General features: G+C 45.3%; 1 protein-coding gene across 1 annotated transcript; it reads right to left on the bottom strand.

Annotated features, from left to right (window-relative positions):
* Positions 1–64,679: 64,679 nt before the first annotated feature.
* DAZL (deleted in azoospermia like) lies at positions 64,680–110,252 on the bottom strand. Its single transcript, XM_066585078.1, has 11 exons — positions 110,205–110,252; positions 100,747–100,854; positions 94,983–95,074; positions 89,479–89,530; positions 87,336–87,399; positions 87,125–87,258; positions 84,804–84,878; positions 84,667–84,720; positions 81,254–81,370; positions 66,683–66,778; positions 64,680–65,480 (listed from the first exon to the last, which is right to left on the bottom strand). The coding sequence occupies exons 1-11, from the start codon at positions 110,205–110,207 to the stop codon at positions 65,472–65,474; spliced, it is 804 nt and encodes a 267-aa protein (XP_066441175.1). The 5' UTR covers positions 110,208–110,252; the 3' UTR covers positions 64,680–65,471.
* Positions 110,253–144,179: the final 33,927 nt, after the last annotated feature.

Below are 144,179 nucleotides of genomic sequence, written 5' to 3'. Positions count from 1 at the left end.
ACTGGGGGCCGCTGTGGAATGTCACTGTTACCACTGGGGCCGTTGTGGGATGTCACTGTTACCACTGGGGCCGCTGTGGGATGTCACTGTTACCACTGGGGCCGCTGTGGGATGTCACTGTTACCACCGGGGCCGCTGCTGGGGTATGTTTACATGTGGTGGAAATTACTGTGGCAAAAAGCTGTCAAAATCTGCACGCTGTCTATTTTGAAGCGGCCCTGTCTTTTTTTATAACGATGGAGGTGAAAATCATACGTGGTGATAAGCCCCGCCCCCTGACCTGTTGGCAATTTGCAATAAATAAGTGGGTCTTGGGTTGCAGTTTGGGAACTTGGTCTCTAAAAGGTTCACCATCACTGTCATAGGATATGGAAGTAGGCACAGCCTGGTTGTTACAGTCAGTGGGAAACCAAGATAGCTGGGCAGCTTGGAAAAGCATGTGGCACCGAACGTTGTGTCACCTACGTTTTTCTAGCAGAGTCTATATTTGGGTGTCCAGTTCCCTCCAGTGTGTAAGAGGGCGATAGACAGAGTACTGAGTATGGAGTTCTTGCAGAGACAGCACACAGGCATTTCAGTAAGCAACATTGGCGATGGGCTGGCTGCAGACATAGTCCTGAATCCAGAGAGGTAAGCAGAAATTACCAGGTCTCAGCCTACTTGCTTGTTTAAAGCCCTGTGTTTTGCTCAAGTATCAACCTAGCTCCTTCTAACAGGCTCTTTGGAGCTCTTTAGTACAGTATATTGGACCACATACATTGAATGGCCACTTTCTTAGAAAGACCGATCTAGTAGCGTGTTGAGCCTCCTTTGACCTCCAGGACTATGCCAATTCATCATAGCATCCATCCCTATCCATCAGAGGACCCAGCGTGCACAAGAAAACAGTCACAACACCATTACTCCACCTCTACCAGCCTGACACCTAATAGGAAGGGTTCATCACTTCATGCTGCTTGTGCCTCATTCTGACCCTCATATAGCTGTCACCTCTCAGTGTAATCCTGCCTGTGCAGGGAGGGGAGGTGATGAGCTGTGACAAATCTGAATGGTGGCTCCTGTGTTCTCTACATGTAGGTGTCACCTTTCACTGTAATCCGGTCTGTGCAGGAAGGAGAGGAGGTGAGCTGTGACTATTGTGAATGGTTGGTGTGCTGACAACCTGTAGCCGCGGGGGGTTGGTGTGCTGACAACTTGTCATTGCAGGGGTTGGGGTGCTGACAAATAGTCGCTGCGGGGGTTGGGGTGCTGACAACTAATCGTCGCGGGGGTTGGGGTGCTGACAACTAGTCGCCGCGCAGGTTGGGGTGTTGACAATTTGCTTCCGTGGGGGTTGGGGTGCTGACAACTTGTCGCCACGGGGGAGGGGGCATCAGTGTTATTTGTCTTGCTGTGGGAGTGGGTGGCTGTCAGTGTTACTTGTCGTGCTAGGGATATGGTGGTGGGTGGAGGGGGGCTGTTCGTGTTACTTGTCGCAGGGGGGGGGGGGGGGGGAGAATGGGCGCCCGTTGAGTGGGTATCCTTGTTTCACAGCGGCTTGCTGCAGGAGATTTCTCTCCCCCGCCAATCTCCATTCACTTTACACAGCGGCTGTGCGGTACTGAACCGCTGCTGTTTACACTGAACTCTCATCCTGAACCATGAGTGTATAACAGACAGTCTCTCCTGGCCCCGCCCCTTTTAAGTACAATGTACAGCAGGAGAACGGGGGTGGGGCCAGGACGGAAGCTGAGCGAGGCCCGGAAACCCTGCTTTTTCATCTCTATGTGTCCTGCTGTCATCGGGAGCGCATACAGAGGGGGGAGAGCACAGGGCATTGTGGGAAGGCAGCACAGAGGAAGGAGAGCGCAGGGCATTGTGGGAAGGCAGCACAGAGGTGCCATCTTTGAAAGCTGCATTGAACATCAGATTACAAAGTAATAAACTGACATTCCGGCTGATGTGCCTGCCGGTTTGAGCCCCTGTATGCTGTGTGTTACCATGCTTACTGAAAGGGAAGCAGCATTTTTTATAAAAACATTGTCACCCTTTGTGGCCGGACAACCCCTTTAACTTCTATTCAGCCATTTTTTTTTAAATGCCATAATAATAAAAGGCCGGCTTAGTGATGAGTTAACAGGTTTCTGTAGAAAGCACAGTACCAGTCATTAAACAGTTAATTATAGATGACATCAAGTGGATGAGGCCTTGGTGATAAACACCTGCAGTCACCATGGCAACTGTGCTGATGTCATCCACAGCGAGGCCTACGTCATAAAGGGCCTACACAAGAAAACTCCATGACGGAAGGGGATACGGCCAGATGCAGCGTGGTGCTTGGTGTGTCTGGAGACCTGGAGCTTCACCATCTGTGAGGGAGGAGGGGACGCCCGCCTAGCCAGCCAGATCAGCCATATTTACCTAGCCAGCCCGATCAGCCATAACTGCGCAGCCAGCCAGATCATGTCTATTATCCCTAGCGATCCATGGGGTGACAGATGCTGCAGCCAGATCTCCGTCATATCCAGTATCCGCTGCCCGGAGAGGTCACATTTGGATATCTCCATTAGGCATCACACGGGGCCTCTGCTTTGCCCTCGCCTTGTTTACTAATAACTATCATATGTTCTGTTATAGGATGTATTACTGTAAGTATGATGAAATGTATCAATTCTGATAAATATGCTGTTACATATTGGCATTAACCCCCTAAGCCCGGAGGGAGGGCCGTCCTCCAGCCATGGCTCCCCAGAGGTTTCCTCCACAGGGGGTTTTTCCTCTCCTGAGTGCTGGACGATGACTCTTCGTGAGTCGGAGGTGCGCCATTTTCAGTGTCTTCTTATAGCAATTGGTCTGATCTTATATTTGAGACTCTGAATAAAAATATGTTATTTCAAATAAAATGTTGTCAATTTACCACCACATGAAAGTGTCTTGTGTATTTGTTTCACAATCTTTGGTTTGGGGGAGGTTGTTTGGGACTCAAGATCCATCACAAATGTCACAATGATGAAGCCGGACATCCAGTGGGGGCATTTGTAATCCAGTTTTATTTCCCCTGTGTTTAAGTCATCAGACAAAACCACAGTGCAGGTCAGAACCTCGTTCCGTTTTTTCTCTGGGATCTGATCTAGTTTGGTCCTGATCACTAGCAGAGGGATCTGGTTGCTTGCAAACTGCTCCCGGTCATGGTTCCCGTTGGTCACCAGCATCCTCGTTGGCAGTATATCTTGATTCAGGGCTTCTAAAGACCAGCGTTTCAGGTTCAGAGATGTCTACTAGTTTGTAAGATTATGAGCGAGGACAATACCGTTAACACCATTGTAGAACACGGCTCTGGTGCTGTTCATGCTGCTTGCGCTGCCCACCGACCCTCCAATGTGCCACAACTCAATATAAAATGTCTTCCCCTCCGGGGTCCCCTCCCGATACTCATGAAGCTGGGCATCCACCGAGCAGCCAACAGTCCATGATGGGTTTCCGAGGACTTGGTTATGACACACCAAATGGACCAAAGACGATTTTCCAACACCTGAGTTACCTAGCACTAGCTACTGCAATCATTTTTAACCTGTTAGTGACCAGCCCATAGTGTTTTTTTGTCCTGCCTAAGTGGGCTTTAAAGGGGTTGTCCTGCAAATTAAAGTAAACCTAAACACTTCTGTATGGCCATATACATGCACTTTGTAATATACATCGTGCATGAAATATGTGCCATACAGAAGTTATATACTCACCTACAGGGGGTCCCTCCCTGTGTTGGTGTCCCCGTTGCCCTGGCGCCGACCAACGATCTTCTTCTCCCGGCCGTAACAGTCGCACCTGCGCTGTCGGAGCCTCTTCAGCGTGGTCGCGCACTTCTGGTCCGGGAGTAGGAGCTGTGGCTGGACTCCTCCCTCGACCGGCCTCTCTTCCCTGTCGGCAGCTGGATCTGGAAGCTGCCCGCCTACCTCGATGACGTCGGTCACTTGATCATGTGACCGACGTCATCGGGAGCGCGCACGCAGAGGAAGAAGAACCATGGTGCACCATGGGAGAAGTCCCGCGGTGCACCGCAGGAGAAGTGCAGCGGCGCCATCTTTAAAAGAAGAATTTTGAAAGTTGCTGAACGAGGATCCAGGTAAGCAATTTTTTTTTTTTAAAAGCAAGACATGGCCACGGTATGCCCTTTGAGGAACCGGGGGACTGGGAAAAAGAAAATTTAGGTTTTGGCGCGGGACAACTTCTTTAATATCTGAGGACATAAAAACATGCATCATGCAGGGATTAACCCTTTCCAATCCAATTTGTATCCTGGTTTTTCTAGGGGGCTTACTCTTTTTCTGCCATTATACAACGGCGCTATATGCTGACTAGAGCCAGTACTGCATGAGGCGACACGTTGGATAGGCTCCGACAGCAGAGAGGCTGGCAATATACATTAAGAGAACCCCGATGGACGTCTTCCAGCATCGGAGCTGTACAGCCTTAAATCATAATGTCTTTAGACGTCAGACATTGGATTGGAAAGGGTTAAAGCCATGTGGGCTATGGACGTGACGGCTCCATTCTCTCGATTAGAGGTGTAACTTCCGGGCCCCGATGCAAAACTTGTAACAGGGCCCCCAACTATAATGCTTTACTCATAGTACTGGGTTTCCTATATGGAGAAGAGAGGCCTTATGGGCTCCCTAAGGCTCCTGGGCCCGGGTACAACCGCATCCCCTGCGTCCTCTATAGTTACGCCTCTGCTCTCGATGCCTGGAGGTAGCTGACAACATGGAGCTGTCATCCCGGGCTGCAGAGAGCCCCCTTCCCCAGCAACGCGATCGGCATTATCCGATGGATAGCACCGATCGCATTAAAGTTAAAAAAAGTTTTTAAAAAGTTAGTTTCCCCTCATGGATCAGATCCATAAGGGGAGGTGAAAATACTCACCCCCATCCTTCATGATGTCCCCCGACGATCGGGACCTGCGGTGGGCAAATGGAAAATCTCCCTGCACCCGGCTGTCAAAGATAGCCAAGGGGAGGGAGATGTCACTGGGGACCACTGTATGCGGTTCCCGGTCACATGATCACCGTTATTCATTGGATAACAGTGTTATCGGACCACACTGGTACCGATCTGATGACGTCGTTGCCAGGTGCCAAATTGGTAGATATGGAAGCCTGTGATGTGAAGATTTGCTAGCAATCATCTATCAATAGCATGAAATCACTCCATGTTATGTCAAGACACCTCCATGAGAACTCAATGAATTCTACTTTATTATGAACATTGCCATATCTTATACAGAAAGAATGGGCGTATCCAAATGTTTCTTGGTACAAAGATTAGTGTTACGTATTTTACTGTTACAAAGGTGAAAATACTTATTGATCACAAGACTTATTGACATCTACCAAATAGTCTCAAAGCTCTTAAAGGGGTTGTCCCGCGGCAGCAAGTGGGTCTATACACTTCTGTATGGCCATAATAATGCACTTTGTAATATACATTGTGCATTAATTATGAGCCATACAGAAGTTATAAAAAGTTTTATACTTACCTGCTCCGTTGCTGGCGTCCTCGTCTCCATGGTGCCGACTAATTTTCGCCCTCCGATGGCCAAATTAGCCGCGCTTGCGCAGTCCAGGTCTTCTCCTGTTCTCTATGGGGCTCCGTGTAGCTCCGTGTAGCTCCGCCCCGTCACGTGCCGATTCCAGCCAATCAGGAGGCTGGAATCGGCAATGGACCGCACAGAAGAGCTGCGGTCCACGGAGGCAGAGGATCCCGGCGGCCATCTTCACAGGTAAGTATAGAAGTCACCGGAGCGCGGGGATTAAGGTAAGCGCTCCGGTAAGCTTTCTGTACGTCCCTGCATCGGGGTTGTCTCGCGCCGAACGGGGGGGGGTTGAAAAAAAAAAAAACCCGTTTCGGCGCGGAACAACCCCTTTAAGGCCCGTCTCAGACACAGAATTACCTAAGTCAGGATATTGCTGTTGCATTGGACAATAGTTCTGCTATAGTTGTGTGTCTTCTCTGTTAACATAGCTTAGCCTTATTTAATTTGTCTGTTGACTTCTTATCTTAAAATCCTAGTTCCTGACACTACAAAGCGTAGGTTTTAGTCTTCTATTTAAGGGTCAATAGTCCAATACAAGGTAAGGCTGGATTCACACGAACGTATATCTGCTCGGTTTTCACACTGAGCTGATATACGTCGTCCTCATCTGCAGGGGGGGAGGGGGAGGATGGAACAGCCAGGAGCAGGAACTGAGCTCCCGCCCCCTCTCTGCCTCCTTTCCACCCCCTCTCCACCCCTCTGCACTATTTGCAATAAAAGGAGGCGGGACGGGGGTGGGGCTAAGTGGCACAAATTAGCCCCACCCCTGTCCCGTATCTCCTCATTGCAAATAGTGCAGAGGGGTGGAGAGGAGGCAGAGAGGGGGCGGGAGCTCAGTTCCTGCTCCTGGCTCTTCCAGGCTCCCCTCCTGCAGAGAGAGCCGATGTGTATCGGCTCGGCATGAAAACCGAGCCGATATACGTTCGTGGGAATGCACCCCACGAAACATACACTTATTGCAATCTGAAACTTAACACTTTATATTCCATGACATTTCCCCCTTTTGTTTCTTATCTTGTCCCAGAACAACAGTAAACATTTGAAGTACTTCAGTCCATCTTAGGGATGTCTGCCAGCCTTTATCAATAACATATTACTATTGTTCTGACCAATATAAGAATACTCATAGCTGGGTGAACATAAGAGCTGGGCATAGATACCTTTCTGTGCTATCATAGTGGGTATCACCTTTTTAGCAGATTTTGCTAATATGCGGCGTATACAAGATACTACACAACAACCTACTATTATAAAAGCAATTACTATAATAGTCAAAGAAGTAAGAGACGTGATCCAAGCACTCCATTGTCCACAAATGTCCTCCAACCATGATGTAAATAGATCATAAACACCAGAATTTTTTTGAAAGTTCAATAGATAAACTTTTTAGTCCGTGCAAAGCTTTAGTCACTGATCCGTCCGGAGCCGTGTTGTTGGGATGTAGGTGCAGCATGAATCCCCATTCATCTTGCAGACTCCTCCTTTCTCTGCTAGAAACATGTCCAAAGCAAGACGGTTCTGAAAGGCCATAGAGGATGTTGGGACTAGTTGTTCCACTAATCCTGGCATGGCATCTCTGGTGTAGTTTACAAATCTCTGTTGATTATAATTTATATAATTAATCCAATCAATATTTTTATTAATTATGCACCAAGGACAAAAGACAGATTAGATTCCTCCTGTAATCTGGTTTCTGGCTTTAAACTCATTCTGCACACCCCTGCGTACCCCTATTTCATCAATATAAATACCTGCATCAAAAGATCCGCCAGGGAGATTACATGGCAGTCCACGCAGAGATTATTTATGTCCTGGTGGGGGTGTGATTGTGTGTCCTGTCCACCCGGCTGCGAACAGCTGAAAGGGGAGGAGTACCTTTGTAGGTGCGCACTTACCTTTCCAAAATGTGGGCAGGGTTGCATGCATCCTACCATCACCACAAATCCACCAGACATCCTGCAATGGAGGTAACATATGTTCAAATTGAACCTGTAATAGCTGAGGAAAGTATAGGCCTAGACAAGGGGCCAGACCAAACAGAATGTCATAAGGACTGAGACCTTTCTGTTTGTTGGGCGTGTATCTTATTGACAAGAGAGACAAGGAAAGACACTCAGGCCAAGGTTTATTCAATTCGGTCATTGCTTTTAAAAGTTTATCTTATTTTTTTTTCTTCTCCCATTCAGCCTCTCTACTCCCCCACTGCTTTAAGGATGGTAGGGTGTGTGGAATGCCTGTTCTATGCCTAACATCCCTGCCATCTCACTAAAGGGAACACCACGGTCACTATCAATGGTTTCTGGGACACCAAACCTACAGACCACTTCAGAAAGAAGCTTTTTGGCTGTATTTTAGGCATTAGCCGCAGAAACGGGGTAAGTGTCCAGCTAGAGAAGAGAGCAATACATACAAGGACGTATTAAAACGGTCCAGATTTAAGGAAGTTGTATGTAGTCAATCTGCAATCTCTGGAAGGGGTACAAGGGCCTAGGAGTGTGTTTAGAAGGGGTTTTCACAATTTTACCTGGGTTGGACAATGCACAAGTCATACATCCCTGAGTATAAGAGACAGTAACTACCGAAAAACCGGGTGCATACCAATACCTGGAAACAAGATCACACATTGCAGTTTTAGAGGCATGCGTGAGGTCATGTGTTATGGAGGCTAGCACTGGAAACGAGGCTCTTGGAAGACAAGGCTTCCCGTGAAGTGTCCACATGCCACTGGAATCTGAAGTGGCTCCTTTTGCTTACCAACCTGACACTTCATGGGAAGATGCTTGTTTCTGAAAAGACAAAAGAAGATGCTGTGAGACATTTAGCGACGGTGACATGTCATCTTCTTCTTGGTAGGTGGCCAGAACTGCCGGTGTGAAGGGGCAGCAGGGCTGCTTCTTTGGTTGCTTGGTCTGCCAAGGCATATCTAGAGTCTGTGTAAATGTTAGCTGTCTTGTGCCAGCAAACAGGCGTGTGTAAGGGCCTGTAGTTCAGCTTGTTGGGCTGAGACGTGTGCAAGTAATGACTGTTGATGAAGGACAGGGATCTGTGTGGTGACCGCATATTCAGTGTGAAATTGTCCATGTACAGCATACCTGGAGCCATCACTCAACAAGGTTAAATCGGGACTAAGTAGTGGAGTGTTCTTGATGGAATCAAACCCAGAAGTTTCCATATGCATGAGCTGGGCGCAGTTGTGAGGTTCTTCTTGAGTCGCTTGGTCAGTGTCATCCTGTTCCGGTAAAAGAGTAGCAGGATTCAAAATCTGACAGCGGGTGATGGTAACATTGGCAGGCATCAGGAGGGCACATTGGAGTCTCAGGCAACGGGCTGCAGACAAGTACTTGGGCTGAACTTGTGTTAGAATGGCAGAGATATCATGCGGTGCTAACACTTGTACCTCATGATCCAGAACTAGGTCTGCTCACTTGTCCTACATCCTGGAGACTGCCGCTACTACTCGTAGACAGGAAGGTGATCGTCGGACGATGGGGTCTAACCTGCTGGAATAGTAGGCTACAGGTCGTTGGTGCCCTCCGTGCTGCTGTGTGTCCATTTTTCTAATTGCTGTAGAGCCTGAAGAGTTTGTCGTAGTTGGGTAAGCCCAGGGCTGGGGCTACCAAGATGGCTGCTTTAAGCTGGTGAAAAGAGTCGATGGCTTCTTCTGTAAGTTGGAAGGGTTCTTTCTTGAGACAGTCATACAGTGGTTGCATCAGCTGCGAAGCATTCACAGTCCAAGGTCTACAATAAGAAACAAGTCCTAGAAAGGTACGTAGTTTAGAGACAGAAGCGGGTACCTTAAAGGGGTTGTCCCGCGCCAAAACGTTTTTTTTTTTTGCATAGGCCCCCCGTTCAGCGCAGGACAAACCCAAGGGATGTGTTGAAATTTTAAAAAAAATTTTACTTACCCGAATCCCCTCTCTGCAACTTCTTCCTTCTTTTCCTCCAAGATGGCCGCCGGGATCTTCACCCACGATGCACCGCGGGTTTTCTCCCATGGTGCACCGTGCACTCTGTGCGGTCCATTGCCGATTTCAGCCTCCTGATTGGCTGGAATCGGCACACGTGACCGGGGCGGAGCTACGCGATGATGCGTAGAACGCCGCTCGTGCCCGGACCGACCAGAAGGGAGAAGACCCTTCTGCGCAAGCGCGTCTCATCGGGCGATTAGATGCTGAAATTAGATGACACCATGGAGACGAGGACGCCAGCGCAGGGAAGGTGAGTATATAACTTCTGTATGGCTCATATTTAATGCACGATGTATATTACAAAGTGCATTAATATGGCCATACAGAAGTGTATAACCCCACTTGCTTTCGCGGGACAACCCCTTTAATGTCCATAAGGCAGATTTACGGTCCTGGGTGAGATGACAAGCTCCTGACATGAGACAATATCCAAGAAAAGTCACAGATGAACAACAAAACTGGAGCTTCTTCGTTGACGCCTTACATCCATTCTTTATAAGGAATTGAAGTGAGATTAAAGCTTCTACGCATTTAGCTTTGTCTGGAGCACAGAGCAAAAGGTCATCAACGTATTGTAACAAAACAGCCCGTGATTCAGGTTGCCAGCCTTCCAACACTTGACCCATGAGCTGTGAGAACAGGGAGGGTTATATCTGAGCTCCCTGTAGCGTCACAACCCAGGTATATTGCTTGCCTATGTATGTGAAAGCAAACAAATACCTACCGTCTTTTATACAGAGGGATGGAGAAATACATGGCAATGGGACTCCTGGTTTCAACCTAACCTGAACTGGTGGTACTGCTAGTCTGCCTATATCCGTTGTTCCCTCACTCCAAAGGTGAGGCTGGAACTTGTTGTAAGCATTGTTCCAGCTCCTCCTCTGACAACAAAGGTGTGCATACGGCTATAGGGGTTTCTGAAGACTGACAAAATGCAGCTACTATACAGATTTCTTTCTCTTTGTGCTCCGAGCAGGGTATGCAGAAGACAAAAAGTCACTTGTCTTCTGCATCCAGCTGTTCTTTTCTCGGAGCGCTCAGCTGGTATACAGCTGTGTGCTCCGTGCGGAGCATGCAGAACACAGCCGAACTGTTGTGTTCTTCATACCCCGGCTGTGTTCACAGAGCGGGATACCAGGTGAAACATTAGTATCAACTGTATCCCGCTGTGAACTGATGAGGCTGACCGTTGTCTTTTAGCATGCTGAAAGACAACAATTAGCGACTCTTTAATAAAAAATGCACGATGTCAGTGCTGGTAAACCCAACGATTCTTGCTCAAAAGATGGCTTTGAGCAATTTTTGAGCGAGAATCATTGTGTCTAAATCAGCCTTAAGAGTTCCCAAAACGGTAATACTAAAGCCGGTGATTAGGTAGCTCCACTTGTCATGTCTCATCTACCTGACTCTATTCATTGACATGTATAACCTGTACTGTATCTGCAAGTGTTTGCCTTCTTTAGTTTGTCCCTTCTGGTTCTCTGTACCCCCTGTGTTGCATAACCCCTCCCTTTCCTCCTGCTAGGGAGTTTCCTGTCTATAGCCTATGTGTTAGGTCTCTACTCTGTGCTTTGGCTAATCATCATTCTTTTTACCTACTGCTGAATGTGCATTAAACAAGATTTCTACCTGAATAAACCCTGGAATCTTCTCACATGCCTCTGCAGTCGAGTTGGATGCTGTCTGACAACATATACCTGGTGTGAGTACTGGTCCATAACTACAAGAGAAGTTACTTCAGCCAATACGCTTATAGCCATGTTATTGAGTCAGAATAGTAAAAAGAATGTATAAATACAGCCAGACACTGCTGTAAAGACTCCTCCAGCAGCTCCACATACAACCACAGCTGTAGCTCATAATCTCCCACCAAGTTATCACTCTCCTCAGTGTTACCTCCATCCAGTGTGCTGCATCATGGCTGAAGAACACTCTGAGGCACAAGCTAGCATGGAGCCTAGTCTGCAGTCTAGTGAGAGAGACAGGCGCTCTAATAAGCCAACCTGGAAGGTTAGAGAGAACCTTGAAAGTCTCAAGCAGGAACTTTCCTCTGACATTTTAAAACTGTGGGAAACATTACTGAGTCATGTCTCCAACATTCAGCAGAGTCTGTCTTCACTCCATGTGTCACCACTAGAGGGAGCCCTGCAACAGCTTCGGGCAACGTATGAACATTATAATATAAAAGTCCAGGAGTACAAAAACACTTTGAAAAAATTAAACACAGAGGATTCCATAGAGGAATTGCAAAGCTTCCAACATCTCAGTGTAGAAAGAGACGGCCTAGTACGCGACATTAAGTCTAAGACAGAAGCGAGAATTGCGCAACTTCAGAAGGTGTCATCTCACATTTCTGACTCTACCAGGCACTCCAAGCGTACATCTAGGTCACGATCTTCAAAGCATTCCACCCTCAGTGAGCAGCTTCTAAAAGCACGCGTAGAAGCGGAAGCGACTAAGATACAGGCCGTCTTTGCGCAGAAGAAAGCAGAAGTGGAAGCTGCACATAAGAAAGCGGAAGTGGAAGCTGCACATAAGAAAGCAGAAGCAGAAGTGGAAGCTGCACATAAGAAAGCAGAAGTGGAAGCTGCACATAGAAAAGCGGAAATAGAGGCTCTGGAGAAACAATGTGAGCATGCTACAGCCGTAGCAAGGTTAAGAGTTTTAGAACAAGCCACGAGTCAGAGCGAAAGAGACAGCATTGACTTCAGCGGACTGGATGCAGAGGAACCTCTCGAGCGTACAAGAGACTATGTACTAAGCCAATGCTTCAATTCCCCATCTGCCACAAACATTCCAGACAAAACAGATGTCTCTCCAGAGCGACAGGCCGCACATTCTTCCACAGCACCAGGCATGCAAAGTCAGCACAGAACTCTGCTCGTTCCTCACACCAACCTTCCGTCCTATATGGAGCACCAAGGCTCTGCACCCCAGCAAGCTCAATATACCGGTATTCATGGACAATTCAAAATACCAGCGGTTCTCCAAACCTCTAGCAATTACATGGTTCCATATCCACATGTCACCAAACCTATGGACTTCAAACCAGCTCCCAGGCTGAACACCCTGACAGCCCCATATGTACCTACGTCTCTCACGCAAAACACCACAAATGATGTGATCAGCACCACTCAACCAATTTCACACCTGAAGTCAGAGAAAATTGACATGTCAGAGTTTGCAAGATACATGGTACGTCGTGAGCTCACCAAGACAGGACTGATAAGGTTCGACGACCAGCCTGAGAATTACAGAGGCTGGAAATGTGCCTTCAGAACTGCAACTCACGATCTCGGCATTCGGAAGAACTAGATCTACTTATCCGGTGGCTTGGCCCACAGTCTACAGACCGAGTAAAGAGACTCAGATCTGTCCACATTGAAAATCCAGCAGCAGGCCTTGCAGCCGCTTGGGAGAGACTGGAGAGAACATATGGTAGTCCTGAAGCAATAGAAAATGCTCTATTCAAACGTCTGCAAACCTTTCCCAGGATATCTGCTAAAGACAATCAGAAATTCCAAGAGCTCTGTGACTTACTGCTAGAGCTACAGCTGGCCAAGGGAGACACTCACCTACCTGGCCTCACTTACCTGGATACTGCTTGTGGAGTAAACCCAATCGTGTCAAAGCTGCCATACAACCTTCAAGAGAAGTGGACCGCTCTGGGGTCAAAATATAAGAGAGAAAATCAAGTCTCTTTTCCTCCATTTTCCTACTTCTGTTAGTTCATCAAAAACATTGCAGAATCCAAGAACGACCCAAGCTTCTCCTATGAGGAATCCAATCCCGGTCCACATCCATTCAAGTCTGACAACTCAAGCGTCGACTACAAAGGCCGCAGAGGTCCAGTGTCAGTAAAAAAAGACTGATATTTTTCCCTCTACTTTGTCAGCTTCACAGGGAGTCAGTTACAAAAGCAATCAAGATGAAAAGGTTGAAAACCCTAATCGCCTGTGTCCCTTCCATAAGAAGCCTCATCTCCTCAAGAAGTGCATCGGCTTCAGGAAGAAACCACTCTAAGAACACAAGGAGCTTCTAAAGAAGTTTGGGGTACATTTCAGATGTTGCACTTCTACTGAACACATTGCTAAAGACTGTAAAAACGCCATCAAATGCATTGAGTGTGGTTGTGAGGATCATGTACAAGCTCTTCACCCATCTCAAGCTAGTACTGCACCAGCTGCAAGTTTCCCTACCCCACCAACGTATGGCGGGGAGAACACAGATCAAGCAGCAAGTCTGTGGAGAAGGCATTTGCGACCAGTCCTGTGCAAGGATATGCCTAGTCGATGTGTACCCCCAGGGTCAACCAGAAAGGACTATGAAGGTGTTCACCATCCTCGATGACCAGAGCAACCGATCACTTGCAAGGTCAGAACTCTTTGATTTGTTTAACATAAAGGGAGATGTTTACCCATACACCTTGGGTACATGTAGTGGAGTGACAGGGGTCTCGGGGAGAAGAGCCAGCAGACTTGTAGTAGCCTCTCTTAAGGGCAATCTTGAGATACCTTTGCCCACACTTGTTGAATGTAATCAGATACCATCCAATAGGGGAGAGATCCCTACACCAGAGGCCGCTTTCCATCATCCCCACCTAAGGGTTATAGCTAACGAAATACCAACCCTTGACAAGAGCGCAGAGATCCTACTTCTGCTGGGTAGAGACATTCTTAGGGTGCACAAAATACGTCAGCAAATTAATGGACCTCATGATGCACCATTTGCCCAGCGCCTTGACTTAGGATGGGTCATCATAGGCAATGTCTGTATAGACAAGATGAAAAAGCCAACCAAGATCTTCTCATTTAAAACACACATCTTGCCAAATGGTCGCAGTACTTATTTTCATCCATGCCCACACCATTATCGGATGAAGGAGAAACTGACTAACAGTAAGTGGCACCATGACCAACAAGACAGTACAAACACTTTCCTCTGGGATGACAGTCTTGGATCAACAGTGTTCAATACAACAAGTGACGATAACAAGTTGGCACCTGCTAGAGAAGACATTGAATTTCTCAAGGTCATGGAAAGGGAATTCACCCAAGATGACTCCAATAGCTGGGTAGCTCCCTAACCCTTCCGTTCTCCAAGAGTAAAGCTACCTAACAATAGGCAGCAAGCTACCACTCGATTCTCCTCTCTGAAACGCACTCTTGAGAGAAAACCAGTAATGGAAAAACATTTCGTAGACTTCATAAAGAAGGTATTCGATAGAGACCATGCAGAACCTGCACCACCGGTAAGGGAAGGAGAAGAATGCTGGTACCTTCCGTCCTTTAGCGTGTATCACCCCCGCAAGCCTGAACAAATCAGAGTTGTGTTCGATTCCAGTGCTCAGCATGAAGGTGTCTCTCTCAACAACCTTCTCCTCACAGGCCCTAACCTAAACAACAGCCTCATGGGCGTTCTAATTCGCTTCAGACAAGAACCCGTTGCGGTTATGGCTGACATCCAGCAGATGTTCCATTGCTTCATCGTTAAGGAAGATGACAGAAACTATCTCAGGCTCCTATGGCACAAGGACAATGATGTCAGCAAAGAGGTCATAGATTACCGGATGAAGGTACATGTCTTTGGCAACAGTCCATCACCTGCTGTAGCAATCTATGGACTGAGAAGGACAGCCCAAGAAGGTGAGAAGGAGCACGGATCGGATGCTCGGCAATTCATTGAGAAGAACTTCTACGTAGACGACGGACTTAAATCCTTACCCACAAGCGCAGAGGCGATTGATCTCCTCACCAGAACCAAGGAAATGCTGTCTATCGTGAACCTTAGGCTTCACAAGATTACCTCCAACAGCAAGGAAGTAATGAAGGCCTTTCCATCTGACGATCATGCAATCAACTTGCGGGACCTTGACCTCAGCTCTGAGGTTCTTCCTATACAACGCAGCCTAGGATTGCTCTGGAATATCGAACAAGATACATTTATATTTCAAGTATTAGCTTGCGACAAACCTTTCACCAAGCTTGGAGTTTTATCGGTCGTGAACAGTTTTTATGATCCTCTCGGGTTCATAGCCCCCATCACTATTCAGGGCAAGATACTTCTGAGACAGCTTACTACTGAGAATATGGATTGGGATGCTCCCTTACCTGTCGAGAAACAACAAAGGTGGGGAAAATGGAAAAAGTCCTTGAAAGTATTAGAACAACTCCAAGTACCGCGCTGTTATGCTCCCAGTTCTCTTTCAGCTGCTGTCAAAAGGGAAATACACATCTTCTCTGATCAATGGAAGCCATAGCCGCAGTGGCCAATCTGAAGATCTCAGGAGCCAACAATGAGCTACACTGTGGATTCGTACTAGGTAAGGCCAAACTAACCCCAAAACCTGCGCATTCCATACCAAGACTTGAACTCTGTGCAGCCGTGCTAGCAGTAGAGATTGCCGAAGTGATAAGGGATGAAATGGACGTCACATTTGATTCATTCACCTTTTACACAGACAGTAAGGTTGTTCTCGGTTATATACACAACCAAACAAAACAATTCTACGTGTATGTAGGACACCGAGTAGAAAGGATCAGAAGTTTCTCCACCCCTAACCAGTGGCATTACATCCCCACAGAACTTAATCCAGCCGACCGGGGGAACAAGAGCCGTACCAACATCAAATCTGCTAGACCACATATGGTCTTCACCTCCGAGTTTTCTATACAAAGATCCTTGTTTGTTACCTACCAATGCCATCTATGATCTGGTGGATCCCGCGTCTGACAAGAACGCATCATCAAAGTGTGGTGGTTGGCCTATGTGTAAAGCACACCCTACAGCCGCAGAATTTGAACTAGTGCTTTTTCTTCCAAGGCAGGAAGTCACCTGAGGAAGCTATGATTATCCTACATAGCTCATGGTGGGGGGTATATCACCGCAGACTGCAACTGAGAGAACCTGAAGAGGTCCACCTGTGGATTACCTTTGCCACAACAGTTGACTTGTTCATTTATTATTGTTGTTGCATTTGTTTATTTGTTTTTTTAGGTTGAACAAGAATTTCTGGACTTTGAAGGACATTATGTCAAAACAGTATTCAGTAAAATCTAAATATTTCAGACGGGGAGTGTCATGTCTCATCTACCTGACTCTATTCATTGACATGTATAACCTGTACTGTATCTGCAAGTGTTTGCCTTCTTTAGTTTGTCCCTTCTGGTTCTCTGTACCCCCCTGTGTTGCATAACTCATCCTTTTCCTCCTGCTAGGGAGTATCCTGTCTATAGCCTATGTGTTAGGTCTCTACTCTGTGCTTTGGCTAATCATCATTCTTTTTACCTACTGCTGAATGTGCATTCTACAAGATTTCTACCTAAATAAACCCTGGAATCTTCTGACATGCCTCTGCAGTCGAGTTGGATGCTGTCTGACAACATATACCTGGTGTGAGTACTGGTCCATAACTACAAGAGAAGTTACTTCAGCCGATACACTTACAGCCATGTTATTGAGTCAGAATACCACTCACTCCTGCTAATTAGTTTGCATTAAAATCTAATTCCTCCTTTGCCAACAGTGAGTCATTAAGCCATGCTGATTTACATTAGGACATCTGTATGATGTGCTCAACATTCATTCCAGCCCCCAATTGGTTCGACACCCGTAGATCTGTGAATATGTCATGCTCCATTTCTAAATTGCTATTGGCCAGTCAGCAACACATTGAATACTTCTGTGTTCAGTGTTACCCTCTCCGTCGGCATCCCTGAAAATGGGGGTCAGATGGGACCATAGACTTTACAAAGAGTCCAGTAAGGTTCCTCTCCGGCATTAGGGCCGGACAGTATAGTGTGGTATAGCTAATGCCAGAGAGGAAAGGAGATCTTACTGTCTCAGTTTGAACAAGTGAAGCCTATGGTCCCGTCTAGATCCCGAGCCGGAGAGGTTAATGCTGTGTGAACACAGCCTAACATTAACGTCCGAGTGAACAGCTTGTGGGCCGGCCAATATAAAGGGTTACAGGCCGTGGTTACTGTGTAGGCAGACAATCAGCATTTTTAATACATAACTGGATGATACAGAGAAGAAACACCTGGTAATATCAGTAGGACAGGTCTTGGCACTGTGTGAGCACATGTATAATCCTCTACACATTACCAATACATGTTCCTCTGCTGCCACCCAGTGGTGGTTTTAGAAATTACTGGTAGCAAATCCCATAGGCATTAAAGGGGTTGTCCGGCCATAAACATTACATCTCATTACTTCTGTTTGCCCATTATCATGCACTTTGTAATATACATTGTGCATGGTAAATTAGGCAAACAGAAGTTATTGACTTACCTTTAGGGGTGCCCCCCCTTGTGTTGCTCCTCGGTCGTCCATGGTTACGACAAATCTTCTGTTCTTGTTGGGCCGGCTCCAGGTCTTAACGGGACATCGGGGACGCGCTTCATCTCCGTGCATATGCAGTAGAGCTTCAGCTGCTGGGAAGCTCTGGTCTGCCTGCAGGGGACCCGCGGCTGCGGGACCATCATCTGTAAGGTAAGAATGCCGGGGGGGGGGGGGGGGTTGGAATGTGCTGGTAGTGTGCAGGTTAGGGCTGTCAGGGAGGTGCTGGTGGAGACCAGGGCCGGCTGTCAGAAGTCGTCGGGGGGGGGGGGGGGGGAGGGGTTGCTGGTGGAGTCCGTTGCCGGCTGTCAGAAGTCGCCGGAGAAGGGGGGGGCGCTGTTGGAGTCTGGTGCCGTCTGCCAGAAGTCGCAGGGAGGGGGGTGCTGATGGAGTCCGGGGCCGGCTGTCAGAATGTCAGAAGTCGTCGCTGGGGGAGGTGGTGGTGCTGTCACATAGACTTCTTGCGGAGGTCGTGGTGCTGTCAAATAGACTTCCTGCAGAGGTCGTGGTGCTGTCACATAGGTTTGTCGCTGTTGGGTGCTGTCACATAGACTTCTTGCGGAGGTTGTGGTGCTGTCACATAGACTTGTCGCTGGTGGGTGCTGTCACATAGACTTCTTACGGAGGTGGGGGTGCTGTCACATAGACTTCTTGCGGAGGTCGTGGTGCTGTCACATAGACTTGTCGCTGGTGGGTGCTGTCACATAGACCTCTTACGGAGATGGGGGTGCTGTCACATAGACTTCTTGCGGAGGTGGTGGTGCTGTCACATTGACTTGTCGCTGGTGGGTGCTGTCACATAGACTTCTTGCGGATGTGGTGGTGCTGTCAAATTGTCTTGTCGCCGGGGAAAGAGTGGGGGGGGTGTTGTCACAGTGATTTGTCGCTGTGGGGTGGGCTGTGACAGTAATTTGTCATGCTGGGGGGTGGGCGGGTGGCTGTCACAGTAATTTATCCCAGGGTGGTGTCATCCTGCCTGTGCAGGGAGGGGAGGAGTGGAGCTGTGTCTATTGTAAATGGTGGGTCCTGGGGGGGGGGGACCGTGGGGGGCACTGTTGGGGGGGCACTGGAGGGCACAGTGGGGGGGGCATTTGGGGGGACACTGTGCAGGAGTGCACTGTGGAGGGGGACTGTGGTGGGGGCACTGTGGGAGGGCATTATGGGGGAAGCACTGTGGAGGGTGACACTGTGAAGGGGCATGTGTGTGGTGGGGGCACTGAGGGGGTGTACTGTGGAGGGCATTGTGGGGGGTGCACTGTATGTGGGCACTTTGGGGATGCATTGTGTGTGGACACTGTGAAGGGGGGAGACTGGGGGGCACTCGAGGGGAACACTGTGGAGGAGGGACTGTGTGTGGGGCAGTGTGGAGGGGGCACTGTGTGGGCACTGTGAGGGGGGGCGTGTGTGTGTGTGTAGGGCATGTTTGGTGCTACTTTCACTTTCAATAGCAGAGGATCGCGATCCTCTGCTATTGAAAGTGCTGCTAGAGATCACGATCTCCTGCTACTGCTGTGACAGCTGTAGCAGGAGATTCCTTCATCTCCCCAGCATGTCCCCTCGTCACTGGACACTGGGACACTGCTGTCGCAGTGTCCAGTGATGAGGGGACATGCCGGTGTGGGGGGTCTGGAACGCAGACCGAAATGCGAATGTTGCCTGTATCCAAATTAAGAGGAAATATTATAGAGTACTCATAGTTGAGAACCATAATAAGCCACTACACAGACCGTCTAGTGATATCAGTATGAGTTCTGTTTATTGTTGTACATTGCTAGTTTATATGCAAGTTGGAAAGAAGGCGTTTCCAAATGTTACCTGATGCCTAGTTACAAAGTACTTTTGGTGACCAGATCCTCATTCCAACAGGTTACAACATGACTGTAAATCAAAAAAAGCTTTCTAAACAAAAGGTATCAACAAAACTGTTTGAAGTAGACATAAAACAGTTACAATGTGATAATAAAGGTTGACTCCTGGCTGTCTACTGGCTGAGTACTTTTGTTAATTACATTTCTTGTTTGACTAGAAATGTAATCTTCAAAGTCCATCAACAATTTGCACATCAAAAGAGGGGACATTGTTTCTAGTTTACACATAGAACTGGTTCAGCCACCTACTCGGGAGTCAGGACAAAGTTGATAAGTTGGTATTCAGTAAGATAGCTGAATAAAATCTAATTAATCATACATTTAGTATTCTAAAATCAATATTCAAATAAACGCTTGAATATACCTTTTTACATATGATTCTATATCCAAATTCTACTAGCAACTTCCGGAATGTTTTACATATAATACATAACATTATATAACCAAATAAGTAATGTCACATTTATTACACTGTTTCCTTATCTTTCTTATGTTGGGTTATTAAAAATATTGATTGACCCCTATCATTCCCCCATTTGGACATCAGAGCCACCATTATCTCCTGGTTCTGTCACCCATAGGTGCTGGGTCCCCAGGTAGGAATGGTGCACTCTATGTCCATCAAGATATTTAAACAAATGACATAATATCAGATATTGCAAGTCAATCAAGTTTACAATACAGTAATCTTAGATTTATCAACATCAATATCGTCATCGTCATATTAGACACTTAAAGGGGTGTATGTTTGAGTATGTGTCTCGAAGAGTCTCTATAGGAGTGGGGACAGATAATAGACAAGTCCGCAAAATGTCCTCTCCACTCCTGAGGTTGGGCATACACATGTGGGAAATATTTGCCCATCCAGTCCATCGCTTCTCAATGTGGATCATTTGTAGTGGTGTTTCCCAATAAGAAGACAGTTTAATAAGACAAAATGCAAAAGTCAAAATGTCCAGTACCTCCCCACCCAAACAACGCCGGGATCCCACCCATCACTTTTCCTCTGGCTCGGGAACTTTCTTGCAGTGGGAGGCATGTATCCACTTTTTACAGAAGTAGGTGTTGACAACAGAACTTGGTATGGTCGTCAAACCCTGGGTCCAAGGCCTTTATTACGTGTCTTTTTGCAACCACCCAATCTCCAGGCTGCAAGAAATGAGTTCCCTCTAGGTTGTCAGGGTCTGGAATTGGGGAAAACACTAGATCGGGTGTTATTTTCAGTTTGCGACATAATTCTTGTACATATTCAATAACCTTATCACACCCCTGCTGTAGGGCCTGTGGATGGTACAGGCCTAATCTTGGCATAGAGCCAAACACTTCTTTTAACTTAAGCGTACCGTTTTAGTTCTTTCAACTCTGCTAAACTCTGTGGGTGGTATGGAGTGTAAAACGCTTGTTCCACCCCAAGGCTGACATCACCTCTCGCATCACTTCACCTGTAAATTGTGTACCTCCGTCACTCTCAATTGTCTCTGGTACCCCAAATCTACATACAAGTTCTGACACAAGTTTAGTCACTGTACATTGTGCGGTGGCTTTGAACAGGTCCACGCACACAAGGACGTACTCATACCTGCCTGATTTGGGAAGCTGGATGTAATCGATTTGTAATCTCTGAATAGGATACAGTGGTCACTTCACATGCCTTCACATATGCCTTCGCCAACCTGTCGAACCCTGGAGCATACCATACCTTGTCCATAACAGAAACCATGGCATTCCGAGAGGCATGCACTTTCCCGTGAGCTAGGACGGCGAGGTGGGGGTAGGCAGCCGCTGGTACATCATCTACGTCCTGTAGGACGCCAAATCCCAAATCAACAAGAGTGATGGGACCAAGATCCAACTTATAGCACAAGGGGTCTTGCGTCCTGTCCTAGGAGAGCTGCAGCCTTGGCTGCCCTATCCCCTTGCTCTCTGGTGACTGCCCCTGCGTGTGTGCTTTAACCTTTATTATGGCCACCTGTCCTGGCAACATGATAGCTTAAAGGAGATGTCTCAAGGAAGCAGTGAATTATTTTTTTTGCCCAGTCCCCCTAATTAAACATACATTACTAATTACCCCTGTAAATTACTTTCCTAGCTGGTTTCTACTTACCGTTCCAGCGTTTCAGCAACTTATAAAACTTTTTCCCAAGATGGCCGCCAGCTCTTTTCGCATCGCTTGCTGTAGCCCGACGTGCGCGCTCCCGAGACGCTACCAGCTGTGTCTCCATGGCAACCAGACGCTCCGCAGCCGCCGACCGGACCCCTGGAGTGAACACCGCCGACCTGTCACCCACCGCCAGGCACAAGGTAACCGGCGCAGCCCCCCCCCATCACAGCCCCCCCGGCCCAGCGACAGCCCCCCCCCCGGCCCAGCGCTAGTTCCCCCATCACAGCGGCAGCCCCCCCGGCCCAGCGACAGCCCCCCCCCCGGCCCAGCGCTAGTTCCCCCATCACAGCGGCAGCCCCCCCGGCCCAGCGCTAGTTCCCCCGGCGCAGCGGCAGCCCCCCCGGCCTAGCGACAGCCCCCCCCCATCGCAGCGGCAGCCCCCCCGGCCTAGCGACAGCCCCCCCCCATCGCAGCGGCAGCCCCCCGGGCCTAGCGGCAGCCCCCCCGGCCTAGCGACAGCCCCCCCCCATCGCAGCGGGAGCCCGGCAGCCCCCCCCCGGCGCAGCGGCAGCCCCCCCGGCCCATCACTTACCAGGACAGCTGGACGGCGGGACAGCTGGGCGGCTTCTCCAGACAGCTCGGCAGCTCTGCACCTTCCTCTAACAGAGGAAGGTACAGAATGGCCGCTCCAGCGCGCTCCCGAGCAGTGACAGCTCGTCTGCGCATGCGCAGAAGAGCTGTAGCGGGGAGCACACTGAAGCGGCTCGTGCTGAATGGAGAAGACCGGACTGCGCAAGCGCGTCTAAAAAAGCAAGCTGCCGGCGAATTTAGACGGAACCATGGAGACGAGGACGCTAGCAACGGAGCAGGTAAGTGGAATAACTTCTGTATGGCTCATATTTAATGCACGATGTATATTACAAAGTGCATTAATATGGCCATACGGAAGTGTATAACCCCACTTTGTTTCGCGAGACCACCCCTTTAATGGGCTTGCCTTGTGCCGTGAGAAAGCTCCTGGACCGCCAGATGGGTCCATAATCGTGTGCAGTACCAAAGGCGTACCTGGAATCAGTGTAGATGTTAGCAGTGGTAGCTTTTTCAATCGTACAGGCCTCAGTTCCTGCGCTGACATGTATGGCGGCAGTGGTTTTTGTACAAGTATCTCATTCAGTGTGACTACTTCAAAACCTGTTACAAACCTTCCTTCATCATTCAGGTATCTAGATCCATCCACAAACATTTCAAGGTGGGGGTTTAGGAGGAGTTTGTCAGTGACATGTGCGAACCCAGCTGTCTCCTGCTCCATGAGCGCTGGTGTTCTGCGTCAAAGGCCTCCTCTTCATCATCAGTCAGAGAATTTGCAAAAAGCAAAGCTGGTTCTCTGTACTTACTCCCCCATTTGAATCAGTGTCACCTAATGGTAATAAGGTGGCCGGATTCAAAGTGGTGCAACGTTGAAATGAGACATTGGATGAAGAGTGTACTGCAAGTTCCATTTTGATCTGTCTAACAAGGGACAGATGTCTACGGCTTACCTGTGTCAGGATACCATGTATGTCATGTGGGGTGTAGATCACCATGGTGTGATCTAAGAAGTTTCTCTTTGCTGGCTTTGCAGCCATTCTACTCTGATGGAGGAAACACAAAAGGCTTAGTGATGCATTGAGGTAACTATTTGTGTCAGCAGTACATAAAAGTAAATTAAAAACAAATCATCAACATATTACAAGAGGGCGGTGCCCTCGGGAATTGGCCAGGTGTCTAATACCAGTTTCATGAATCTGGTGAACTGGTTTTGGGCTATTCTGAGCCCCTTTGTGGCAGCACTATCCAACTTACTGCTTTCCTCTGAAATTAAATACAAACAAATACAGACAGTCTGTCGAGGTCCGTCTGACTGGTAGCCCAAAGGCTCAAAGGAACGACACTAAGAACTTGTTTCTCTGCATGCGTAAGAGTGAAGACAGGTAGAGGTGTCGCTAGGTCTGCTGCCATCCGACAGAAGGTCGGGTGACTTTCAGACCTGGGGTGTATACAAGCCTCACCGGACGGGTGAAGTTCGATACAAGATCCCAAGGGTCCCATCATTTCGGTTCCCAATATGCTTTCAGGACTTTCCAGCACAAGGAAGCGCATGAGGCATCGTGACCCTTTAAACATTACCTCTAGCGGTTCAGTTTCTGCCAGCTGAATCGGCACTCCTGAAACCCCTTGCACCAATTACTGCTAGACAAATAGATCAGAACCTTGTTGCAAAAAAAAAATTAAAAATTAAAAATTTAGAAATTGCTGACCTGCAATACCTGGATCAATTATGTCAGATATCCAGTTCCTTGTGCTAAGCAATGACTCAGGAATTGGAGTTTGTCTTGGAGGTGGCTTACTATTTGTCAGGACCTGCGGAAAGCTGAGTTTCTGCAGTAGCTATCAAGACAAATACATGAGCCGGATCTACCAAGAGAGCAGTTAGTTTACAAAACCTCCTCTGAACTGTCACTTGAGGTCTCAACCCGTACCGATCCATCCGGTGAAAATTTGATAGATGCAGATAGGGCTTGTAAGATATCAATACAAATGACAGAGACATGAATTACAACAAGGCAGAATAATCCACAAACATCTATCCACATTGAAATATGATATTCTTTAAGCAAATTCATTATTAATCTGATCCTGCCTGCAATGTCTCATCAAATTAAAAAAAAAAGAAAAGAAAAAAAACTTTTCCTAACTGCCCAAGCTCCTCACCCCCTCCCTTTGTAGACAAAAGAAGGATGAAACATTACCTACTTTTACATTATCTAGCTCCACCCCTTCGATGCTGGTCGTTTGCATGTCTCTCCTACAGAACATTCTCTCAGCGACAGTACAATACTAACAGCATTTAGCAGTGATATAGAGTCCAACCAATTACAGAACTGACATTTACCCAAAAAGCAAAAATATATATATCTTAAAATCCCTATATTCTCTATGTTTAAGACCATATAATTCACATAATTCATTACAAGTTTCTTATTTCATCAGCGTCTGTCTTCCTTTCTATGACACTGAATTTTATCTCTCTATGAAACAGAACAATAGCTAAGATATTAATAAGCAACCAGAACATTCAGATTTTAAACAGCATTAATCATTAGTAATTACAAGACGTATACTTCTTTGAGGATACGAATAGTTAAACACATAGAAAAGAAAACCTGCTAAGCGCTTCTAACAGCGCAACATTTTCTGCATTTTTAACCCTTATATCCTTAAAAGCCCCCACAGATGTGAATGGGGTACAACTTTCTTACACTTAGAAATTAGACATTACAAGAACACTAAGACGTACAACAAAGATTAGTTTACATAACAACAAGACTTACAAGACAAACAATAGTGGTTTTCATTGGGACAGATTCGGGCGACGCGGTGCATCGTCGCCGCTGGGAGTGGTGTCCTGATCTGTCTCCTGATCACGAGGTTTCTTGGGACAAGGGCAATTCCTGGCCAGGTGGCCTTTCTTGCGGCAATTATAACACTTACATATTCTTTGGTTGGGTCTGTCCTGGAACTGCACCTTCCCCCCTTGGTTGCTATAGTATTTAACCGTCGCTACAGGGCGCTTCTCATCCATAGCAAACCCTACTGCCTTTTTATACAAGTCCATGGGCTTGGCTTGTCGCCAGTCGGGGGTACATGCCTTTACTTTATCTGCCAATGATGGGCCAATGCCTTGCATGAACACCTCACACATCATTGGGTAGTACACTTCATCTGCACAGAGGGTGAGACCCATGTCCCTAGCCTTCGTTCCCAGCCTACCAAAATAACATTCAATAGTTTCATTCTTTTCCTGTCTACACATAGTTAAAGCCGTTTGTCGTAAAGGGTTTTGTTGTCCGCACCTGGGACAATCCTGACAGTCAGGAAGAATGTCGGAGCTGTCTGCGGTTGGTAGGACCGGGTACATCCTAGCCGGGTTTGGCACCGGGGGTGAGTACACAAGTATGCCGTCATCCCTCGGTGCACAATCCCCTTGTTCTACATTTACCTTTTTGCTATATCTTATTATTTCCTCTATTCCTTTTTCTAGACCAACGTCTCTGATATCTTTCATGCTTTTTCCTGTACTGTTACCAGAACTCATAGTTAAAGGTTCCCACTTTTCTAAGTCCTATCTGTCTATATATTTTATACGCTTGTCTGCATATGTCTCCCCCTTCTCTCTTTTTATTTGCCCCACAGACCCCTATTTGTCACTCAGACCCCTATTTGTACCCCTATTTGTCACTCAGACCTCTATTTGTCACTCAGACCCCTATTTGTACCCCTATTTGTCACTCAGACCTCTATTTGTCACTCAGACCCCTATTTGTCACTCAGACCTCTATTTGTCACTCAGACCCCTATTTGTCACTCAGACCCCTATTTGTCACTCAGACCTCTATTTGTCACTTAGACCCCTATTTGTCACTCAGACCCCTATTTGTCACTCAGACCCCTATTTGTCACTTAGACCCCTATTTGTCACTCAAACCCCTATTTGTCACTCAGACCTCTATTTGTCACTCAGACCTCTATTTGTCACTCAGACTTCTATTTGTCACAGAGACTTCTATTTCCCACTATTCATCACTAAGTAAACAGGACCTTATATCACACAGTAAACTAAGGACCCCTGGTCCCTGGTCCTGGAATAGTTTTACGGACTCCTTAAGGGGGGGGGGTTTAGGGGAGACCAGATCTCTCTTCTAAGGGAACTTCTGGTGATATTATAACAGACTCAGTAAAAGCAAATTATGGCTAACATGACACAGACTATCAACGTACAGATTTCAACAATTACTACAGGCAACATGGCAATATACACACAAGGGTTCTTCCGTCTAGCACGGTTACTAAGAACACCGTAAATAACAGGCAGAAGCGTCCTATATAACATGCAGCAACTCACCCCCTGTCGACACGAGACTGAAGTCAGGAGAGCCCAGAGCTTGAGTGGCAAGTCAATGGCTTACCGTACACCGGTGTTTTGTAGATCTGGGGTCCCGTGGCCTCTGGTCCGGCTGGTCGGCAGGTAGTGTCGTCAGGTATCGGCTGCAGGTAAGGAGTTAGCTTCTGCCCCACAATGGGCGCCAAATAAACTGTGGGGGGTCTGGAACGCAGACCGAAATGCGAATGTTGCCTGTATCCAAATTAAGAGGAAATATTATATAGAGTACTCATAGTTGAGAACCATAATAAGCCACTACACAGACCGTCTAGTGATATCAGTATGAGTTCTGTTTATTGTTGTACATTGCTAGTTTATATGCAAGTTGGAAAGAAGGCGTTTCCAAATGTTACCTGATGCCTAGTTACAAAGTACTTTTGGTGACCAGACCCTCATTCCAACAGGTTACAACATGACTGTAAATCAAAAAAAGCTTTCTAAACAAAAGGTATCAACAAAACTGTTTGAAGTAGACATAAAACAGTTACAATGTGATAATAAAGGTTGACTCCTGGCTGTCTACTGGCTGAGTACTTTTGTTAATTACATTTCTTGTTTGACTAGAAATGTAATCTTCAAAGTCCATCAACAATTTGCACATCAAAAGAGGGGACATTGTTTCTAGTTTACACATAGAACTGGTTCAGCCACCTACTCGGGAGTCAGGACAAAGTTGATAAGTTGGTATTCAGTAAGATAGCTGAATAAAATCTAATTAATCATACATTTAGTATTCTAAAATCAATATTCAAATAAACGCTTGAATATACCTTTTTACATATGATTCTATATCCAAATTCTACTAGCAACTTCCGGAATGTTTTACATATAATACATAACATTATATAACCAAATAACTAATGTCACATTTATTACACTGTTTCCTTATCTTTCTTATGTTGGGTTATTAAAAATATTGATTGACCCCTATCACCGGGGAGATGAAGGAATCTCCTGCTAACAGCTGTCACAGCAGTAAGCAGGAGATCGCACTGCTCTCCCTGCCTCTCATTGCTTTAAAGCGTGCGTCTCCATTATGACGCCTGTCCTCCAGTCATGTGATCGGTGACATCGGGAGCGCGCACGCTGAGGAGAGAGAGGCAGCAGTGCATCATGGGAACTACCCAGCGGTGCCATCTTTGAAAAATCCTTCAGGCTAGCTTTATAAGGGGAAGAAAAGGAATAAAAAGGTGAGCAAAATATTGTTTTTTATGGGTAAAGCTGTAGTGTGTAATGCTTCTACTCTACAGGGCATTAATGGGAAAAAAAATCAGTTTGGGCAGCGGACAACCCCTTTAATTTTCCTTTGGTCTGCCAATTTCAACTCTAAGGGTGGCTTCACACAAGCGTGTATTTGTGCGTGCATGCGCGCACACAAAAACACGCGTCTATTAGAAACAATGCATTCCCATGGTGTGTTTTTCAAGGAAGAGCTTATATGTCAAGCTCTTCCCTGAAAAACAATTTAGTGGTGCTGGCAGACCATTGTCTTCAATAGCTTCATTAAAGAGAATGCTTGCATTTTTTTTTTTTTTACAATAAAATTTTTGTTTTTCAGGGAAGAGGTCATATGTAAAACTCTTCCCTGAAAAACAGGGTGTCGGCAGACCGTTGTCTTCAATGGAGCCGCTGGCAGCAGCTGCGGCTCCATTGAAGGCAATACATGGACCGGCATTCACGCGTGTTTTTGCACATACATGGGTACGCACTTATGTATGCACTAGAGATGAGCGAGCACCAAAATACTCGGGTGCTCGTTGCTCGCGTCGAACTTTCCGTGATGCTCAAGAGTTCGTTTCGATTAACGAACCCCATTGAAGTCAATGGGCGACTCGAGCATTTTGTATATGAGCCATGCTCCGCTAAGGTTTTCATTTGTGAAAATCTGGAAAACCCAAGAAAATGATGAAAACGACACAGAAACGGATAGGGCAGATGAGGGGCAACATGCTGGGCTGCATGTCAGATTCCCAGGTCCCACTATTAAGCCACAATAGTGGCAAGAGTGCCCCCCCCCCTAACAATTTTTACTTCGGACAAACCCTCATTAGCAAGGCACACCTTATCTAAGCACCACACTACCTCCAACCAAGCACAATCACTGCCTGCATGACACTCCGCTGCCACTTCTCCTGGGTGACATGCTGCCCAACCCCCCCCCCACACACACACACACACGACCCTGCATCCGCAGCGCATACAAAAGTGTCCCAGCGCAGCCTTCAGCTGCCCTCATGCCACACACTGGCTGCATAGCCACACCACCTTCATGTCTATTTATAAGTGCGTCTGCCATGAGGAGGAACCGGAGGCACACACTGCAGAGGGTTGGCAAGGCAAGGCAGCGACCCTCTTTAAAAGGGGCGGGGCGATAGCCCACAATGCTGTACAGAAGCAATGAGAAATCCAATCCTGTGCCACCTCCGTCAGGAGCTGCAAACGTGGGCATAGCAATGGGAAATCCATGTGCCCACACAGTATTCATTCTGTCAAGGTATCGCATAGCCCAATCGACACCGCAAGGGGAAAGCTATCTGCACTCTGCCCCCTACCCAAGTCAGTCAGTGTCTTTGTGCCAGACAGGTCAAACACCGCGATGGGAACTAAGTGGGACCCAACAGCATAGGTGGGTCCTAGGCAACCCAAGACATGAACAATTAATAAATCTGAGCGGCCAAACATGGCAGACTTGCACCGCGCCCACGACATAGGCCTCGGCCCACAGCTTCAGCAATCGTAGGCAGGAAGTGGAATTTCACTGCACCCAGGACATAGGCCTCTGCACAAACCCTCAGCAATCGTGGGCCTAGAGCAGACTCCAATGCTAGCGTAGCTGTGAACGTCTCATTAGCGCTGTATTGCTCCTGTAGTTTGTCCCAATGCAGTGCCCCGGATAGTTGAGCTAACGTCAGATAAAATACAGGTGGGCTTCGGCCCACACTGCATGCCCCAGTCAGACTGGGTTTTTTTATAAATAGTGCCAGGCAGGTACAACTCCCCTATGGGAATTCCGTGTGCACCCACAGCATGGGTGGGTCCCAGGAAGCCACCGGAGGAACATACATAAATCCCATTGCAGTGCCCCAGACAGCAGAGCTAACGTCAGATAAAATACAGGTGGGCTTCGGCCCACACTGCATGCCCGAGTTAGACTGGGGTATTTTATAAATAGTCACAGGCAGGTACAACTCCCCTATGGGAAGTCCGTGTGCACCCACAGCATGGGTGGGTCCCAGGAAGCCACCGACGGTATATAAATAAATCCCATTGCAGTGCCCTGCACAGCTGAGCTAACGTCAGATTAAATACAGGTGACCTTCGGCCCACACTGCATGCCCCAGTCAGACTGGGTTTTTTTTAAAAGTAGACACAGGCAGGTACAACTCCCCTATGTGAATTCCGTGTGCACCCACAGCATGGGTGGCTCCCTGGAACTCACCTGCGGTACATAAATAAATCCCATTGCAGTGCCCTGCACAGCTGAGCTAACGTCAGATTACATACAGGTGGGCTTCGGCCCACACTGCATGCCCCAGTCTGACCGGGGTTTTTTATAAGTAGACACAGGCAGGTACAACTACCCTATGTGAATTGCGTGTGCACCCACAGCATGGGTGGGTCCAAGGAAGCCACCGGCGGTACATAAATAAATCCCATTGCAGTGCCCCGGACAGCAGAGCTAACGTCAGATAAAATACAGGTGGGCTTCGGCCCACAGTGCATGCCCCAGTCAGACTGGGGTGTTTTATAAATAGACATAGGCAAGTACAACTCCCCTATGGGAATTCCGTGTGCACCCACAGCATGGGTGGCTCCCTGGAACCCACCGGCGGTACATAAATAAATCCCATTGCAGTGCCTCCCTTAAAGGTGAGGTAACGCGATAAGAAATGCAGGTGGGCTTCGACCCACACTGCATGCTCCAGTCAGTATGGGTAATTTACATTGCCACAGGTACGTAGAACTCCGCTATGGGAAGTCTGTGTGCACCCACAGTATGGGTGGCTCCCTGGAACCCACCGACGGGGTGGGTTGAGTGAGTGACAGAATATTAGCCTGCCATGGACAAGTTTGTTCTCTAGAGCATTGTCTGACTGCCGGCATATAGTAGTGCTTATGGCAGTTGCACCTGTCGTACTGCGATTTTGCCGATGGCGATTGTACCTGCCTTGTGGCGATACTGACTATGGCGACCGTGTCTGCTTTGAAGAGTAAGGGGTATTGGATTTTTGGCTTTTTCTGTGAATTATTCATAACATTGCAGTGCCCCGAATAGCTAAGGTAACGTGAGATAAAATGCAGGTAGGCTTCGGCCCACACTGCATGCCCTAGTCATTCGGGGTTATTTTTTTTTGGCCATGTACGTTGAACACCGCGATGGGAACACTTAGTGCACCCATAGTATGCACTGACCCCTGTAATACTCCTGTAGCAAAGGTATAAGCTGACCCCACTAACAGTTATGTTGCAGAAGTCTAGGGAGACCAAATTACCACTTCTGTAGTAACAGTATAGACGGACCCCAGTAACATTTCAGTAGCTGCAGGATAGGCAGAGCCCAGTATCAGTTACATTTCAGTAGTAACAGTATCGACAGACCCCTGTAACCTTTCCGTAACAGCAGTATAGGCAGAGCCCAGTATTAGTGGGATTTCAAGAGTAACAGTATAGACAGATAGACAACACCTATGTGGAAAAGCTAGTATTTTCTGAGACAAGAGAGGGGCATTTCATTGCAGTGAAAAGGATATTCAAGGTACTGAAAGTCTGCTCTCCTCCTCATCTCAAGCTGAAATATGAAAAGGCTTCATTCATATGTTTTCTGTTGTCCATTTCAAAGTGTTAGCAAATAGCAATCCAAGTTTCCGGCTACTACCGTGCAGCTTTCATAGGAATTACCAAAGATGATCACAAGTAAAGGCCTCATCATCAGTCAGTCCAAAATCATTCAGGGAGTATGTGGTTCTCAGCTGGCCTGCTTCCACCAAGGATCGGTGCCTGCTGCTACTCTGTCCCTTGCCCTGCAGGGATGCAGTGTTCTATAGTCACCTGTATTCCGACCTCAGCTGTACGCTTATCTTTGGACTTAGCAGTATCAACAAATTGGAAGCCACCATTGCTCTACCAGTCGGCTGAAAGCTTCAACTAGGGATAACGGACTAGTACCACAGTTTTATTTAGTTGGTTTTCGGAATGTGGCCAGGATTAAGTTGTGGAGTGTGGACATAGTAGCGTGGTTTTATTTAGTTGGTTTTTGGGATGTGGCCAGGATTAAGTTGTGGAGTGTGGACCTAGTAGCGCGGTTTTATTTAGTTGGATTTTGGAATGTGGCCAGGATTAAGTTGTGGAGTGTGGACATAGTAGCGCGGTTTTATTTAGTTGGATTTTGGAATGTGGCCAGGATTAAGTTGTGGAGTGTAGACATAGTAGAGCGGTTTTATTTAGTTGGTTTTCGGAATGTGGCCAGGATTAAGTGGGCCATGGTGGAGGGAGGGAGGGGGCAGTGGTTGGGGGGCTTTCTTATTGTGTCGTTTTAGGTGACATTCTCAGACTGCCGCCAGACGGACCACTGCGAAAGCATTTGCCAAGAATGTTTTCATTATTGGAGGAGGAGGAGGGGGATGTTTTTGAGGCAGTACGTGTCCTGTCCACGTGTCCGTGGTTATATGCACCTTCCCAGTAACCGCGTCAGTAGAAAGTTTTCGCGACTGTGGACCTAGTAGCGCGGCCTCACCGCCATTATGTCTTTGGGAAGCCTCCGTTTCTACAAGCTAGTAACATAGCAGTAGCAGCAGTATAAGCAGAGCCCAGTATTAGTAACATTTCAGTGGTAACAGTATGGACAGACCCCAGTAACATTTCCGTAGAAGCAGTATGGGCAGAGCCCAGTATTAGTTACATTTCAGTAGTAGCAGTATAGACAGGCCCCAGCAACATTTCCGTAGAAGCAGTATAGGCAAAGCAGCAGATTAACATGTCCGTTGCAGCAGTATAGGAAGAGCACAGTATTTGTAACATTTCAGTAGTAGCAGTATAGACAGACCCCAGTAACATTTCCGTAGAAGCAGTATGGGCAGAGCCCAGTATTAGTTACATTTCAGTAGTAGCAGTATAGACAAACCCCAGTAACATTTCCATAGAAGCAGTATGGGCAGAGCGTAGTATTAGTTACATTTCAGTAGTAGCAGTATAGACAGGCCCCAGCAACATTTCCGTAGAAGCAGTATAGGCAAAGCAGCAGATTAACATTTCTGCTGCAGCAGTATAGGGAGAGCACAGCATTAGTTACATTTCAGTAGTAGCAGTATAGACAGACCCCAGTAACATTTCCGTAGAAGCAGTATGGGCAGAGCCCAGTATTTGTAACATTTCAGTTGTAGCAGTACAGACAGACCCCAGTAACATTTCCGTAGCAGCAGTATAGGCAGAGCAGCAGATTAACATGTTCGTTGCAGCAGTATAAGGAGAGCACAGTATTTGTAACATTTCAGTAGTAGCAGTATAGACAGACCCCAGTAACATTTCCGTTGCAGCAGTATAGGCAGAGGCCACTATTAGTAACATTACAGTTGTAACAGTATACACAAACCAAGGTAACATTTCAGGAGCAGAAGTATCGATAGACCGAAGTTACATTTCTGTTGCAGAAGTATAGGCAGAAATCTCTAGCATTACTGTGGTATAGGTAGGCAGAATAGAGTTACATTTCTGTATCAAAAGTGTAGGCCAACCCCAGACACAGTGGTGTAGCATGAGTGCAGGCGAAGCCCATAAAAATTACTTGGATTACATTGTAGGCGAGGGCCCAAAAAAATGGGTTAACCAACAGTACAAATGTACCTCAGAAAAATTACCCATGCCCAACCCAGAGGGCAGGTGAAAACCATTAATCGCTTAGCTTACTGTGGCTTAATTTGTAACTAGGCCTGGAGGCAGCCCAGTTAACATAAAAATTGGTTCAGGTGGAAGTTTCAATGCTTTAATGAGAATTGAAACGTATAAATATTATTTACAAAAGTTATATGAGCCTTTTGGGCCACCGATAAATTGCCCATTCGGGGTGATTACGTGAGGTTTCAGGAGGAGGACGAATATCATACACAGATTGACAAAGGTAAAGGTCCCCATTTTTTACGGTGATAGAGAACAATGCTTGCATCCGCGGTTGCAGCGAAAATAATCTTTAGGTACCGCTGCTGTCCGCTGGTGGAGAAGAGAAGTCTGGGGGAAATCCAGGCTTTGTTCATCTTTATGAGTGTAAGCTTGTCGGCACTGTCAGTTGACAGGCGGGTACGCTTATCCGTGATGATTCCCCCAGCTGCACTAAACTCCCTCTCTGACAAGACGCTAGCCGCAGGGCAAGCAAGCACCTCCAGGGCATACAGCGCGAGTTCGTGCCATGTGTCCAGCTTTGACACCCAGTAGTTGTATGGAGCAGAGGCGTCAGGGAGGACGGTCGTACGATCGGCTACATACTCCCTCACCATCCTTTTACAGTGCTCCCTCTGACTCAGCCTTGACTGAGGAGTGGTGACACAGTCTTGCTGGGGAGCCATAAAGCTGGCAAAGGCCTTGGAGAGTGTTTCCCTGCCTGTGCTGAACATGCTGCCTGATCCCTGCTCCTCCCCTGCTACTTGGCCCTCGGAACTGCGCCTTCTGCCACTAGCGCTGTTGGATGGGAATTTTACCATCAGTTTGTCCACCAGGGCCCTGTGGTATTGCATCACTCTCGAACCCCTTTCCTCTTCGGGAATTAGAGTGGAAAGGTTCTCCTTATACCGTGGGTCGAGCAGTGTGTACACCCAGTAATCCCTAGTGGCCAGAATGCGTCTAACGTGAGGATCACGAGAAAGGCATCCTAACATGAAGTCAGCCATGTGTGCCAGGGTACCTGTACGCAACACATAGCTGTCCTTACTAGGAAGAACACTTCGAGGATCCTCATCCTCCTCCTCCACAGGCCATACACACTGAGTGGATGAGAGGCAAGCAGCATGGGTACCCTCTGCAGTGTGCCCAGCTGTCTCTTCCCCCTCCTCCTCCTCAGACTCCTCCCCCTCCTCCTCCTCAACGTGCTGAGATATAGACATGAGGATGCTCTGACTATCCAGCGACATACTGTCTTCCCCCACCTCCGTTTCCGACCGCAAAGCGTCAGCCTTTATGCTTTGCAGGGAACTTCTCAACAGGCATAGCAGGGGAATGGTGACGCTAATGATTGCAGCATCGCCGCTCAATGGTGGCTCCCCGGCTGATCTTGGCACGACAAAGGTTGCACACCACTATTCGTCGGTTGTCCGCGGTCTCAGTGAAAAACTGCCACACCTTTGAGCACCTTGGCCTGTGCACGGTGGCTTGGTGCAAGGGGGTGCTTTGGGAAACAGCTGGTGGATTATTCGCTCTGGCCCTGTCTCTACCCCTTGCCACCCCACTGCCTCTTCCAACCTGTCCTGCGTCTGCAATTGCCTCCCCCTCTGAAGACCTGTCCTCAGTTGGCTTATCACACCAGGTGGGGTCAGTCACCTCATCGTTCAGCAGCTCTTTCTCCGAATCCTCTGTGCGCTCCTCCCTCGGACTTACTGCCTCACTGATAGACAACTGTGTTTCATCGTCATTGTCCTCCTCACCCACTGAAAGCTTTTGAGACAGTTGCCGGAAGTCCCCAGCCTCATCCCCCGGACCCCAGGAACTTTCCAAAGGTTGGGCATCGGTCACGACAAACTCCGGTGGGAGAGGAACCATTGTTGCCCAATCTGGGCAGGGGCCCAAGAACCATTCCTGGGAGTCTGCCTGCTCCTCAGAATGTGTCATTTTCATGGAGTGAGGAGGCTGGGAGGAAGGAGGAGCAGCAGCCAGAGGATTCAGAGTTGCAACAGTGGACGGCGTAGAAGACTGGGTGGTCGATAGATTGCTGGATGCACTTTCTGCCATCCACGACAGGACCTGCTCACACTGCTCGTTTTTTAATAAAGGTCTACGACGTGGACCCAAAAATTGTGATATGAAGCTGGGGACCCCAGAAACTTTCCTCTCTCCTAATCCCGCAGCAGCCGGCTGCGATTTACCAGGATCAGGAACTCGGCCTATGCCCACACCCTCACGTGGAACTCCGCATCCTCGACCGCGTCCACGTCCTCTACCCCTACCCCTCAGCACGGTGGATTAAGAATCGAGCAGTCACTGAGCATGTGTAAAACTTTTTGTGAATTATTGCCGCGCAGTTGGTGGCTGCCAGCGGTTATACAACGCAAAATGAAGCCAGAGATAAATTATAAGGAAGGATGCAAGCAGGACTAGCTGTGCAATATGAAATTGTGATGCACCTCAAGTCCCACAGGCCACGCAGTCAAATGCACTGGGTCACAGGTAGCCGTAAAAAGGATTTCTTTTTTAATATCTGTTTTTTTCAATGCAATGCAGGCTATACAGTGTGTATCGGACTTTCCCTCTATGGGTGTCTGTCACCGTACACTGTGCAGTCAGCTGACGGGTAACACAGAGCGGTGAAAAAAAATTGTGGTTTCTTGGCGTGCACTTGGAGGCAGACAGCGCTTAGGTTATGCTAACTGCACCCAGGAAAAATTTTTACTGAAGGCTGAATGCAGGCCTTGCTCTGCACTGTGCAGTTTTGATGCACCTCAAGTCCCATAGGCCACGCAGTGAAATGCACTGGGTCACAGGCAGACATAAAAAGGATTTTTTAAAAATGTTTTTTTCAATGCAATGCAGGCTATGGAGCGTGTATTGGACTTTCCCTCTATGGGTGTCTGTCACCATACACTGTGCAGTCAGCTGACGGGTAACCTACAGAGCGGTGAAAAAAATGTGTGGTTTCTTGGCGTGCACTTGGAGACAGACAGTGCTTACGTTACACTAACTGCACCCAGGAAAATTTTTTACTGAAGGCTGAACACAGGCCTTGCTGTGCAATACTGAGGTAGTACAACTCCCAGCAACCACGGAGTTAAATGCACACGGTTGCAGGTAGCCCTAAGAAGGACCGTTGGGATTGTTTTAGACAGGATTCCACACTACCACTGTCCCTGCCTCACCAATACTTCCCCTATACTACATAGTACACTGCACTGCACTGCACGCCCGATATACAAAAAAAAAAAAAGGGCACAACTGCTCCCAGCAGCCACAAAAGTAGTGCACTAGGTGAGCTGTGGCCCTAAGAAGGACTGTTGGGGTTCTTGTAGACACTAACACTCTCCCTATAGCAGCAGCACTGTCCCTAATCTCTGCCAGCATGCGTCTGTGGCGAGCCGCGGGTTGCCCCATTTTATATACTTGGCGGTCACTTGATCTCGCCAGCCACTCACTGCAGGGGGGGTGGGATAGGGCTGGAACATCACAGGAGGAAGTTGTAATGCCTTCCCTGCATGTCTATTCGCCAGAAAATGGAGCAAATCTTTCAGGGAAGGAAATGGAATTGACTCGAACACCTCGTGGTGCTCATCACGAGTAACGAGCATCTTGAGTATCCTAATACTCGAACGAGCATCAAGCTCGGACGAGTGCACTCGCTCATCTCTAGTAATTATCTTTAATTGATCTCAAGAACTTATCACCCCTATGAAATTTGCAGGTTTTGTTTTCCCATATTATATCTGGATAATTAAAGTCCCCCATGATAATTACTTTGTTGTGGTTTGATACCTCTTCTATCTACCTTAGTAATAAGGTTTCAGTTTCTTCTGTTGCTTTTGGTGGTCTATAGAAAACCCCTATCAGGATTTTGTTATTTTTTTCTCCCTGTATTTCTACCCACAGAGATTCCACCTGTTCACCTCCTACTCCTATATCCTCCCGTAGTCTCGGCTTTAAGTACGATTTAACGTACAGACATATCCCTCCCCCTTTCTGGTTCCCACGGTCTCTTCTGAAGAGATTGTACCCCTGTAAATTCGCCGCCCAATCGCACTTTTTATCAAGCCATGTTTCTGTTATTCTGACTATATCATAGTTTTCATTGGCCATTCTCGCTTCAAGCTCACCCACTTTACCAATCAGACTTCTTGCATTCATGGTCATACAATTTATACAGTTATTTTTGTTCTTTAAGTTTGTTTTGTTGCTATTCGTACTATTGGCTGATCTGTCAGTTCTAACTGTACTAACCCCACCCCCTGCTCGACCCCCACTCTCTTTGCTTAGACCCGGGTCGCTAGCTACACTGACTCCCCCACTATTTCTCTTTTTGCCCTCCCCCCCCAGTCCCTAGTTTAAACACTCCTCCAGCCTTCTAGCCATTTTCTCCCCCAGCACAGCTGCACCCTCCCCATTAAGATGCAGCCCGTCCCTACGGTAGAGCCTGTAGCCGACAGCAAAGTCAGCCCAGTTTTCCAGGAACCCAAATCCGTCCTGCTTACACCAACTCCGAAGCCACTTGTTTACCTCCCTAAGATCCTGCTGCCTTTCTAGTGTGGCTTTAAGTGCAGGTAGTATTTCTGAGAAAACTACCCTGGAGGTCCTCGCCCTAAGCTTGGACCCTAGGTCCCTGAAATCATTTTTGAGGGCCCTCCATTGACCTCTAATTTGTTCATTAGTGCCAACGTGCACCATGGCTGCTGGATCCTCACCAGCCTCTCCCAGTAATCTGTCAATCCCATCCGCGATGTGTCAAACTCGAGCGCCAGGAAGACAACACACCGTTCGACGCTCCCGATCTTTATGGCAGATTGCCCTATCTGTCCCCCTTATAATTGAGTCCCTCACCACTAGGACATGTCTAGCCTGCCCTGCGCTTCCCGTCCCCGTCTCACTGAAGCAGTCATCTCCCTGGCGTTCAGAGGGCGTGTCGTGCTGCAGCGGTGCTGGCTCTGTAATGGCACCCCCCTCATCTGCCAACGTTGCAGACGTGTTGGGTTGTGCCATTTCAGGACCAGCCTTTCTGGTTCTATTCCCTCTACCCCTCCTTCTATCTGTCACCCAGCTGGCTGCCTGCCCCCCCTGCTCTTCCGTACCACCATCCGCCCCCGCCTCTATCCCAGCGAGTGTCTGCTGAGTGAGCACCAAACTCCTTTCCATAATGTCAATGGCTCTCAGTGTTGCCAGTCACTCATTTAGATCCAGGATTTGGGCTTCTAAATGTACGACGTGCATGCATCTTGCGCAACAGTATGCACCCTCGATCGGCTGATCAAGGACCGCATACATTGCACAAGTAGCACACTGGATGACATTGCCAGGCATGGAGCTCATTCTAATGGGGACCTACAATTTACTTGTGGAAGTAGTGAAGAAAGACTTGTTCACACTCCGCTAACACACTACTGCTTATGTGCAACCGCTCGCACGCTGCCGCCTATGCGCAACCGCTCATGCGCTGCCACCTAAGCGCAACTGCTCACACGCTGCCGCCTAAGCGCAACCGCTCACTCTGCCGCCTAAGCGCAACCGCTCACTTGCTGCCGCCTATGCGCAACGGCTCACTCCCCCCCTCACTCAGTCACCCAATCCTGCTGCACTTACACCTTGCACACGGACACTTACACACTCACACTCTAATACAGTCTAGTATCCCTCACTTAGTCACAGACACCCACTTAGATTCACACACACACACACTAGGACACACACAGAAGATACAGTACTTATCAGCTCCTGTCGCAGCTCTGGTGATGTCACCTGTTCTACCGGCGGCCGCACTCTCTGCCCTCCTGCTCGGGATCTCTGGGAACTGCTGCTTTGCTTCTGCCCGCTGGATCTGCAGCGGGCAATTCTCCAGCCATGCTCTTTCGGATTCCTGGTGGCCTCCGGGCGCTGGTACCGGCTCCTGCGCTGCTCCTGTGTCCCCTTCTGCCTCCCGCTCCTGGTTCTGCCTCGGCGCCTGCTTCTGGCGTCACTCATGTAACACCACAGATAACATACCGTGATAACACTGAGGACAGATAATGATGTCACCTGCAGTCCTATGCAACACCACAGATATGACAGTTATAACGCTGAGGACAGATAATGGAGTCACCTACAGTCCTATGTAACACCACAGATATGGCAGCAATAACGCTGAGGACAGATAATGGAGTCACCTACAGTGCTATATAACACCACAGGTAACACAGTAATAATGCTGAGGACTGATAATGATGCCACCTGCAGTCCAATGTAAGACCACAGATAACACTGTAATAACTCTGAGGACTGATAATGATGCCACCTGCAGTCCTATGTAACACCACAGATAACACACAGTAATAACGCTGAGGACTGATGATAATGCCACCTACAGTCCTATGTAACAAAACAAAGAATTCAGTAATAACGCTGAGGACAAATAATATACTGCAGTACAGCAGATGTCACTTACAGTCCTAAAAAACACCAGTCCTAGATAATGCGGTGATAACGCTAAGGACAGATAATGATGCCACCTGCAGTCCTATGTAACACCACAGACAACACGGTGATAACGCTGAGGACTGATAATGATGCCACCTGCAGTTCAATGTAACACCACAGATAACACACAGTAATACAACTGAGGACTGATAATGATGCCACCTGCAGTCCTAAGTAACATGACAGATAACACAAAGGGATAACGCTCAGGACAGATAATGATGCCACCTGCAGTCCTATGTAACAGCACAGAGAACACAGTGATATCGCTGAGGACTGATAATGATGCCACCTGCAGTCCTAAGTAACACCACAGATAACACAAAGTTATAACGCTGAGGATTGATAATGATGTCACCTGCAGTCCTATGTAACAGCACAGAGAACACAGTGATAACGTTAAGGACAGATGATATAGTAAATGTAACACCACAGATAGCACAGAGTGATTACGCTGAGGACAGATAATGATGCCACCTGCAGTCCTAGGTAACATCATAGATAACGAACAACGATAACACTGAGGACAGATAATGATGCCACCTGCAGTCCTTTGTAACAGCGCAGAGAACACAGTGATAACACTGAGGACAGATGATGTAGTTGATGTGACCTGCAGTCATGTATAACATCAGTGAGGCTCCTGAGCTGCAGACCCTTACTAATCACCTATTGATAGGTCATCAATAGAAAAATACCTAAAGTCCTGGACAATCCATGTAAAGGAAGCGTATTGTCAGAGCCCATTCTTCCACCCATGGTTTACATCAAGTTTTTATGTTAAACTTGTAGTTGTAAAACATGTTAATATTTTTTTTAATAATAACGTTCCACATCACTATGAAATAAAACCGCACCATGTTCTGCTTTTGGGAGGATTGAAGTTAATGGAAGCCGTCCAATCTGCGGCCAATCCGCAATTGACATTGTGGATAGGTCGTGGGTACCTGCGTTATCATCTGGCGACGGAGTGGGAAAAACAGGGATTTGGAAAAAAAATCTATACTGCACATGACCAACAGCGAGCCGCGGCAGCCATCTGCAATACAGAAAATACAAGGTACGTGCGGTCGCTGGCCAGAGATAGGGCCGGATTCTGCTGCGGGCTGCGGCATGCCGAATCTGACCCGTCCGTGTGAGACCGACCTTACATGGATTACAAAGTAACACCCAGACATAAAGATGGTGAATAGTATTAATTTATTGGAATGTTTGCCATTAGATAGAAAACATTGTAATATCGCAGTCTGGAGCGGCCGCTGTTATCAGGATCGCCGCACTTGATGGAATTGGCGCTCCTTATGAAGCAGATGAGGAATCTACGGATCACGATGGAAAGGACCTGGAACTAAAGAGAAGTCCTGGTAGTCCTGATCCAGGTCCTCGGCGTTCTCCAGACTTGGATCTTCCTTCACGTTGTGGGAGGCCGCTGTTATCAGGATCGCCGCACTTGATGGAATTGGCGCTCCTTATGAAGCAGATGAGGAATCTATGGATCACGATGGAAAGGACCTGGAACTTACTGGAAGTCCTGGTAGTCCTGATCCAGGTCCTCGGTGTTCTCCAGACTTGGACCTTCCTTCAGGTGGTGGAAGGTTCATAGTCCTTCATGTTTGATGAGATGTTAAAGCTGATGGTAAAACTAAGGAGAGAACGACAGACAGAGATTAAAACGGGAATTCTGTTTCAGCTTGGACAATAACGGGGCTTTAGTATCAGTGCAGATCCCTTACCTGGAATGGAAGATGTTCTTTTTTTTCCAGTCAGCTTAGATGTTCTTTAAGAGCTTGCCTCAATGGAAGCAGATCCTCCGGCACAAGGGGCAGTGAGGGTGTGAGCGGAGCCAGAGATAGATGCAATCCTGATGGAACTCGTGGTTGCACGGAAGGATGGTGACCTCTTCCTCTTCTATCCCGTATTGTGCCAAGCATATGGCACATGACTCGGCTTCCTCCTGCGATGTTACCCTTGATGGTAGCCTCTGTATCTGCATCGCTCTCGAGTACTCCCTCCATTCCTCCTGCCGATATGGATTATAGGCAGGTGGCTCAGCCTGTGGAGGTGTTGGTACCACATCGGTCCCCTGCTCCCCGATGTCAATGGGGACCAGAAGGACTTCGGCAGGGGGGTGTACAGGAGAGCGATGTGCAGGAGGGCCTCTTGTACCGGAGGCCTCCATTGGGACAGCTCTTAAAGGGGAGCGACTTCTTTGTCGAATGGCTCTACGTCGTCTCCCTCTCTGCGGGGTCACTCTATTGATGGTGTTCGGTCCTCCCCTATTCCTCCGCCCCGGCAGAATTATTGTCCGACCTATAAAGAAATGATATATTATTAATAAAAAAACATACAATTTTGGGCTTTAGACCTGGATCCTACTTTTGCCATGGGGTTTAGGCAGAGGAGATGCCAGGCATACATTGTCCTGATATATTACCCAGCAGACCCCAGGGGTAACTCCTCCCAGAAAAGCGTCTGCAGCAAGGAATGTTGCCCCCCTAATATTTCACTTACCGTGATTTTGTGGCCGGTTGAGCCATGTATTGTTGTCGTCAATCAGCTGTCGCAATTCACGGGCACTCATGATGGTGATGTATTCAGAGTCCGTGTGGCAAAAAAGCAGGTAACAGTAGCGAGCAGTATAACACTAGTTGTAAAGCTGTACAAGCTAGTTGTCTCTTCAGGAACCAAAAAGGCACTGATGTCACGGCGCTCATAGATTATATAGCCGCACGACATTCTAGAATCATTACGACATCATAAGGAGAGTGAGTGTGATCTCACAATATTATACTAAGGAGCCCCACGCTCTGGTCATGGCTTTATGACATCACCGCGGCCAGCTTACCCAGGTTATCCACTGGGCCTGGGAAGACTCATACAACGTAGTATGTGGCACCTCGCTCACGCCTTAGGCCCAGGAATGAGGCTGCACATAGCTTTCCCTTAGGGCTTATTCACACAAGTGATATTTCCCTGCGAGTTTTGTGTGTTGTGATGCGACAAAACTCGCATGAATATAAAACCCATTCTAATGCATGGATTGATTCACAAGAGCGATCTTCTCCTCGCAGGATCACTGCACGTTCCATCTAATCCTCGCCAATAGGTTTTAATGGGACCCTAAAAGCCATCGCATAGCACCGTCATGTGCCTGCAAGTGCGATGTTTCCCATTGAAGTCAATGGGAAACACTTGCGATCCTCACCAGCGCATGAGATCGTAATTTCACAAAAACAATCCAGTTTTTAATCAAAAACTCTATAAAAAACGCACATTGGCAAGAACGATATTGGCACGCCTCCGGAATTACCCCTGTATGGAGACATACCACACAGTTTACATTATGACTTTTATCTAAGATTTCGGGAATGCAAAAAAGTCAGAAGAAATTAGATCTAGTTCCAGAGGAATAAATGCAACCACAGCACACACCAGAGTTATAAGAACATAGTACTCCGGTTTCCACAAAGAAAATATCTATTGCAGAAATAATGAGGAGAGATTTGCAGGAGCCCGGTGCGGTCCGGATCCAAGACCAAAAGCCGCTAAAGATATAGAGTGACCAGGCAGCAACTGATGATTTTTTGCAAACTTAAAAAATAACTTTTATTCCTCCATAAAAGTAAGACAGTGGAAACCGAAACGTCGCCTGTCTTACTTTTATGGAGGAATAAAAGTTATTTTTTAAGTTTGCAAAAAATCATCAGTTGCTGCCTGGTCACTCTATATCTTAAGAAATGAGATCTAGTGATTCTGAAAACACTTATGTGGACTTGGAGAAAGATTTGGATGCGAGAAAATGATACAATTTAGTTATTTTAGTGCACTTTGCCTGAAGTTCAATACAGATTGACACGATGTGGCTGGAGGACAGCAGCTTGGTGCTCTACTCTCACCATTAGGGCTCGGTCACACATGCTATTTTTTTTCACGCATGTGTAGGTGCGATTTTAAATAGCATCTATATAGAACCAATGGTTTCCAATGGAAGCGGCCACATGTGCGATTTTTACATGTGTTTAAAATTTGTACCTGCAAAAGATAGAACACATGGGTGTCAGCGGACGCAGTCATGTGATTTTTTTATGTACAAAGTGTGATTTATTTTTTTTTACATTCACTTAAAAATCGTTCGTGTGACCGAGCCCTAAGACTGATGATCATCATTATTTGTTATTAGACATTGGTCAGGTGTCGGCTTATCCTATCGCTCAGCACAACGTGTAATAATCCTGAAATCCTGACGTTTTTACACTGACCACTAAGCCTAATAATAGTCTGGCAATTCCTGTTCTTTTCAGAAGTCATCTGATTATCATCACAGGCAGGATTATAATGACAGGTGACAGCTATATATAGATAACACAGGAGCCACCATTTACAGTAGTTGATGGTCACAGCTCACCTCCTCCCCCACCTCTGCACATGGCATTGAGCATGCCCACAGCATTCTCCCATAAAAGACAATGAGTCGTCTCCAGTCTCCTAGATCTGGTCCAAATTCCTTTTTTGGATTTGGACATTTATATCGAAAATAATACCATACACACTAAAACACATTTTCAAAAGGTAGATGCTAATAGCCTATTGGATTTCCGTAGCTGTCACCTAAAAAAATTGAATTAAATGTACCATACGGCCAATTTAAACGCATTTGACGCAATTGTTTCACAGTAACTAATTATCATAAACAAGCCGATATTTTATGTAAACAGTTTCGTGATAAGAAATATCCAGAAGGTCTAATACAAACCTCTCTTAATAGAGCACTACAGGAAGAAAGACCTATAAAAACAATAATAGATACATCACAACAAAACCAAAGGATAACGGAACCAAATTTGAATTATGCTTCACTACCAGATATAATTCGAAACAACGGGAATTGAAAAATATTATTAGGAATAGATGGGAAATCTGGAGGAATGATCCTTATTGGACTGAATTATCATCCACCCATCCAAATATCATCTTTAGGAGGAGCAGGACTTTGGGTAACCTCTTAGCCCCATCCCGCCCACGAATACAGGTCAAAAAAGACTCGAGAACAATTATTCCTTCCCTTAAAGGGGCTTATAAATGTGGAAAAAACTATTGCAAACGTTGTTCCAACATCTGTCATAAAAGGCAAACAATTGAAACAAGTACAGAGAGTTCTGATTATACCATCAAGCAATATCTCAGTTGCAGTACAGAATATCTTATATATTTGATAGAATGCCCGTGTCAATTACGGTATATGGGCCGAACAATAAACGCGTTGCGTAATCGCATCAATCACCACAGACACAATATTAAGCGAGGCTTCCTAAAACATAGTCTGTCCCGTCATTTCCTTCTTTACCAAAACTCAAATCCCAGTTATATGAAAATTACCCCAGTAGAAAAAATTCCTGCAGGCGAATTCACAAGGCTTAAAACAAAGGAAATGTTCTTTATATATTATTTCAACACTCTAAATCCATATGGATTAAATGAGATATTAGAAAACATTTGAATCAAATACAGATCTGAATTATTTTTCTTACTATTTAATCAAACATTCATAACGTTCAATAATCAATTGGTTTTATATTAAACTGTCATTTTATTGGATAATTATTGAAGGAATGAAATCTTTGTACTTTTAACGTTTATTGTATGTAGAAAGTTTTATTGTATGTATTGACTTATATTTATATTTCTTTATATATATTTTCTATATACTTTTTATTATGTATTTAAATTAGATACTTCCTATAAGTCCTTATTTTATTTATCCTTTCTATTTATGTTTATCTATGCCAATTATGTATTTTCAGATGTATTAGGCCGCCTGCAGACAAGCGGGTCGGATCCGGCGGCGAGAATTCTCGCCGCGGGACCCGACCCCAGCACCTGCAGGGACGAGCGCGTACTCACCCTCGCCCAGCGGCTCCCCGCTCTTTCATGTGCCGGGCAGCCGGCGCATGCGCAGACCAGAGCCGGCGGCCGGGTGAGTGACGTTTCTGTGCGAGGCTCTGCGAGCCCCGCACAAAAATAGGACATGCCACGGTTTGTTTGCCGCGCGACATTTCGCACGGGCGTCTGCATAGGATTGTGTATTGTAATGCACTCCTATGCAGGCTTTCAGTGGCGGAAATTCCGCGGGAAATCCCACCGCGGGATTTCCGCCCGTGTGCAGGCAGCCTTACTGTGTGATTTTATCCTATCGGTTCCTCCATTCGTTGGTAACCCTATCAGCTTTTTTCTTCTATTATCATAGCCATCGGCGAATCACGTGACACCTTTATGCCACGTCATGTTGTCACGTGGGCACATTGCCCCATGGGCCTTTAGCTACGCCCCTGGTATCAACTGTCATGAGAAAACCCTTTAAAGTGGAATTCTACTTTTATCATTTGCTACGAATCACAAAGACTTAAAAAAAAAAATTCCATGACTACTATGACCTAGCACGCCTATGACTCCTAACATGAATAGTCTGTGGTTCTCTGTAAAGTTCCTGAACCACTTTGGTGAAAGTGAAAACTTTTCATAACTACAATAGAAATTTCATAGCACGGGGCTTTTCCAAAATGTCTTTCAATGGTGTTACATTGCTCTAAAGGTAAAGGTCCTGTTTTGGAGAGTTGTATAGAGGCCTTATGAGTTCCGACAAAGTGCATTTGGATCGTTTACATATAACCCAGAGCTGTTCTTCCCTTCACCACGCCATTAATGATTTTTTGTTAATGGTTGAGTATTCTTGGCTTGTACGGAGATTATGATGATGAAACATCATGATGTCATGTAAACATTGCTGTCTAAATTTCCTTGGCTCTTACTAGGCAAACGCAGAGGCGTAACTTGAAGCTCCTGGGCCCTAATGCAAAACCTGTAACAGGGCCCCCAACATAATGCTTTATTCATAGTACTGGGCTCCCTATATGGAGAAGAGAGGCTTTATGGGCCCCCTAAGGCTCCTGGGCCCGGGTGCAACCGCATCTCCTATAGTTACGCAAGTGGTTGACACCTCAAATACTAGCCAACTTGGCTATCTCTGGCAGTCCCATTAAAGTGAATAAAGCAGGGGTGCATTTGTTTATCCTCTGCTTCCCCACACTTCAGGACACTTCAGTTTTTTTGAGCCAGAATCCAAAGTGGATTTTTAGGGTATTTGCCCATGCAAATATATCTATGTATATTATTGCTAGACTTTATATATGTTCTTGCTGTAACATTCAGCATGGTCACATGACTTTGTTTTAGCTAGATTGCGACTCAGCAATTCTTGCAGAGAGCCTTGTGAGAAGTGAGCTGCCCCAGTGCTGCTGGAGAACTGGGTTTTCCTATACTGGAAAGAGAGAAAGTGTAGCTTGGATTCCTGGAGTGGTATTACCCAGCCATTGCAATGCGAGTACCAGAGGGAGGTCTGCCTATTGTTCAAGGAAACATCAGCTGCTTGCAAGTGCCAATCTATCACTGAGAGAGAGAGACCACTAGCAAGAGCGGATAAACTGACAGACAGTATCGGGATATTCACATTTTGGTTCTTGACTGGTAAAATACATTTTTTACTTCATCACTGTAGAGCCTCCCCAAAGGTACTGTGCTAATGATTTGTCCAGAGGACAGTGACTGCATACTTCATTTGGCATATTTAGTTATTCGGTTAGTCGAAGTTCCCACAAAACTAAGTTACTTTAGACTAGACTCCTTTTCTCAGACTGTTTATCCTTGGCAAGGGTAAACTATTTATTCACTGTGATAACTCCATATTGTGTGCAGATTAAGGAACCGTATTTGCAGTGTATGGACAGAGTTATAGTGCTAATCAAACATTAGTAAAATCTCTGCATTGTATCCAAATAATGCTGCTGTATGTTATTGCCATATTATTCTTTATCGCACATTCAGTACAGAGTTGGTTGTTCAACTGAACTGGTGTAAAGCCTCCACATCACCGCTGTCATATTCCATACCTGCACCCTGTTTCTGATTCATAAGATATGGGAAATATAAAGGAAGGACTTATACTTCTTCCTGCCGGATCCACTTCTGGCTTTGGCTTAAAAAAAGACCTCAAAAACTGCAACTTTTTTACAAATAAAACTATCTAAAAAGTCTGCGCCACATGTGGATTTCAAATCTGCATGCAGAATAAGCTCTGTGTCCTATAGACTACAGTGCAGATTTCTATAACAATTAATAGGATGTGGATTGGATGCAGAATTTGATGCAAAGTTGGTATATAGTTTATGAGAAAGATGTGTAGAGCACATATGAAACCGTGTTATAGCAATACTTAGCGCTTTATTGTTTGGACGAATACCTATCAGAGATATTTGGAAGAATAACCCCTCTCAGAGCTCATTTGTAAAAAACTGAACATTGCACTACACTGATAAAAATCACCTTGAAACATGAATAGGATTCTGCGCAATTTGGTTAATAGACCATTTTAAAGATTTGGGGCCTGTAAAGGTTGAAGTTATTGGGATTAAAGGATACAGAATGGAGTTAGTGGATATCTGCTCATTGGCATTAGTGAACTAAATGTGTCCAACCAGTGAGAGTTTATGGCCTTTTTACTCGTCGTGAGATATACAGATAGCTGTCTCTCCATCTATCAAAGTATTGGCTGCTAAATCCAAGCCCTGGAAACTAAGTTTCTATTTCAACATTAAAGGGGTTGTCTCACGCCAAAACGTTTTTTTTTTTTTATTCAATAGGCCCCCCGTTCGGCGCGAGACAAACCCAAGGGATGGGTTAAAAAAACAAAAAGTTTATTACTTACCCGAATACCCGAATCTCCCATGGTGCACCGTGGGCTCTGTGCGGTCCATTGCCGATTCCAGCCTCCTGATTGGCTGGAATCGGCACACGTGATGGGACGGAGCTACGAGGACCAGCTCTCCGGCACGAGCGGCCCCATTCACCAGGGAGAAGACCGGACTGCGCAAGCGCGTCTAAAAACGCCAGAAGACAGCAAATTTAGACGGATCCATGGCGACGGGGACGCTAGCAACGGAGCAGGTAAGTGAATAACTTCTGTATGGCTCATATTTAATGCACGATGTATATTACAAAGTGCATTAATATGGCCATACAGAAGTGCTTAACCCCACTTGATTTCACGAGACAACCCCTTTAAGGCCGGCTTCACACAGATATATTTGCATGCTCAATACGCAGAGAATAGAACCCATTGATGTCACTGAGTTCTTACACATTTCCATATTTTGCGTGCACATTTGAACCGTCCCAGAAAAAAAATTAGAACATGTACTATTTTTTGCATGTTTGCGCACCAAAAGTCCCCATAGAAGTCAATTGGGGGTGCGCAAATGCGTGCGTGATACATAAGAAGATGTGTGATACACTGCGTAATTCCACCGGAAAAAGAACACATCTGGAACAAATTATTCAAATTAGCCATTTCATTTGGTGCGTTTTTGAGTCCTTCATGCAAATGAACACATGCCCTGTGGGCAGAAAACATACAGTAAAATACGCCATCATTCATACAAAAACGCTAATTCATAGCCCAAAAATGTTGCGAGAAGGTGTGCGCAATTGCACATATGCTCTTGTGAAGCCGGTCTTAGGAGTGCATATAAGTGCTAAAGCCAATCACTATCTGTTCCCTACGTCTTACAGTATATGTGGTTTAATCTTCCAGTCACATTCATTATCTTTTTAACATGCAATTGTCCCCCGTGTGTAATCCGTTTTTTCACGTACATGAAATAAAAAAACAGAAGGAGCCCAAATGATGTCACTTAAAACTCCCATTGCCATGTGAGTGCATTCCATTTTTTTAATGCACTCATTCACTTGAATGGGTGATTCTGGTCTGAGAATTCCACCAGAATAGCACATGCTGCAATTTTTTTACATGGACCTTTGACCCCTGAAAAAAACCCTCACACATGAATCCTTACATTGACTTTAAAGGGTCCGAAGTCTGCAAATTTCAAACTCGTACAGATTTAAGTCATTATAATGGCCCATGTGTATAAGCCCTAACTGTGCAGGTACCTGCAAATGTGGCCTCCTAATTGCTCTTAAAGGCACCTTCAACGTTATCTGCTAGCCTGTGGATAGGGGATAACTTTACATTTTGGGATAACCCTAATAAATAGAGATGAGCTAACTAATAAATTAACATTGGTAGAGACCGCTGATTTCTGTAGGATTTGCTGACCACCTAATGTAATGGGGGCCTTCAGACTCTTCCTTGTCAACAGATGTCAGGGGAACAGAAGGATGGGGCATATGGATTTCCGCATATCCTATCCTTTTGTTCCTGGGAAAATAAGCCAATGCCAGAGAACTCTGGCGGTGGCTCACTCCTCTCTCCCCATTCAGAACATATGTAATGCTTGGAGAGATAGCTGACGGCTCATTCAGCTAATGGAGATCTAAAGTGTATGGCCAGCTTCAGTCTGATGGTCTTTTCAGACCTCCCGACTTCTTGGCCAAATTTAATGAGCATGTCGATCGCCCCTCGTTGCATTTTCTTTCAAACGGGAATGTACAGCTGATCAGCAAGCATTTTTATTCATTAGTTCATTGGCTTATTGTTAGTCCATTTGCATGGTCAGATTGTCGTGCGAATGAGTGTTTGGAGAAATGTTTGAACCTGATATTTGGCCCATCTAAAAGGAGTTTTGCCTTGGAATACAAAACAATGGAGCTTGTAGACCTTTAGGCCTCCTGCCCACGGCCGGGTTGGGTTCTGACTGCGAAATCAGATCCGGTGACCTATACTCATCTATCCAGATCCGCCATGAGTGTCTTGCTGGCAATCCGGTGCACATGTGCAGCGCAGGGCATGTAGCGCCGCTGCAGGGCTATGATGCGGATTCCCATGATACTTCCGCTGTGCTCACTGCAGAAGTACCGTGGGACGGGCCGCTTCCATTGACTGCAATGAAAGCCGTCCGTGCGATTTTCCGCACTAAATAGAACATGCTGCAATTCTCCCCCGTGAGATGAAAATTTGATTTCTGCTCATGGGCAGGGAAGAATCTTTTAACATAGTGTGTCTATGGACAAACATTGCTGCGGAATTTGCAACGGGCATCTGGCTGCGAATTCCACAGCAAAAATCCGTCCGTGGGCATTCGGCCTTACTGTTAATTGTTGCTCGATATTGCAAAAAGGGTCACAAAACAGGTGAATCAGCTTTCAGCATGTAAAACAGGGGTGTACAACAGTTTTTGCCATGTTTTATTTGGAGCTGGCAAGGGGGGGGACTCTTAAAGGGGTTGTCCCGAGGCAGCAAGTGGGTCTGTACACTTCTGCATGGCCATAATAATGCACTTTGTAATGTACATTGTGCATTAATTATGAGCCATGCAGAAGTTATAAAAAGTTTTATACTTACCTGTTCCGTTGCTGGCGTCCTCGTCTCCATGGTGCCGACTAATTTTCGCCCTCCGATGGCCAAATTAGCCGCGCTTGCGCAGTCCGGGTCTTCTGCAGTCTTCTATGGGGCTCCGTGTAGCTCCGTGTAGCTCCGCCCCGTCACGTGCCGATTCCAGCCAATCAGGAGGCTGGAATCGGCAGTGGACCGCACAGAAGAGCTGCGGTCCACGGAGGAAGAGGCCATCTTCAGCGGTGAGTAGAGAAGTCACCGGAGCGCGGGGATTCAGGTAAGCGCTCCGGTGAGCTTTCTTTACCTCCCTGCATCGGGGTTGTCTCGCGCCGAACGGGGGGGGGGGTTGAAAAAAAAAAAAACCCGTTTCGGCGCGGGACAACCCCTTTAATAAATATTAATTAGCGATAATTTTGCTTATAAAATTTGTTTGAAATCCAGGAGGGCCACAATGTAAGACAAATCGAGAAATGATCCTTGCCAGATATTTGTATAAAGTCATACAGAAACCGCATCCAAGCAAGTAGGAATCTGATGACTATTCATGTTCTGTTCATTCTACCTAATAGTTTCTAATATTGTTACAATGTTTATTTAATAAAATAAGGATAAGAAACTGATATTTGTGAAGTGAGAAGATTCCTCAGTCGCTAATTATCACATCTCTCGTTCTAGATATATGAAGAATAAGAGATGAATTTGGAGCAGGACCGGTCCTTCGTGTGCAATGTCCACGGGCGATATGTCACTGCGTTATCTGCGGCGATAATCCGACCGTGGATTTTGTGACTGCAGGACATCCACAGCTGACATATTGTCCTGTGGACACATTCAGCTTGTCCAGGCCCCAATCGGACAACCCTATACTAATACTCAGTAACACCGAATCAGTCATGCCAAACCACCTCCACAGGAAGCAGAAGGTCTCTGAATGACGCTCATTCTTGATATTCCTACTTCATAAAAGTCTTTATAAACCCCAGCAGCACTCAAAATGATGAAGTGTCACATTTTACTGCAGTCTCACCGTGCGGCATTCCTAAAGCCTGGCTTAGACACAACGATTATCGCTCAAAAGATGTATTTTGATCGACTTTTGAGCAATAATCGTTGTGTGCCTTTACAGGGCAAGGTGGTCGCTCAAACGTTGAGCGATCCCTTTGCGCTCCGAGTAGGGTATGCAGAAGACAAGTGGGGCTGTTTGTCTTTTGCATCCAGCTGTTCTCTTCTCGGAGTGCTCAGCTGGTATACAGCTGAGCGCTCCAAGCGGGGTATGCAGAACACAGCTGCAGCGCTGTGTTCTCTATACCCCGGCTGTTCACAGAGCACTCAGCTGGTATATAGCTGTGCGCTCCATGTGGAGTATGCAGAACACAGCTGGACTTCTGTGTTCATCATACCTCCACTGTGTTCACAGAGCAGGATATCAGGTGAAACAATTGTATCAGCTGCATGCCGCTGTGAACTCCTGATAAGGCTGATCGTTCTCCTTTTGTATGCTGAAAGACAACGATCAGCGCCTCGTAATGAAAAATGCATGATGTCAGTGCTGTTAAACCCAACGATTCTCGCTCAAAAGATGGCTTCGAGCAATTTTTGAGCGAGAATTGTTGTGTCTAAATCAGCCTTAACATTTCCCAAAACAGTAATACTAAAGCCGGTGATTAGGTAGCTCCACTCACTCCTGCTAATTAGTTTGCATTAAAATCTAATTCCTCCTTTGCCAACAGTGAGTCATTAAGCCATGCTGATTTACATTAGGACATCTCTATGATGTGCTCAACATTCATTCCAGCCCCCCATTGGTCTGACACCCGTAGATCTGTGAATATGTCACGCTCCATTTCTAAATTGCTTTTGGCCAATCAGCACCACATTGAAGACTTCTGTGTTCAGTGTTACCCTCTCTGTCGGCATCCCTGAAAATGGGGGTCAGATGGGACCATAGACTTTACAAAGAGTCCAGTAAGGTTCCTCTCCGGCATTAAGGCCGGACAGTATAGTGTGGTATAGCTAATGCCAGAGAGGAAAGGAGATCTTACTGTTTCAGTTTGAACAAGTGAAGCCTATGGTCCCGTCTAGATCCCGAGCCGGAGAGGTTAATGCTGTGTGAGTACAGCCTAACATTAACGTCCGAGTGAACAGCTTGTGGGCCGGCCAATATAAAGGGTTACAGGCCGTGGTTACTGTGTAGGCAGACAATCAGCATTTTTAATACATAACTGGATGACACAGAGAAGAACCACCTGGTAATATCAGTAGGACAGGTCTTGGCACTGTGTGAGCACATGTATAATCCTCTACACATTACCAATGCATGTACCTCTGCTGCCACCCAGTGGTGGTTTTAGAAATTACTCGTAGCAAATCCCATAGGCATTAAGTTTCTGCCAATTTCAACTCTTAGGGCTCATACAGGCAGGCGATGTTTGCTGCAGAATCTGCGGCAGGCGTCTGCTCACTGATTCCACACTAAAGTCCATCCATAACATACAATGGAAAAGTGATTTGGCATGCACACGAGCGGAAACCAGTTGCGGTTCTACATGCATTAGAATTTTGGCCACTAGTCAGAAAATGGTACAGATATATAGATGATATCTTTCTGATTTGGATGGGCAGTGATGAGCAGCTTCACACATTTTGTGAGATAAGTAACACCCTGGACACAGACCTGAAATTTACTGTGAATCATTCACTCACCAACATCCAATTCCTGGATGTTATGGTGATTAAAAGAGTGGGGAGACTGTGTACGGATTTATTCGTGAAAACGACGAACAGGAACAATATCCTTAGGTTCGAAAGCAATCAGCCGCGAAGGACCCTTGAATCTCTTCCCTGGAGCCAGTGCCTTAGGGTACGAAAGATAACTGATGATGAGTTTGTGGACGAACGCCTTCAACAAATGGCAAGAAAATTCCTTGATAGAGGGTACCCCAAACCTTTAATTAATAAGACGGTTGACAAAATTAAATCTACACCAAGATCTGAGATATGTAAAATTAAGAAATGTCGTGAAAACGATAGGATCCCTCTAATTTCGACATTTGGTCCTGAAAGTGAGAGTATCAGGAAAATAAATAAAAAACATTGGCTAATTATTGAAAAACGATGTGAGATCAAGGATTTTTCATCCCCCCCCCCAATTATGGCCTATCGTAGAGGTCGTAACTTGAGGGATTATCTAGTTAAACCCTGTATTTCAAAGAAAGAAGATCTGACACAGCAAGTATTGGCGCCAACAAAGAGAGGCAGTTTTCCATGCCTGTCATGCGCATGCTGTGGAAACCTGGTGAAAGGGGAGGAATTTTCACATCCCCTCACAGGGAAGAGATTCAAAATTAAAAGGTAGATTCTCTTGCCGGTCATCCTATGTAGTGTACCTACTAACCTGCCCCTGTGGGATGGGTTATGTGGGCCACACCACTAGAGAAGTGCGTGAAAGAATAAATGAACATAAAAGCACCATCCGCATGAATAATAAAGAGCTCCCCGTCTCAAAACACTTTTTTGAGCATAAACATTCGGTAAGCCAACTCAGGTTCAGGGTGATAGATTCGGTCCCACCTCTGTTGAGAGGCGGGGATAGAACCCTCCTGCTGCAAAAGTGTGAGCCGCGTTGGATATTTTTGCTGGACACAATGTCACCAAAAGGTTTGAACTTAGATTACGATTCCATGCCACATATCTAACTCTAAGGAATAACGGATAGTGGCCACATTTATAACATCTACCACTGTATATCCTGATTTGTTTTTAATTGACACACTTTATGTATTGCAGAATCCACAGGTTGTGGTACCGAGGCTCCCTCCAATTGTCTTGGACATCTGGAAACAGACATGAACACCTACCACGGCTCTCTCCATGTGCACGAAAAATGGAGAGGATATAATTACTTGGATAGAGATACAAATCCATAAATTGATGAAATATTGTGCCTGTGATGACAGAAGATGTCTCTCCATGGGCTATTTTCTTGTTGAGTTGGCTTTGTGTCCCTTTAAAAAAAATTTTTTTTCCGGTATTCCTTGTACCAATGCTGTTCTGCATTTTGCACATATAAGGTGCCTTGAGATGATTTAGTAGGGTAGGAAATATAGAGATCCTGTTAATAAATAAATTCTGATAAGCAGAACCCATGTGGTCGGTGTATTAGTGATAAGATTTGTAGGTAAAGAGGGCTACAGGTGTTGGTTTGCATGGATTATCTAGATAATTGGCAGTACAACTTATAGGGAAAGAGGTTTTTTTGTATGACCCCCGCTTTGTAATGTTATACCAGTATTATGATATTAATTGGCCCTTCGCCTCTAATTACAATTACCTTTACTCTGGGACCTAATGAACTATTTCCTTAAGCGCACATAGATCGCGCTGAGATATGGCATGTACGGTAGATTAATATGGGAATTCATTGTAGTGTAAGGGATGATACTGCTGAGATCGAAGTATCGTGAGATCTTCGGTTAGTCCCGCGCATGAGCAGCAGCACTGGAGAGTCCCAATACACAGATGTCAGAGGAGGGACTCTCAAGGCGCTCCAGACATCCCGCGCATGCGCAGATTCGTTAAGGGAATGCCGGCCATCAGTGGAACTTATGACATACATGGAGCCAGACGGAGATATAGGGGTCCGTGTTCTAATAGATGGGAATCTACCAGATAAGGAGGTTGAGCCCTGAGGTAATTGTTATGACACACACATGTGGATCTGCAAAAGTGATTGGTGATGGTTGTTCTGGTGTTGTGATATATGTTGGTGTCTGTAACTATATTGTATTATGCTTGACAAAGACCCCGAGCGGGTCGAAACGTCGCGCTTTTATGGAGGAATAAATTACTGATAAACGTAATACGCCTGGAATGCTGCCATCTTTCTGTTCGTATACTGGATTGTCGTTTTGGGGTTTTTGAGGCTCTAACCCCTACATTTTGGCGTGCATGCAATAGACTTTTTTTAGTTTTCACCATTTGATTTAAATATCCTGAGGTGTGCTGCGAGTTACCAGTAGTGTATTGCGAAAAAAAAAAAAAGTCACTATCTGGCAGAGGGAGGAGGAGGGACTGTTTCTACGGCGTACAAAGTGAGGCAAAAACGACATGCGAACTTTACATAATGTGTCGGCACAATTACTGCGATTCCAAATTTATAGGTTATTTATGTACTTTTATTTTTTCCCAAAGAGATTTAATTTTTTACAATTATTTTCTGCCACCATCTTCTGGCAGCCATAACTTTTTTATTTTTCCACCCACTTAGTTGTGTGAGGGCTCGTTTTTTGCAGGATGTCCTGTAGAGTCTTTTGGATTACACAGGACTTTTCGAACGCTTTTTATACCTTTTTTTGTTGTTGACTAGATGACCCAAAAAGTGCAGTTCTGGCATTGAGTTTTTTTTTTCTGATGTTCACTGTGCGGGGTAAATAATGCGTTACTATGATAGATTGGACTTTTACGGATTCGGCGATACCAATCGTGTTTAGATTTTTTTTATTTTAAATATGGCAAAAGGGTTTTTTTTCAAACTTTTATTACTTAAAAAAATAATAAAAATGAATAAAACTATTTTAAACCAATTTAAATTTTGTTTTAGTGCCCAGAGGTGACAAGAACTTGTGATGGTCTGATCGCTGCTGCAGTATGATGTAATGCCATAGTGTTACATTATACCACAATCTGTCAGGCAGTCTATCAAGCCATGACACAGGTTGATAGGCAATCTGCCATGGCAGCCCTGGGGGCTTTCAAAGCCCCCCCCCCCCCAGGGACAGAGGTCATTGCACTCGCTAAATTAAATCAATAATAAAAAGAGGTGTAACAAGTGACGTCAGGTTATCTTTAGTTTCACTTTCAAAGTATTTCTCATAAAAGGACTATAAATACTTTGCTTTGTTACCAAATAAATAGGATCATTTACGACTTACACAAATGCAGTGTGTGACCTGCGATTCTCTGAGCAGCTCATACTAAGGCCGATTTGGGACACAATAATATACCTGTAGTGCTCCATTGCTCTGACAAAACTTGGTGCCGATATCTGGGACAAGTCAGAATAACTTTTTTTTTTTATCCACCAGACACTAAGACTTATTCCGACGACTGTATATCGGCCGGGTTTTCACACAAGGCTGATATACGCCGTCCCTCTCTGCAGGGGGAGGAGGCGGGCTGGGAGGAGTGCACTGAGCTCTTGCCCCCTCTCCACTGTTTGCAATGGGAGGGGCAGGATGGGGTTGGACCTAAGTTCCGCCACCTCCCATTGCAAATAATGGGGAGGAGCTGGAGCTCAGTGCACTGCTCCCAGCCCTCCTTCTTCCCCTGCACAGAGGGACAGCATATATCGGCTGGGCGTGAAAACCCAGCCGATATACGCACGTCGGAATAAGCTCTTAAACTGTGCTCCTGTATTGGGTCGTGGTTTTAATTACTTGTTCCCCCAATTAGTAAATGTAAGATCTGTTAGCTGTGGAGACTGGTGATAGAGTAATACTATGTGTAGTGTTAACCTGTCTTTGAGAGGAAGCCGTAAGCCCCATCTGCTAACCCTTACTGCCCAGAAGTGCTTGGTCTGGATGATAATGGTTATTGTTCTGACTGAGGATCCTGAGATCTGAATGAGAGATAATTTTGTTGTCTGTACTTGGAAGTCTGTTTATCGCCCCAGAGATATGGCTTATGTGGTAAACCGTTATTGAGTACTGAAAGGGGAACCCTATTACCCCCTTCCCAGACACATGTATATACACTGCTAAGGGTGCAGTGTATAAGTGTGTCGGCACTTGGAATCCTTCCCAATTACGACAGATAAACTGGGTGAAATATACCTGTGGCATGGGAGGAGTTACGGGGGAAGGCATTTGTAGGTTTTCCGATTATGATAAGGTATTTGTTTCAGGAGTTGAAGTTAAAGAAACTCCCAAGTCCTTCCAGATTACAAGGAAAAAAGTACTTGTGCCATGAGTTACAGGATAAACTTGAAGCAAGTCATAGGGAACTCACAGAGAAGCATTGGGTGGGGAGGGGTAATGCCCAAAAGATAACTAGACAAAGTGGAAGAGATAGAGCGCAAAGAAGCAGTGAAGGGGTATCAGAAAATGTTGAAGCGAGCTGTATTGGTGCAGAGGCCTGTTTGAATGTTGAAAGGTGAAATGGGGAATAGTTGGAGATGAAGTGAGGTGTGATGGATATAAGAAGTATGCAAGTGGAAATCAGCCATGTGTTGTGTTCTGAGAATTGTCATTGGATGACTGATATTGGACAAAACAAGAGTTTTTCTTCCCTGCATGTTTCGTTGGCTGACCGCAGTCTTGTGCAAGTACGATCCCAGTCTCTAGTGAACAGTTTACTAGTCTGAGTATGAATGAATAAATGTTCCCGCTATTCGTGTAGTGTGAATTTGCAGTTTGTATGGGGGTTGGCAAGTATATATTAAAAGCTGACAGTGAATTCTTTTGTGCAGTTTTATTGCTAGAAAGGGTTATTGGTTCTTACATCTCCTCAAAGAGAAGATAAATTCTGGAGGGGATGGATGTCAACTTAGGAGAAATTTACAGCCAATCAGGCAGACATAGGTGAATTGAAAATGTGTGATATTTGGTGCACGAGAGAATTAGAATGTAATATTTGTCGGTTCTGACCATAAATAATGTAGATGTTATTTTTGTGTAGGTCCCATGTAATATATGTGTATTGTCGGAGCACTTAATCTCAAGTGTGAGAGTGATGCTCTAACAACAAGTGTGTATGTATTCTTGATGCATGCACAACACAAGTACACAGTATATTCAAAATATTGGGTTGCACCCATTTGAATTCTATTTAATGATGCTAACATAATACAATTATGTACTTGACAAGCCTGATAACTACATTACAAACTAAATTAAAGTCTAGGGTTTAATTAGTGTGTCACATTTAAAATGTGGATGAATTTTTTATGTCAGAGACCTGTCCAGTCAACATATTAGGGGCAGATATGCTTACAACAATACAAGCAGTAATTGCACATATTCCAAATGGCATTAAGTCCTTAATGAATTTGTGCAGCTCTTACAGTTACAGATTTTTTTTTTCTATTTGCAACAAATATTTGCACAGATATCAGAGGGGGTATGCGCCCCCTTATGGTCATGGCTCCTCAAGCAGGCATGAAAATCTTGCATTGACCACAAACTAAAAATCCTTCAGCTACCAGATTCACTAGGTATGACTGTCCTGCTAGCAAACTCCCATCACAATCAAAATAGTTCTAAATACAGTTCCATTATGCCGGCTGAATATGGAAACGGAAGTGGGATTTGGAGGGGAGTGGGCGGGGAAGAAGGGGGCGGCAGGGGTCCCTATGAAGTGTTAATGCTGAGACTGGAGAAAATATAGGCCTGTTACAGGACCCTATTTTCCATGAGTACTTCATATCAGGAGAACTGTCACTCATAAAATGTGTATTTTCCTTGATTCCAGATCCAGACTCAAAGGAGGGTCTGCATAGCTTTCTTAAAGGTGACTGGGTTGTCTTAAAAAAGGACATATCAAAAAGTCTGGAACCGAGATTTGATGGTCCAGATCCAGTTGGCGACCGCCACTTCAGCCAAAAAAGTGGAGGAAAAGCAACTGAACACACGTCAGCAACCGAGTCCTCACTCCTGAACCGGGGGGGAAACAAAAAACACACTACTTGTCACTGTTGCTACCGCACACACGCACGCACAGAATCAATGTGTTAAAAGATGACTGACAATACGTTTTTAAAAATCATGCAGTACTTCTTGATGTACAAAAACGAATACTTTGTTGACTGTGTATTCATACCCCAATAGCATACCCCTCACCATGTAGGCAGTCAGGTCATACAAATGATTCTTTCTTAATCATACAGGCCTTTGCACCCTTGTTAGGCTAACACTTAACACCTTTTGTGTTACCACGTGATGGGTCTGTCAAATGGTAAGCCCTAAACACTCGAGCTCCAGATAATTGGCCAAGGCCAAAAGGTAAGCCTCATGTAATGTCTGTTAACCAAACAAATGCAATTCAGGCTTGATTATAGTTACTAACCAACACAGTAGTACCTTACAGCTGCACAAAGGTGGCACGTTAGTACGTTTTTGTATTTTATCATACCTAGGTATTCTCTTGCATCAAAAACCTGACCACAACTTTAGGGCAAAGATAGAAGCCAGTCAGCTGCATGAAACCTGTGAGGGAGCTCCCACAATGTTCAGTAATAGTGATGGAATAGCTCTGGGAGCATCAATAGTGGGGGTCTGGGGACTAGCGATATATAATAGCAGGGTAATACATGGTATAGCATGTGATATGGCAAAGGCCCTAAATGCCACATCACTGACACTTGACTAATTGTTGTTGCATGTACAAGGTATTAGGAAAGTTACTCTGCAGAATAGAGATACAGTTGATTATCTATTGATGGTTTATAAGCTATCCAAAAGGTAGTACAGACACTCAGGCAAGACAAGGACCAGGGATGGTTTTTTTGCTTTTTGGTTCAGTACATCTTGGCTTTGGCAACTCTTCGATATATTTTGTGGTGTATTGTAAGTTGTATAGTACTTTGCTGTTAAAATTCTGTATGCATTGAATGCCTGTAATAATTGGTTCACTGGTCCACCAACTCATGTTTATTAAGGGAAATCTGACCCAGGTACAAGTAGATGGTTGTGTCATGGTTCCTCATGCCATATCTACACCCACTGCAGAACACACAGGTCTCCTGCCCTCAGACCCAGGATTAGAATAGAACCTTTAGGGACGGGGCCACCCTATGTGGGTGTAACTGTGTGGATTATAGATAATTCTTTGAAACGTCCATCTTCCTCGAGTTGGGCTAAACACCAAGGAATTTTCAAGGATTAGAATGGAGACCGTGCTAACCCGGGGGATAATGTGACATGCAGAAATAGTTGCAAACCAGTGTCGTTTGAGCACCATCTTGTTTTACCTTCCATGTTCTGTAACTTACTTGACATGTATTCCTATTAACAGGACAATCAGAAGCTCACAGGCCTGAAGAAACTGCAATTGACCTTCACTCAGACAAATGTGTGGTCAGACCGAATAGATTTATAAAACAAAGCCCATATTCAGTTTAGCAAATAGAACTCTTAATCATCTTATTTTATTTGATCTTCTATACATATATTTAACTATGCAAATCCTAATTAAGCCCAGGAATGCTAATAGGTTACCAGTTAGGGACCTCGAAGAGTTGGCAAACCGCACATCACCAGGAGATACGAGACGGACGTCACTGCACTGCTAAATTTAATAAAGAGGCGTACCAAGTTAAATCATATGACCATTAGGGCGCGTGTACACAGGCAGATTTGCATTGCGGAATATGGATCGAGTGTCTGCCTCCAGATTCCGCAGCAAATACCGCCCATAGCAGGCGGTTTCCACACGCTGATGAAAAATAACAGCATGCTCCATTTTTGTATGGATTCCTCGGAGATGGCCTCTACTGAAGTCAATGGCAGTGGTCCAATCGCAGGCCTTCCACAATATCTCCTAGTAATGACATGGAAAAAACAGGAGTTTAAATATATATAAATCTATACTGCGGATGTCTGACGCGGATCATCCACAAAACAGATGAAGCTGAAAGAAACCAGGTACGTGTCGACGCTGCTCTGCTGAAGCCAGATTTCGCATGTGGAATCCAACCTGGCCATGTGCTTGCGGCCATAGTCTCGCTTTCAATGTATTTTTCTAAAATACTAACTAAATACTTTACATTTGTGTTACAAAAGGTGTGTGTGTGTGACCTGTGATTCTCACAGCAGCTCCTACTTTACCCCGATTTGGGACACAACACCTGTAGCGCTCCATTGCGCTGTCAATGGCAGGCATAACAAAAATGATAAGCAAGCACACGTCACAGCAAACTATATCCCATCCATGCAACCACACACGATTATATAAATAAACACACACAATTAACCATCATGTCACAGAAATGGCAATCGCCTTTACTTCTGTCTTTTATTATAGAACACATTAAACGAAGTCCAACACAGTTTTGGTAATTTTCCCATTTTAAGGTTTTCATTCTTTACATAAAAAAGAAATGTTACAAAACAGGATTTCCCAGCAGTCCAAGAACACCCCCCACCCAATGTAAAACATTAACAATTGTTAGAGTATCACTAAACTTATACTGAAGGCAACAGTGTGTAAAAAAACAAACAAAAAACACCTTCCATATTGTTCTTTCCCCAATACAAATCTTTCATTGCTCCTACAATTAAGCATCTTCATGGACGGTTACCATCGTGAAAACTAGTAACTATTTTAGATCACATGCAAAAACTGTGGATCATTAGTCTTTAAAAGCCACGTGTTGTCTGTAAACTGTGCAACACCTTAGTCTGAGCCGCACAACCACCAAATCAGGGATTGAGTTTTCATAATTTAAAAGATTTAAGATTTTCCACAAGAAAGCGTCAGAAAAAACCCTCTAGAACTAAACGATCCTGTGTCAGACAACAAGACAGACTACAGTGTAATCAATCTGCCTTGTACATTGGGTTCTGCTGAGAAGCCTTCCAACAAGTTCCCTAAGGCCTCATGCACATGGCAGAGAGGTTGTATAGTGCACAGAGGCCTATAAGGCTCCATAGTTCCTTAATGCCGCATGCAACTGGAGGCGTCCGGGTTACAGAAAGAGCCTCATACATTCCTATGGCCGTGTGTATGAGGTCTAAGGAAACAATTGATATTAAGGAGCATATCTGATACCCCTCAATACATTGGTTATAAAGGGAATGCCCAGGATAGGAAGAAAACTTTACCATGGACTGTGTATGGTATTGCAGTTTCGCCCCATGCACTTGAATGGGGATGTGCTGCAATACCAGATTCAACCATTGGCTACTAGTGGTGCTATTTCTGGGAGAGAAAAAAAAAATCCATGTTTTGTTAAATCTTAAATACCCTCTTTAAACTTCACTGGTGGTGAAGACAATTTTCTCCTTACTCATCTAAACAAAATCTGATTATAATGGGAATTACAGCTTTTATGGTTATAAAATGAATTTTTAAAACCCTACATAATTTCTGGTAAAAGAAAGCTGTATTTCAAATGTAAAAACTTCCCAGCAGGTTTAGCAAGTTTCATTTGCATCCAATCCTCTAACCTGCTGACAGTAGGTTTGTGTGGAAGTAACATGGCTCTTTGCCTCTGAGGTCAGGACAAGGCAACTATAGTACCATCAAATCACAAAAGTGTGCAAGAAAGGCAAGATTATGTACTTTCCAATCATGGAAATAAAGAAGACCCCTCATTCCCATTAGTAGTGTGATATATTTAAAGGGTATATTCACATGTTGAAGCGATTCGGAATCTCCACAAGTTCTGCAGTAAAAGCTGCCCCATTGCTGTAGGGCCTGCAGTGGATCCACAGCAGACTTCACCTCCAATTTCAAGGGTGAAATTTGCTGCGGATCCACAGCAAAAACAAAGTCAAAATCTGCAGCACCTGGTTGGAATATGATGTGGACCCACACTAAAATCCACATTGCAATGCAAGTTGCCGATTTTGGTGTGGATCTGCACCGAAATACACAACGTGTGAAAGACCCCTATTTTACGACAGTATTGTTCAGTGCCCCCTTCCTCAACAATCAGCATTTCTGTAACGGAGTATAGCTTAAAGCTCTTAAGTGTCAGGAGTCTGATTTGGTAAAGAAATATGTTACCCAGAGGAGCTTGCATGGCCGTATAAGTCTCCTTACTCACCCTTCTGGGTGCCGATCTCCTTGGGGAGAGACTAGACCATCCCCTCCTCACCTGCTCACCTCCTAGGTGTCTCCACACACTTTTTTGGGTGCTCTCCTTAAGGAGACCCGGCACTACACTTGGTGGTGACATGGCACCAGTTTAAGCCAGGCATACCCCTGCAATGCAAAACTACCATGTCCAAAACTATGTGTATATTAAATACACACACAACCTTCGAGTCCAGAGCTGTAAGACCCTAAAAGCCCTTAAGACCCTTTTACACAGGCAGATTGAGCATGGATGTTCATGGATCAAGGTTTGTCAGACGGCACTATTCATCCCATGTAAAAGTGAACAATAACTGCAAAAGCATAAACTAAGCAGCATCTGGGACAAATACATATCAAAGGTCAGAAGAGTTGAGTAACAATCCAAATATACATTTTTGGAGCAAAAATTTGTACAAAAATAAAAACCTTTAAAAGCGACAATGTAGGAAATTAAAAGGGCAAAGTACTAAAAGTATATTCTCTGCTTGTGCCTTACATTATAGTGCAGATAGGATTTCAAACCCGCAGTTTAAGTGAAAAACAAACAAACATTCTCTAAAACTATAACAAACCAGATAAGTGAACACGCCAAGGGTGCAGTCATAAGTTACAGCCTGTGTGTTATCAAACAAGGAGACTTGGGTGCAAGAAAAGCTCATCACAATGTGGGCAGATAAGTGAATAAGTTAGAGGAAAAGTGGAGAACGCAGTGAGTTTTAAGGCTACCGAAATTCTGTAGATGTGCCATGCAGATTTGTGCATGGAAACTCTGCAGCAGATCGCAGCGCCAGGCTGTGGATGAGATGTGAACGAGCCTCGTGCACATGGAAGCCGACTTACCACGCAGCTGCTTAAATCCACTGCATGTCAATTTCCGCTACAGATTTGGCCCCCTGCGTGTGAGCTTGGCCTAATGTGACAATTCTGTAAGTGCTAAATGATCTGTAACTGGTGGCAAGTGCTAACAAACTAAAGTGTACACAGCTAATTAGACTATATACACAGTCTGGTATCTCTTCTGTGGAATTCTACAACAGGTGAATTTAAATAACAAACAAAACGTAAACATCAACAATCTAAACATTAACAGGCCAAGGACGGCACAGCAGGACTCAAACGCAGTCTCTATCAATGTGTGGCTTCATTGCAGGTCGGCTTCTTCTAACTCTTCTGTGCTTTACATAGAACAAACATAACAAAAATTAGAAAATTAAGTTTGGCAGGCGGGTCACATGTGAGAGATTTAATATGGGAAACATTAAGCACTTTAAAGTGGGACATTCCTTGTAACTGTTGATGGCCTAATCTACAACTATATAACAACCAACTTACTATGATAACGTCATGATGCAAAGTTTACACCAAACCAGTGCGTTATTGGACAAACCTACCTGATGGAAATCTGTTAGGGCTCATGTCCATAACCGTGTTTTCACCGCATATTATGAGTGCATTGCACGGCGTCCTGATGTGGATGGAGATACACATGAGAAATAGATCACAGGCTGCTTTATTTCTTCTCTGCATACCACACAGCGCGAGCCCTATACATTGGTATAGGCAGTGTATGAAATGCGGTCCATACGCAATACATTGCATATGGGCGGCATTTTATGACAAATCCGGCTCTGAAACAGAGGCAAATCTAAGAAGAAAAAAGTCCGCCACTGTGCATGTCTGTGATATGCGGGCCAGTGCAATGCACTCGCAGCCATACATGGTCTCCACCGCCTCTCAGCGTTTTACAGATATGTTCATGGACATGAGGCCTTAAGACTGATTTCACATGGTGGGATTTTTATCAGCATTTTGCATCAGTATTTGCAAGCCAGAACCAGAAGAGGTCCAAAAATTTTCCATTGTACTTCAGTGTAGATTCCAGTCCTAGTTTTAAGAACGCTGTAGTCAGAGCGCGGCCTTACAAGATGCATTACCAGCTTCAAGGAAATCACCAGTTGAACCCCACCATTCTGTTAACAATCCTCCTCCTCGCTAGAATTGACAATATAATATTTACAAGTATGAACAGAATTCTGAGAAGCCCCAAAAACTTTGAACGCAGAACCGAAATTTTTGTCAAACTAAAAAAAAAAAAAAAAAAAAAACCACCACATGACTGGGGTAAGGATGCTGGAACAGATACACTGGAAATAATCGCCAAGTAAATGGTTGGGAAAGCTTCCTTCCCTCTTCATACTAGGAGAGATCTGTTCTACACCCTTCTCTCTGCACTACCAAGAACTCTTAACTTTATGGTCAGCTAGCTTTCATTGACTATCCCCCAAAAATTAGCATGTCCAACTATTCTAAAAAAGGGATATGCTGCAGCTGGTGATAAACAATACCTATAATGATCAGGATTCTTTCTGTACCTTCATGTACTCCTCTTGTGAAACGATTGATCTTTGAAGCCTTCCATCTCCATTGAGAAAGCAAGATAAAATGGTCTGAATGCTTCGATCCACTTTCTGGAAAAGCAAAACTAAAGTCATTCGAAATGATCATTCCATATTATGCTAAACAATGAATGGGTGAGTGCTGCCTCTGATTGACTCAGCGCAGGGACCAATCAGAGGCAGCACTCACCCATTCATGAATGGGTGTGAGTGAGAGCTGCTTCTGATTGGTGAGGCTGTGACCAATCAGAGGCAGCTCATTCAGCAGGCGGGGATTTTAAATCCCCGGCTGCTGAATACTACTCAGAGCAGCTCAGGAGAACTGCCGGCCAGACGCGGCTGAACTCCGGCTGCAGCGGAAAGGTGAGCATACATTTTATTTTTACACATTTTAGGATGATTTTCAGGTAAGGGCTTATATTTTTAAGCCCTTCCTGAAAATTCATCCCACGCTCGCCAGCAGCCCATTGCTTTCAATGGAGCCAGCTGTATTGCCGGCTCCATTGAATTCAATGGGCTATCATTCTGCTCTGCCACAGCTGTGGCAGAGGAGAACGATCTTTATGCTGACAGTGGCTTAATAGTGAGACCTCGGAGCCCGAAATGCAGCCCTGCATGTTGCTCCTCGCCTGCCCTATCCATTTCTGTGTTTTTTACATGACTGGTGATTTGCTAAGATTTTCACAAATGAAAACCTTAGCGGAGCACCAGTCATATACAAAAATGCTCGAGTCGCCCATTGACTTCAATGGGGTTCGTTACTCGAAACGAACTCTCGAGCATCACTGAAAGTTCGACTCGAGTAACGAGCACTTGTATTTTGGTGCTCGCTCATCTCTAATGAATATGCTCTAAATCAGTGGTTCTCAACTTTTTTCAGCCCAGCTCCCCCTTTAGGTATTGGGATTGTGGCCAGCTCCCCCCAAGCCTTACTAGTTTAAACCCAGTCAAAGTTTACCTTGTTTACAAAGTTAACAGTACAAATTGAAATACCAAATACTTTCTTTGAAGATTTTATCATGTTTAACAGATTAGCATTAACTGAAAACATTTCTCTAAAAATTAACAAAGTATTTTAGTCCGCTAAATTATAGCTGCTAAAATGTAGCTGATAAATATGTAAAAACAGGTTAATTGTGGATACAATAATAAATAGGTTTTACTGCAGAAGATAATTTGGGGGTTTGGGGGGGGGGGGGGGGGGGGGGAGCAAGAAATACCACCATCTTTAGTTATCATTCGATAGAAATGTACAACGTATAAAGAAAATGCAAGGTAAACCTTAATCCTTGAAGGGGTTGTCCCGCCATGAGAAGTTAATGTAATGACTTCTGTATGGCCATTACAATGCACTTTGTAATCTACATTGTGCATTGTAAATAGGCCACACAGAAGTTACATACTTGCTTGGGGGGGGGTTCTGTCACACAGACTTGTCGCTAAGGGGGGGGGGGGGGGTTCTGTCACACAGACTTGTCGCTAAGGGGGGGGAGGGCTCTGTCACACAGACTTGTCGCTAAGGAGGGGGGGGGGGGGTTTCTGTCACACAGACTTGTCGCTGGGGGGGGTTCTGTCACACAGATTTGTCGCTAAGGAGGGGGGGGGGGGGTTCTGTCACACAGACTTGTCGCTAAGGGGGGGGGGGTTCTGTCACACAGACTTGTCGCTAAGGGGGGGGGGTTCTGTCACACAGACTTGTCGCTAAGGAGGGGGGGGGGGGTTCTGTCACACAGACTTGTCGCTAAGGAGGGGGGGGGGGGTTCTGTCACACAGACTTGTCGCTAAGGAGGGGGGGGGGGTTCTGTCACACAGACTTGTCGCTAAGGAGGGGGGGGGGGGGTTCTGTCACACAGACTTGTCGCTAAGGGGGGGGAGGGCTCTGTCACACAGACTTGTCGCTAAGGGGGGGGAGGGCTCTGTCACACAGACTTGTCGCTAAGGAGGGGGGGGGGGGGTTTCTGTCACACAGACTTGTCGCTGGGGGGGGTTCTGTCACACAGATTTGTCGCTAAGGAGGGGGGGGGGGGTTCTGTCACACAGACTTGTCGCTAAGGGGGGGGGGTTCTGTCACACAGACTTGTCGCTAAGGGGGGGGGGTTCTGTCACACAGACTTGTCGCTAAGGGGGGGGTTCTGTCACACAGACTTGTCGCTAAGGAGGGGGGGGGGGGGTTCTGTCACACAGACTTGTCGCTAAGGAGGGGGGGGGGGGGTTCTGTCACACAGACTTGTCGCTAAGGAGGGGGGGGGGGTTCTGTCACACAGACTTGTCGCTAAGGAGGGGGGGGGGGTTCTGTCACACAGACTTGTCGCTAAGGAGGGGGGGGGTTCTGTCACACAGACTTGTCGCTAAGGAGGGGGGGTTCTGTCACACAGACTTGTCGCTAAGGAGGGGGGGGGGGTTCTGTCACACAGACTTGTCGCTAAGGAGGGGGGGGGGGTTCTGTCACACAGACTTGTCGCTAAGGAGGGGGGGGTTCTGTCACAGACTTGTCGCTAAGGAGGAGGGGGGGTTCTGTCACACAGACTTGTCGCTAAGGAGGGGGGGGGGGTTCTGTCACACAGACTTGTCGCTAAGGAGGAGGGGGGGTTCTGTCACACAGACTTGTCGCTAAGGAGGAGGGGGGGTTCTGTCACAGACTTGTCGCTAAGGAGGGGGGGGGTTCTGTCACACAGACTTGTCGCTAAGGAGGGGGGGGGGGGTTCTGTCACACAGACTTGTCGCTAAGGAGGGGGGGGGGGGGGTTCTGTCACACAGACTTGTCGCTAAGGAGGGGGGGGGGTTCTGTCACACAGACTTGTCGCTAAGGAGGGGGGGGGTTCTGTCACACAGACTTGTCGCTAAGGAGGGGGGGGTTCTGTCACACAGACTTGTCGCTAAGGAGGGGGGGGGGGGGTTCTGTCACACAGACTTGTCGCTAAGGAGGGGGGGGGGGTTCTGTCACACAGACTTGTCGCTAAGGAGGGGGGGTTCTGTCACAGACTTGTCGCTAAGGAGGGGGGTTCTGTCACACAGACTTGTCGCTAAGGAGGGGGGGGGTTCTGTCACACAGACTTGTCGCTAAGGAGGGGGGGGGGTTCTGTCACACAGACTTGTCGCTAAGGGGGGGGGGTTCTGTCACACAGACTTGTCGCTAAGGAGGGGGGGGGGGTTCTGTCACAGACTTGTCGCTAAGGAGGAGGGGGGGTTCTGTCACACAGACTTGTCGCTAAGGAGGGGGGGGGGGGGTTCTGTCACACAGACTTGTCGCTAAGGAGGGGGGGGGGGTTCTGTCACACAGACTTGTCGCTAAGGAGGGGGGGTTCTGTCACAGACTTGTCGCTAAGGAGGGGGGTTCTGTCACACAGACTTGTCGCTAAGGAGGGGGGGGGTTCTGTCACACAGACTTGTCGCTAAGGAGGGGGGGGGGTTCTGTCACACAGACTTGTCGCTAAGGGGGGGGGGTTCTGTCACACAGACTTGTCGCTAAGGAGGGGGGGGGGGTTCTGTCACAGACTTGTCGCTAAGGAGGAGGGGGGGTTCTGTCACACAGACTTGTCGCTAAGGAGGGGGGGGGTTCTGTCACACAGACTTGTCGCTAAGGAGGGGGGGTTCTGTCACAGACTTGTCGCTAAGGAGGGGGGGTTCTGTCACACAGACTTGTCGCTAAGGAGGGGGGGGGGTTCTGTCACAGACTTGTCGCTAAGGAGGGGGGGGGGTTCTGTCACACAGACTTGTCGCTAAGGAGGGGGGGGGGTTCTGTCACACAGACTTGTCGCTAAGGAGGGGGGGGGGGTTCTGTCACACAGACTTGTCGCTAAGGAGGGGGGGGGGTTCTGTCACAGACTTGTCGCTAAGGAGGGGGGGGGGGTTCTGTCACACAGACTTGTCGCTAAGGAGGGGGGGGGGTTCTGTCACACAGACTTGTCGCTAAGGAGGGGGGGGGTTCTGTCACACAGACTTGTCGCTAAGGAGGGGGGGGGTTCTGTCACACAGACTTGTCGCTAAGGAGGGGGGGGGTTCTGTCACACAGACTTGTCGCTAAGGAGGGGGGGGGTTCTGTCACACAGACTTGTCGCTAAGGAGGGGGGGGGGGGTTCTGTCACACAGACTTGTCGCTAAGGAGGGGGAGGGTTCTGTCACACAGACTTGTCGCTAAGGAGGGGGGGGGGGTTCTGTCACACAGACTTGTCGCTAAGGAGGGGGAGGGTTCTGTCACACAGACTTGTCGCTAAGGAGGGGGGGGGGGTTCTGTCACACAGACTTGTCGCTAAGGAGGGGGGGGGGGTTCTGTCACACAGACTTGTCGCTAAGGAGGGGGGGGTTCTGTCACACAGACTTGTCGCTAAGGAGGGGGGGGGGTTCTGTCACACAGACTTGTCGCTAAGGAGGGGGGGGTTCTGTCACACAGACTTGTCGCTAAGGAGGGGGGGGGGGTTCTGTCACACAGACTTGTCGCTAAGGGGGGGGGGTTTCTGTCACACAGACTTGTCGCTAAGGAGGGGGGGGGGGGGGGTTCTGTCACAGACTTGTCGCTAAGGAGGAGGGGGGGTTCTGTCACACAGACTTGTCGCTAAGGAGGGGGGGGGGGGTTCTGTCACACAGACTTGTCGCTAAGGAGGGGGGGTTCTGTCACACAGACTTGTCGCTAAGGAGGGGGGGGGGGGGTTCTGTCACAGACTTGTCGCTAAGGAGGGGGGGGGGTTCTGTCACACAGACTTGTCGCTAAGGAGGGGGGGGGGTTCTGTCACACAGACTTGTCGCTAAGGAGGGGGGGGGTTCTGTCACACAGACTTGTCGCTAAGGAGGGGGGGGGTTCTGTCACACAGACTTGTCGCTAAGGAGGGGGGGGGTTCTGTCACACAGACTTGTCGCTAAGGAGGGGGGGGGGGTTCTGTCACACAGACTTGTCGCTAAGGAGGGGGGGGGGGTTCTGTCACACAGACTTGTCGCTAAGGAGGGGGGGGGGTTCTGTCACACAGACTTGTCGCTAAGGAGGGGGGGGGGTTCTGTCACACAGACTTGTCGCTAAGGAGGGGGGGGGGTTCTGTCACACAGACTTGTCGCTAAGGAGGGGGGGGGGTTCTGTCACACAGACTTGTCGCTAAGGAGGGGGGGGGGTTCTGTCACACAGACTTGTCGCTAAGGAGGGGGGGGGGGTTCTGTCACACAGACTTGTCGCTAAGGAGGGGGGGGGGTTCTGTCACACAGACTTGTCGCTAAGGAGGGGGGGGTTCTGTCACACAGACTTGTCGCTAAGGAGGGGGGGGTTCTGTCACACAGACTTGTCGCTAAGGAGGGGGGGGGTTCTGTCACACAGACTTGTCGCTAAGGAGGGGGGGTTCTGTCACACAGACTTGTCGCTAAGGAGGGGGGGGGGGTTCTGTCACACAGACTTGTCGCTAAGGAGGGGGGGGGGGTTCTGTCACACAGACTTGTCGCTAAGGAGGGGGGGTTCTGTCACAGACTTGTCGCTAAGGAGGGGGGTTCTGTCACACAGACTTGTCGCTAAGGAGGGGGGGTTCTGTCACACAGACTTGTCGCTAAGGAGGGGGGGTTCTGTCACACAGACTTGTCGCTAAGGAGGGGGGGTTCTGTCACACAGACTTGTCGCTAAGGAGGGGGGGTTCTGTCACACAGACTTGTCGCTAAGGAGGGGGGGTTCTGTCACACAGACTTGTCGCTAAGGAGGGGGGGTTCTGTCACACAGACTTGTCGCTAAGGAGGGGGGGTTCTGTCACACAGACTTGTCGCTAAGGAGGGGGGGTTCTGTCACACAGACTTGTCGCTAAGGAGGGGGGGGTTCTGTCACACAGACTTGTCGCTAAGGAGGGGGGGGGGTTCTGTCACACAGACTTGTCGCTAAGGAGGGGGGGGGTTCTGTCACACAGACTTGTCGCTAAGGAGGGGGGGGGGGGTTCTGTCACACAGACTTGTCGCTAAGGAGGGGGGGGGGTTCTGTCACACAGACTTGTCGCTAAGGAGGGGGGGGGTTCTGTCACACAGACTTGTCGCTAAGGAGGGGGGGGTTCTGTCACACAGACTTGTCGCTAAGGAGGGGGGGGGTTCTGTCACACAGACTTGTCGCTAAGGAGGGGGGGGGTTCTGTCACACAGACTTGTCGCTAAGGAGGGGGGGGTTCTGTCACACAGACTTGTCGCTAAGGAGGGGGGGTTCTGTCACACAGACTTGTCGCTAAGGGGGGGGGGGGTTCTGTCACAGACTTGTCGCTAAGGGGGGGTTCTGTCACAGACTTGTCGCTGAGGGGGGGGTTCTGTCACACAGACTTGTTGGCAGTGGAAGAGGGGAGGTGTTGTCACAGTATTGTGTTGCGTGGGAAGGGGGCTGTGACTAATTTGTCGCGCTGGGGTGGGTGGGCTGTCACACGGTCTAATCCTGCGCCTCTGCAGTGAGGGGAAGAGGTTAGCTGTGTCTATTGTGAATGGTGGGTCCTGTGTTATCTATATATAGGTGTCACTGTACTTGTGGGGGGAGGGACGGGGGTGCTGTTGGTATACTTGTAAGGGGGGGGGGGCATGTTTGGTGTTACTTTCACTTTTAATTACTTTCAATGGCCGAGGTTCCCGATCCTCTGCCATTGAAAGTAATGATAGAGATCGCTATCTACTGCTACTGCTGTGACAGCTGTAGCAGGAGATTCCTTCATCTCCACAGCATGCCCCCTCATCACTGGACACTGTCATCACTGTCACATCTTTGTCACAGTGTCCAGTGATGACGGGACATGCCAGGGAGATAAAGGAATCTCCTGCTACAGCTGTCACAGCAGTAGCAGGAGACCGCACTGCTCTCCCTTTGCTTTGAATGGGGCCGGGCGGCTGCCGACTCCATTGAAAGCAGTGGGGACTCGCAAGGCGGGAGAGAGCTAAATCGGGCTGACACTCACAGCCCAATATTGCTCTCCCAATCACAGCGTGCATCCCCCATAATGACGCGGGTCTTCCAGTTATGTGACCAGCGTCATCGGGAGCGCACATGCTGAGAGCAGTGCATCATGGGAACTACCCAGGCGACACCATCTTTGAAAAACTCTTCAGGTCAGCTTTACAAGGAGAAGGAATAAAAAGGTTAGCAGAATATCGATTTTTATGTGTAATGCTGTATTGTATGGTGCTTTTACTCTGCAGGGCATTAATAGGAGAAAAAAAATTCACTTTGGTCGGCGGGACAACCCCTTTAATGGTCAAATGCAAAGTAAAATGCAAGACAAAGAAATTCGACTAATATTGTCTATTACAATCTGTCATTAATGGTTGCCTTGGGCCTAATGGGCAACATCTGGCTCTATCTTCATCAACCGCAGTCTCAAATAACCCTTTACATGTATCTAAAGTCTGTTTCTTGCTTTTGTCAGGAGCTGCTGAACGGCGCTGAAGCCCCTCTCCACTAAGTACGTAGATGGAAAAGCTAAAAACACAAGCAACTTAACTTACTGCCACAGGATAGGATAGGAATTCTTCACTTTCACCCAAACACATTAATAGCCACATTGTTGGAAAAGTACTTTGGCTTCGCTATCGTGTTTCAAGTCAATCAACTGCTTATATCTGGGATGAAATTCTCCAGTGCCTGCTGAAAATGGATTGAGTACCCACGTTGGTATTTCAAGGGTACATAGGTCATGAAACCTAGTTTGCATGTCTTTAGACATTTTTTGCTCACACCTCAAACAAACCAAAGTCTGCATCTTCAAGTTTGTCTCAGTCTTCGCATGCAATTTCTTGAAGACTTGGAAACAGACAGAGCTCGGGTCTACTCAGGTTGTTGGCATGAATGCCCAGTTTGGCAATGAAGGAAGAGATTATACCTTTAGACTTTATTAAATTCATTTTGTCTCCTTGTAGCTTTGTGTTGACCTTGTTGAGTTTGTCAAACAGGACTGCGAGATAGGCAATGTGAAGATATCATAGTTCGATTGCATCACAAAGGCTTGGGTCAATCGGCAGAAGAAATTTGACTACGGTGTCAAAAAGTTTGTAGAAGTGTTTTAAGCACTTTCCTCTTGATAGCCCCCTCACTTCAGTGTGTAGGAGTAGACGGTCGAATTATTCGTCGTGGTCTTGACAGCTTACGGAAAAGACATTCCTTCAAAGAGTGTGCTTTTACCTTAACAGGATTAATTACAAAGGGCAGAGAATCATGTAAATCGCTCACAAATATTTAGCTACAAGGTGCTGCTGATGGATCACACAGTGGACTGCCATTATGCCAAGTATTCCAGATTTTAAATGGGCTATAAATCTGTGGTATCGACCAATCATGGATGCTGCTCCGTCAGTTGCACAAGCAAGTACATTTGTTAAAAGGGATGTTTTCTTGGAAAAATTCTTCCACGCTTTTGTATATAGAGGAGCCTTTCGTGTCGGTGGTTACATTTCTGGTAAACCTCTCCTCCACTACCTCTTCATTCCGATTAATAAAACGAACATAGGCTAGCAGCAATGCTTCATTCTCTAACAGTTAACTCGTCAATTTGCATTACAAATTCTGTGTTCTTTAACACGTCCAAAAGTGTTTCTTCCACATCAGCAGCCATCTTATTAATTCTTCTTGAATCAGTGTCATTACTCAAAAGGAATAGATTTCACCATGGCGCATGCATCAGGCCCCAGCATAGTACTGACCAATCTCTAACTGCAGGTAACAAGTGTTTCCCTAATAGTATGTGATTTGCCACATTGCATTAATAATAGAGACTTTATAGGAAGGAAGCCTTTGTCAGCATTAAGAGCAGATTTTCCAAATAGCTTGCCTTTAGTGCTGTGGTTCTCAAACTTTGACTTTAAACCTCAGATAAATAAAATAGGCTTACCCACTTTGTCTAAATGCATTTTTGCAAGGTGATCACTCAGTCTCGAAGGCCTCATAGCTTCATCCAAAATGCCTTTTCACAAACGAGGCACAAGGAAAGCTGTCTGTTTGTAGAACGGATGAATCCGTATTTCACGTATTCATTTGAATATTGGTGGTATTTCTTCTTCTCAGCCATTTATATAAAGTATGCTTCAAGAATGCACTGCTCATGTTGCTCTATCATATAATGATGTATGACATATCTCTAGTAAATATAGCCCAAATCAAAAGCAGTGACCAGCGTCTAAGGATGCCAAAGCCCAATCTCGTTTCCAGCCTACCTGCAATAGCACTTAAAATCAGTCCGATGTTAAAGGATGTTGATCGCCCAGGTATACATCCAGACTGGGTTCAGGGAAATCCTTGCTCCTATTTTGAAAGAGATGTTCAACCAAATTTCGCCATCCACTCTATTCCCCTCTCAGTCGCTTATGGTCCACATTACAGTGCTCCCTAAATCAGGTAAAGATCCAGGGCTATGCCTCAGTTACCGTCCATTTCAATAATTAATTTAGATGTCAAGCTATTCTCTAAGGTTCTAGCAAACAGGCTGGCTCCCATTCTGCCGGCCCATATACACAAAGACCAAGTCGGATTTCTAAAAGGGAGAGAAGCCAGAGACAATACCAACAAGACCTTCCTACTGATCAGCCAGGCCTGGCAGTCATCACAGCCATTTTGCCTCCTCTCAGTGGACACGGACAAGGCCTTCAACCGTGTTAGCTGGGACTTTTTAAAGGTCTTCACTGACACATTTAGGTCTAGGGCCTAAGTTTTTGAACTGGATCCTGGCATTGTACGGGAACCTGTCGGCACAGATCCAGGTGAATGGCTTTCTGTCTGACCAGGTACCTATTGAAAATGGGATGAGACAGGTTTGCCCTCTTCTCTACACAATCGTTATGGAGCACTTCACTGTGGCACTGCGGAACAATCCTGATGTGTGCAGCTTGCAGATTGGGACCCAGTCCTGCAGGACGGCCTTGTATGCAGACGACCTCCTTTCGTACATCACCCAGCCAAGCATTTCATTTCCGGAGGGCCTTCAGGAGTTTTCCAATTTTGGGCATTTGAGCAACTTCAAAGTTAACTTGCGTAAATCAGAAGCCATGAATCTCTCTCCCCCACCTGGTGAGGAGGCCCACCTAGCGGACCAATTTGCTTTCAAATGGAGTACAACCTCCAGCCAATATATTGTGGTACAAATAACGACAGATGTTTTCTCTCTATCAACTTATGTTCCTCAGTTGGAGAGGGTGACACGTGAGCTGAACAGCTGAGCTGGTTTGGGTGAGTAAAGGTCTTAAAAATGGATGTGGCCCCAAAATTTCTATACTTTTCCCAAACTCTACCAATTAGACTATTTTAAACAGATTCAACAGGAGTTTTGCAAATTTGTGTGGGGCGGGAGGAGCAGCCATATTAGTTACTGGACCATGACACGCATGAAATCCAAATGGGGAAGTGGGACTCCCAGACTTCAAAATGTACTATTTGGCAGCGGTCACCAGGTTGGTGGATTGGCACCATCACGCAGCCTTGAAACAGTGGGAGAGTTTCGAAGTAGCTTTGATTTGGCCCCATCTGCATCTCTTGCCGTGGATCCCCATTGAGATTGAGCCGGCAGCTCTACCTCATACCCAGTTGACCTTGAACTGCCTGCACATGTGGGACAGGCTGACCACCAGGGTTGACATCACGATTCGTAGGAGAGCCTTAACCCCCCTCTTCACAACCCCATGTTCCCTCCGGGGCAGGATACTGTTTCCTCTGCTGGCAGTAGGACACGGGGTGTGGCCAGATTGCATGCTTGGGGGGGGGGGGGGGGGGCCTTCCATCATTTAACGAGCTACAGGCGTCTCAACCAGATCAGAAACTGATGTGGATGGAGTATCTCCAGCTGTCTTCATTCTGGAGCACCCAGTTGGGGTCGTGTTCCCTTCTGAGACACCCTGAACCCCTTGAACTATTTTTGCGAGCGGGTTTTCCAGTTCAGGTCCTCTCTAGGATCTACGGAATCATTTTGTGGAGGCTTACACAGGGTCTTCCACAGTACATCAGGGGTTCGGAGAGGGACTTGGAAGTGGAGATGCAGGATCTGATTGGGAGAGCGCTTTCACAGTCGCACACAAGCTACACTTGGACTGTATTGCCCAAGAGAAAAATTTTAAGCTCCTCTCTAGGTGGTACAGATGCCCAGACCCGATTCACTGCAATCTTTCCCTCAGTCTCAAATTTATGTTGGAGATGTGGGTTTGAGACTGGTACCATGCTACGGTACATATATGGTGGGAATGTCCACTCATTCAACCTTTCTGGGAAGAGGTCTGAGTTATATGGGGAAGCGTCCCATGGCACGGTGGAGGTCACTCCGCAGCTGGCTCTGCCTTTCCTGGCCCTTACGCCATGATTTAAAAAGGTCTGTTGAGCCATTTCCTCGTTGCGGCCAGGGCTGTAATCCCATGCCATTGGCAGAGTAGTGTCACCCTGTCGATCTTGGAATTTATCCAGGGGCTGAATCTATTGATGTATATGGAGGAGTTGGTTGACGAGGGCTCTGGGGCTGCATGCTCAAGCAGACGAGCCTGAGTACTATGGAATGCATTCCGTGACTCACCCGAATTCCAAAATATAAAGGGATGGTAGAGAGATGGGTCCCGAGGGGTTCATGAGGAGGCCTGTAGGGTGGACCCTCATCTTGGGGAGGTTTTGATCAGCTGCATCACTGCTGCTACTGGGGGTTTTCCTTTTGGCAAGCTACTCTTCCCAACCCCCACTCCTCCCTTTTTTTCCCTCTTATTTTCTACTTGTATCCAAGACCTACTAATTCTTTTTTGTTTAATCTAAAAAATTTCATTTTTTCCCCATTTTTAAAAGCTGCAGATGTTGGAAAATTGCACTATTCTATAAGCACAAGAAATTGTTAGGCCTGAGGGCCTGATGCTACAGCGTTTTATTATGCACGTATAATTTGTATTGGATGCACCGGAAGGATATATAGCAGAAACTATTGCAGTATTCTTGAGTAGAAACCCCCCCCCCCCTTTCTAATCTATAAGCTTTTATTGCGGTCCTGGGAAATCTGCTATGCTTTTTCTTCTTTTGTTTATGTGTAAAACTACGCAAAGGTTCTAACAACATATTAATCATAAATCCAGACTGGTTTGGGTGAATATCGTGAATAGCCAAATTTAATCTGTTTACCACTATATTTTTTATAATTTTATAATCTGTTTCAAGAGATATTGGCCGATAAGACCCACATTCTTCAGGGTTTATCTTGTTTCAATACAACCACTATAGTTGCCTCGAAAGCAGTGTCCGGGAATTGACCATCGGCCAAGGCTTTCTTAACCCCTTAAGTACCAGGCTGTTTTGTACTTTAAGGATCAGACACTTTAGGATTTTACCCATATGGCGGATTTACTGCTTCATTTTTTTTCCTTCAGCTACCAAAATTATTTTTCCTGCGTTTTTTTTCCTGTGACATATAGGGCTATTTTTTTTTATAAATATTTTTCCCTGACTTTCCCATTTTTTGTTTTATTGGGGGCAAAAAGCTTTATAAACATTTATAGTTTATTTTTTTAAATTTGTATATTTACGCCAAAAAAAGTATGGGAGTTGGTTTCTAATTTTGATTCGGACATTTTGATATATTATATATGGTTTCGGATTGCAGGGCGCAATTGCAGGGTTTCGGTTGGGATCTGCTTTAGGTCATTTTATGTATATTTTTAAATTTAATTCTGTAACTTTTTTTACTTTTTTTTTTCTTTACCATCTATGACCCCCATGACATCATATGAGACCTCTGGGGGACATTCATTTTTTTTTTTATACACTTTTCCACTGTAGCTGGGGCATCCATAGGAGCAGCACGCATAGAAGCCAAGTTACAGGAGAAAACATGCCCATGTAGTGACAACAGTCACTAACGGAGCTGATCTGGGTCTGGTAGGACCCTGCAGCTCTGCTGCAACAGGGGACCCTCGGCAGTCACATGACCGCTCATTCGCGTAGTGAAAGAAACACTTCAACTTTTTAGTACATAGCGCTCATTGAGCGCCATATACTGGAGAAAGTAGAAGTGATTAAAAACAGCTTCTCTTTTCTCCTCTGGGTTCTCAGCTGTGACTAACAGTTGATAAACCAACATGTTTCTGCTTGATTGCAGAAATACAGTGCAGAATTAAAGCCTCTGCTCCTGCAATTGGGTGGATTAAAGCCCAGGACTAATCGCCGTAAATCTAGAGGATTTGGTGCAGACTTTCTGCAGTTGAAAAATCAGTTAAAGCCCACACCATCGGTGCAGATTTTACAATTTCATTTGAAGTGAAGACTACTGCATAACATGATTGTTCTCGGTAAGAGAAACCAAGTAATCTTGTAGATATGAAGCCGAGATTACTGGGTTTCTCTTACTGAGAACAATTGCATTTTGCTCTACTGGCTAACACGGTACCAAACCTTTTTTTTGTTTTGACTACGGCAGATGACCAATGGTGAGGATTATTCCACTGCTGAAATTACACACCAAAATCCGTCGTGTGAACGCCCCCAAAGGTAGTATTTACATGGGCGAGAAACTAGTGACTACTATCCGATGCATAGATATGGACTGAACATGCACAAGTAAAGAACCCATTCATTTGAATGTTTTCATGCACAAGAGTGATTTTCACTCAGACCTACGGTCCGTTTGAGGAAAAAAAAACAAAAAAATCCCAGCATGTCCCATTTGTGTGAGTCTTGCACGATAGGACAGATGTGCAGATTCCCACACAATGTACAGGGAGTTTCTGTGCGATGCCAGCAAGGCCAAAAATCTTAGGCACAACTCCAACAGTGCATGTAAACTCGACTTCGCTGATGAAATTTAGAAAGGGTCTACCTTTTACCATCATTGAGAGAAGGCTGTACCCGTCCCAATGAAATCAATAGGGTAAGAAACGGTTTTTCTGTACAGGAATAAGACAAAGAAAGAACACCGGTGAACATACTTTAATCAAAGGATCCACAAACCTGTATTATGAGAAAGGGCCCTTTTACACTGAACCATAAACGTTCAGCTTATCACTGGATCACCGGAAATCGAAGGTTATTGTTCAGTGTAAATGCTGGCAGAGACTGAACGATAATTAGTAAATAGGCCATTGCTCATCTATGACCTGCCTGTTGACGTCCGGAACGATCTCCAACCTGCTCCGTCTCCGCCCAACTAAGCGATCCCCACTCCTGTTTGATAATACATCAGCCATTTTCGCTGGGACGACAGGGGGGGCGGAATGAGCATGCTGCGGTCAGCAAATCCGCACCGCAGCGGCAGTTTCTGCCGGATTAGCCACAGCGGATTTGACGCCCCGCGTGGACGAGATTTTCGAGAAATCTTGTCCACATGGCTGGCTAATCCCAGGATTAGCGGCCGCATGCGGATTTGCCGCTGCGAAATTCCACACGGAATTTCCGCGGCAAATCCGCCCCATGTGAACCCAGTCTATTAGTGCCTTTTTTGCTGCAGGAATCTATAGGTGGTTATTTAGACACTTTGTCACAGCCAAGTTCAACAATAGTACATACCAAGTGGATAGACAAGGCTAGAAGTGTCCTAGTGGATATTTATATGCAAACCGTATACGTCTCCAGGCAGGTTTACACCCTATAGTCCGTCTACAATAAGCAGAAGAATATTACCTTTTGTGGACTTGTGGAAACAGGAGATACATTTTGCTCCTGAAAGTACATTTCTGGGGGAAACATGTCATTGCTAGCCATGTCGGTTTCGTTATTATAATGCCATGATGTGAAAGGCTGTAAAAACCAAATACAAGAAAAAAATAGGTCAGTTCTGACAAATCCTAGTGACTCATCCTGAGAGCCAAGAGATCACTGGCCTAGAGGCTCATTAGACAATACACAATTGTAGCTGGTTGTAGACTAGACTGACAGTTTCCTCTCTTATAGAAGATCTTCAGCTCTGACACTGGCCAACTTCAAAGAAGAGTAATACAGACCCAATTGTAAGCCTATGTAATAGTTGCAAGTCCCACTGCTGGACCACAAGTCGGATGGTCCAAACTAACAGCATCACAGGGATCTATTCTGTTAGTTCAGGACATTGGACAAGCACTTGGGAAAGCTTGTGCAATACTTATGTGGGCTTTAACCCCTTAACGACATGGCCTATTTTGGACTTAAGGACGCAACGATTTTTGGCAGATTTTAATCTCCATTTTTCAAAAGACAACTTTTTATTTGTCTGTCGACGCGGCCGTATAAGGGCTGTTTTGTGTGTGGCAAACTGTACTTTTTATTGGTGCCATTTTTGGATGCATAGACTATTGTAAAACGTAATTTTTTTATAATAGCAGGGAGAGAAAACTTATCAATTCTGCCGTAGATTGCTTTTTACCGTGTTAATCATGCAGCATAAATGACAATACATTTTTTTCCTGCGGGTCGGTATGATTACAACGATACCAAAATTCTTATTTTTTAGGTTTTTCCACTTTTCCGCAATAAAACACCCTTTTTTGGATTTTTTTTTTTCTAAATTGCTGCATTCAAAGTCCTGTAACTTATTTTTCCATGGACGGAGCTCTGTGAGGGCTTATTTTTTACGAGACAAGCTGTAGTTTTTATTGGTACCATTTTGGGGTACAAGTGGCTTTTTTGATTACTTTTATTGTGTTTTTTGGGAGGCAAAATGCTAAAAATTAGCATTTTGCTTCAGGTTTTTTTTTGTACGCCTTTTACCATGCAGGATAAAAAGTGTTCAACTTATTATAGGCGTCGTTAGGGATACGACGATACCAAGTGTGGGATTTTAACTTTATGCAAATATGAAACAAGCACAAAAAAGGTTTTATTTTTTTACACTATTGTGTTCCTGTGGAGAACTTGCACCATAGCACCTATGATTGCCATAAGGCATTGCAGGACTTCTGTCCTGTAATGCCTTATCGCTTGTATTAGCGATCACAGGCACTGGCAAAGCAGGACGCCTGTATCTGGCATCCTGTTGACATGGAAACCCTTGTGCTCTTTATGATTATATTGCGAGAGTCCAATGATGTCTAAATAGATTGCAGCATGGAAGCGGTTAATAGCGGGGGTCGCTGCTCCTATGCACCCCCGTTGTTGCAGGGGGAGGTCGGCTATCAGTGACAGCTGGCTCCCACTGCTGGATAGCGCAGGATCTCTTCTGATCTTGTGTTATTCTCAGGACGTACAGTTACGCCCTGTGGCTGGAAGGGGTTAAAGGAGTATTCCGGTCACGCAGGTGCCGACAAATGAATGCTAATCAAATGTTATTAAACGTTTGCAATGTAGTTCTGCTTTGGATTTTGTGTCTTTAGCTTTACCGTCTCCTGGCACTTCACAGGCGTTTACTCACGTATTGCCCTGCATACAACCTGTAGGCATTCCAGCGCTACAGTTTGGGCTTGGTAGGAACGCTTTTTTATTTTCAGCTCTTGGGACCAGATTGCTGACCAATAGCAGTGCAGCCCTTAGTAAGGACATATATAGGAAGTATGTATAGAGCAGGGAATTGTGGTAAATGTAATTTCAAGCTGAATGTCAGAAGAGACCATACTGAAAAATGGTGATCTGGGCAAACATCAGATATGGAGGACAGGATAAGAAGGTGATGGCTGCACCATTTATACTCAAACAGCTGTGCATTAAAATGGCGCAAAAACACTTTATATGTGGAAGTTTTGAAACCGCTCTTCACATCCAGAAATTCCTTTTAGGGTGCATTCACATGCTGCGGAAATGCTGATTTGTTGTGGAATTTCTGCAACAAATCCACAGGTTGGGTTTACAATAGTGACAGTAGAAAATATGCAGCGGTTTTTCCTTTTACACGTAAACAGGAATTTTAATCCAATTCACTCTGACAGCAAATTTTCTGTTGCGCCGTTTCCGCAGCATTTCCACAACGGGGTGCATTCATAAATTATGGAAAGGTCGCTGATTTGTTGCCCGATTTCCAGGTTTAAACAGAAAAACTGCAGGTTTTTCGCCCCTTTACATGTGAACAGGATTTGCTTTAATCTCATTCACTTTACTAGTAAACCTTTCAGCCACAGAAAATACGTAGAATTTTCACAAGGTTTGAACGCACCCTTAAGGGGTTTTACAATATAAAAAAAATACAAAAACTGCCCGATGTAGGTAATGGCATGGGGGTGGGGGTGGATAGAAAACAAAAACCCATTTCTAACTTACAAGCATGCCTCTTGTCCAACAATAGTGACTCAATCCCCACTGGTACAGGAAGTGATATCACATTCACGAATCATGTGCTGCTGTAGCTAATCGCTAACCACAGTAGTCACATGACATTCATACACACAATGGCTGCAGCAGTCATGTGAACTATGAATATAACTTGGAGGTCCATGTCCTTTATTGGAGCATGCATGCTATTCCCATTGTTTGCTTCCCTCTGAGGAACTTTGAGTGTTGCTGTCATCGCTATTTCACTGCATGTGAATTATAAAGGACACTAAAAAATGGCCATACTCCTTGATACATTACACAGGCAGGTACAAACACCGGTAGCATGCAGATAAAGCTTGTACACAGGCAGGTACAAACACCGGTAGCATGCAGATAAAGCTTGTATAGGGTGCCACAAGTACATGTAGTGCATCACGCAGGCTTGTAGCACCATTAGTTTCACCAATACTATTAGACTCTGTGTAGGTATAATACTAAGTAGCAATCCCTCCAATACACTGTGGGTGTGTGTGCTTGATCATCAGTATTGCATCTGTGTTAGCTTCCCCTTATGGCATTTTCCCTTTGCATGCTCCTGGGAACTGGTGTTTGTACCTTGCCATGTGCTCTTGTATCTGAGTAAGGCCATTTTTCATGGATTATTGAAAGGCTTTCATCTCCTTTAAGTGAATTGTATCAGCAAGGAGCTGTAGGGATCAGTGTTACAGCGCTGGCTGTGCAAGGTTAATGCATTTTAGTATTTCATGCCATCACCCACACTGGGACCCTTTCCTAAACGTTGGAAAACCCCTCTAACAGGACAGCAGTTTTAGCAGTTTGCAGTATTCTAACATTGTAGTCATGTTCTATTCAATCACCTGGGGTTGTAAAAAAAGGCTCCTCTGATCACCATTTGGCCAATGCTGTGGCAACTAAAAAAAAAAAAATTATATATATTACGTTTTTCAGAAATGGTAGAAGGGAGACGTTACGGCATCTATTAAATAGACTTTACCGGATAACATCCTGGTTGCTGATATCCCACAGGCATTTGATACATCATTGGTGCGGAGCTCGGGTAAGGACAAGCCTATAGAGAAACACTGTTAGCAACGATTCATAAAACAAGCTGAACTCCATAGCTCATGTTCGATGCTTGGAAGTGGATTTAAAGGGGTTGTCTCGCGGCAGCAAGTGGGGTTATACACTCCTGTATGGTCATATTAATGCACTTTGTAATATACATCGTGCATTAAATATGAGCCATACAGAAGTTATACACTTACCTGCTCCGTTGCTGGCGTCCTCGTCTCCATGGTACCGTCTAATGCTGTGTTCTCCTTCCCTTTAGACGCGCTTGCGCTGTGCGGTCTTCTGCTGTGTTCAATGGAGCTGCTCCGGCGTGCTCGCGCCGCCGAGGTCTTCTGCGCATGCGCAGACCAGCTCTCTGGCGCGAGCACGCCGGAGCAGCTCCATTGAACACAGCAGAAGACCGCACAGCGCAAGCGCGTCTAAATGGAAGGAGAAGACAGCGTTAGACGGCACCATGGAGACGGGGACGCCAGCAACGGAGTAGTTAAGTGTATAACTTCTGTATGGCTCATATTTAATGCACGATGTATATTACAAAGTGCATTAATATGGCCATACAGAAGTGTATAACCCCACTTGCTGCCGCGAGACAACCCCTTTAAGCCCTTAATAACCAGACACTCTGGCAATTTTATGTGGTAGTTTTATGGTCCTTTCCTTAGGGTACCACAATTATTTGACAAAAGGCTGTTTAATACCTTTTTTGACTTGAATGTTTTTTGTTTTTTTTGTTAGGTGTAATGTTTACAAAAAGCATCCCCCCCTTATAAAATTACTACTTTAAAGGGGTTTTCCCATGAAAGCAAGTGGGGTTATACACTTCTGTATGGCCATATAAATGCACTTTGTAATATACATCATGCATTAAATATTGGCCATACAGAAGTTATATACTTTTACCCCCTCCGGTGTTGGTGTCCCCGTCTCCATGGCGCCGACCAAAGCCTTCTTCTGCCTGGATTAGACGCGCTTGCACAGTCTGCTTCTTCTGTCCCGCTGAAGGGACCGCTCCGGCGTGCTCGCGCCGGAGCGGGACAGAAGAGGGCAGACTGCGCAAGCGCGTCTAATCCAGGCAGAAGGCGGCTTCGGTCGGCGCCATGGAGACGGGGACGCCAACACCATATAACTTCTGTATGGCCAATATTTAATGCACGATGTATACTACAAAGTGCATTTATATGGCCATACAGAAGTGCTGAACCCCACACTTGCTTTCGTGGGACAACCCCTTTAATGCCAAATAAAATAAAAGCATGGGATCCCCATTTTGCACAGGTGATTTTTATATATATATGGTAGTGTGCGCTTATTTCACAGGGACAGTGCAGGAATGGGGCACCAGATTAGGAAACAGCCCCTCATACTCCCCTGTTCCATCATTTATGAGCCCCAAATCTTAGTTTATGGGCACAAAAGTAACGACAGGTTCCCTTTAATGGTCCTTTTACATGAGGCGACAGTCATTTAAACCAGTGTTTCTTAACTCCAGTCCTCATGGACCCTCAGCAGTCATATTTTCAGGATATGCTATAGTAAGAGCACCTGTGGCAATCTCTGAGGCACCAACAATAATTACATCCCCTCTGCAATACTGAGGAAATCCTTAAAAAAAAAAAAAAAACATGACCTGTTGGGGATCCCTTAGGACTGGAGTTGAAAAACACTGGTTTAAACTGCATGATTGCCGACATCACAAATAAGGTAGTCAGCGCTCGTGCTGAGTGTTTATGCTGAAAGACATCGACGGCTTCCGCTCAGTGCTACACCTCTTATGTGAAGCGCTGAGCGATTACACACAATGAAAAGCCAGCGATTGTTTAAAAACAATCGCGAACGAATATTGAGTGATTGTTACATATTAACGAGCCCTGTTAGCAGTGCAGATTAATAAAGTCGCACAGCCATGAATAGTCATGCAAGCACTTAAAGCAGAATTGATGCTTGAAAGTCTCCCATGGCTTACGGTAAATGCAGCCGGGCAGTCCAGCGGGCAGGCCAGACCAGCTCCCTTAGCTGCATGGTTTGGCCATTAAAGTCTGGCTCTCTAGCCCTTTGTGAGGTGGATGTGTCATCCACGCACCGCTCTGAGGATGGTCCCTGACACATGCGCAGATAAGCCATCCCATTTGTGGGCAGAGTCGGGTAGTCTGCACATATGCCAAGATTTCAGGGCAGTGCGTGGACGACACCAGGAATACCCTTTATTACTCCAACGTTTTACAGTCCTACAATGTAGAGTGTTACCTGTAAATACTGGGTCACTGGACTGTAGAGAGGTGGCTGATGAACAAGCGGGTCAGATACAGAATTGTTCCACATGGAGTGATATTGAGGCGCAGGACTGTTGACTATAATCGGCCGCTGCTGTAAGTAGGTAGCTGCAAGTAGAGAAACTCCAAAATTCATTTCCTCCTCACTGAAAAATTCCAAAATTAAAAAGTAAACCTCTACTTACATGCATTCTGCTTCCGTATAGCCGGACCAAGCTTCAGTCTCTTGCCATGAAAACTGATCTGTGACTAAAGTGAAAATTGTCACTATATGCAAACAGTACATAGACACTGCCCACGCCAAGTAGTAGATTTAAATTGGCCATACGTTAGATTAACGAGCGTTCAACCAACCACGATCTGAAGTATCTAAAAGTGTAAGGCCAGCTATTTAGTCACAGTTTTATGCTGGGTAACATTACCTGTACACCTAAAACATGGGTGAAGCTCGGCTCAGCACATCCAGTTTATCACCTGAACACTGATATCTACACAAGACTTACTACAGAGCCAGAAGTATGGCACTCATTCACTTTAAAAGGAAAATAAACCACATTCGTATCGTCCCATTCATAACTCCATGTATAGAATTATCACAATCTTTATCCCATTCACTGAACAATAAAGAAAAGAAAGGAAGAATTTGCTGCTTTTTGTTCAACAATTACAAGTTGTATGTACCATAAAATGGCACCACTGAAGAGGACAAGCCGCCCTGCAGTAAACAAGCCCCGCAGCTCTGACCATAAGAAAATAAGTTCTGGCATACAATGATGCAAAAAAAAAAATTTTGAACTAGAATTTAGTTTTAATTAAAACAAACCAAAAAAATAAAAAGTTTATTGTGGAATGACGAGGAGTTCATTAGGTTGCAAGTTAAGCCCCATTTACACACACAGAGCGCTCAAAATTCGTCAGAAACTGACAGTTTTGAGCGATCATTTTGCATTAGCTACTAATGGGCTAATCATCCATTTGCCTGCATTTAGAGAACAGTGGATGGTCTGTTCTCCCAAGTAAATAGCTATTGTTCTCCAGAGGGACAGAATGTTATCAGCGCTGCCCGTGGAGTACTCAGCGTGCGGTCCCTCTTATCAGGGACGACAGATCTTAATCTAAGCTGAATTCAGGCACACAATTGGGCACACAATTACAAGCAACGATTATCGCTCAAAAGATGGCTTCTGAGTGAATTTTGAGCAATAATCGTTGTGGTTAAAAGGGCCTTTAGGCCATCGTTAATGCCTTATTTACATAAAACCACTGTCAAAATGAGCGCACGAGTGAGCGACATCATAGCTAGTTGTTCGTGCAGAATGTTTAGACAGGCAATCTGAAAACCGATAACTTCTTGCTCACTTCGCATTCTATGTGAAACACCGCAGTGTTTGGCCACAGCGAGAAGTGAGCGAACAAGAGATGATTTTTACACAGGCTGACAGAGCGTAAAACGAAAAGTAAATGATTAGTGCGTGATGGCTTTGCATTTGGATGTAACTATTATTGCGCATTCATTCATTTGAAATTATTTTGCGTGACAATAGTTACGTGTAAGTGGGCTATAAGGGGTTAAAATAAACCCAGCACATAAGAATCTGTTTTCAAGGACTTGTATTTAGTTTTGTGACGTGTGTAGAATATATGGATTCTCTAACATGTCCTGAAAAATTAAAGGTGTTAGGCTGCCTGTTCACGGGCGCTGCAGTCGGTAACCGCTGCCTAGGAGCCTGCAGACGGATCTCCACGGTCAGCTGACAGATGGGCTGACCGAGGAGAATCGCGGCAATTCGCAGCGATGTAATGCTATAGTATTACATTGTACCACAATCTGACAGGCAATCTATTACAGGCATGGCTTAATAGGTAATTTGCAATGGTAGTCCTGGGGGCTTTCAGAGGGGCCCCAGCTGCTGTGTCAACCAAACAGCAGCCTGATCTCATTTCAGGGGGCTATTCAGGACCCTCCAACATTGATCATTCAAATGCTTGTCAGAATTCACTGCAGCATTTAAAGGATTAACAAACTGCCCATTTTTAAAAAAACAGCCAGCACCCTCTTTGTATTGAGAGGGATTGACTTCCCTCATCCATACAAACCCAGAACCTCCATGATGTAAATGTATGCCCTGGAGCGTTAAGGGGTTAAATACCATGAAAGGTGAAGGTATCTGGCAGATTTGATATGGGTTCCACAAAAGAATGTAGATTGAGTAAATATTAACAGCAGATAAAAGGTTTAGAAATGGGCTGAACGCCAAATTAAATCTGCATGTTAAACCACATCGGGGGCTAAAAACTACCACACAGTGAAGAGTTTATTGCACTTACTTCAACGATCTTCTGAACATCAACGTCATCATAGAATGAAACAAAACCGTACCTAACAAGGAAAAATATATGGAAATCATCAAGTTAGTAAAAACAAGGCAAAATGTTCAGTAAACAGTCATTTCAGCCCCTACAGCCCACACAGCCTCAATGAATTCAGCAATTGGACCATATTTCCTAAAGGAAATCTGTAAACTAGGCTTTTGAACTGAAAGTAGGCGATCCACCGAGTCCACGGAGGCAAGTTTTATACTTACCTTCCCCGTCGTTCCAGCGGTGTCAGCGCTCAGACCTCCCACTACAGTGCACTGAGCGGCACACTTAAGCCCCTTCAGATGAAACTATCATCATTTAGAAAACCGTTAAGACGATTGCCAATGCGAGTCAACGCTGAACGTGACTTGTTCACTTTTTGGGCAGTTTAAGCACTGACAGTTCAAAGTTTCACATAGGAATGTAAAACAACTATTGCAGGAGAATCATGCAGTTTAAACAGGTGCCCAAACTAGTGATGATGACCCCAGCTCGCTCACTCAGGCAAGCGGGAATTGGGGGATTCTTGGCCCGTGCCAACGGCTATAAGTAGCCCTCCCATACTTCAAATACAATGGGAGGACTACGTAGTGCACCACTCAAAGCATTCAGTGGTGTGTTTGAACACAGGCACTGGGGAAGGCAAGTATAAAACTTACATCCTCAGACTCAGCGGGTCACCTACTTTTAAGCCTATTAGCTTAGCTTACAGGGCTCACAATCATCGACTTTCCTGTATTTTTCTCAAAGATCAGGTTAATTTTGGTCTTCAGGTCACACACCTCTGAGGGAGTCTTGAGCAATACACAAAAAACCCATTTCTTTGTCAAGCACCTGAAAAGTAAAGATTGCCAACAAGGACGCCAGAGGAGAAGTAGGCAGTCACATCCCTGCAAGTCCTTGGGTCTTGGATACAATTGGGTCACGGCTTCGCCTGGACAATTGGATCATCCTCACGGACAGGCTTATTCCCAGAAAAGTGGCAAAAGCCTCAACAAAAATCTTGTATGAGGGTCCTTCTTCTAAATCAGAAAGAGGGTCCTCATTCACGTACCATCTTCAGAGAAAGTGGATTTTACTTCCTCTTTCCGGTAAAGTCACGCGGATCTAAGAGGGTCAAGGAGTCTAAAAACATTAAAAGAAGTTTACTTCTAACCTCCAAAAAGATTAAAGATTAAATCTCTTGCCTGTACCATAAGCCTGCTGTACCAGGATTGTCTGACGACAGATCTGAAGGATGCTCATGGACTGATCCGTCCTTCCCATCTACTATTGTCACTGCATGGATGGTTTAATTTATTCAAAAGGACACGTTGACACAAGTGCATATACTTCTCATTTCTTGCCAGTTATGGTACTGAAGAGATTTTCTAGGTCCCTGCAGGGTCTTCACAGAACCTTGTGCTGGTAGGAGCAGTAGTACAGCTTAGCCAAGCCTTCAAGTGCCAAACACTACAGGAGTTTTGGCTGCTCCAAAGACGTTCCTGTATTCCCCAACATCCCAATTGTTAGAGATCCTGATCAGAGTAATGCTGCTGCAGCACTGGCCGGGGCGCCCGTCTCTTATGAAAATCAAACAAGTTTGCACAATAGATATAACCCCTAACATTTTTCCCCTATGACACCTCTCTGGTCTAAGCCTCACTTACTAAATCACCCTGGAGCAGCGTTTTGAGCAAATCTATATAAAAATTGCCTTCCTTGGGGCCGGGCTCACAGCGCCGTAAGTTGAATGTGCTGCGGGCCTCCCGTAGCGCTGCGTACGGCGGCATTTTCACGCAGGCGCTCATGCGCAGTACACTTGTGTATATTCTCCACACTGTAGCTCTGTTGCAGATATAGAACATGCTGCATTTTATTCGCTACTAGCAGATTATGCAATTCTGATCTGCTAATGCGATTGAAACTGCATAATTCAATGCATTTGATTGATTCGTGTATCACCGCGGATCATACGCTCGCGAAATCAGCAATTTGAATCCGGTTGCGTGAAACCGACCTCAATCAGGGTCCCTTTTCTTAAGGAGAAAATTTGGTAGAGCACAACACTTCAAATATACCTGCGCACACACTTAGGGTGGCTTCACACAAGTGTGTATTTGTGCATGCATACGCGCACACAAAAACACGCATCTATTAGAACCAATACATTCCCTGTGTTCATATGTCCGTGTTTTACTGGCGTGCGCCTGTAAAGATAGGACATGTGTGCACCATAGGGTCTGCCAGCACCCCTTAATTGTTTTTCAGGGAAGAGCTTTAAATAAAAGCTGCTAACCCTTTAAATGCTGTTGTCAATTCTGACAGTGGCATTAAAATCCCCCGGCCAATGTTCCGGGGTCCCGTATGGCCCCCCCATGATGAGATCTCATGGCAGCCAGAGGCCTTCTGAAAGGCCCCAGGGTTGTCCTAGTAAATCATACTGCAGGAGCGAACAAAGGATCATATGTTCTAGTTCCCTATGGGAACTTAAAGAAAATAGAAAAAGTAAAAAAAAGTTAATTTTTTTTTACTAATTTAAAAAAATAAATAAATAAATAAATAAAATAGGGGGGGGGGTGGGAGCACCCTTTTACCATATTTTTAATAAAAGAATCTAAGATCGCTGCATCCGTAAAAGTCCAATCTATAGAAGAAACGCATTTTTTACCACGTGCGGTGATCATACGAGAAAAAGTACACCAAAATTGTGCTTTTTTTGGTCACCCGTCGCCAAGAAAAAAAAAATATAATGAGATCAAAAAGTCAAGCTCTCGCATAGCTATATCGAGTTGTGGCGGTCAGAAGATGGCAGCAGAAAATGTTAAAAAAATTTTCAAAAAATAAAAGTACAGCAAAAAAAAAAAAAAAAAAAAAAAAAAGAAAACGCTATATAAATTTGGTGTCGTAGTGACCCATAAAATAAGTGTCTTATGTAATTTTTGTTGCAGTGTGTATGCCGTACAAACAAAACGCAGCTAAAGATGGTGGAATTTCAGCTTTTTTCAATTTCGCTCCACTTATAAATGTACTGAAAATTTTTTTTAAATTGTAAGGTACATGAAATATTACTGGAAAATACAACTCCTTCCGCAAAAAACAAGCCCTCATACGGCCATGGCATTAACCGTTTCATACACTACAGGCTCCACCGAAATCCTGCATCTGTTTTACTGCTTGGCTACCAAGTTTTGCAGGCCATCATCCCACCCCAGTTCGTTCCTAATGCACATATCCAGGGGTGCCATCATGGGTGAGGGGGTAAAAATGGCGATTACACTGTTCAGTGAGCAGGTTCTCTCAAATCCATGATGGCACCCCGAGTATTTTCCCACCCTAAAGTAGCTATATAGTTAGCAGACTTGGTTTGCTTGCGAAGAACTGAAGTAGGGAGAGAGGTATGTCCACTTATCTTCTCCGGTTTCCTGCCTGCCAGAATCTGTCCAGGGGTGTCATCATGGGTCTGAGAACACCCAGTTACCAATGAGTGTAATCACACTTTCATTATATTGCTTCATCAATCCAGTAAATAAACTTGAGAAAGAGCAGTTTAATATACTGCATGTATTTCCTATGCTGGCATTGAGGCTTTTTTGCAGTACGAGTTGTATAATTCAACTTCTGAGTGCATAGGTAACAAACTCCTGATTGAGGCAGATATTACATGTGCAGCTTCTGACTCCAGGAGCAAAAACAGATAGTTTGTATGGCAGCTGGAGGATCAGCCTTGGCTTCCATGCTGGACCAAAAAGGTGTAAGACTGAAAGTGAAAAAACAGCCACAATACACTGCAATACAGAATGATTGCAGTATACAAGTGATTAAGTTCCCTATGGGGCTTAAAAGTAAGGATAATTTTTGTACGGTTTGAATGTACTAGAGTCTTATGCGTATCTCCCCTAGCGGAGTTCTCAGACCTAACATTGCTCTCCTACAGATCTTTCTCATGATAAGCTCTGGGATGCCCACTGCTCATGGGGGGCTGCTCATACCCACTTACTTTCACCATCCATTGGCCAAGCAGTGAAATGAATAAATCTATTCTAGGTTCGTTTATAAGAAATCACATATTTAGTAGTAACACACATCTTAAGCGTTAACACGTGTCAGTCATTACAAACTAAGCTAATCAGGAGTTCTTATGATATGAAGGGGTATGTACTCCTGTTGCTGCATCATTTAGGGTACATTTGTACCGTAATGTTATTAATAAACCTTTGATACAGATGTGTCCCTGACTATATATTGGCATACATGCACTTCTCATAACCAATTTTGGAGCAGTACAGTGAAATCAGAGGGAATCCATTTGGTCATTTGGTTTTTATAACAAACCCTACAAAAAAAGCCCACAAAACACACAATTTGATTGCAGCATCTGTTACAACCCAAACCATAAAGTGATTTATGTTAGCCTGTACAGTGAAAAAAAAATACCAGAATTGCTGTTCTGTTCACCCTGTCCCCAAAAACAGAAAGCAATCAATGTTGCATGTACCTCAAAAGCACGGGGAAAAAAAAAAACGCAGTTTATGACAGAAAAATTAGTGCTAAGAGTCTCTGAATATGGCAACAAAAGAACAATCATTCCCCCATTTACTCCTTTTGTGCAAAAGCAGTAAATCAAGCATTATAAATTTGGTATAGCTGTAATCACATGACCGCAGGGAAGTTATTTAGCGCTCATGATGATTACCGTAAAAATAAAATGCTGTCACAACCACTGTTTGTAGATCCCGCCTCCTAAAATATAGAAAAGACTCAAAAGTTGTATGTAATCATTCAGACCTGGAGAACGTTAATATTAGAGATGAGCGAACCTACTCGTTTCGAGTAATTACTCGATCGAGCACCGCGATTTTTGAGTACTTCCGTACTCGGGTGAAAAGATTCGGGGGGCAGCGTGGCGGAGCGGGGGGGGGGGGGGGGAAGGAGGCAGCTCCCCGCTGCAACCCCTCACTCACCCACGGCGCCCCCCAAATCTTTTCGCCCGAGTACTGAAGTACTCGAAAATCGCGGCGCTCGGGCAGAAAAGGGGCATGGCCGAGTACGCTCGCTCATCTCTAGTTAATATGTTTATACTGCATGATGAACATTATAATAAAACCATAAAAGTGCTGCCATTAGTCACCTCGCCCATTTTTCATTCAATAAAAAAGTTAATAATGCGACCTGCGGGAAAGCCCCTGCACACGGCATTTTCTCTGCGCCGGCTGGCGCACATGAGCAGAGCAGAGCTGGTGCGTCAGTGACGTTTCTGAAATAGGACATGCCGTGATTGTTACCGTGCGGATTTTCCGATCAAAATCACGGCTGTCTGCATAATATTGCATGCATGCAATCCTATGGCAGCGTGCAACGGTGGAAATTCCACGCGGAATCTTGCTGCGGCATTTCCGTCCATGGGCATTGGGCTTTAGAAAATAACAGCATCCCTAAGGGCCAAAATAATTTATGTCAGTTGCTCCATTTGCACTATTCCATTTACTTACCCTTTAGACATTCCAGTCCGATCCGTAATTATTTTAACTTCTTTAACATTTCCAAATTTTGAAAAAAATTCTTTGATATCAATCTCCTCCATCTAAAAATAGAAAAGAAAAAAAAGGGGGGGTTTGGTCCTCTGAAAAACAAAAAACAAAAAGCAGTGTATCCTACACATTAGTACTCGAGCCCCTATGGGCAGGTGTGCGTTAACCCTTTAAGGACGTGGCCTTTTTTATTTTGATTTCTCCTCCCCGTTCATCAAAAAAATGATAACCTATTTTTCTCCCAATGTAGCTGCCTGAGGACTTGTCTTTTGTATAACGAGTTCTATTGTTCAATGGTAACATTAAACGTACCATATAATGTACCAAAATATTTTCACACTTTTTGCGCGACGTCATCCTGTGGTTTCTATTGGGAGTACACATTACTGATTGCTTTTTATTGGAGACAATATTCTCAGGTTGTGTACTTTTATGATGCAGCATTTTGATTGGACTTCTATGGACCCGGTGGTACAAAGTAGGTTTTTAGTTTTGATTTTAATATAAAAACGGGAGGGGCAATTTTTGGTATCCTTTATTGATTTACTATAAAACTTTCACTTCTTTTACTTCCTTACAACCAATAGAAGATTTGAACTTGTGATTGTTTGATAAATTATACCATATAGTGCAATACTTCAGTACTGCAGTATATGGAATTTCTGCATGCATTCTGTCAGGACAGGCCATAAGGTCGCCCTAATAAGCAAAAATACATGGCAGCCCTGGGGGGGGCCTTGAGAAGACCCTGGGCTGCCATTTCAACTGGATAGCACACTCATTGCAAGTAAGTGATCCCCATAACTGACCAGGGCATTTAAAGGGTTAAGTCATGATCACCACGCTCGCCGATAGCAGCTGTTTCAAGCAGGCATCAGTGGTCAAAGACCCCATTCCATACAAACCATGCACGCAAAGGGTCTGATCTTCATTAATTCCCTTTAGGGTGAATGGGTTAAAGAATGCCCTCCAGCACATTTAACACAAGTACATTATTTAAAGGCAGTCAGCTACTTTGAGCTCTATAAGCTAAACTTATGGGCTCAAAGTAGCTGACCCGCTGATACCAGGGACGCAAGTTTTATACTCTCCTTCGCTGCTGTTGCCCACGTTGTTACCACTCAAACCTGCTGCTGAATGCACTGAGCAGACTAGACAGGCATATGCCAAGTAGTCCTCCCATTTTATTTGTAGAATTGGTGGCCTCTTCAGCATGCACTCAATGCATTCAGCGGCCGGTGCGGGTGCTCACAAGGGGGGAAAAGCAGCAAAGTCAAGTATAAAACTTACATCCCTGTAATCACTTTGAGTCCTTAAGGCCACTCACCGCTTTATACAGCGTTCAGCGCTGCGTTTTAAACACCATGCTAAATCGCTGTTAAACGCCTCCACTGATTTCAAGGAGACTTCACAAACTAGCGTTTGAGCGTGGCATTTCTAATGCCGTGATTTTTGAACACTATGCTCCATTTTAGTGGGTTTTTAAGACCCCTCATCACCCAGTGTCACGAGGCGCGTTAAAAGAAATGCTGCTGAACTCTGTAGAATGCGTTTGAAATTGTAGTAAAATGCTGTGTTTGAAGACTGAGATTGGTCCAGGACATGTGACTGCTGCGGCCAATCAGTGGCCACAGCAGTGACTTTCTATAACATTGGTCAACAAATTTTTACAAAAGTCATGTTACTGAAATAAAATTAGTCCTTTCTTATCAATTTTTATGTGCCCAACACGAACATGACAGCCAAAATGCAAAATTGGCTCTATTTTTTTTTATTCTGTAGTAATTGTTTACATCACGAAATGCATGTCAATAGTAATAGGCCTATGGGTAATCCCTGTAAAGAATCACGTCATAAACTAGGTCTTCGATCTACTGCTGTTTGGAAGCATCTCCGTGGAGTGCCCAGCAGTAGTCCCCAGCATGGTAATGGACCATTCTCCCTGGTATCCTTGTTCCATGGTTGTGATATCTTGATGAAAACGTTCACCATGTTCATCACTAACCACAGTTGTCTGGGAAGAAATCCAGATGGGAATGAAGGAAGTGGATCTTCAGAGACATATTGCAGCCAAGTCTCTGATACTGCATCAGCCTGTCTTCTACGAGTTTCTTGTAGTTTTCTGCCCTAACATTCCCGAGAAAGTTTGTAGACACTAGGCTTGTTTCGCATCACCCTGCAGCAAGTTGTTGAACCGGTCATCTTTGAAGAGTTCTCAAATCGGAGGAGCCACAAAAACTCCCTCTTTAATCTTTGCCTCGCTGAGTCGAGGGAATTTTTTATGAAGGTATCGGAAATCTGACGAAGTCCGGTCCATGGCTTTCACGAAGTTCTTCAAACCTATTTTGATGTGAAGGGGTGGGTAGCAGATTGTGAGCGCGGACCAGAGCCGAGTGCTGGATATTCTTCTCTCTAACTGCTACATTTTGTCTGCAAGTCCATTCCTTCCACAAGTAGTGCAATTCCCTTGCTCAGCTATCCCACTCGCATAAGAAACACTTGTATTTTGTATATCCCTGCTGCAGTCCCATTAAAAGGGCAACGACCTTCAAATCACCAGAGGTGCCAGCTCTACTTGTTCTACTCAATGGAATTCAGTAACAGCTTTAAGTTGTTGTAACTAACTAAGGAGGTTCTTACAGTCTTATTGGATAAATTTACAGGGTGAAACACAGAAAATGAGCTAGATGAAATATCTTCGTGTTCAGCACACCAAGACACTACAGATTAGGACCTTTTCAAGTCAGTAACAATTTCAGTGTAACCAGTGATTTGTTGCAACAGTCCCATGTCCTGGTCAGCAGCAACCTGGAAGTAGAGTTGTTGTAAAGCAGTTTTAAAGTTATGGAAACCCCCCTTTAACCCCTTGAGTGGCGGGTTTCCTACCACCCTGTCGTGCCCACCAGGGCAGTTTTTTAAAATGGTCTAATCATTGAATTTCAACTAATTTTGCAGTTGCGTCTCAAGAGCCATAACTTTTTCATTTTTCCATTGACATGGCCATATAAGGGCTTGTTTTTTGCGGGACAAGTTGTGATTTTTTAAACAGGAGGGAGGAAAAAAAGAAATGGGGAAAAAAGAAAAAAAGGGGCCATGTCATTAAGGGGTTAAATAATGCATTAACTTCCTTCTCTGGGTCATTACGACGCATGGATACCACATGTGTGATATTTTTTACAAAGTAAAGGGAGACATGTTTTTATAATTTTTTAACTTTTTTTTTATTTTTTTTTGTTCCTTTAGGGGACTTCCACAGGGACCCATCAGGACCCCTGATCACATTCCGGGGGTCCGATGGTGACCGACCTTTACATGCTGCAGTGACAGCCCTTTACATGCTGCAGTCACATAGACTGCAGCATGTAAGGGGTTAACACAGCAGAGACCAGAGGTTTTCTCTGATCTCTGCTGTAAGAGCTGGTACCTAGCTGTCCTCTGACAGCTAACAATCAGCTCTCCCTGCCACAGAGACCATGATGGTCTCTATGGCAACCTGTAAACAAAGCAGGAGATTGCAGACATATCGGCAATATCTTCTGCTGGTTTTTCAAAGCCCTTGCACGGCTCCGTGTGGGTCTGTGCAGGCAGAGCACACTGTCACAGCTTGTGGCATTGTGCTCTGCAGCTCTCATAGTGATACATAGCCCGGAAATCTTCCGGGCTATGTTGCTATGAGCAGCGGAGCTCGTCCCGGAAATTTTCCGGGCGTGCCACTCAAGGGGTTAAGCTTAATTTACAGGGCTCAAGATAGCTAACAGTCATTAAAAGGGCATTGAAACAATGCTTATAAAGGGGAATCCCCTTCAGGGCTGTAGATCACATCTAGTGGGGAGCTTTTGTTGCCGTGGCAGCAATCTCCGCACCCACCCCCCACCCCACCCCCCAAGCAAAAGAGTGTCACTGACTGTGCTAATCTATCTAGAAGCTCCACATAGCAGCATGTGGTATAGGCTTTTTGTTTTTCTAAACCTGGGACCACATGAGCAAATTACATAACTACATGACTACACTGACATCCGTCTGAAGAATACATCAGGAAATCCTCCCAACGCACAATGCTAAGTGTAAATCCACACTTAATATTGTCCCCAGGATGCAAGAAACCTGTCTACCCCCTAATCATCCCTGGTCTGGGGTATTAGGAAGGTTTTACCAATTCAAACACCTGATTGTTTTCTATAGCACTCAGGTTTTATAAACCCCCATCAATGCCCCCCAACACCCCTGAAGATGCTAGCTTGTCTGGTGAAACAAGAGGAGGGACCTTGGCTTTCAGTCTACTCGGCAGCAATGCCCATGGAACCCATGCACTGCAGATAGTAATCTCCCCTGCAGTAGGGTGTACAATACACTGGCTTGGTGCTTAGTAACAGACATTCTGTGCTCTGTTGCCACAATAGTTGGCAAATTGTTCCAATGGGATATTTAACCTCAAGGCAACTTCTGTCATACATGTATGTTGGACGTAGCGCTGGGTGATTTAGCATAAGATCAAAATCTTTATTTTTAATCTTTCCTTAAATTTTAAGGTTTACTTTCCCCTTTGCCCAAAGCTAAAAAATACCAAGACACACCCGTTCTCCGCACATGCTGGGGCAGAAACTCAAAGGAAAGTAATTTTAAAAGCCATAATGGACTTACTGATGGAAGTATATCCTAATACTTTTGTACTATGCAATCTGACAGACAGCCTAATATAAATGCATGATTATTACTGCAAACCCTGTATGTGAACGGAGATCCTGTTTAATTTGAAAAATGTTTAATAAAAACATAAAAATACCAAGACACTTTTAGGCCTCCTTCCCACGAACGGATTTCCGCCGCGTAATTCACGGCGAAACTCCGCTGCGTTGCCCGCAGCCATTAGGTTCTATTGAACCTAATAGCTTAGGGCACACGGTGCGGAAATCTCCCGTCCTCACCCGCGGCATGCTCTATTTGCCGCGGGTATACGCACTGACGGTTTCCATTGCAGTCAATGGAAGCCGTCCGTTCACGCCATCTCCCGCTGTAACAGCGAAAGTTAGCGTGAAAACTCTTTCCCGCCTACCGCATCGTATGACGCGGCCGGCGCGTCACGTGACGCGGTGGGCGTGTCATGTGACGCGGCGGGCGGGGAAGCATCATGCGGGAGCGAAGACGCCGGATACGCTGGTAAGTATGGGGGGCGCCGCGACGGGCTTCGCCGCGGAATATTCCGCGGCGGAGCCCGCCACGCTCGTGTGCAGCCGGCCTTATACAAAGAAATCACATGCACAATTCCTTAAAGGAAACCTGTCACCTTGGGACAGCACCATAAACCCCCACACTGTCCGATGAAAACTAGACACTCATGCGTATACACTCCCATAGAAGTCACATGATCACAAGCTCTGGCAGCGATCCCTTAATGGCTGGTGAAGCCTGCAACTGCATGATCCATTACATGCAGTTTGAACAGCAGGAGAACGCCAGAGGGCATGACAAAGCACGACAGACTCCATTATAGTCAACAGGGTCCATTGGGCACCATTAGTTTCATTCAGACTACGGCTGCATTCTGTTTTCCTGCTCCTTAGAGGAATAAACTGAAAGCCGAACCAAAGTGTGATCAGAGACGGTCATCAATATTTAAATCTAAAAAATACCTTTACTGCATACATAAATCTTCTATTTAGACATTTTGTTAGCAAGAACAAAGCTGCTGGATACTTTCATAAGTTAAAAAAGTTACAACACGTACCCGCACATCGATTCCTCCAACAAATACAGTGTTCGGCACTATTTTCCCTTCAGGCAATACATATGCCAAGTTTGCAGACTGATCTTCACGAGTAATCCCAGATGCAGACTGCAAATAAGAAAAACATTACTACACCAGTAATAGCAGCAATACATGCAAGGCCCCCTGCACTCAGGTGGAAATTTCACGGCAGGATTTCCCGCAGAATTTCCGTCGGTGGAATCGGTCATAGGATTGCGTTAGAAAACACAATCTAGGCAGATGGCCGCGATTTGTCCCCGCGAAATCACGCGCAGAAAACAAATCACGGCATGCTCTATTTCTGCGAGCCCCGCACAGAAAGGTCACTCCTCGGCCGCCGACTCCACTCTGCGCCGGCACATCAAAGAGTCGGAGCCGCGGTGGTCCCTGCAGGGGGTCCGGTCGGGTCCCGCTGCGAGAATTCTGGCAGCGGGATCCGATCCAGCCGTCTGCAGGCGGCCTAAAGATACAGACACTGATCACACCCAGAAAACATTCAAAGCAACTTTTTGGATGACTTTTCTAAATAAAATGCTACACGTGTGCATGAGAAATAGCACTATTCCTGGCCATTATGTGTCTTGTATCCTGTATTTTCCCACCAGTCTGCCCTGCATATCCCATTTTTAGTTCTCTCTAACCTAGCAGGTAGAGCCTGCTGTTATGTTGTGTTCTATAATCTGTGCACAGAAAAACATGAAGGACATTATACAGCAGTGCTGATCAGTGTAGATTTGATTTTAGCAGCTGTAGATCACTTAAGAGCCCATTCACACAGGCATATGGTTTGTCCATGTGCTGTGTGTATTTCAGTCATCCCAAGAACCCATTGTCAGGCTTATTCAGGGCAGCACTTTGAATGATGCCAGCGATACTCGCTCCTCAGCACAGGAGCAATTACTGGTTTGTGCTACCAAGCATTGTTTGCCCAACTGCACGCCCCGTGTAAATGGACCATTACCGTTAGCAGTATCATTTCCATGCTTCTCTTCCTCCAGCAGCTTCCTCCTCCCCTGTCCATAGACTCCTATGGGCAGCATGAGTCCTCACCTACCTCAACTTCCTGCTGTCTTGCCTCTGTTACTAAGGACAGGCATCACTTAACAGGCAATGCACAGGAAATAAAAAAGGAAAACGTGCTAGCGGCCAGCACTTAATATTTTAGGTACGAAGGGATTTGCACTTCTACTTATTGATAGCTACCAAACTGTTCGAAAAATAGTGACAGAAGTCCATTCAGCGCACTTCAATTAGCAGCCACGTAATATTGGAAAGCAGCAATAAAAAGTGGGAGTTATTAACAGGGTTTCCCCATCTGGTATCCTAGTCTTATGCCACCACTATATAGCAAGCCCCCACTGACCCAGAGAATGAAGAGGCTGCAGCACTAATTCAGTCCCCTTCATGACTTTCCCTGTATAGTAACAGGACAGCCACAACTCTATAGAAGTCAAGATGGCAGGCTGCAGCTTCCTGCAAAGTCGGGTGCAGAGGAAGCATAACAGGGTATTCCGGTTACACAATGTTTCTGTCAAATGAAGTCATTGAAATTCAATGTGGATCTGCAGTTCTAAAACCCACGACCTTCCCCTGGCACTGCAGAAGTGTTTATTCACATGTTGCCCTGTAGATATCGCAGCACTATAGCTCGGGCATGGTCAGTAGGAACGACTAAAGACTGCTTTCTATTCAGCAGAATGGATGGCTGACCAATAGCGGCGCACAGGAAGAAACTACAGGGCAGGGAACTGTGTGAAATGTAGTTTCAAGCTGCATATTGACAGGGATGGGGCGGCCACCTTGGAAACGAGTGAGGAGCGTAAACATCAGAAGCAGAGGGCAGGATAAATTGGTAATGGGTGCTCGATTTATACCCCAAACCAGCTGTGCATGAAGACGGCACAAACACCTTTCATATCCAGAACCTTTGAAAAGTCACTTGACAGCCAGAATACCCTGTAAAAGTGGACTGATTTACTGCAGTCCCCTCGACCTCAGGTGTATGGGGCTCATGTAACTGGACAGTCTGTAAAGACATCTCTTTACTGCAACTGGAAAAGGTTTTCATTTACATTTTTTTAGTTTTATTTCAAAGGGGTTTTCCAGGGAGAATACTATGGCTCAGGATAGGTCAATAGTTGATTGGCTGGGGTCAGTCATTTGGGACCCCAACCTCTGTAGTGGACGGTGCTTGACACTGCAAGCAGACCTCATTGAAATTAACGAAAGCCCTGTCTGCAGTTACAAGGCTCCTATTGATTTCAATGAGGCGCTCTTGTAGTTACAAGCGCCAGCCACTAGGCAGAGGTCGGAGCGGAGATTTGCGCTGCTTCCACTCTGACCCATGTGCGGCGCTGTCAGCGGAAGCACACAATCAGCTGATCGGTCGGCATCCGAAGCGATGGACCCCAGCCGATCTATTGATGTCCTGTATGCGCTCACGGGGCAGAAAAGCTGTGGGAATTCCATGGCATTTCTGCATCCAAAAGTGTCAACTATCTACACAAAGTGATTTTGACTCTAAATCAGCTGCTTTCTGCTGATACAGTGCTCCTCTCACCCCAATTCTTTGCACTTTCAATGCAACCTTCACTCAGTACCTGGCAGCCTCTAGTGAGTGCAGCACCACTGGTCAGGTGATGCAGACGTGGCATCACCTGACCAGCAGCCATGCACTGGCTAGAGGCTGCTGGATCAAAGGCTGCACTGACAGCGTGAAGAAATGGGAGGCAGGGGTAGCTGTATCTGCTGAAATCAGCTGCGGCTACACAGCTAATGCCAAGTCAATATCTGCACCAATGGTGCAGATTTTCACTCTTTTGGATGGGGAAATACTGTGGAACTTTCACCCCATGTGAACATACACTAAGGATTCTGCTTCTAAAAACTGACAGAAATTGAGCAGTGCCATGTGAACATACCCGTAGCGGAAAAGGGGGCAGATTGTCTGCAGTTGAAAAAATCCACATCAAAGTCTTCACCATGTGCCAGCAATCTGCACCAGATTTCACTTCTTCAATTTAACTTCAACTGAATGGGTAAAAACCGCAGCAAGTTATCTGATTTTTAAATGTTTGCCGTCAATCGTGAATATTTTTTTTCCACATGAAGAAAAAAAAAAATCTGTAGCTTAAAGTGACTGGTTTCCCCGGTACGGTTCTGCATCATCTCTTCTGGCCAAGGATTGAAAAATCCCTGTCTCCTGGAAGCGCTGCCTCGGATTGGCTGAGCACTGTGATGCTTAGCCAATCAGAGCCAGCGCTCCATGAATCATTGAATGGCTGATTGGTTCATAGAGCGCCTCCTCTCTTTCAGGAGGAGGAGAAGAGATGATGAACAGTGCCAGAGAGAAGATGCAGCGGAGCCAGACAGCGCTTCTAACGTGATGTATTTTTATTGTGAAAAAATCTAAGAGAAAAAAAAATTATTTTGATATCGTAATCCTACCAGCCCACAGAGAACGAGTAATCTAATTCATGCTGCGTGATTAGTGCTGTGCCTGCAGTTACAAGCTCCAGCCACTACACAGATCGAAATGGATACTTCCGCTCTGCCCTCTGTATTTGCGCCCGCTCAGCTGATAGGTTAGGGTCCCAAGCGATGGACCCCAGACAGTCAACTATTGCGGTTTGCGCATACTCAATGATACTTTAGTCACGGTATTGTCTCATATCACGGAGGTAACGTTACCTCGCGCATGCGCTCTTAGACACTGAAGGGGTGATGCACACGAGCCTGCCAGCAGAGATGGTATCTGGAACGTGGACCCTCCTGATTAACCCTCAATATGCGGTACGCGTTTCATACGAGTTGGGAAGAGATTTCTTGCACCAGACCTTTTTTTGTTGTTTTTGGAGGTGGATATGGTGTTGTGTTTGGTGTTATTTAATGCAACTGTGTACATGGTATTTTAAGCTTGGTAAGGACTGAGAGGTCAAAACGTCGCCCATTTCTTTTTAAGCATGGAAGAATAAAATCTTATGATCCGAGTTTCACCGCTTATGCTTTTTTTTTTTTTTTTTTTTAAACGCTCTATCCTGAGGATGGGTAATCAGCAGTATTCTCCCTGGAAAACCCCTTTGTGACCAAGCTTTTTTTAAATTTTTCCTCTTTAGAAAAAAAAAAAGGCAGGCGCATGCGCTTAAATGGAGGATTGCCTAGGAAATTTAAAATCTCCCTGTTCCTGACTACCAAAGGTAGTCAAGAGCCTGGAGATGTCACAGGGGGCTGTGGTGAGCGGTTCCTGGTCACGTGATCACTGTTATCCAATGGATAATGGTGATCACGTAAAAGTAGATGCTATTGGTGAGAGATGAAAATTTACCAGGGGCCTCCGTATTTGAATCCCGACATGATCCTCCTCCGTGGACCTTCACAGCTTTTGCGCATGCAACAGCCAGCAAAATACCAGACACATTCACAGGAGTCGGGGAAATTTAAAATCTCCTTGCTTCCTTTGACCAGAGGCCACCGAGAGCCTGGAGCAGTGACCAGTGGTCTCGTTGAGCGGGCCTTAGTCACGTGATAAAAAGGTAGCCACCTACAATTAGGCCGTTCTCACTATCGACCAAATAGGAATTACGGATTCCACATGCGTCTGATTCACGGCAATACACGAATTAATCAAATGCATTGATTACACAATTCCGCTCACCCTAGCGGGTTAGAATTACATAATCCACTCACAGAAAAGAGAATGCAGTATGTTCTATTTTACCGCGGATATCCACAACATAAAGCCCATTGTGCTCCAGGGTGGCAGATATACCCGCTGCCCATACGTAACTACATTGTATACGGGCTATCCATTTCAGGGTGCAAGTCTTCATTATGATGTGTGCTGTATAAAATATAGTTTTTAAAATGACGCAATTGCCCAAAAAATGAAAATCAGTTTTTTCCTAGAGCTTTGCTTAGATTCATTCAAACACTGGAGTAAAAATATGCAGTACACCCCCAGATTAATTCGTTAAGGGGTCTAGTTTTTAAAGGGAGGTCATTTGTCAGGGTTCTCGTTTTGGCCGCTCAAGGGCTCTACAAGTGAGCAATGGGGCCTAAAACGCCTTCAAGCAAAATCTCTGTTCTGAAAGCCACCGGCTGCTCCTTTCGTTTTGGGCCCCATTGTGCATACGGAGATAACATTGGGGCCACAATGGGTATGTTTCTGAACACAGGACAAACAGGGGTATTCAATTTGAGGTGTAAATACTCATTTTCATGTGCACTATGGAAAACAAAAACCTTTAAAATGCCATATTTGCAAAAATATGAGATTTTATTTTTCTCCTCTAAATTGCATTAATTCATGAAAAAAAATGTTAAAAATACTCCTGACCCCCCTTTATTTATAATACATTAAGGGGTGTAGTTTTTAAAATGGGGTCAATTGTGGGAGTATCTATCATTCTGACGTCTATGAGCTTTTGCAATCTTGGCTTGTTGTAGGGGGAAAAAAAAGGGTTCCTCAAAATGTTGATAATCAATGTTAAACTTGAAGTCTCCTAAATGGTTAAAAAAAAAATGATAAAAGTTTTCAAATGTGAGCCCAGAATAAAGTAAACAGATCGAAATATATATATTATCACAAATTTGTACAGTATGTTTGCACACATTTGAGATACTGCAATTGAAAGTGTGAAAAATGATAATTTTTTCAATATTTCCTTAATTTGGCGCTTTTAATAAATACATTAATTCTATCAGTCTATTTTTGCCACCTAAATAAAGTACAACATGTGGTGCACAAAACAATGTCAGAATCACTTGGATATGCAAAACCTTTACAGAGTAAGGGTGCATTCAGATGACCATATATCGGCCGGGTATTCACGCCGGCCGATATACGGCGTCCCTCTCTGCAGGGGGAGGAGGCTGAAGAGGTGCTCTGAGCTCCCGCCCCCTTTCCGCCCCTCGCCACTATTTGCAACAGTAGGGGCGGAGCTAAGTCCCAAAACTTAGCTCCACCCTCTAACTGCAAATAGTGCCGAGGCAGAGAGGCGGCGGGAGCTCAGAGCACTGCTTCCGCCTCTTCAGCCTCCTCCCCCTGCAGAGAGGGACGCCGTATATCGGCCGGCGTGAATACCCAACCGATATATGGATGTCTGAATAAGCCCTTATTTTATGTTTTAATGACACGTCTGATTTCCAAAATTTGACTGTCACTAAGGCGCAAACAGGCTTCGTCACTCAGGGGTTAAGTTACAGAGCAGCCTGGTCATTAAGAGTTCCTGCCCACGGATATTTGCTGCAGAATCCGCAGAGGAGGCTCGCACCAAATAGCACCCACATGCCTGCTATGGGAAATCCGATTCTTCCTGCACACTTACGGAAACCAATGGCAGGTTCTGCAATGCGTGAAAAAAAAAATGGAGCATGCTACAATTTTTCCTCAGATTCCGCGGCCCATCAGCAGTGACAGACTATTTAAAAAAAAAAAAAAGATTCTGAGCTCCACATGACCGACAGCTCACTGTGCGGATCAACCACAGTACAGAAGAAAGAAAAACTAAACAGGTGCACGCCATCGCTGCTGGCAGAGCCGAACTCCACTACAGGATTCTGCATGCAGATTCCAGCTCTGCAGGGGTTAACAAGGGGGTGACATTTGCACTAAACAGCCTCAACTTTTAGTGTGGATTTTCTGCTATGGAATCTCAGCAGCCAACCTGCTCCATAGAAACTTATGGCACTCGTGCATCTGCAGCAAATAGCGCCCATATGCATGCTATGGGAAATCGATTCTGACGCCGCACTTGTGGAAATCAATTGTGGTTTCTGAAAGCGGAGGAAAATAAATAAAATCACAGCATGCTCCATTTTTCCAGATTCCACGCGGACAGCTTCCATTGAAGTCCAGTGAAAAGCAGCCTAATCAGCGTCCCATCCGCAATCAACATTGCGGACAGGCTGCGAAACCCACGTCTTTGCCTAGGGACAGTGCAGGAAAAAAATAAAAAAATCAGTCCAATATCACCCTCACAATCCATGGGAAGCCCCAGGATTCGAGGTGTTAATGTGAAATCAGCCTTGCATCACTGCGGCGTTCCCTTCATCCCACTGCCCCCAATGGGGCAGCAGCGCCAGCCCCATTGAAAGCAATGGGAGAACACTACGATCTCCTGCTGTGCTGTGGCGGCAGCAGTAGGGGATTCCTTCATCCTGGCAGAGTCCCCTCACCACTGAACACCCTGGGGCTGCTACAGTGTTCAGTGATGAGGGGACTCCCATGGGGATGAAGAAATCCCCTGTAACAGTTGCGGCAGAGGATCACAATGTTCTGTCATTGCTTTCAATGGGGCCGGCGCTGAAACAATGAGTGATATCACAAAAAGAATAGGCATGTTACCATTTTTTTCACACTACATTGCAGGAGTGAAAACATCGCAAATGAGAATAAAACCATTGAAAATCATTGGTTTCATAATTATGCGTTTCCACTCAACTCTCGCATCACGAGAAAAAAAAAGAAAAAGCGCCCGATCCTTATGTATGAAGACGTCCTAAGGCCATGTTCACACAAGACCGAATCTGCCGCTGCACCCATACCTCAGCTCAAAATCCACGCAGTCAGTCCCATTTAGTGAATTTGCTGCAAGAGTCACCCCCTAATGAGATGGAATCCATACTGCAAATCTGCTGCAGATGTAAAGGGGTTCTGACACGAATCAGATCTTTATGCTTTAGCAGCCATTGTTCCCTGGTCTGCCTAATGGACACAGGGAACCCACGATTAAAGGGGTTGTCCCGTGCTGAAACAGGTTTTTTTTCCAACAGCCCGCCCCCCCCCCCCGTTCGGCGCGAGACAAACCCGATGCAGGGACTTAAAATAAAAACCGCACAGCGCTTACCTGAATCCCCGCGCTCCGGTGACTTCTTACTTACCGGTTGAAGATGGCCGCCGGGATCTTCTCCCTCGGTGGACCGCAGCTCTTCTGTGCGGTCCATTGCAGATTACAGCCTCCTGATTGGCTGGAATCAGCACGTGACGGGGCGGAGCTACCAGGAGCCGCTCTCTGGCACGAGCGGCCCCATTCAGAAAAGAAGAAGACCGGGACTGCGCAAGCGCGTCTAATCCGGCGATTAGACGCTGAAAATTAGACGGATCCATGGAGACGAGGACGCTAGCAACGGAACAGGTAAGTGAATAACTTCTGTATGGCTCATAATTAATGCACGATGTACATTACAAAGTGCATTAATATGGCCATACAGAAGTGTATAGACCCACTTGCTGCCGCGGGACAACCCCTTTAATGGCTGCTAAAGCATAAAAATCTTATGCTCACTTTTTTCCTGTTGTGCAGCGGGGTCATCTCCCAGCAGGCTCTTCCTCCGACAAGCCGCTCCCCTCCGGGAATCCGCGCATGCGCTGAAGACGGGTGCCCTCTGACAGGAGTCAGGACGGGCCGCCTCTCCACTGCGCATGCACAGTACTCGGGAGTTCAGCCAGGACGGACGGACCGCCCAGAGCACTGCTTGTGACGTGGCGCCCGTCCGTTCACCGCGGAAGTGGCTGACAGACAGAGCAGAGCAGAAAGCCGTCATTTTCAGCGCTCCTGCTCTGCTTCAAGCCACAGAAGAAGATGCCCGACGGAGGGGACATGCCTAGTGACCGGTCCTGGCCAGGCAAGGCAAGTAAACATTTTTTTTCCTCATGTCAGAACCCCTTTAAGGACCAGGGTGTTTCGGTCCAAATTTGGGATTTTACCCATGTGATTTGGTTTTTTTCCCCCTCGACATGGCTTTTATATATTTTTCACTGACTTTACAGTTTTTTGTTTTTTTTTAAGTAGTAAAAAAAGCTTTAAAAAAAATTAGGAGCTTTAATCTAAACTGTATTTTTGACTACCAGCCAGGATTAAAGCCCAGGACTGACTATACTTTACTGTAAGTGCTGCAGACATTCAGTGCGGAGGGTCGGGCATTGAAAGGGTGCAGCAAATCCACCCTGTGTGACCATGGCCTAACCGTACACAGACTTTGGCGCAGATCTGCCGCAGATTTCCCCCTTACAACTGAAGGGGTGGCGTCCATTGCATAATCCCCATCAGTGGTGCAGATTGAGTCACTTTTAGGATGTGGAAAATCTGCCCAAATCCCACCAGGTGTAAACGTACCCCTAGGGGCAACTAGTCACCCCGATCCGTCTAGTGAGGAGCGCCACAGGGGCCCCATCCATCACAGGATACAGCGACGGCCTCCACTGACTGCAGTGTGGCTGCCCCATCAGCCATGCAGCCCCACACCTTCCCTCATCTCCCCGTCCGACACACCGCCCACGCATGTAACGTGCAGGTCGAACGCTCTGTAGAACAGGTAATGATCGGAGGGGGCGGTTGTGCGATCTCACACCCGCTCCTATACACTGATTAGCCTCCCTGCATGTGTGACAGGCTGTAGCCGGGGCCCGCCATGTCTACATCCCTCCCCGCACTCACCATGGTGCCGCGGAACAACACACGTAAAACCAATAAAAACAAGAACTTGCCGCCAAATGGAGAGCACGCTTTGGGTGTGTCCTATATATATCCTTCCCCGGAGCAGCGCATTCCATTCGTGTAGGGGGGGGGGGGGACTGACTTGGGCACACCCAGGAAATAATTCCGCTTGAAAAGAAGAGAGCAATGTCCACATATACGAGTTGGATATGAATTTCTTAGCGTTTTTTTTCGTACTTGGGCGGCATGGATATAGAAATGTTAATGTGTTCTACCCCTACGGAATGGACGCTTCGAAATCACCGCGCATTATACATGGATGGGAGCCGTGTGTGTATATGCTTCCGCCGGGGGCGTATGTGAGAAATTGGTATCACGGCGCAGCAATTAAAAAAAATGCGCGCAAAAATGGCGCGCATAGCTGTAATGTAGTGCGCCTGCGCCGGTTTCTGTCATGTCTGTTCTAACCTTCACCTTGAGAACCACATAACGGAAAACATGGCGACGTGTTTGTGTAAAATAATGTGTGTAGAAGGCTTTGTTCTTTATAAACCCACACAGCAGGGTCCATGGGGGTCACACAGGACATTAGTGAAGGTGTGTTCTAGTCCTGAGAGTCCTGGGCAGCTCGGTCCTGTGATGATTACTGCAGTCTGTGTGGGGGCAGAGGTCTTATCTATCGCCGTGCACTAATGAGGCCGGTTCTATTGTTTGGCGCTATCCACGGAGCTTAGCAACCAAAAAACAGTTCCAGTCGTGGCGTAGGCCGGACCCATATAGACCCCATTGACTATAATGGGGTCGGTCCAGCAGGCACACAAATGTTCTCTGACAAAATAGCGCAGCATACGGGTTTCCAGAGGCTTTGGCGCAGATGTAAACAAAGCCTTAGGCTTCTTTCACACAAGCGTTTTAGCGCAGCGAAATAACGCATACGGTGAACATTCCGGCTGTCCGATTTTACGCACGCCCAGAAAAAAAGTACTTGTCCTATCTTTTGCAGGAATACGCGTGACTGTTCCCATAGACTCCTATGGGAGCCGCCGGTAAGGGAGAGGGAGGTTAGCAGCGGCTTGCATTGCTAATGTCCCTCCCCTTGCTAGCAGCTCCCATAGGCTGGGGCAAAAGGGGAGGGAGTTTAGCCACTAGTGCCGCTAAGCTCCCAATCCCTCCCTTTGCCGGCACCCGACAAGAGGGGGAGGGAGTTTAGCAAGAGCTGAACTCTCTTCCCCTGGCCAACGGTATTCCGGGCTGCGGCATATATGAATAGGCGCGAAAGCGGGAGATGCATCCGCGACTTGGTCCGCTGCCTCTCGTTCACGTGTTTATCAGCCGCCCACATCCGGTTTGAAAGAGCCGTGTGGCTGAGAAAATTGTGCGAGATTTGTGCGTTGCGAGACGCACAAATCTTGCACAAATATGAACCGCATTCATTCGTAGCGCGTCCTATGCTAGGGCGGTCCCACAGAACGCCATGTCGATTGTTCTCAATGAAGCCGGCAAAAACATTGCACGGTATTCAAGGTTGAAAACAATGGAAAACACTTGCCAGTACTCCAGCACGGCTGAAAATACCTCGCATCGGCGGGAAATCATACGTTCCCAAGCGTGAAGGGTACATTACGTGGGGCGATTATCCCCCGAATTCTCGTTGGAAACAAACTTGGTTAATTACCACCCCAGTTACACACCGGAAACATCCTGTTCCGCCACCGTTCACTTGAACGCTTATTCCTCTTGCGTAAGCACAGGAGCCATAGTTGGACGGCAATCCGTGGGACCTTGATGCAGGATAATTGTCAGACTTGGAAGCGTCTGGCAGTCGTCCCAACAATTACCGCTCCTGGGCTTCACACAGGACAGATATCGTTCAGTGAATGGAGGCGAAGTGTGACGGACAGAGATCGCTTTCGTCCTTTTGCCTCCGTTCCCTGTGAACAGGCAGTCATTCAAAGATGAACAACTGCCTGTTTCTACCGAAGGAGTGCCGCCCACTAGTTGCATCCTTTTCACTGAGCGGAAACGTAGTGAGTACTGTATGGTTTCTCGCGCGGTATCTTGTTGGGTCATCTTTCGCTCAGTCACGTTTTTTCAGCTGATATAACGCCATAGGGGTTTTAGCCAAAGAATGAAAAGAGGCACGACACGGCTAAAAACATCAAACTAAGGACACATTTAAACAACACTATTATTGGCACAATTCGGCGCCCATATTACGGACGAGTATTCCGGCCTGACCGCAAGTCTACTCACCCAGACTCACAGCATCATAGGGAGTTCGGGTCAGTAGACTCACCGTCGGGCCCGAACACTTATCCGTAATACGATTGTGTGAGTGCGACCTAAGACCTTATTCAGATGGCAGAATTTTAGTATTTGTAAGCCAAAATCTGGGGAAAAAAGCGATACAAATCTCTTCATTAGGCCAATTCAGATGAGCAGATTGTAACAATATGGATCCGCAATACAGACGTGTTCTAGATGACGTTACAGCCGTATGTCATCAGTATTTCATCAGTTTTTGATCTGTATTGACAGTCATTGTTTTTATTTTCTACTGGTCATAGATGGGGCTATATCTTTCCTCCACTGCTGCACCCAGTCCAGAGATTAAGAACAAAATTAAAGGGGTTTTCCAGGCAGCGCTTGCCGCGATACACTGGGGTCGGAGCAGAAGCCGCAGCTCCGATCCCTGTGTAGAGACCGGCGCTTGTAATTGCAGGCGCAGCTCTCATTGAAATCGATGGGACTCCGGCCTGCAACTACAAGCGCAGCTCCCATTGATTTCAATGAATAGACAGGTATCGGTGCCACACGAGGGGAAGGAGATGCAATAATATCCAAGTAGATAACACTCACCTGGTGCACGGTGGAGTTCCGACAGGGCGGGGAATCCACCTGCACCTAGTGTCCGCAGCTCGGGGATTTTTCCATTTACGCTGAATTGATTTCAATGAGAGTTGCACCTGCAATTACGAGCGCCGGCCTCTACGCGGGGGTTGGAGCTGCGGCTTCCTCTCCGACCCCAGTGCAACCTGACTGTGACAGCGGGCGCTGCTGGAAAGTCCCTTTAAACACCCAACAGTCTTCTCCCCTCATGCTCACATCTGGCTGCCAGCACACATGCTGTTGTTTGGATAAGGGATAAGAGTCTGATTGATGGGGGTCTCACCACTGAGGCCCACACCCCCTGCAGTGAGGAGGAGATTCAATGAAATGATGACCGCCCATTCGTGGTGCCACTCCATTCATTTTTAATGGGACTTTTGGAGATAGCGGAGTACAAGCGCTCAGGTATTTCCGTCAGCCCCATTGAAATGAATGGAGCAGCGGCCACGCATGGCCGGCCATCACTGCATTCAATCTGCGTGGTATTTATTAAAGCCAGTGGCTTAGCACTGCTTGCAGCTCTGCTTGTTCTGTTCATACTATGGAATCAAAGAGCAGTGTACTTATATTTGCTGCTCCTCTGTCTAATTGAAATGGCTGTCTACTGATACGTTGTAATTGATGTGTTCAAAGTGATAAAAACGCCATGTCTGGTGTTTGGACGCACTGCATACAATTTTGGAAACGTTCATTGATTTGCACATCAGGGGCTTTGGAGCAAAGATTGGCAACTGGTTGATCGATGATGGGTCCAGAGTCGATGGCTGGCCATGATCCCGTTTTAAAGTTTATCCACGTCCGCAGGATGCAAATGAAGTTGAAAACTGTGGCGGAGCTCAGGAGCCGTTGATTCCATGCCCCACTGCTTTGCCATGTCCCCACTTGCCATATTACTGTGCTGCCAGAGTACTCATCTCATGCTGCACAACATATATTGCTGGCTACCTGCTCCTGCATAGAGTGGTTTTAATAGTTCTGTTGAAGGTGTGGATTAGCAAACAATTTGCGGCGGTGTGTGTAGCCTAATGTGTCCCTCTTTACTTTGATTAAGAAGCTTAGAAGAATGCCTATGTGGGCACTGTTACTGGGGCAGTTATTTTGTGTGTTTCGGTTTCTAATTTAGGACAAGGTCTGCAGACATCATGGCTGAAGGAAGCAATCATGGTGATCTGATTCGTAAAGAGAACATGAAGCAAACATCTACAGTCAGAAAAGACGTTACCTGTGAGTCACTGGATGTAATTATTGTGTATTGCTGCATTTTCTTGCACTTTAACCACAGCGCAATGACGAAAAACACTATCAGCATAAAAACGGCACAGAAATAAAGCCCTATTACAAAATACACACTATTGTGTTCAAAATGATGAAGCTGGAAGCAGAAAAATCAAAAACCGCTTTATACTGCTGGTAGAGCACCTGTAATAATAATGTATAGCTGCGTCTCTGTTATAGCCGTATGCATACATTTCCCTGCCGTAAATGTGTTAAATTAGGAAAATTGAATATCCCTCATTAATGGGAGTACAGCTGTCATATTAATGGTCTTATTTTGACAGTGCAGAGGCTGCTATACATTCTCAATGCACTAGAAGAAATGTAATAAACCTAAATATGCCGTGATCTCAGGTGAACATTATTATTTATCATTTCTGCAAAATAGGTTGAAGGAAATAGATTTGAATTTCTTGCAATGCTTCATTTTCCCAGCAGATGGCAGTTTTCTCCTGCAGTACTTTTCCCACAGAAAAGATCTACTAGTGTGCCTCAACTAGTCACAGCTATATTTGATGCACATTGTCAGCTGTGCGGTTTTGGGTTTTTTTACCCCAATATTTTCAGATTTTTTTAGAAATAACATTTAGATAATCTCTTACATTAAATAAAATCTGTCTTGAAAATAAAGTTGCATATAATGTATAATTGTAACTAGCTCTTATACTAAACTGCGCAAAAAATATTGTGTTACTTGTATACTAGCCAAGAGTAAGGAGTACAGAAGGCTTGTAGATATCCACCTATTTTGAATGGTGTCATTTGGACATGATTAGTTTTTGTTCTCTAAATGTTTAATAGGGATTCCATTCAGTGACAGCAAAGATATAATTTTAAGGGCTATTTCAGACGACTGTATATTGGCCGGGTATTCAAGCTGGCCGATATACGGTGTCCCTCTCTGCTGGGGGAGGAGGCTGGAAGAGCTGGGAGCAGTGCTCTGCCCCCTCTCCACCCCCTCTCCGCCCCTCTGCACTATTTGCAATGAGAGGAGGCGGGACGGGGGCAGGGCTAAGTGCCAGGAATTAGCTCCGTCCCAGCTCTCCTAATTGAAAATAGTGCAGGGGGGGTGGAGAGGGGGCAGTGCACTGCTCCCAGCTCTTCCAGCCTCCTCCCCCTGCAGAGAGGGACACCGTATATCGGCTGGGCGTGAAAACCCAGCCGATATACCGTCGTCTGAATGCACCCTAAAGGGAATCTGTTACAATGAAAGTGCAGTTCACTCTACAGAGAGCAAGAGGAGCTGATTATATATATATATATATATATATATATATATATATATATATACACACACACACACACGCACACAAACACAGCATTTCCCCGAAAGTACTCCTAAAATAAAGCCTACCCTGATTTTCAGGAAGCGGGGGCTTGAAATAACAGCCCTACCCTAAAAATAAGCCCTAGCTACACTACGCAAAAAAAAAAGGAATACGTACCTAGCAGGCGCCGTCCAGGTCCCTCTCGCTGCTCTCCGGCATTTCTACAGGTTTGCTTCCAGTTCTCAGCACCGACAGAGCATCACTAGCTGGTAACAGGGTTTGTAAACCCCACCTCCAGCAAGCGATTGCTCTGATTGGTTCACAAACGCCGAGGCTCAGCGAATCACTGGACGGCGCTTGCTAGGTAAGTATAAGACACCCCACGAAAATAAGACTCTGTGCTTCTTTTGGGGCAAAAATCAATATAAGACAGGGTCTTATTTCCGGGGAAACACGGTATTAGTTTTATGGGAAAAGATTCTGTATAAGGCTAACAACACACTTGCCATGTGTGCGCACGAGTTAAGCCCAAGAGGTTCCACTGCAACTTGCATCGCTCGCCACACGGACAACTATCCATGTGCTGACTGATACACGGATGGCCCGCGCATTCACATGCATTTGAATGTACTAATTCTCATCCGTGACAGACAGACAAGAATAGGACATGCAATAAAGTGTATTGAAAAGCTGCCTAACTTTTTATTATACAAGTAATAAGCAATTTGCATAATCAGGAAACCTCTTTCAAGCATAGAGCTTTGGAAAATCCCTTCCTGTTAGAAAGGTTCTGATTGCAGCGGGTTCCCTAGTGATCAGCTGTGATATGTTTGGGAGAGGGAAGCCTTACACAGTGTCTATTGGAATTAATGGACTGTTCATTCAGTGGAGGGAACAGGCCAGCTCCTCCACAATGAGAAAAGTTGTTTTAGCCGCTCTGGGCTCTGGTGGGCGATCCTGCTGTAATAACTCATTCTTCTCTAATACATCTGAAAATGGGTTTTCTACACTAGACATTTCACATAAAAAATGAAAGACAAATAAACAAAATCGTCTGCCTGCAGTTAACCATACTGCAGCCACCTCCATGTTAATCCCAGATGAGGCCAGGTCTTAACCACTTAATGACGTGGCCCTGCTTTTTCCCCCCATTTTCGTTTTTTCCTCCCTCCTTTTAAAAAATTGTAACTCCTTTATTTATCCATCGACATCGCTGTATGAGGGCTTTTTTTTGGCGGGACGAGTTGTGTTTTTCAATGGCTATATTTAATGTACCATATAATGTACTGGTAAAATATTACAAAAATTCTAAGTGGAGTAAAATGAAAAAAAAAACTACATTCCTCCATCTTTCCGTGCGTTTTTTTTCTATGGCGCACAAACTGCAACAAGAATGACATGATAACGTTACTCTACAGTCCACATAGATATAGTCCACCAGCAGCAACAACTTAACTCAAGATGAGCGAGTATACTCGCTAAAGGCAATTGCTCGAGCGAGCATTGCCTTTAGCGAGTATCTCCCACGCTCGAGACTGCAGGTTCGGGTGCTGGTGCGGGGGAGCGGTGAGTATCGGCTGTCATCAGGAGGGAGCGGGGGGGGGAGAGAGGGAGAGAGAGATCTCCCCTCCGTTCCGCCCTGCTCTGCCCCGCAGCTCCCTGCCCACCGCTGGCACCCGAACCTTCAGTCTCGAGCGGGCAGTTACTCGCTAAAGGCAATGCTCGCTCGAGCAATTGCCTTTAGCGAGTATACTCGCTCATCTATAAACTTAACCCTTCCTGGGGTCAGGCTGATATATGCCAAGCCGAGTCGGAACCAAAAAACCAAAGCATGAGGAAGGCCACAAAGGCCGAAACGTCGCTATCTGTGTAATGGGGCAATAAAGGAGTTTTTTGTATCCTTGCATATCCGTTTATGCTGCCGGTCATTAACGTTATTCTACGGGTCAGTACAATTACTACAATACCAAACTTGTATAGTTTTTTCTTTTGCTGTACTACTTTTTTTCAAAGACATTTAATTTTTTTAAAGTATTTTCTTCCGCCATTTTCTGCGTGCAATAACTTTTAAAATTTTCCATTGGCATAGTTGTAGGAGGGCTCATTTTTTGCGAGATGTAGTATACGTTGGTACCATTTTTGGAATACACATGTCTTTTTGATAACTTTTTATTGCATTTTTTCTGGTAGACAGGGTGACCAAAACAGTTAATTTCTGGCGTGTTTATTTTTTTTTCCGGACAACGTTCACTGTGTGGGGTAAATAATGCGTTACTTTGACAGATCGGACTTTTACAGACGCAGCAATACCAAATATGTATTGTTGTTTCATGATTTTGATTTCTTATTAAACATATGGCAAAAGGGGGGGGATTTAAATTTTTATTACTTCTTTTTTTTACAATTAGTAAAAGTTAATTTATTTTATTTTTACTTTCTTTTTCAGTCCTCCTAAGGGACCACAACTAGCGATGCTTTGATCACTCCTGCAGTATGATGTAATGCTATAGCATTACATCATACTGCGATCTGACAGGCAGTCTATCAAGGTGCCCCACAGGGACGGTTGGATAGGCAGTTTGCTAAGACAACCCTGGGGCCTTTCAGAAGGCCCCCTAGCTACCATGACACCCGCACAGCTTCCTGCGATCTCATTGTGGGGAGGCCGTACGGGACCTCCAAATATTGTTTGGGGGATTTAAATGCCACTGTCAGAATTGACAGCGGTATTTAAAGGGTTAATAATGCCGAGAGATCACCCTGCAGGACGTAACTGTGCGTCCAATAGCAAGAAGGGGTTAAAGGGTTTTTCTAGTGAAATACTATTGATAACTAGAGATGAGCGAGTAAACTCGCTAAAGGCAATTGCTCGAGCGAGCATGGGAGAGAGAGAGATTTCCCCTCTGTTCCGCCCCGCTCTCCCCCGCAGCTCTGTGCCCGCTGCCGGCACCCGAACCTTCAGTCTCGAGCGGGCAGTTACTCGCTAAAGGCAATGCTCGCTCGAGCAATTGCCTTTAGCGAGTATACTCGCTCATCTATATTGATGACCTGTCATCAGGATATCTCATCAATCACTGATCGGCCGGGGTCCGTCGCTCAGGACCCCAACCAGTCAGCTGAGTGGATGTATGCTGTCATCGCCGCAATAACTCAGATGTCAAAGTGGAAGCCTCCATGCCGACCTCTGTGTAGTGGCCGGCGCTTGTAACTGCAGGCACGGCTCTTATTGAAATCAATGAGACCACTGAATAATTTTCCTGTGCACAGACATGTATCTAGATTGTGCTTGCTGACAACTTTATTTTCCAAAAGGTAGAAGAGAAAACAAGGGGATCTGCTATCTTGGACCTAATTCTTACCAACAGGGAGGAAATGGTTGAGGAAGAAAGGGCGGCTGGGACCTTAGGAGGCAGTGATCATGCTATCCTTGAATTTTGGATAACAAGGAGAGGAAGACCTGAGAAAACTCAGACTTCAAGTTTTCAGAAAGGCAGATTATAATAGACTCAGAAAGAGGATAGGAAGAATCCAATAGCTGGATGTTCTTAAGGACAAATGTCCAAGAAGGTTGGGAAACATTGCAAGATGGGATTCTCAAAACACAATCGTTAACAATCCCTAAAAGAAGGAAGAACAGGGTAGCATTTAAAGAAACCAAGATGGATGAACACAGAACTTACACACATGTTAAAAACAAAGAAAAATATGTTTATCAAATGGAAAGAAGGGGGTAATATCTAAAGAAGAATTTAATGATGTCTGCAGATACTGAAAAATCTCCTGCTTTCCCTAGATTTATCCTTGTTAAATACCATTCTGTTAGTCGCCACCCATTGTTCACGCTTTTCTAGATCTTTTTGAATACTCTCTCTCTTCCCCAGTGTTAGCTATCCCTCCAAGTTTTGTGTCGTCAGCAAATTTTATCAGTTTACCCTCATTTCGCTCCTCCAGATCATTTTTAAAAACGTTGAACACTGGGCCCAGGACAGAGCCTTGTGGTACCCCACTTGATACATTCTTCCAATTGGACGTGCAGCCATTTATGACCACTCTTTGAGTACGATCACTCAGCCAGTTGTGAATCCACCTCACTTGTCAACCCCATATTTGGTCATTTTTTCAATATGCATGGTATGAGATACTTTATCAAATACTTTACTAAAGTCAAGATATACTATATCTAACACATTTTCCTAATCAACCCACTCGGTGATTTTGTCATAGAAGGAAATTAGATTAGTCTGGCATGACTTGTTTATACAAACCCATGCTGGCTCTGGTTAATTACTATACTGTCATCCAAATACTTGCATACATGCTGTTTAATAATTTGTTGAAAGATCTTTCCCGATATAGAAGTCAGGCTCACAGGCCTGTAGTTTCCTGGGTGCACCTTCTTCCCTTTTGTGAAGGTAGGAACAACATTTGCCCTTTTCCAATCTTCTGGGACCTCTCCTGTTCTCCAGGAATTTTCAAAGATTATGGCGAGTGGTTCAGCAATTAGCTCCGCTGCTTCCTTCAGTATTCTAGGATGTAATTCATCTGGACCTAGAGACTTGAATTTAGTTAAGTTATCTAAGTGTTCCCTCACCATTCTAATGACTGTAGATGTGGAACCACTGTGTTAACCTACGGGGTAGATGATGACCCAATCTAGCACGGTTGACAGCCAACCCCAGTGTGGGAGGTAAGATACCAGACGTACAAACCCTATATGCAGATGGAAACTAGGGAAAATATCTTGCCCTGCACTGATAACCAGAAGAGGGAAACCCCTGCCTATAAGCAGGGCTGGCGTCCCAATAAAGATGACCCCACAGTCTTCTTCTAGGCGCTGACTGACCTTGACAGGACAGGACACCTATAAAACAAACAGAACAATACCGGGGAGTACAGGAACAAAGGAGGTACAGACTGACAGGGATGTACAGAGAAGCAGACTCACAAGGATAACAGACAGCAGGATACACGAACAGAGGACAAAAAACACGAGCAGATAGCAAGGTAACTGCTGGAGCAGCAGCTAAACATGGAGTTATGGACACAAATCACACAGCAACACTACAGCACTGTCTGAAAGGCCCAGGGCAGCTATGTAGGGCAGTGATTAGAAAAGTTGCATCAGCTGAGCAGGAGGCCCAGAAGCAATTAACCCTAGGAGTGCTGGAAGAGAATAAATGTAAATTCAGTGAACATGGAGAACAGGACAATGCCTACGTCTGTCAGACACAGAAGCAAAGGATTGTGTCTGAAAAGTGTACCTAACAACCATATCTATGTTTATATATAGCCTTCATTCTTTTATTTCCCAATAGCACAGGGAAGATCAGTTGATATTACATCTACTTTCTGAGAGAAAACAGATACAAAATAGGAATTTAAAAGTTCTACCTTCTCAACATCATGTTTAACAAATTCACCATTTTCATCCTGTAAACATCGTATAGCATCTTTGACTTTTCTTGTGCTTTTGACATACCCCGAAACTCCTTTTTTTGTTGCTTTTGGCCTCTGTTGCAAGCATCAATTCATTAACTTTTCTGATACTTTAAATGTCTACTGCGCATGTGCAGCGCCATGACGAACGGCGCTTCCATACACATCCGCAGTGAAGACCCGGACAAGTAAGTGCGGTCGGATTACGCTACGGGGACCTGCATGCGGAATCCGACCCGCCTGTGGACATGAGACCTTAAAGGATCTGGGAAAGTTTAGCTTGCACAAAAGAAGGCTGAGAGGAGACTTAAAGGGGTTGTCCCGCGGCAGCAAGTGGGTCTATACACTTCTGTATGGCCATATTAATGCACTTTGTAATGTACATTGTGCATTAATTATGAGCCATACAGAAGTTATAAGAAGTTTTTCACTTACCTGCTCCGTTGCTAGCGTCCTCGTTTCCATGGAGCCGACTAATTTTTGGCGTCTAATGGCCAAATTAGCCGCGCTTGCGCAGTCCGGGTCTTCTTGTTTTCTCAATGGGGCCGCTCGTGCAGGATGCCGGCTCCGTATAGCTCTGCCCCGTCACGTGCCGATTCCAGCCAATCAGGAGGCTGGAATCGGCAATGGACCGCACAGAAGCCCTGCGGTCCACCGAGGGAGAAGATCCCGGCGGCCATCTTCAACCGGTAAGTAAGAAGTCACCGGAGCGCGGGGATTCAGGTAAGCGCTGTGCGGTTTTTTTAAGTCCCTGCATCGGGGTTGTCTCGCGCCGAACGGGAGGGGGGGGGTTGAAAAAAAAACCCTGTTTCGGCGCGGGACAACCCCTTTAATAGCTGTCTACAAATATCTGAAGGGCTGTCACAGTGCAGAGGGATCAGCCCGATTCTCAAATGCACAAGGAAAGACTAGAAGCAATGGGATGAAACTGAAAGGGAGGAGACACAAAATTAGAAAAAAACCTTCGGACAGTGAGGGTGATCAATGAGTGGAACAGGTTGCTGTGGGAGGTGGTGAGTTCTCCTTCAACGGAAGTCTTCAAAAAGATGTTGGATAGACATCTGTCTGGGATTATTTAGTGAATCCTGTATTGAGCAGAGGGTTGGACCCGATGACCCTGGAGGTCCCTTACAAGTTTATGATTCTGTGAGTCTATGATTGCAATCTCTTTCCTGGGATAGTGCAGTTTTTGTACATTTTTCCCCACTTTTGATGCTCGAATTGGGCTGAACTGCAACACCAGCCACAAGTACATTGTATATCGCTTGTGCCTGATAGAGACTAAAGTGACAGCAGTGCTTAGTCGAGTGCCACAGTCGCTGAAATCATCTGATTGGTGGAGAGCCTGAATGCCAGAACTCGCCTACCAACTATTGATAGCCTATCCTGGTAATAGGTCATCAATAGTTTAGTCTTGGAAAGCCCCTTTAACACCACATGCACTCATAACACAGTTACCAAAACTATTTTAATTGCCTCCTGCATGTTATTTTACCCATAAAACAAGTACCCCTCTCTACCCGTACCAACAGCTTAAACAGCCCTCTGTTTACTTGAATATGATAACTAGAAGAAAAAAAAGCCAGAAATGAATGCTTGAGACTTCAGGAAAGCAGTAGACAAGGCAGTCTCGCTTTTTAACAAGTAGTTCAAAGGTTCACTGTATCCTGTAATTTGTATTGCTGGTCTACTATTATGCCTCTCCACAGACCATGCCCAAAATTAGCCTACCAGTAATTACATCTTCTGATTCTAATTTGAGCCCCTTCTCCACTGATGCCTCTGAGCTCTAGGAGTAAAGTAAACCGCTATACATTAAAAGCAGCCCTTTGTGGGTGATCTATATCACAACAGAAAATTGTGTATTCTTTCAAAGATAGATTCGTCAAATTTATTGGAAACTGAAACATTTTAAGTAAAACACAAGAAATTTGTATCTTTGGCCAAAAAAAAGACTAAACCCTACTTTGGGGGTAATTTACTAAGACTGATATTTCATACACCTATTGAAATGCAAACTGGGCTGGAGTATTATGCAATAAATTCATTTTCCATGCTGCCCCATAAATATAGCTGTTGTAAATTTGCGTGCCTATGTGCTAGAAAAATATATCTATGAACAGGTGTAGAATTGCAATATTTTTGCCGATTTCTGACAACTTATAGTAAGTGTCGGCCATGGGAGGCCTCGACCCCCTAACTAAACCCCACTACACATCACTTTTTAAGAGAGACAAGAAAAGTTAAAAACAGTCAAAAGTCACACATTTTTGCACAAATGAGGCTTCCGCCAAATGTAGCAATGTGTGTTTTGGGGAAGTGGGTTCAGCAAAGACACAGTCACTGAAACAACCCAGATAAAGTCCGTACAGCGTTATTTATGCCAGCAACAGAAGATTTGTGGAAATACAGCCACTTTTAGCACATAGTCTTTGTTCAATAAACAACATAAAACACCTGCCCTTCTCATTGCTAACTATACAATGCTCTGCTCACCTAGCAACAATACACAGCAAACAGTCAGAACTCTTTACAGTAGACATGTATTCATCTCCCAGGCTCTGACACAGACTGCCAGCATTTGCAGTCTTTTATATCCCAGTAACAAGCTTAGTGGAAACAGCTGAGTTGACTTGAAACCAAGAAGTCCTGTAGTGGATTTGGAGAGGGAGTGATGGGTCCCACTACAAGCTACCCATCAATCCAATAAAATCCACTTGATTAACTGTTCAGCAAAATAATTTTACTGAACAAAACCATCATTCTGGATTTTGCATTTCACCCAGCCTAAGCATCTGGGTGAGAAGTACACCCCCTCCAGCACTTTTCCTGTCACATGCTTACGCAAGATTTTAGCCTTTTGTATGCTATTTTTCTAACATATAGTTTATTGTAAATTTCCTCTTTTGACTTTTTATTCTTCTTCGCCTCCAGGAACCTTGCTGTTGGTTATATGACACCTTCATGTTTCCCTGGGGTATAAATATGAAGTTACATATAAAATCCCTATAGGTAAACCTATAGATCCAGTAACTCTGATAATGCAGAAGATTGGGGACATGTACAGATTAGGAAATAGTTATGGAAAATGTTAGCGCAAATGGGCTCTTAGATTTACTGTGGATGCCATATTATGTGTGGTTGGTACGAGCTTGGAGAAGCCAATGAATAACACACAGTATAGTGTGTAAAACCAAAGGGATTCTGATTTAATAATGGTGGCGCAAAAAAAATTATATTGTAACTCAGACAAAAGAAGGTGTGACATTCAGATACATTACAACATGTTGTGTGCCGATAGGTCATTCTCATGGAGAGTGTTCATCAAGTAATCAAAAGGGAGGGAAATTAGCAGACATGCTCAGTAGGGTCTTGCCACATGACAAAGTTAAAAACAGCTACATCATTCTCTTGGTTCAAACTGTTTTTCCTTTGAAGTGTAAAGAATGATCACGTTCTGTTGACTTGTTTCTCTGCTAGTTTGGTATGCTTGATAATAATCTGTTTTTCCTGTTTATGTAGGTCTAGATAAGAAACAATACATTATACTCTCATTGTATATTTCGGTTACTTGCTGACATAAAACTGAAATCATACAAGATATAATTTTCCTCACAAAAATATACTAGTTGAAATTATCAAGATTCTAAAAAATGAAACTTTGAGAAAGAACATGCAGGAGCATGCTGTCCCCAAGTATAGAGAGGCTGATGGTAAGTATTTCTTCCGGCGCTCTGTATCTCTTTCCAATCAGCTGTTCCACAGCTCTGCTTGACGCTGTGGCGTGCAATCAGGAGACCGTTTCAATAGACACACACGTCCTTAGTCACAGCATTAAATGAATGATGACCAATTAACTGTTGAAAGATAATGTGACTGAAACATCACTGACATTTCAGTCACATTTATACATCAATTGATTGGGCACCACTCATTTCTATGTATGGCGGGATCTGTGTTAATAGATGCTATGACTAAAATGACCTTTGCAATACACAGGGTGAATTCCATGACAAATCCATAGCAAAGCATTATCTATGATGCTGTGAGATTGGGTCAGTAGATCTACGGTCAGACTGGGACGCTTGGCTGTATTGGGCTAATTTCACATAGGCGAGTTCAATATTGGGCCGTGAAACGTGGGCCCTATATCGTGCTCGGGAATGTATGATTTTCCCTGCCGATGCAAGGTGTTTTTGTGTCAAAAACGCTTCTTCTCACTTCAGGGAAGTAGCGATCCTGCACTGCGACTTGTTTTCATGCTTTTGCCTGTCCCATTGAGAACAATGGGTGATGCGCTCTTGCAACGCTTAACCCTTACCAATCCACTATCTGACGTCTGAAGACATTCTGATTGAAGGCTGTACAGCTTCGATGTCGGAAGACGTCCGGCAAGATATTCTTACTGTATATTACTGGCCACTCTGTTGTCGGGGGGCCTCTCCAGCATGTCCCATACTGCAATACTGGCTCTAGCCAGCAGATGGCGCCATTGTATAATGGCAGAAAGAGAAAACCCCCTAGGAAACCCTGAATCCAAAATAGGATTGTAAAGGGTTAAATCTCGCACAATTTTCTCAGCTGTGTGAAAGCGGCCTTAGGGGCATATAAATGAGCCTGTAATATGAATGCTTGAAAGCAGCTTTAGTGAAAGTTAACTCTCATGCTGTCGGACTGTTCTGCAGATAATGTTATAACATTATAAAGTCATCGGGGGAATTTATTAATACTGGCATTTCAAACTCTCGTTTTTAATATGATGCCTGCAAGCATACCATGCGCCTGATATATGAAGAGCCCCATATCTCTTCATACTTTAGGCATATTTTGGGCCATCCTTGCGTCCACATGTAAGTTTGCGCAGGCTAGGAACTGGCGTAGATTTCTGTATAATTTACACCAGCTTCAGGCATAAATAAAATGTAGGTGTGTTGTGTCAGGGAGGCATGCCCATTTCCCTAAAGTGGCGTGAGCTGGTGTAGATTACAAAATGTCGCAATTTAAAAGTCGCGACTTTTGTGTACCAATTTTGGTTTCATAAGTTTCTCCCAATATGGTTTACCGTAGGTTTTTTGTTTGCTTTGCGGTAAAGATTTGTGTCTGGCTCTTTTACTATGCTCACACATACCTGTCCTCTTTTCTGTCTGAGGATGACTTCACATGGACGTATGCGCAATTGCGCACCCCTTAATGCAATGTTTTTGCGCTATGAACAAGGCTTTTTTGAGCGTGTATCGGCGCATTACTGTACTTTTTCTACCTGCAGGGCATGTTCATTCGCGTGCAGCAATCAAATGCACCGATTAAAATGATTAATTAGTTGCAGATGTGTTCTTCTTTTTGCCGTATAACACAGTGTTTCACACATCTCCTTGCATATAGCGCACATTTGCTCAACCCACCCCCATTGACTCCTATGGAGACCTTTGGTGCCCAAATATGCAAAAAGATAGAACGTGTTCTATTTTTTTTGTGCAGCTGAAATACGCATGCAAAATATGTGCATGTGAACGAGCCTGTTGAAATCAATGGGTTCTATTCACTGCGTGCGGAAATACACCCGTGTGAAGCAGCCCTGAAATAAGGGGATAATGCACAGCCACCATAAGAAACTACTGTCATTCCTTGCTAACAAATGCTAATATAATAAAATAGCTGAAGTATGATGAAAATACATGGCACAATTAAAGGGGTTATCCAGCTCTTTAAAACCTATGTCCTTTCCTTAATGGGGCTGTCAAAAATTCTCTTTCTTCTATAAAACGAAGCTTCCCCTGTCATAAAACAAAACATACGCTGCCTGCTGTGTCCCCACACTGCCACTGGGTCCTCGCTCCCGATGTTTGTCTACAGTCCTGCTCGATCGCTGAGCTCTGCCATTGGCTGCAGCAGCCTGTGATGTCCCATAAACATGCTGGGGCAGCCTGTAATGTGATGTCACGGGGTGGACTGGAGCAGCAGCGAGGAACACGGCAAGGAGCCTGTTTCTTGTTTTATGGCAGGGGGAACTATGTTGTATAGAAAAAAAAGACAACCCCTTTAAGATGACTCTCAACCCAGCAATCTAATATCAATGGTCTATCCTAAAGTATACATTAGTGTAATGAGATCCATGGTTCCATGTTACCAGGGGAAAGCTGTAAATCACAGGATAATTACCCTGCAGTTTGCCTCTTCAATTTAGATTTATGGTTATTTGTATTTTATCTGACTTTTCCTTTTTACTGTCATTGTGTGTTATCTCCCTGGATAATGAATGTGGAGTGCCAAGGATACAGACCTACACTCCTGCCAAGCAGCATCATAGAATCTGTGTGGCTGAACTTTCTCAGAAGTAATAATTCAGTGGAAGTTCCACTTGCATCACAGTGAGTCATTCACATCCTGCTATCTGTCCAAGCTAAGGCCAGCTGCCTCCCATATTATTACCCAAAGCAAGAAAGCAAGTGTTTTGATTTTAACAACTGAAATAATACATTTCTCACCCACTGACCTGTACCAAGGGCCCGCGTCATGGAAATGATGTGGCATAAAAAGCTGCTTGTACTTTAGTCAAGGTGATCTGAATTGACAGTGTGTATGACCACTAGAAGGCTGGATTCACCGGGTGCATATCAGCTGGGCTTTGACGCCTGGCCGATATATGCTGCCCCTCTGATGCATTGGTTTACAATGCATCAGTTCACATGGGCGTATTCCTGCTCTGTAAAAGCGACCTGCCGGCCAAGATAGCGCAATCGGACCGGGCGCTTTTACACCGCTGCCAGCTGTATAGACTCCTATGGGAGCCTATGACAGCTGCCGGTGAAGGTAGGTGGAATAGAGTTTAGCAGTGTGACTGCTGAACTCCCACCCCGTTCCCTGCTCCTCTCCTGCCCTTGCCGGCTGTTTGCAATGGGAGGGGGCCCCGCCCCTCCCATTGCAAACAGCCGGCAAAGGACAGAGAGAGGACGCAAGCCTAGCATACTAGCTCCCGCCCCATCCTGCCTCCTCCCCTTGCCGAGAGATGGTGAGGGGGAGGGAAGGGGAAAACACAGTTTAGCAGAGCTAAACTGTCTACCCCACCCCAATGGCTTTGTGGCCTCAGTGTATATGTGCCGGGCCAGGGCCGCCTGAATAGTCACACAAACGTTAGCTTTGTGCACCCGTTCACACATTTTTACTTTGCTGGCGGACGAACGTAAAAATACCGACGCCCTTGTGAATCCAGCTGAAGACTGCTGAACTCCAAAACTGACATTTTATGACATGATATATGAAAATATATTGATTCGTTTTTCTCTGGTACTACATAATTAAGAAGACACGATCCACCGCTGTAAGGCCGGCTTTACACGGGCAAGAAAGTCACAAAAGATTTGTGCTTTGCGAGGCACACAAATCTCGCGCAAATATGAATCCCATTCTCTTGAGTGGGGTCATACACTTGAGCGATTATTTCCCACATGGCTCTTGCATCGCACCGCCAATTGTTTTCAATGGGGCCGGCGGCAGCGTCGCACCACGTACTAGGTGAATACGATGCAAGGCCTCCTATTGAAAACAATGGGAAAAACTCAGCGAACATAAAAAAGTCATGCATCCTCAAGGATGATTTCACATGGATGGCGAGGGCCCCGTATCACCCTCACCTGTGTGAAGTTAGCTTAGGGGTGTAAGCCAAGACCAGGAGTGGAACGTACAGAAAGAAAGTATTTGCATTTCCTCCGTATTTTGGACCCATTCCCATTCTGGCTTACAAAGTAGTGATGGAAAATACTGATGTGTGAATAAGGGCTCATGTCCGCGGGCGTATGTCTAAAAATCCTGCGGGTCTGCATGGTCTGCAGAGAAATAGAGCATGCTGCTATCTATTTCTTGTGCGTATCGATATGCAGTGTTTACAGGCACAATGCATGGATCAGTAACAGTCCATTGGCTTTCATTGACTCCATTTACCGCGTATCACGTATCATATACTGTGAAAACACAGTCGTGGACATGAACCCTAAGTCCTAACATAGTAACAGTTTTAATTAGGCTTCTAGGAGCTGATATAAACAACTATGTGGTCCGTGGAATGTGTTTATAGAAGAGGAATGCATATGTGTATGGTGTAGAGCTATGTTCAGACAGGTCCAGGGAAACACTTTTGTTTATCTAGCTTTCATAATTTTGATATTCACTCTTTTAGAAAATGTACTTTTTCTTAAAAGGGGTATTCTAACTAAAGATATTTTTGCATATCCATATCTCAAAGGTGGCAGTCAACTGAGCCCTGTATTGCTTACAAGCCAGCAGAGGCTGCAAATGTAATGAGAACAGAAGGATCCTATGGATATGTGCTAAATATCATAAGAATATCACTTTTCGTCCGGATTCACATGAGCGTATGCGCAACTGCTTTTTTTTACTCTACTTACGCAACAATGCTCTCATCCATTTAAAGGGACAATTCGTTTCATGAGTTCAAATTGTTCTCTCTCCCTGCGCAGGAAAAAAAGAACAAGCAACGTATTTTTTTGCACAGCGCAATTGCGTGTACAAATACGCATGCAAATACGGTAATATGAATCCAGATACACATGGGTGTACTTGCACGCACAATATGCAGAGAATATAATCCATTGATTCCATATTTTGTGTGTGCAATGCCGTCACTCAAAAAAAATCCGCAGCATGTGTCATTTTTCTGCGCAGGGAAATAGAACATATGAAACTAATTAGGCTAATTAGCCATTTCAGTGTACAGGACCATGGCCGCGGGCTCCTTTCTGCATGCAAATATGCATGATTTGTGCACACAAAAAGTACATTTAAAAAAACGCAGTTGTGCGCAAAAATACACAATACCCGATGTCAAAACCACAGTGCAAGTAGACACGCAAATACACATACAATCAGATGAATCCGGCCTAAGGAGCAGTTACAGAAGAATCATATTAAAGCCACTTTATTGTGAATTACAAATGAGACATGTAAATGCCTTAAAGGGATTGTCCAGTTACCAGACAACATTCCCAGCATAGAGTCCACTGTGCTCAAAGTAGAACTAATTATCCAACCTAAGCCAACACGATACAGCACTGCAGCCATGACATGATCCTAGTGTTTATTAGGGCAGATGATGGTGCCCAGGATGTGAACATTGCTGCCAGGTGAATGGGTGATGATGATGCTGCCTCTGATTGGTTGCAGTGGTAAGGTGACATCTGCTGCAATAAACATCAGGACTACAGTGTGGCTGCTACACTGGACAGATAATTACAGAGGACTGCTCCTTTTGTTATCTTAGCACAGTTGTTTCTATAGGGGCAGTGTTCTCCGGTAACCGGTCAACCCCTTTAATGCTGCGTTGATGTGCTGGTATTCATATCCACTTCCTCATTAGTGCATGGCAGCTAGCTGAATGTTATTTGGTACGCATATTAGAATCGGAACTTTTCTCAAACTTACTTGCCAGTGTAAAAAAGGGGCAAACAATGAAAGTATTGTCCACATTGTAACTCAACAATGGTATTAAGCCTACTGCTAGACACCATAGATATGAGATTGCTGGCAGAGCCTACGGACAAAAGTCTTATATCTATGCACAGATACGTTAGATTCTAGATCTTTTGTTTCCTCTGTATTGTATTTATGTATTGCTCTATTGTGTCATCACGAGCTTGTGAATACATATAAACCAGTATGGTGCCTGTTTAAGGTTAGTGTGAAACCTCTTTTAGGGAGAGTGCATTATTTAAAGAGGTTTTCTAGGACTAGGATATTGATGTCCTATCCTCCAGATAGGTCATCAACATCCTATTAGTGGGGGTCCACCACCCAGGATAGCTGCCAGTTGGCTGTTTGAACACACTAGGCTGAACTCTTCGGCAGCTTCTCATATCACAGACATTCATTACATGGCTTTTAGTAGCTCAGTCCCATTCAAGTGAACAGGATTGAGCTGATATACCAGCCGCTACAAAGGTAATGTGTCTGGTATGCAATGAAGAGACCCGACACTTGTCCAGCAGATCAGCGGGGATCCCATACGGTAGACCGCCACCATCCCGAGGAAAGGTCATCAATATCCAACTCTGGATACTGTAAAGAAAACTGTAAATGCAGCAGCCGGTGTGTTGCATACCTGTTTTCTTCTGTACACTTTCAGCAGACCACTGTGGCATGCCAGAAATATCACATCATCTTGAGATGGTTTCAAGAACATGACAGTAATAAATTTATTGCAATGACCTGCACAGTCGATTTTCTTCAGGATGTGGTGGAGTATGATATTGACATAATAAATGTGCAGCCAACAAATCTACAGCAGCTGCGGAGCGAAAACACGGGAGAGAATATGGCGCTTCCTGCACCTTATTGAATCCATTCCAGAAAGTTTCAGCCATTCTTAAAACAAAGAAAGTACTTGAAGGGTGGACGTAAAAAAGTGTCCTGAGAGACCAGATCCGATGGCGCTCCTGATCACTGAGCCTCTTTAGTGCGCACTCTTTTTTAGGTGTGTAGATTTCTGACGGTGAGTTAATCATTTTAGAAGACATGGGACTAAATTAGTCCTTAGAACACGCAGTGAACAACATATAAAAGCCGTACAAGGATTTATTTTAATCACTCGGTCTACGGTTTGCTGTTATGCACAGAAAAACTTTTATATAGCTCTGTTAAATATAGATGTAGGGACATGTGGTTTTACTTATGCCAAGTGCAAAACAGAAAACAGGCAGAATCCACCTCTCTCACCGTGAAAAGCATATTTATTGACACATCACTGACACATTCAGAAAGAGGCAGACTTCCTGGAATAACATACAATTCATGATAAACACAATGTTACCAGAAAATATTCAGCTATGTGAACAGAACTAAAACCAGAAAATTGTTACTGCACTGGAGGAGCTTTGTGTCTTTGTAGGTTTTGGAAACAACCTACAGGGAAAATGAGCAGCATGACAAATAGTGTACATCCTTTAAGGGCGAACGCCACTCGCAAAACCACTTTTCTGTAACTGATTAACAGTGAAATACCTTATAATATGCGTCTGCGTGTCGTTTGTTCCAGTCTTCCATTCTGCTTGTCCCGATGTCATACTCCCCAGCTGTCACTGACTGTGTATAACTTGGCATAGACCTTGTTGTAGAGGGGTTTTTTCAGTTTTTTATCATTAAACATAAAGTCATCAAGTGCAAATAGAATATTTTATGATGGGCCAGAATAAAATTAATAAGCAGTTTTTTTTGTGGGAGAGGTTGGAGTTAGTGATTATAAAATGGTGTGTCCTTGTTCATATAAGACCCAGAAGTTACATACCCTGTTTCCCTGAAAATAAGACATAGCATGAGTTTACAGAATTTTTGAGGATGCAAAATGATTTTTTAGGCTTTTTGAGGATGCTTGAAATATAAGCCCCACTCCAAAATTAAGCCCTGCTAATGGTTAATTAAAAAAACCAATTTAAATAGTGTCCAGGCAGCTATACATGTAAAAAAGTTAAACCTTTTTTAACAAAAATTAATATAAGACACTGTCTTATTTTCAGGGAAACACGGGTATTTTGAGATTTTTCCAATAGTGTCCAATAGTGTCCAATATAGTCGCTCAGTGGAAATTAGGAATCACAAAAAAGGAAAAGGAGAGTCCCAATATTGGAAAAAGGAGAAAGAGAGAAATATGGAGAAAACGAGACATAGTGAGGGAAAAAAGGGTGACGCTGAGTGAGTAGGACATGCAACAAAAGGTGGAAGATGGAATTGGATTTGATGCAAAGTAACCAAGAGGATAGAGGATATAAAGCAGCACAGTGGTGCCTGGATGTCTAGGAGGGCCTGTGTAAAAGACAGGGGAGGAAGGGAAAGGTGAAGAAAACAGGTGGGTATGTGGTACAGAGCTTATGGAGCAGGTGTCACGTCTGGTTCTAGTAGTTTTACCAACGTTGGATGTGATTAGTAACGGAGAAATAAATGTGATCAAACCAGTGACCGATAATATGGGTCTTTACAGACTACCAAAGGATATCAGAATAAAGTACGGGGAACGACACAAACAAATATGGCAGAACCGGACTGTCCCCTCAAACGAAGCACCCATCCTGAAAAGGTTGTCCCCGCTACAGAAGAAAGACTGAAAACTGATCCAAGGCTAGCTGGCTTACACTAAAACTAACTAGAATGAGGAAAAAAACTCACTGCATTCCTAACTACTAAATAATAGAACCACAAAGTACTCTAATACAAAGCACTCTGGCACAGTAACTGGCCTGAAGATAAGCAATATAACTGCAGCCTAAGGACTAAAGGGTCTGTATTAGTGATGAGCGAGCATACTCGCTAAGGGCAATTGCTCGAGCGATCATTGCCCTTAGTGAGTACCTGCCCGCTCGAGAGAAAAGGTTCGGCTGCCGGCGGCGGGCAGGGAGCTGCGGGGGAGAGCGGGGAGGAACGGAGGGGAGAGCTCTCTCTCCCTCTCTTCCCCCCGCTGCCCCCTGCTGACTGCCGCAACTCACCGCTCCCCCGTGCCGGCACCCAACCTTTTCTCTCGAGCTCAAGCAATTGCCCTTAGCGAGTATGCTTGCTCGTTTCTAGTCTGTATGTATACCATACAGCTAGAACTGATAGGCTAAAATGGTTAAATGGCAACTCAGCCACCCTATCAGCACAGGTACCAGAGGGAAATGTTACTCCTAGGTGCTCTCCTTAGGCTTCCTACACACGGCCAAGTGTGATATAGGGCCATGGAACTCATCCCGATATTACGCTCGTGAATGTGCGATGTCCCCATGGATACGAGGCATTTGTGTCAAAAACGCCTCCCATCACTTCAGTATAGTTGAGATCCTGAAAGCTGTGCCGGAGGATCGGCAAATGTTCCCCACTGTTTTCAATGGGAAACCCTGAATCACACTCACGTGCACATTGCATGCTGTGTAATGTGTTTTCCGGCCCCACTAAAAACAATGGTTAATGCTTTACGAGGAACACGCAAAGATAAAGCATGTCGCTATTTCTTTCACGCACCACAATGCGGGGAAAAAAAGATGAACAATCGCCTGTGTATATGACTCCATTCAAAAGAATGGGGTTCATTATCGTGTGAGATCTGTGCGGCTCGCAACGCACAAATCCTGCACAATATTCTTGGCCTTAAGGAGAAACAATACCCTTTCTGATCCACATCTTTAGGCCGTCTCACTAGACAAGCCAGAAACCTATTGCACACTGATGAGGGGCAAAAACCCCGAAACAGCCATCTGTATATTGTTATTCTAGCTTGGCTTTCAATTCCCAATCATTGCTATAAGGCATTGACTTGCAGGAATAGGTGGCGCTGCTGAAATATTGTTACATCTACACATTTGCATGGTGCGGAGTGACGCGCTGACGGCACCCTGGACCTGAAAAGAACCTCCGAAGTCACGGTGCAGCCAGCGCCGTGACAGCAGGATTGCGAAGCACCCAAGTAATCCTGGACAGTCCGTACAAATAGGGCACTTTTTCAAGTATACCTTGAAAAGGAAAATAGATGCATCCATTATTTTTTTTGAGGCTGATGGTACTTGAGCAGGCTGTTAATATGGATGTACGTATCATCATCTTACAGATCACGGTATACACTGGTAATGAGTTTATATTAGTTACTAATCTGTAGACGTATTACTAACTACAATCTTTATCATTGATTATAGTTTTCCAAAAGTTTTGGTTAAGGCCCATTTACACGGAGCGATGATCGCTCAAAGATCGCTCAAAGGATCATTTTTCATAAACTACTAAGTAGCAACTCAGATATTTAAGAGCAATTAAGTGTGCAAATGAAGCTTAGCTGAAAGCAGTTAATAGCCCGAGTGCTCTTATCTGCTTTCAGTTCCTTTGTTCTCCAGCAGGAAACAATGCTATCAGCACTCCCCGTGAAGAACTGCTGACCAACGAATTTTAGGTTGGACTGAATTTAACGATCAGCTAGCAGTGCACGAAAAGTGTACGATGGCCGCGCGTTTAGACCCAACGATTATCGATCAAACCATCGCATTTAGCGAATTTTGAGCGATCATCACTTCATGTAAATGGGCCTTTACACATAGATAAGTTGTCCAGAGGAAACCCTGCTAGGTAGTTTTAGTTCTAGTGTTTGTCTAAGAATCTAAGTGGAGTTAGGCCTTAATGCACTGAAAGGAGTGAACAAGCTGAAGTGATCCTACAGTAGTATTGTGTTACACCGAAGAACTTTAATTGTATCATTCTGCAAACAAACCGTCAGGCCAACTTTCAGGCTGTCATGTAGCCAAAGAATTTCCTCCAACACTCTACAGAGATATAAACATCTGTGGCTGCTTTAGCAATTATGATTGTAATACACTAAACAATAGCGTATGCATGTACAGTATGCGTGTAAACATGTGATGTTCCTATTCCTTATTAGAGGAAAGTCTCCTTCTGCATTCCATAACTGTACACATTAGAGCATTTTCAGGGCTCTCTTACTTCCCAATACATTCTATTGTTGCATAAGCTTGGCCAAGATTTTACATCATAGAAACAACGCATTGTGTTGTTAATATACTCATTTTTCTTCAATGAGCTAAAGAATAGAATGCAGCAATTCAGTTATGCAGATAATAAAACACTGCACATATTTGACCATATGTGTTTGCTAGCTTTTAACTGTGTTTAACCCTTCCCTGCACCACAGTGTATATAACAAAAGCAGGAATATACAAGCTCTGCTCATGAAATCCGTGAGAGTGAGACTTCAATCTTTAGCATTATCACCATTTCACTATGATTAGCAATGATGACGGTGTTTCCCTTTGATATTAGAAAATAGACATTAATGACATAATCACTAGGTTCTCCACTGTTGGTCATATGCAGGTCCAGGAAAAATCAGCAGGTGTTTAATATATTTTAATAGGGGAATATGTGGATTGTCCCGACCTTCCATCCAGACCAGCTTAAACGTCCTTTGAAAGGCCATTGTACATGTTTTTGGATCTACCTAAAGGCCCATTTAGACACAACGATTATTGCTCAAAAGATGATGCTCAAGCGACTTTTGAGCGATAATCATTGTGTCATTTGCAGCCCAAGATGATCGCTCAAGATGAGCGATCACCTTGCGCTGCCAGTGGAGGAAGCATAAGACAAGTGGGGTGTCCCCGCTTGTCTTCTGCATCCAGCTGTTTTCTGCACAGAGCGCTTGGCTGTATAACAGCCAGGCGCTCCGTGCAGAGGATGTAGAAGACAAGCGGGGTGTCCCTGATTGTCTTCTGCATCCAAATGTTTTCTGCACAGCGCCTGGCTGTTATACAGCCGAGCGCTCCGTGCCAGGTATGGAGAACCAGAGCTGGACCGGTCTGTTCTTCATACCCAGCCTGTCATCAGGGAGCGGGATACAGCTGAAACAATAGTATCAGCTGTATCCTTCTGTGAATCCCTGATAAGGCTCGTTGTTGTCCTTCAGCACGCTGAAAGACAACGATAAGCGGTGGCTTAACGAAACCTGCACGATGTAAGTGCATTTACGCACAACGATTATCACTCAAAAGATGGCTTTTGAGCGAATTTTGAGCGATAATCGTTGTATCTAAATGGGCCTTTAGTTACCTGTACTATAATACCATATGCATAGCTCTGCACTTTTTTCTTTGAGTTTTCTAGTGCGTAGGTGAGCTCCACAGCCACTTTTGAGACCAGTGACGTCACGTTCATTCATCACGTGGCCTAAGAGCAGCTCCGTTTAACTCAAGTGAATGGAAGGGAGCTGCAATACCAGTCACAGTGTCCCATTGGACGGAGCTGCTCTTAGGCCATGTGATGAACGTAACATCACTGGTCTCAGAAGAGACTATGGAGCTCACATAAGCGTTGCAGGAACTTCATTCTGCTGGTCTAGATCCTGACCCATGGACCCTTCAAATCAACTATTGACGACCAATCCTGAGGATAGGTCATCAAGAGCTTAGTCTTCGATAACAAAGTGCTACTATTACGACCCTATAATGTAACAAGTCACCTTTACCTTTTTAGGTAATATAGCATTTATGTTACTGTTAGTTAACCCTTTCCAATCCACTGTCTGACCTCTGAAGACATTATGATTTAAGGCTGTACGGCTCCGATGTTGGAAGACATCCGTCGGGGCTCTCTTACTGTATATTGCCAGCCTCTCTGCTGTCAGAGCCTATCCAACGTGTCACCTTATGCACTACTGACTTTAGCCAGCAGATAGCGCCATTGTATAACGGCAGAAAAAGACTAAGCCCCCTAGGAAAACCGGGATACAAATTGGATTGGAAAGGGTTAAGAGATTGTATGTTAACATAATAGAGAAGAATAATAAAGTCAACGCTCACAACAAACTGTTGTTATATACAGAAATGTAAGCTAATCCTTTGGAACCACATTGATATCTGCATTGATTGCTAATAAAATGTGCTCTAATTGTTACCTAAGTCACAGTTATAGATAAGCACAATCTAACTAAATTAATAGTTTACTTAGGTATATCATGCAGTCATTAAGTATACATAGTCGATAAGCACTTAAATTATTAGCAAACCACAGCTAGCTGGAACTTTCTGCTGCACAGCGGTCACATCTCAATGGTGGGACAGACGCATGGTAAATGCTTCACAGAAGAACATACTTGGGATTTTTACTCCGAGCTTCGAGTCAAAGAGGTTTGTGTTTAGGGAGATAGCTGTCAGTTTTGATAACGTGGTTGGGGAGAGCGCGACACGGCCTGCCTAGTTGTCTTCAGAGCTCAGCTCCGAGTCAAGCTCCTAAGGATGCTTATTCTGAAATGCAGTAGGGTTTTAGAATGAAACATACATGGGCTAAGTGAGAGAGATCTGATCGGGCGAGTACACAGTTACTCAATAAGACTTCTACTCGATCAAGCAGCAGCCTTAAACGAGCATGCTCGCTCATCTCTAATCAGAGACTGCTAGTATGGTAATGAAAGACAGTTTGAACCGTAGTTTGTCCAAATACAGATTGCATTCATTGGCAGCACGTCTGCTATGATGTGCCAATGATGAACGAGCATTTATATGCCTTCATAAATGATCCTATCAACTGACAAATTAAAGTTTGCCCGTCTGTAAACTGATTGTGGGAAAGTTCATATAGGCCAGTGATTGGACAAACACTTGTGCCCAGTCATCAGCTCCTATAAAAGGGTTGCTACTTTTCACCCTACACTGTAGGTGTTTACGCGCTGTGCTCAATAAAAGAGGTGAACAGTACAACTGTTTGTTTGTTATTTGATTTAGTTAAGGGTTATTTACACAGGAAAAATTTGCGCGATTGTCACGTGTAAATGCACAAACAGCGCACTTTTTTTTTTTTTACAGTTCATTGAAAATCATGTCTGGATCATTGACTTGTCGTTGAGTGTAAACACTCTCCACTCAGCACTTCACATCGAATGTAGTTTAGACAACTGTCTAAATACGTTAGCCGAAAATCCCGACCATGTGAAGTATTGGATTCCAATGCATTCGTCCGCATGAGCAATTTTCGGTCAGGTGACCATTTTCGATCACCGATTTTTCACGCTGCATGAAAGGATAGGTTTTGACGTATTGTTTGAAGAAAACTGCTGAAAGCTTCCATAGACTCTTATGTGAGCTACAAAAAAAAGGAGAAAGAGGGAGTTTACCTGCGTCTGATGCTCGGAAAAGTAGACAGCTGCCGCTATTTAAGCTATTAGAAGTTATTCCAAGGATTCCTGCCAACCGAAGGAATTCCGCCTTGCAGCGTATTTTTGCAGCGATAAGCCCGTGTGAATGGACAAGAAAATGCTAATTAAGCTCAGGACTTGACCGTGGCTATTCTTCGTTAACGCGTTTTTATGGCCCCTGCAGGCTGCTGTTCATGTGAAAGAGGCCTAAATGGGACATTAGATTGCGATTGTCTATAATTATGAATTAGGCAACAACGAGATAAAATTGTATTAGTAATCAATGCAAAAATCCGGGTAATTTCAAAGGGTAATTCCACTTACTATTTCTTGCAATGGTGTAATAAATAGTTTGATGACTAACAGCTACAATAAGTCATACATTCAGCAAACAAACATAAACCATGTGCTGAATACCATATAAATCATTGCAAACCGCACAACACACTGTTGATTTATGACCCAGTTTACATACATTCCCAGGCCTCTTTATGCATTTTCAATGTGTAGAAATTGTCCTAAAGACATATAGTAGCCACTACTGTCCTAACTGCAATCACATTATACCAGAAGATCTGATGCTACAGTAGTCAGGATTTCCTCTTTTCACACGATGCTAAGCATATTGCCGTATTCGGTCTTCATTGAAACATGCAGAGTACCACAACATTATAGGCCAAGGTTAGGGCTAAGGATAGGCAAGAGAAGGCAACCACCAAGGGGGGCACCTTCCAGTGGAGGGGTTGTAAATGTATTGGTAAATTCTTTTTCTTTTTACATTCTGCATAATGAATGCCTCCATTAGTGTTGGAAGCATTCATCTTTTGCATTGCTCACGGCTCTTCACTCCTGTGTGGTTCTTCTCTGCTTAAGGCGCCGATGCTGCACTGAATTATGACGTCACCCACTAGAAGACGTAGTGTGCATCACCATCAGGACATGGCGCAGTACCTGCAGCAGAGGTGGACCCAAAGGACTCAAGAAGAACCAGCAGTAATTCCCAAACTAGGCACAGAGTGGTAGGAGTGGCGCCCAGACAGAAGTAGTGAGGAGAGGTGAGTAGTTCTTCTTTTTTATAGTCTGGTCTATTGTCTGAATTCTGGGGACTGGGGCTATAATCATTATGGGGACTGATCTGGCTGGGAGTTTCCATTAATTATAAGGTTGACAATGGGGTCTTTTTTAACTATGGGGTCAGATAAAGGATCACTTTTAATTATGGAGTCTGATTTGGTGTCTGCATTAATTATAGTGCTGGGTTTTAATAATGGGGTCTGATCTGGGATTCCGTTTTAATTATGGGGTCCGATCTGGAGGCTAAGGAAAAATCTGCAACATGGCCCCCCAGTTACCATTTATAAAACTGGTGTTCTCTGTAGTGGAAGAGGGGCCTATGTGCTCCATCGGGCACCCGGGTGCCATTGCTACTTCTGTACCCATTACAGCTATACCCCAAGTCAAAGATGTCTCAGAAGAAAACTCTGCAGACTTCTGGAGAAATCAGAAAGATGGTCTTGGCCGAATGGAGAAGAATATGATTCAAGGGGTTGGAGTGATCACAATTTGTCTGGTGCACCAAATCACCATGCCCCAGCCTTGCTATAGGCAATCTGTTTGCCATCATACTGACAGCCATGTGCGTGAGGATTAAGGTGAAGTAAAAGAACCAACAAATATAATATGAAGCTGATATAATTGTATTTTGGATGCTGCACATCAGGATTATTGCTATGTAAAGGTTCTACAGTTCATGCAAACAGCACAGAAGCTTTTCTCCACCTTAAGATTTTATGCTTCTGTTAATGACGGATCCAGTCGGTGATTTTTACTTTGCACAGCCTCATTAATCGATCAGAATTGTTTCAAGGAAAGTTAATTTAAAAGAAAGAGCTACGCTGGAGAATTCTCTTACCGTTACCTCCCTAACCTTTAATAACTTTATAAGCTATGTGATGGTGATTCTTACAGACGTTATTTGCCATTACATTTGTATTCTCAGTAATACACATCTATATATTAGCAGCTTTTCTGGCTTTCATTATACTTTTATTTTCTCCCAGGGATTTCTGCATGGAAATATGTGATTTAAAGTGCTCTCTCATCAAATTCATTAGGAAAAAGACATCACATCAAATCTTCTAATTATGCAAATAACCCTGCATGGTGTGCATAACTGCACCCTGCAATGGGGATTCTAGATACTCATGTTTATACATAGCCACATCTTTGCTTGTCTTACAATTTTTTTTAAACAATGCTGATATTTAAAATGTACATTTATATTTCTTAAAGATTATTTCAATTTTCTGGATGTGATTTTTAAAAAATTAAAGGGGCACTCCAAGATGACAAGATCATTTTTTTTTCCAGGGTGGGGTGGATTTAAAAGAAGAAACTATATTATGGAACTCTCTGCCTGAGGATGTTGTGATAGCAAATCAATAGAGGGGTTTAAGAGGGGACTAGATGTCTTTTTAGACATTAAATAGTCAGAATTGACTGTTGATAGAGGGATCTTCTGACTGCTGGACTTGGGGTCTGAAATGAACCTTCTCTGAAGAGTGTCGATCCAGGGATTATTCTGACTGCCATTATGGAGTCAGGAAGGAATTTTTTGGCTCCTGGGTAATTGGCTTCTGCCTCATTGGTTTTTTTTTTGCCTTCCTCTGGATCAACATGAAGGGGCGGAAAAAGGGTGAACTGGATGAACATTGTCTTTTTTCGGCCGAGCATACTATGTTACTATATTATACTCTGTGCTGCTACTCTGCTCTCCTTGCTGCACTTTGTTTACATGACTGCAAAGGTAAAGTGCCCTTATACTGAAATCATAAGAATATTTTTCATATATAATCAAATTATTATATGTCTTTTGCAAAAATTTGACATAAAACACAAGCTGGAAGGCACAAGAGAGTTGTCAGGACATAGACGGATTTATACACGGTAAGAGAACATCGCAAGAATCTGCTCTTTTCTCACCGTGGACGCGCTAAAAACGCTAATTGTTGCCCTCATCCACTCATGGCTCAATTATTGCAACCCGCTGCTGATTGGCCTTCCCAGCACCAGACTCTACCCTCTCCAATCCATCCTGAATGCAGCAGCCAGGCTCATCTTCCTGTCCAGCCGCTACTCGGACGCCTCTGCCCTGTGCCAGTCACTGCACTGGCTGCCCGTTAAATACAGAATTCAATTTAAACGTACTACCTTCATCCACAAATCCCTCCACAGCACTGCGCCCCCCTATATTGCCTCTCTCATCTCAATCCATCACCCAGCCCAGGCTCTCTGCTCTGCTAACGAAACCAGACTGAGCGCCCCTCTAATTCGAACTTCTCATTTCCTGCCTCCAAGACTTCTCCAGAGCAGCACCGGTCCTCTGGAACGCACTACCAAAGGCTACCTGAGCAATCCAGGACTCGCAGAACTTCAGGCGTGCTCTACAAATGCACCTCTTCAGGGAGGCATACCGCATTCCCTAAACAAACTCCTCTGTACGCCGAGTGATAACATGCACCCTTACCTACTGACTGCAATCCCTGCTAGCCATCATAAACCGCTCCTGCAGTCATACCGTTTCTGCCATCACACGGCTAAATGTCTGACCATTGTCTATGTGTATAGAATCTCTCACTCTCCACCTCTCCATACTGTGCACATCTCCAGCCCCTTACCTACTGTTTCCATCAACTGACTACTATGTAACTGTGGTTCTCTAATTTTTGTATTTTTTTTTGTCTTTCTGTATTCCCCCCGTCTATGTAAGCGCTGCGGAATATGTTGGTGCTATACAAATAAAGATTATTATTATTAAGAGTCAATCAAGTGGTCTGTCTATTATATGGGATCCAAATGATAGTTTAGAATGAAGGGGACACATTGATAATTAAATGGCCTCTCCAGGAAAAATAATGTATATTGCAGTCACTTCTATGCACTACAGCCTCCTGTCTGATGCTTATTAAGCAACATCTTGATTTTTAGACTTCTACCTATTTTCTCTTTCTCAGTGCTCTGCTAGAAATTCTATAATATATCAGCATAGCATCACATGATCAGCTAGAGCCAGTACCATTTCTGAGTGCTAGAAGGACACTGTAAATATAATTAACCTCTACAATCACCCCAAAAAGGTAAATGCTATAAGTATATAGCAAGAAAGGATGAATTATCATCTTTCTTATAACTGTGTGAAAGGAACTTTTAATCATTGGCATTAATTGTGATAATATTTTCTGCCCCCCATCCCCTTCCTCCATGAAGAGCCTGTGTGCTAAAGACTATGCAGTTTCATTGTACAGGAGTTTCAGTGTTCGCTTGATGATCTCTCAAGAAGTCATTATTACTAAGTAAATCCCAGGCTGTCACAATGCGAACACATGAACCAACTGAAGAGAATGGCTCCAGGTATTTTCAGACAGAAAGGAATAACTATACAAGGTAATACTAGATGATCTATACAGAATAAGATTTTTCATTGGAGTGGCCCTTCAAGCATTGTGTCTCTTTAATTGTTGTGCAAAGTTTCACAGCGGAAGTATCGATTGAGGGATGGCTTCCATTGACTGCAATGGAAGCCGGCCGCGCATTTTTCCACGGCAATTAGAGCGTGTCGCGGTTTCTTTAACGCTACGGAATTCCGCAGCGTGAACATTGAGTGTGAAAACACGCGGCAGAAATACGTCCGTGGGCATTAGCCCTAAATGGGTAAGTAGTAGAGATGAGAGAACGTACTCGGTAAGGCCGATTTCGCAATCGAGCACCGCGATTTTCGAGTACTTCACTACTCGGGTGAAAAGTACTCGGGGTCGCCGGGGCGGGGCGTGGCGTGGTGGAGCGGGGGTTAGCAGCGCGGAACAGGTGGGAGCTCTCTCTCTCTCCCTCTCCCCCCCACTCCCCTCTGCAACCCCCCGCTCACCCACAGCGCCCCCGAGTACTTTTCACCTGAGTAGTGAAGTACTCGAAAATCGCGGTGCTCGATTGCGAAATCGGCCTTACCGAGTACGTTCGCTCATCTCTAGTAAGTAGTACTATTCTGGTTTAGATAGATGTAACTAGATACAGTATATCGTTTAAACATATATCAGGATATTATGCCTACAGATATGCACAGGCATTTATTAGGTCATGCTATTGTTATGTCCGACAGGCTTTTACATGAGACAGCCACGGGGATCTTCATTTGATCCCAGTCCGTTTGCATAGTGATTTCAAACACAATGATCATGTATTGATCAGGCTTGATCATGGCACAGAAAGTGATCAGAATAGTTTACAGTATCAGCCGTAGCGGACTCAGTGGGGCTAATCTATGTGTGGATCCGCAGCGTCTGTGAATGCAAATCAGCCTTGAACTTGCTATAAATTATGGGGCAGATCTGCATCAGATTTTTCCGAAATGGAATATGCCCTGTGAACATGCCTTATAGCTTACCCTTGACT

The sequence above is a fragment of the Eleutherodactylus coqui genome, chromosome 12, assembly GCF_035609145.1.
Source record: "Eleutherodactylus coqui strain aEleCoq1 chromosome 12, aEleCoq1.hap1, whole genome shotgun sequence".
In the NCBI taxonomy this organism is placed as follows: Eukaryota; Metazoa; Chordata; class Amphibia; order Anura; family Eleutherodactylidae; genus Eleutherodactylus; species Eleutherodactylus coqui.
Note: the sequence above shows the minus strand (reverse complement) of the source record. Positions and strands in the feature narration are given on the sequence as shown.

Bases quoted from the DNA above. Each gene is read 5' to 3' on its own strand.
- DAZL (XM_066585078.1), bottom strand. The intron at 89,531-94,982 runs GTAAGTAAATGG...TTTCCTTGTTAG, and splicing joins CGGACTGGAATGTCTAAAGG to GTACGGTTTTGTTTCATTCT. The intron at 81,371-84,666 runs GTGATTGAATAG...TGGTTTTTACAG, and splicing joins GCCTTTTTTTACAACCCCAG to CCTTTCACATCATGGCATTA.